This window comes from Scyliorhinus canicula, chromosome 27, assembly GCF_902713615.1.
Source record: "Scyliorhinus canicula chromosome 27, sScyCan1.1, whole genome shotgun sequence".
NCBI lineage: Eukaryota > Metazoa > Chordata > Chondrichthyes > Carcharhiniformes > Scyliorhinidae > Scyliorhinus > Scyliorhinus canicula.
The window spans coordinates 1,548,617-1,683,817 of record NC_052172.1 but is presented as its reverse complement, the minus strand read 5'-3'; the positions used below and the strand labels follow the sequence as shown (position 1 = coordinate 1,683,817).

General features: G+C 50.8%; 1 protein-coding gene across 1 annotated transcript; it reads left to right on the top strand.

The window, feature by feature from the left end:
• Positions 1-18,082: 18,082 nt before the first annotated feature.
• LOC119957677 (tyrosinase-like) lies at positions 18,083-111,187 on the top strand. The gene is made up of 4 exons (XM_038785753.1): positions 18,083-18,910; positions 57,937-58,150; positions 68,362-68,503; positions 111,004-111,187. Exons 1-4 carry the CDS (start codon positions 18,083-18,085, stop codon positions 111,185-111,187), a joined length of 1,368 nt encoding a protein of 455 aa, XP_038641681.1.
• Positions 111,188-135,201: the final 24,014 nt, after the last annotated feature.

Sequence of the window (135,201 nt, the reverse complement as noted above, 5' to 3'; positions counted from 1 at the left end):
TTACGGTTGCCGGTTGTTGTTGAGACATTGCTGAAACTCAGTAGAAATTCAAGTTAAAAACTTGTCAGGTGCAAATAAGAATTGTTTTATTGAAGTTCATTGGTTACAACTTGAAAATGATTTAAAAGGTAGTTTGTAGACAATTTGATTTTCTTCAAAGAATCACAGGAATTATCTTCTGAGACAATAGCCTGAACACAACTTTAAAAGTCAGAGGCTGAAGTCAAAGTATGAAAATGAAATAGGAATACAGAACTCTTTTCTAATTCTCTCTCTCTCTCTCTCTCTTTCTAGTCTTGTTCTCTTTGTCTCTCTGACTTGTCTGTCTTCTTGCCTTTCTGACTTGTCTGTCTTCTTGCCTCTAATCTTCTGTCTCTAGTCTCTGTCTCTAGTCTCTTCACGCCTCACCTCACCTCACTTCACTCCTCACTAAAAATGGTGGTAAAATCATCCATGGATATACTCTTTGATATCTGTCTTAAGCGATCCGATCACACCCCAATATAATCCTAATTGGTTTAAGCTATATTCAAAACACATTTGATTTGATAAAAAGCCGTCCATCATGACAATGTAACGCCACTTCTAATTGTTGCTTATTGGTATGTTTCTCATGGGATATTGTGCTTTATCAAAACCAGCAAAAACTGGTCTAATGCTGACCTACCTATTGCCACCATGGAGACCTCATGTTATCTCATATTGCTAGGCTAGGCATATTTCAGAACATACAACTCAAACTGTCTTTTATAAGATTGTTTCACTGAGAATGTTGGAATCAAATATATACATATATATATTATATTTGAGTCGATGTTTTAACTGTCCATTTATTAAAAACAAGGCAATATAGTTCAAGATATTTTTTTAGCTTGTATAATTTATGGGATATGATTCAACCTAATCTCGAGCGGCGTGAGAACCGAACAATGCTTCATCCTTATCCCTTGTTGCTATGGATTCCGCCCTTGCCCTTGGAAAATGTGATGTTTTTATCAAACTTCTGTGTTTTGCAAACTCATGACTGAGTTTGGAAATTGTATGGTTCTTTCATTTTAAAACTGGGAATTGATATTTCTGTCTTAAACAGTCTTCTTACCTATATTAAGTGTATTTAAAATACCTGACCTACACCTGCCCCATACCCACTTTCCCTGCCTCATACCCACTTTCCCCGTCCCCATACCCACCCTGCCCCATACCCACTTTCCCTGCCCCATACCCACTTTCCCTGCCCCATACCCACTTTCCCTGCCTCAAACCCACTTTCCCTGCCCCATACCCACTTTCCCTGCCCCATACCCACTTTCCCTGCCTCATACCCACTTTCCCCGTCCCCATACCCACCCTGCCCCATACCCACTTTCCCCGCATCATACCCACTTTCCCTGCCTCATACCCACTTTCCCCGTCCCCATACCCATCCTGCCCCATACCCACTTTCCCCGCATCATACCCACTTTCCCTGCCTCATACCCACTTTCCCCGTCCCCATACCCATCCTGCCCCATACCCACTTTCCCCGCCCCATACCCACTTTCCCTGCCTCAAACCCACTTTCCCTGCCCCATACCCACTTTCCCTGCCCCATACCCACTTTCCTCGTCCCCATACCCACCCCACCCCATACCCACTTTCCCTGCCCCATACCTGCCCCGCCCCATACCCACTCTCCCTGCCCCATACCCACTTTCCCTGCCCCATACCCACTTTCCCTGCCCCATACCCACTTTCCCCGCCCCATACCCACTCTCCCTGCCCCATACCCACTTTCCCTGCCCCATACCCACTTTCCCCGCCCCATACCCACTTTCCCCGCCCCATACCCACTTTCCCCGCCCCATACCCACTTTCCCTGCCCCATACCCACTTTCCCAGCCCCATACCCAGTTTCCCCGCCCCATACCCACTTTCCCAGCCCCACACCTGCTTTTCCTGCCCCATACCCACCCTGCCCCATACCCACTTTCCCTCCCCATACCCACTTTCCCTGCCCCATACCCACTTTCCCTGCCCCATACCCACTTTCCCTGCCCCATACGCGCTTTCCCTGCCCCATACCCCACATTCCCCGCCCCATACCCGCCCCGCCCCATACCCACCCTGCCCCACACCCACCCTGCCCCATACCCACCCTGCCCCATACCCACCCTGCCCCATACCCACCCTGCCCCATGCCCACCCTGCCCCATACCCACCCCGCCCCATACCCACTTTCCCCGCCCCATACCCACTTTCCCCACCCCATACCCACTTTCCCAGCCCCATACCCACTTTCCCAGCCCCATACCCACTTTCCCCGCCCCATACCCACTTTCCCAGCCCCATACCCACTTTCCCCGCCCACACCCACTTTCCCTGCCCCAAACCCACTTTCCCAGCCCCATACCCACTTTCCCAGCCCCATACCCACTTTCCCTGCCCCATACCCACTTTCCCTGCCCCATACCCACTTTCCCCGCCCCATACCCACTTTCCCCGCCCCATACCCACATTCCCCTCCCCATACCCACTTTCCCTGCCCCATACCCACTTTCCCTGCCCCATACCCACTTTCCCCGCCCCATACCCACTGTCCCCGCCCCATACCCACTTTCCCCGCCCCATACCCTCTTTCCCTGCCCCATATCCTCCCCGCCCCATACCCACCCTGCCCCATACCCACTTTCCCCGCATCATACCCACTTTCCCCGTCCCCATACCCATCCTGCCCCATACCCACTTTCCCCGCCCCATACCCACATTCCCTGCCTCAAACCCACTTTCCCTGCCCCATACCCACTTTCCCTGCCCCATACTCACTTTCCTCGTCCCCATACCCACCCCGCCCCATACCCACTTTCCCTGCCCCATACCTGCCCCGCCCCATACCCACTCTCCCTGCCCCATACCCACTTTCCCTGCCCCATACCCACTTTCCCTGCCCCATACCCACTTTCCCCGCCCCATACCCACTCTCCCTGCCCCATACCCACTTTCCCTGCCCCATACCCACTTTCCCCGCCCCATACCCACTTTCCCCGCCCCATACCCACTTTCCCCGCCCCATACCCACTTTCCCTGCCCCATACCCACTTTCCCAGCCCCACACCCGCTTTTCCTGCCCCATACCCACCCTGCCCCATACCCAGTTTCCCCGCCCCATACCCACTTTCCCAGCCCCACACCCCGCTTTTCCTGCCCCATACCCACCCTGCCCCATACCCACTTTCCCTGCCCCATACCCACTTTCCCTGCCCCATACCCACTTTCCCTGCCCCATACCCGCTTTCCCTGCCCCATACCCGCTTTCCCTGCCCCATACCCACTTTCCCCGCCCCATACCCGCCCTGCCCCATACCCACCCTGCCCCATACCCACCCTGCCCCATACCCACTTTCCCTGCCCCATACCCACCCTGCCACATACCCACCCTGCCCCATACCCACCCCGCCCCATACCCACTTTCCCCGCCCCATACCCACTTTCCCTGCCCCATACCCGCTTTACCTGGCCCATACCCACTTTCCCCGCCACATACCCACTTTCCCCGCCCCATACCCACTTTCCCAGCCCCACACCCACTTTCCCCGCCCCATACCCACTTTCCCCGCCCCATACCCACTTTCCCTGCCCCAAACCCACTTTCCCAGCCCCATACCCACTTTCCCTGCCCCATACCCACTTTCCCCGCCCCATACCCACTTTCCCTGCCCCATACCCAGTTTCCCCGCCCCATACCCACTTTCCCAGCCCCATACCCACTTTCCCCGCCCATACCCACTTTCCCTGCCCCAAACCCACTTTCCCCGCCCCATACCCACTTTCCCCGCCCCATACCCACTTTCCCCGCCCCATACCCACTTTCCCCGCCCCATACCAACTTTCCCTGCCCCATACCCACTTTCCCCTCCCCACACCCACCTTCCCCGCCCCATACCCGCTTTCCCTGCCCCATACCCGCTTTCCCTGCCCCATACCCTCTTTCCCCGCCCCATACCCACTTTCCCTGCCCCATACCCACTTTCCCCGCCCCATACCCAATTTCCCAGCCCCATACCCGTTTTCCCTGCCCCATACCCACTTTCCCTGCTCCATACCCACTTTCCCTGCCCCATACCCACTTTCCATGCCCCATACCCGCTTTCCCTGCCCCATACCCGCTTTCCCTGCCCCATACCCACTTTCCCTGCCCCATACCCACTTTCCCTGCCCCATACCCACTTTCCCTCCCCCATACCCTCTTTCCCTGCCCCATACCCACTTTCCCTCCCCCATACCCACTTTCCCAGCCCCATACCCACTTTCCCCGCCCCATACCCAATTTCCCTGCCCCATACCCGCTTTCCCTGCCCCAGACCCGCTTTCCCCGCCCCATACCCACTTTCCCCACCCCATACCCAATTTCCCTGCCCCATACCCAATTTCCCGGCCCCATACCCACTTTCCCCGCCCCATACCCACTTTCCCCCGCCCCATACCCACTTTCCCCACCCCAGTACCCACTTTCCCTCCGCCCATACCCACTTTCCCTGCCCCATACCACCCTGCCCCTACCCACTTTCCCCTCCCCATACCCACCTTCCCCCGCCCCATACCCCACTTTCCCTGCCCCATACCCACTTTCCCTGCCCCATACCACCTTGCCCCATACCCACTTTCCCTGCCCCATACCCACTTTCCCCGCCCCATACCCAATTTCCCTGCCCCATACCCACTTTCCCTGCCCCATACCCACTTCCCCCCGCCCCATACCCACTTTCCCTCCCCATACCCGCACCCTGCTCCATACCCACTTTCCCTGCCCCATACCCACTTTCCCCGCCCCATACCCACTTTCCCCGCCCCATACCCACTTTCCCCGCCCCATACCCACTTTCCCTGCTCCATACCCAATTTCCCAGCCCCATACCCGCTTTCCCTGCCCCATACCCGCTTTCCCCTGCCCCATACCCACTTTCCCTGCCCCATACCCACTTTCCCCGCCCCATACCCACTTTCCCAGCCCCATACCCACTCTCCCTGCCCCATACCCACTTTCCCCGCCCCATACCTAATTTCCCAGCCCCATACCCGCTTTCCCTGCCCAATACCCACTTTCCCTGCCCCATACCCACATTCCCCTCCCCATACCCACTTTCCCTGCCCCATACCCACTGTCCCCGCCCCATACCCACTTTCCCTGCCCCATACCCACTGTCCCCGCCCCATACCCACTTTCCCTGCCCCATACCCTCTTTCCCTGCCCCATATCCTCCCCGCCCCATACCCACCCTGCCCCATACCCACTTTCCCTGCCTCATACCCACTTTCCCCGTCCCCATACCCATCCTGCCCCATACCCACTTTCCCCGCCCCATACACCACTTTCCCTGCCTCAAAACCCACTTTCCCTGCCCCATACCCACTTTCCCTGCCCCATAACCCACTTTCCTCGTCCCCATACCCACACCCCGCCCCATACCCACTTTCCCTGCCCCATACCCTTCCCCAGCCCCATACCCACTCTCCCTGCCCCATACCCACTTTCCCTGCCCCTACCCACTTTCCCTGCCCCATACCCACTTTCCCCGCCCCATACCACTCTCCCCTGCCCCATACCCACTTCCCTGCCCCATACCCACTTTCCCTGCCCCATACCCACTTTCCCTGCCCATACCCACTTTCCCTGCCCATTACCCACTTTCCCTGCCCATACCCACTTTCCCTGCCCCATACCCACTTTTCCTGCCCCATACCCACTTTCCCAGCCCCATGCCCAGTTTCCCCGCCCCATACCCACTTTCCCAACCCCACACCCGCTTTTCCTGCCCCATACCCACCCTGCCCCATACCCACTTTCCCCTCCCCATACCCTCTTTCCCTGCCCCATACCCTCTTTCCCTGCCCCATACCCACTTTCCCTGCCCCATACCCACTTTCCCTGCCCCATACCCGCTTTCCCTGCCCCATACCCACTTTCCCCGCCCCATACCCGCCCCATACCCACCCTGCCCCATACCCACCCTGCCCCATACCCACCCTGCCCCATACCCACCCTGCCCCATACCCACCCTGCCACATACCCACCCTGCCCCATACCCACCCCGCCCCATACCCACTTTCCCCGCCCCATACCCACTTTCCCTGCCCCATACCCGCTTTACCTGGCCCATACCCACTTTCCCCGCCCCATACCCACTTTCCCCGCCCCATACCCACTTTCCCAGCCCCATACCCACTTTCCCCGCCCACACCCACTTTCCCTGCCCCAAACCCACTTTCCCAGCCCCATACCCACTTTCCCTGCCCCATACCCACTTTCCCTGCCCCATACCCACTTTCCCTGCCCCATACCCACTTTCCCCGCCCCATACCCACTTTCCCCGCCCCATACCCACTTTCCCCGCCCCATACCCACTTTCCCCGCCCCATACCCACTTTCCCCGCCCCATACCACCCTGCCCCATACCCACTTTCCCCTCCCCACACCCACCTTCCCCGCCCCATACCCGCTTTCCTGCCCCATACCCGCTTTCCCTGCCCCATACCCACTTTCCCCGCCCATACCCACTTTCCCCGCCCCATACCCACTTTCCCCGCCCCATACCCAATTTCCCAGCCCCATACCCGTTTTCCCTGCCCCATACCCACTTTCCCTGCTCCATACCCACTTTCCCTGCTCCATACCCACTTTCCCCGCCCCATACCCACTTTCCCCGCCCCATACCCACTTTCCCCGCCCCATACCCACTTTCCCCGCCCCATACCCACTTTCCCCGCCCCATACCCACTTTCCCCTCCCCACACCCACCTTCCCCGCCCCATACCCGCTTTCCTGCCCCATACCCGCTTTCCCTGCCCCATACCCACTTTCCCCGCCCCATACCCACTTTCCCCGCCCCATACCCACTTTCCCCGCCCCATACCCAATTCCCAGCCCCATACCCGTTTTCCCTGCCCCATACCCACTTTCCCTGCCCCATACCCACTTTCCCCGCCCATACCCACTTTCCCTGCCCCATACCCGCTTTACCTGGCCCATACCCACTTTCCCCGCCCCATACCCACTTTCCCCGCCCCATACCCACTTTCCCCGCCCCATACCCACTTTCCCCGCCCCATACCCACTTTCCCTGCTCCATACCCACTTTCCCTGCTCCATACCCACTTTCCTGCTCCATACCCCTGCTCCATACCCACTTTCCCTGCCCCATACCCGCTTTCCCCTGCCCCATACCTGCTTTCCCTGCCCCATACCCACTTTCCCCGCCCCATACCCACTTTCCCTGCCCCATACCCACTTTCCCCGCCACATACCCACTTTCCCCGCCCCATACCACCCTGCCCCATACCCACTTTCCCCTCCCCACACCCACCTTCCCCGCCCCATACCCGCTTTCCTGCCCCATACCCGCTTTCCCTGCCCCATACCCACTTTCCCCGCCCCATACCCACTTTCCCCGACCCATACCCACTTTCCCCGCCCCATACCCAATTTCCAGCCCCATACCCGTTTTCCCTGCCCCATACCCACTTTCCCTGCTCCATACCCACTTTCCCTGCTCCATACCCACTTTCCCCTGCCCCATACCCACTTTCCCTGCCCCATACCCGCTTTCCCCTGCCCCATACCTGCTTTCCCTGCCCCATACCCACTTTCCCCGCCCATACCCCACTTTCCCTGCCCCATACCCACTTTCCCCGCCACATACCCACTTTCCCTGCCCCATACCCTCTTTCCCTGCCCCATACCCACTTTCCCTCCCCCCATACCCACTTTCCCAGCCCCATACCCACTCTCCCCGCCCCATACCCAATTTCCCTGCCCCATACCCACTTTCCCCACCCCATACCCACTTTCCCCGCCCCATACCCAATTTCCCTGCCCCATACCCACTTTCCCCACCCCATACCCACTTTCCCTGCCCCATACCCACTTTCCCTCCCCCATACCCACTTTCCCAGCCCCATACCCACTCTCCCCGCCCCATACCCAATTTCCCCGCCCCATACCCACTTTCCCCACCCCATACCCACTTTCCCCGCCCCATACCCACTTTCCCTGCCCCAGACCACCCTGCCCCATACCCACTTTCCCCTCCCCATACCCACTTTCCCTGCCCCATACCCACTTTCCCTGCCCCATACCCACTTTCCCTGCCCCATACCACCTTGCCCCATACCCACTTTCCCTGCCCCATACCCACTTTCCCCGCCCCATACCCAATTTCCCTGCCCCATACCCACTTTCCCTGCCCCATATCCACTTTCCCCGCCCCATACCCACTTTCCCTGCCCCATACCCGCCCCGCCCCATACCCACTTTCCCTGCTCCATACCCACTTTCCCTGCCCCATACCCACTTTCCCCGCCCCATACCCACTTTCCCCGCCCCATACCCACTTTCCCAGCCCCATACCCACTTTCCCAGCCCCATACCCGCTTTCCCTGCCCCATACCCACTTTCCCCGCCCCATACCCACTTTCCCTGCCCCATACCCACTTTCCCCGCCCCATACCCACTTTCCCAGCCCCATACCCACTCTCCCTGCCCCATACCCACTTTCCCCGCCCCATACCCACTTTCTCTGCCCCATTCCCACTTTCCCAGCCCCATACCCAGTTTCCCTGCCCCATATCCACTGTCCCCGCCCCATACCCACTTTCCCTGCCCCATACCCACTGTCCCCGCCCCATACCCACTTTCCCTGCCCCATACCCAGTTTCCCTGCCCCATAAAGCATGCCGCTGTTCGGAGAGACTTGGGTGTGCTAGTGCATGAGTCCCAGAAGGTTGGTTTACAAGTGCAACAGGTGATTAAGAAGGCAAATGAAATTTTGTCCTTCATTGCTAGAGGGATGGAGTTTAAGACTAGGGAGGTTATGTTGCAATTGTATAACGTGTTAGTGCGGCCACACCTGGAGTATTGTGTTCAGTTTTGGTCTCCTTACTTGAGAAAGGACGTACTGGCGCTGGAGGGTGTGCAGAGGAGATTCACTAGGTTAATCCCAGAGCTGAAGGGATTGGATTATGAGGAGAGGTTGAGTAGACTTGGACTGTACTCATTGGAATTTAGAAGGATGAGGGGGGATCATATAGAAACATTTAACATTATGAAGGGAATAGGTAGGATAGATGCGGGCAGGTTGTTTCCACTGGCGGGTGACAGCAGAACTAGGGGACATAGCCTCAAAATAAGGGGAAGTAGATTTAGGACTGAGTTTAGGAGGAACTTCTTCACCCAAAGGGTTGTGAATCTATGGAATTCCTTGCCCAGTGAAGCAGTTGAGGCTCCTTCATTACATGTTTTTAAGGTAAAGATAGATAGTTATTTGAAGAATAAAGGGATTAAGGGTTATAGTGTTCGGGCCGGAAAGTGGAGCTGAGTCCACAAAAGATCAGCCATGATCTAATTGAATGGCGGAGCAGGCTCGAGGGGCCAGATGGCCTACTCCTGCTCCTAGTTCTTATGTTCTTATGTTCTTATACCCACTTTCCCAGCCCCATACCCACTTTCCCTGCCCCATACCCACTTTCCCAGCCCCATACCCGCTTTCCCCATCCCATACCCACTTTCCCCGCCACATACCCACTTTCCCCGCCACATACCCACTTTCCCCGCCCCATACCCACTTTCCCCGCCCCATACCCACTTTCCCTGCCCCATACCCACTTTCCCTGCCCCATACCCACTTTCCCCGCCCCATACCCACTTTCCCCGCCCCATACCCACTTTCCCCGCCCCATACCCACTTTCCCCGCCCCATACCCACTTTCCCCGCCCCATACCCACTTTCCCCGCCCCATACCCACTTTCCCCGCCCCATACCCACTTTCCCCGCCCCATACCCACTTTCCCCGCCCCATACCCACTTTTCCAGCCCCATACCCACTTTCCCCGCCCCATACCAACTTTCCCCGCCCCATACTATCGAACCCCTGACTCACCCAACCCTTCGTGAGCCTCACCTGCTACTTCAGGTGGTTCTCTTGCAACATGGCAACATCAGCCATTCAGCTTTTTCGGTGAGCAAACACCCTCGATCCACTCACCGGCTCCCAAACCTCTCAGGTTCCACGTTACTGTTCTGACTGGAGGGGGGGGGGGGGGGGGGTTGCTCACCCTCCCCCGCCACCCTCCTATCCCCATCATCATAACTCTAGGCCCTGCCCATAGAGCCTGACCCAACCCCGCCCTTTGTTACCATCAAATCCCTTCCCCCTCCCAGAATCCCCCCATCCATTTCCATTTGATAACAGCTCACCCCGTATCGATCCCCTCCCCCCATTTTACACACCTCCCTGGTCCATAAAAACCTGTTCAACCAGATTCCGACGATCGCATACATTCCCCCCACCACTCTCCCATTAACTAGCCATTGTACGCTTGCTCTTGTGGAGGCCTCTGTCCCGGCTTCCTTCCTCCCCATCACCGATACCCAGTATCTGAAAAATACCCATCAGATAAACAGCTAAACAAACCCATTGCAAACACACAAAGCTCAGCAAACCGCCATCCAAAAAATCCCAACTCCGACCCTTTCCAAACAGGCAACTTCACACCCTTAATTAGCGAATAGGGCGCGATTCTCCCAGACAGGGAGAAATCGTAAGGCTGGCGTCAAATCCGGGCGGGTTTGACGCCAGCACCCCCTTCCCCGACCGGGAACCGATTCTGGTCCCCGGTCGGGGCTTGTATGCCGCGGCCGTGAACTCCGGCATCGCGGGCTTAACGAATTTCGTTAAGCCCGCTTGCCAGAGTTTGCGCCGGCTGACGCGTCACATGACGTCAGCCGCGCATGCGCGGATTGGAAGACTCCATCCCGCGCATGCATGGATGACGTCATCGCGCATTTGCGCGAAACCCGTGCATGCGCGGGCCGGGATGCCCCTCATCCGCCCCGCGAAGTGATATAGCGGGGCGGCGGAAGGACAAAGAGTGCGCGGGTATCGGACCCGCTGCCCGCGATCGGTGCCCACCGATCGCGGGCCCATGGCACCCTTGGCACGCCGTGGTACTGCCGTGCCAATCGGTGCCATGGTTTTCAGAATCGGGACTTTACGGCCGTTTTTACGAACGGCCAGACCAGGTGTGTTTGCCGTTCGTAAAAACAGCGTAAAGGGCTTGGACTTCGGCCCATCGGTCAGCTGAGAATCGCTGCTGGCCGTAAAAAAAAGGCGGCAGCGATTCGTGTCGGGCGTTGGGCGTGGGGGGGGGGGGGGGGAGAATAGCGGGAGGGCGTCAGACTAGCGTGGCCGTAAAATTTTACGAACCCCGCTATTCTCCGCACCGTCGTGAGTGCGGAGAATTGCGCCCAAGGAACTGAACTATACAAATAACAAAGAAAAGTACAGCACAGGAACAGGCCCTTCAGCCCTCCAAGCCTGCGCCGACCATGCTGCCCGTCTAAACTAAAATCTTCGACACTTCCTGGGTTCGTATCCCTCTATTCCCATCCAATTCCTGTATTTGTTATGATGCCCCTTAAATGTCACTAACATCTCTGCTTCCACCACCTCCTCCGGCAGCGAGTTCCACACAACCACTACTCTCTGTGTAAAAAAACTTGCCTCGTACATCTCCTCTAAACCTTGCCCCTTGAACAATGTCCCCTAGTAATTGCCACCTCTTCTCTAGGAAAAAGTCTCTGACTATCCACTCTGTTTATGCACCTCATAATTTTGTACACCTCTATCCCAGGTTACTGAGGGAAGCGAGGGTCGAAATAGCTGGGGCCTTAACAGATATCTTTGCAGCATCCTTGAGCACGGGTGAGGTCCCGGAGGACTGGAGAATTGCTAATGTTGTCCCTTTGTTTAAGAAGGGTAGCAGGGATAATCCAGGGAATTATAGACCTGTGAGCTTGACGTCAGTGGTAGGCAAACTGTTGGAGAAGATACTGAGGGATAGGATCTATTCACATCTGGAAGAAAATAGACTGATCAGTGATAGGCAGCATGGTTTTGTGCAGGGAAGGTCATGTCTTACAAACTTAATAGAATTCTTTGAGGAAGTGACAAAGTTAATTGATGAGGGAAGGGCTGTAGATGTCGTATACATGGACTTTAGTAAGGCGTTTGATAAAGTTTCCCATGGCAGGTTGATGGCAAAAGTGAAGTCGTATGGAGTTCAGGGTGTACTAGCTAGATGGATAAAGAACTGGCTGGGTAACAGGAGACAGAGAGTAGTGGTGGAAGGGAGTGTCTCAAAATGGAGAAGGGTGACTAGTGGTGTTCCACAGGGATCCGTGCTCGGCCCACTGTTGTTTGTGAGCTACATAAATGACTTGGAGGAAGGTATAGGTGGTCTGATTAGCAAGTTTGCAGATGATACTAAGATTGGTGGAATTGCAGATAGCGAGGAGGACTGTCAGAGAATACAACAAAATCTAGATAGATTGGAGAGTTGGGCAGAGAAATGGCAGATGGGGTTCAATCCAGGCAAATGCGAGGTGATGCATTTTGGAAGATCAAATTCAAGAGCGGACTATATGGTCAATGGAAGGGTCTTGGGGAAAAGTGATGTACAGAGAGATCTGGGAGTTCAGGTCCATTGTACCCTGAAGGTGGCAACACAGATTGATAGAGTGGTCAAGAAGGCATACAGCATGCTTGACTTCATTGGACGGGGTATTGAGTACAAGAGTTGGCAGGTTATGTTACAGTTGTATAGGACTTTGGTTCGGCCACATTTGGAATACTGCGTGCAGTTCTGGTCGCCACATTACCAGAAGAATGTGGATGCCTTGGAGAGGGTGCAGAGGAGGTTCACCAGGATGTTGCCTGGTATGGAAGGTGCTAGCTATGAAGAAAGGTTGAGTAGAGTAGGATTATTTTCATTGGAAAGACGGAGCTTGAGGGGGGACCTGATTGAGGTCTACAAAATTATGAGAGGTACGGACAGGGTGGATAGCAACAAGCTTTTCCCAAGAGTGGGGGTGTCAGTTACAAGGGGTCACGATTTCAAAGTGAGAGGGGGAAAGTTTAAGGGAGATGTGCGTGGAAAGTTTTTTAACCAGAGGGTGGTGGGTGCCTGGAATGCTTTACCAGCGGAGGTTGTAGAGGCGGGCACGATAGCATCATTTAAGAAGCATCTAGACAGGTATATGAATGGGCGGGGAACAGAGGGAAGTTGATCCTTGGAAAATAGGAGACAGGTTTAGATAAAGGATCTGGATCGGCGCAGGCTGGGAGGGCCGAAGGGTCTGTTCCTGTGCTGTAATTTTCTTTGTTCTTTGTTCTTTGTTCTATCAGGTCGCCCCTCAACCTCCTTCGTTCCAGTGAGAACAAACCAAGTTTATTCAACCTCTCCTCATAGCTAATGCCCTCCATACCAGTCAACATCCTGGTAAATCTCTTCTGCACCCTCTCTAAAACCTCCACATCCTTCTGGTCGTGTCGCGACCAGAATTGAACACTACTCCAACTGTGGCCGAACTAAGGTTCTATGCAGCTGCAACATGACATGCCAATTTTTATACTCAATGCCCCGGCCAATGAAGGCAAGCATGCCGTGTGCCTTCTTGACTACCTTCTCCACCTGTGTTGCCCCTTTCAGTGACCTGTGGACCTGTACACCTAGATCTCTCTGACTTTCAATACACTCGAGGGTTCTACGATTCACTGTATATTCCCTACCTGTATTCCAAAATGCGTTACCTCGCATTTGTCCGGATTAAACTCCATCTGCCATCTCTCCGTCCAAGTGTCCAAACGATCTAAATCCTGCTGTATCCTCGGACAGTCCTCATTGCTATCTGCAATTCCACCAACCTTTGTGTCATTTGCAAACTTGCTAATCAGACCAGTTACATTTTCCTCCAAATCATTTATATATACTACGAACAGCAAAGGTCCCAGCACTGATCCCTGCGGAACACCACTAGTCACAGCCCTCCAATTAGAAAAGCATCCTTCCATTGCTACTCTCTGCCTTCTATGACCTAGCCTGTTCTGTATCCACCTTGCCAGCTCACCCCTGATCCCGTGTGACTTCACATTTTGGACCAGTCTACCATAAGGGACCTTGTCAAAGGCCTTACTGAAATACATATAGACAACATCCACTGCCCTATCTGCATCAATCTTCTTTGTGACCTCTTCGAAAAACTCTGTCAAGTTAGTGAGACACGACCTCCCCTTTCACAAAACTGTGCTGCCTCTCACTAATACATCCATTTGCTTCCAAATGGGAGTAGATCCTGTCTTGAAGAATTCTCTCCAGTAATTTCCCTCCCACTGACGCAAGGCTCACCGGCCTGTAGTTCCCTGGATTATCCCTGCTACCCTTCTTAAACAAAGGAACAACATTAGCTATTCTCCAGTCCTCTGGGACATCACCTGAAGACAGTGAGGATCCAAAGATTTCTGTCAAGGCCTCAGCAATTTCCTCTCTAGCCTCCTTCAGTATTCTGGGGTAAATCCCATCAGGCCCTGGGGACTTATCCACCTTAATATTTTTCAAGATGCCCAACACCTCGTCTTTTTGGATCTCAATGTGACCCAGGCTATCGACACACCCTTCTCCAGACTCAACATCCACCAATTCCTTCTCTTTGGTGACTACTGATGCAAAGTATTCATTTAGTACCTCGCCCATTTCCTCTGGCTCCACACATAGATTCCCTTGTCTATCCTTCAGTGGGCCAACCCTTTCACTGACTACCCTCTTGCTTGTTATGTACGTGTAAAAGGCCTTGGGATTTTCCTTAACCCTATTTGCCAATGACTTTTCATGACCCCTGCTAGCCCTCCTGATTCCTTGCTCAATTTCCATCCTACTTTTCTTATATTCCACACAGGCTTCATCTGTTCCCAGCCTTCTAACCCTGACAAATGCCTCCTTTTTCTTTTTGACGAGGCCACAATATCTCTCGTTATCCAAGGTTCCTGAAATTCACCGTACTTATCCTTTTCCTTCACAGGAACATGCCGGTCCTGAATTCCCTTCAACTGACATTTGAAAGCCTCCCACATGCCAGATGTTGATTTACCCTCAAACATCCGCCCCCAATCTAGGTTCTTCAGTTCCCGCCTAATATTGTTATAATTAGCCTTCCCCTAATTTAGCACATTCACCCTAGGACCACTCTTATCCTTATCCACCAGCACTTTAAAACTTACTGAATTGTGGTCACTATTCCCGAAATGCTCCCCTACTGTGTGCGACTGTGTGACTTTGTGTGTGTTTGTGACTGTGTGTGACTGTGCGTGTGTGTGAGACTGTGTGTGTATCTTTGTGACTGTGTGTGTGTGACTGAGTGTTTGTCTGCGTGTGTGACTGTGTGAGATTATGTGTGTGTGTGTGTGAGACTGTAAGTGTGTGTGACTGTGTGTTTGTGACTGCCTGTGTCTTTGTGACTGTGCGTGTGACTGTGTGTATGTGACTTTCTGACTGTGTGTGTGTCTTCATGACTGAGTGTGTTTGTGTGAGAGACTCTGTGTGTGTTTGTGTGTGTGTGTGACTGTGTGTGCATGTTTTTGTGTGACTGTGTGTGACTGTGTATGAGTGCGTATGTGTGTTTGTGACTGTGTGTGTATGACTGTGTGTTTGTGACTGAGTGTGTGGCTGTGTGTGTGTGTGTGTGTGTGTGTGAGTGTGCCTTGTTGACTGAGTGTGTGTAACTGCCTGTGTGCCTTTGTGGCTGTGTGTGACCATGTGTGTGTGTCACCATGTGTGTGTGTCATTGTGACTGTGTGTGTGTGTGTGTGATGACTGTGAGCGTGTCTGTATGTGTTTGTGACAGTGTGTGGGTGGCTGTGTGTGCATGTGTGTGACTATCGGTGTGTGTGTGATTGTGTTTGTGCCTGTGTGTATCTTTGTGACTGAGTGTGTGTGGTGTCATTGTGACTGTGTGCATGTGTGTGCGACTGTGTGTGAGTGTGTATATGTGAATGTGTGTGTGACTGTGTGTGTCTTTGTGACTGGGTGTGAGTGTGTTTGTGTGTGACTGTGTGTGTTTGTGTGTGTGTGTGTTTGTATGTATGTGTGTCTGACTGTGTGTGTGTATGTGTGCGACTGTGTGTGTGTGCGCGTGGGTGTGTTTGTGACTGTGTTGTGACTGTGTGTGTGTTTATGTGTGGGTGTGACTGTGTGTGTGTGATTGTGTGAGCGTGTGTGTGCATGTGTGACTGTGAGTGTGTGTGTCTGTGTGACCATGTGTGTCTTTGTGACTGTGTGTGCATGACTGCGTGTGTGATTGTGTTTGTATGTGTGTTTGTCTTTGTGACTGAGTTTGTGTGTGTATGTGCGTGGCTGTGTATGTGTGTGTGTTTGTGTGTGTGACTGTGCGTGTGTGTGACTGTGTGACTGTGTGTGTGTGACTGTGTGACAGCGTGTGTATGTGACTGTGTGTGAGTGTGCGTGTGTGTGTTTGTGAATGTGCGTGTGACTGTGTGTCTTGTGTGTTTGTGGCAGTGTTTGTGTGACTATGTGTGGCTTTGTGACTGTATGACTGTGTTGCGTTTGTGTGTGTGACTGTGTGTGTTTGTGTGCGTTACTATGTGCGTGTATGTGCATGAGTGACTGTGTAACAGTGTGTGTGCATTTGTGTGTTTGTGACTGTGTGTGTTTTTTACTGTGTGTGTGTGCGTCTTTTTGACTGTGTGTGTGTGGGTCTTTGTGACTGTGTGTGTGCCTTTGTGACTATGTGTGTGTTTGTGTGTCTTTGTAACTATGTGTATTTGTGACTGTGTGTGTCTGTCTTTGTGACTGTGTGTGTCTTTGTCACTATGTGTGTGTGTTTTTATGACTGTGTTTCTCTGTGAATGTGTGTGTCTCTGTAAATGTGTGAGTCTTTGTGACTGTGTGTGTGTGTCTTTGTGACTGTGTGTGTGTTTGTGACTGTGTGTATGTTTGTGAATGTGTGTGTGTTTGTGACTGTGTGTCTTTTTGACTGTGTGTGTCATTGTGACTGTGTGTGTGTGTCTTTGTGACTGTGTGTATGTGTGTGTGTGTCTTTGCGACTGTGGGTGTCTTTGTGACTATTATTGTGTTTGTGAATGTGTGTGTGTTTGTGACTGTGTATGTGTGTATCTTTGTGACTGTGTGTGTGTATGTGTGTGGCTGTGCATGTGTGTTTGTTTGTGTGCGTTACTATGTGCGTGTATGTGTAACTGTGTGTGCATTTGTGTGTTTGTGACTGTGTGTGTGTGTGTTTTTTACTGTGTGTGTGCATCTTTATGACTGTGTGTGTTTGTGACTGTCTGTCTTTTTGACTGTGTGTCATTGTGACTGTGTGTGTGTTTGTGTATCTTTTCGACTGTGTGTCTTTGTAACTATGTGTATTTGTGACTATGTGTGTGTCTGTCTTTGTGACTGTGTGTGTGTCTTTGTCACTATGTGTGTGTGTTTTTATGACTGTGTTTCTCTATGAATGTGTGTGTCTCTGTAAATGTTTGTGTCTTTGTGACTGTCTGTTTGTGACTGTGTGTCTGTGTCTTTGCGACTGTGTGTGTGTGACTGTGTGTGTGTCTTTGTGACTGCATTTGTGTGACTGTGTGTGTCTTTGTGACTGAGTGCAAGTGTGTGATTGTATATGTTTGTGTGTGTGACTGTATGTGTATGTGTGCGTGTGACTGTGTATGATTGTGTGTGTGTGATTGTATGTGCGTGTGTGTGTGTGACTCTGTGTGTCTGTTTGTGTGTGACACTGTGTGACTGTGTGTGCATGTGTGACTGTGTGTGCATGTATGTGTTTGTGTGTGTGTGGTGCGACTGTGTGTGTATCTGAGTGTGTGTGGTGTGACTGTGTGTATGTGTTTAAGTGTGTGTGTAATGTGACTGTCTGTGTGTGTGTGTGTGTGCTTGTCTGTGTGTGTGTGCTTGTCTGTGTGTGTGTGTGTGTGTGTATGAGGTTTTGCGTCACTGGTCTATTGTGTTCATTCCCACTTCACTTTCGCTCTTTCGATCACCTCTAAGTTGCTCTCCTGTTTTTACCCACAGGCTTAAAGTGGACTGAGCCAGGCAGCTGAGGCTGGGATAACAGTGTGACGCTGGCAAGAGTGACGCCCTCTACAGGACCAGATTCCATAGTGGGCAAGCGGGCAGATTCCGCACAAGGCTGGCTTGCTGATTCTCAGTCTCATTAGTCACAGGAAGGCATAACTGGCAACAGGAACCATGTGGAAGCCAGTGTGGATACCGACACGGCCCAGCCAGTGCTGCCAGATACTGCTGGTATTGGGCATGGTGGCCAGAACCCAGGGGCAGATCCCTCGCAGCTGTGCCACTGATTGGCACATCAGCAATCGCACATGCTGCCCGCGCTGGTGGGGCGATGGCTCACCCTGTGGGAGTGCATCAAAGCGGGGTTACTGCCAGGAATTGGCACTGTCATCGCCCTGGCCAGCTGGACAAGTGGGTGAAGGGGGTGCTATGGATTTCCGCCTGGCCTGGCCATCGTACTTCTTCAGCCGACTGTGTGTGTGCCAGCAGAGATATGGTGGAGTAGATTGCGGGGAATGTGCCCATGGCTGGGTCGGTTCCCAATGCCAACAGCAGCACCTGGTGCAGCGCCAGGATCTGTGGCAGATGTCAGTACCTGAACGGGACCTCTTCCTGGATCGTCTCCTGTTGGCCAAGCAGACAGTCAGCTCCCGGTACGTCATTTATGCCAGCTCCAGTCGGCAGCCCGCCTCACCCTTCCGCTTCCAGGATGCCAGCCTCTATAATGTCTTTGCCTGGGCGCATTACCTGTGTGCCAAGCCCCGGGGGGATGGCCAGCCTGGTATCTATGCCCACCGGGGCCCTGCGTTCCCCTCTTGGCACCGGCTCTACCTCCTGTCCTTTGAGAGGGAGATGAGGAACTTGACGGGAGATCGGGATTTCTATTTACCGTACTGGACATGGGCAGGACAGCAGAGCTGTGATGTCTGCACTGACAATCTTTTCGGCTCCAATGATGCTCAAGGATTCCTCAATCCAAACTCTCGCTTCCGTAACTGGCTGGTAAGATAAAGTCACTCCTACAGTCCATTTCAATCACTTTCTCCCCTCACTCATTCACTCTCTGTCTCTCCCTCTCTCTGTCTGAATCTCTCTCTCTTTCCCATTCTCTCTCTTTCTCTCTCTGTCTGACCGTCTGTCTGTTTCTCCAACTCTGTCTCTCTCTCTTTGTTTCAGTCTCTCTCTGCCTCTCTCTCTCTCTCTAGTTCTCTCCCTCTCTCTCTGTTTTAGTCTCTCTCTCTATCTCTCTCTATTTCAGTCTGTCTCTCTGTCTCTCTCACTCCTTCTCTGTCTTTTTCTCTCCTTTTCTCTGTCTTGATCTGTCTGTCTCCCTCTGTGTCTCTGTCAGTCTGTCTGTTTGTTGCTCTCTCTTTCTCTCTCTCCCTCTCTTTCTCGGTCTGTTTCCCTGTCTGTCTGTCTCTTGCTCTTTCTCTGTTCCTTTCATTTTCTCTATTTCTTGCTCTCTCTCTGTTTCTTTCTCTCTGTCTTTCTTTCTTCCTTTCTCTCTGTTTCTTTCACTTTTCCCCGCACTGTCACACTGTTCTCATGCTAAGAAAGCCACAAAAAAGCTCATGCTGAACAAACTTAACATTTTCCTGACGGCAGGAGGCTGTGTAAATAATCTTTGTTCTCATAAGAAGACCCAAGATAATTAAATGGGGCAAAGACAAAGTTTCTGACAATCTCTGCCATTCCTGGAAAGCCTTGTGCAGGTTGCTGGTCTCAACTGAGCTGAATGTTCCTGATCAATTATTTCAAACAAATAACAATGAAAAGTACAGAACAGGAACAGGCCCTTTGGCCCTCCAAGCCTGTGCCAACCATGCTGCCCGTCTAAACTACAATCTTCTCCACTTCCTGGGTCTGTATCCCTCTATTCCCATCTTATTCATGTATTTGTCAAGATGCCCCTTAAACGTCACTATCGTCCCTGCTTCCACCACCTCCTCCGGCAGCGAGTTCCAGGCACCCACTACCCTTTGTGTAAAAAAACTTGCCTCGTTCAGCTACTCTAAACCGTTCCCCTTGCACCGTAAACCTATACCCCCTAGTAAATGACCTCTCGACCTAGGCAAAAGTTTCACTCTGTCTAAGCCCCTCATAATTTTGTAGACATCTATCACGTCGCCCCTCAACCTCCGTCGTTCCAGTGAAAACAAACCAAGTTTTTTCAATCTCTCCTAATTTGGCAAGGGAAATTGCAAATGCACTCATGATAATTTACGAAAATTCAATACATTCAGGAATGGCCACGGCGGATTGGAAATGAGCAAATATGACACCACTGTTTAAAAAAGGAGGTAGGCAGAAAGCAGGTAATTATAGGGCAGTTAGCTTAACTTCGGAAGTAGGGAAGATGCTGGAATCTATCATCAAGGAAGAAATAGCGAGGCATCTGGATAGAAATTGTCCCATTGGGCAGATGCAGCATGGGTTTATAAAGGGCAGCACGGTAGCATAGTGGTTAGCATCAATGCTTCACAGCTCCAGGGTCCCAGGTTCGGTTCCCGGCTGGGTCACTGTCTGTGTGGAGTCTGCACATCCTCCCCGTGTGTGTGTGGGTTTCCTCCTGGTGCTCCGGTTTCCTCCCACAGTCCAAAGATGTGCGGGTTAGGTAGATTGGCCATGCTAAATTGCCCGTAGTGTTCTAAAAAGTAAGGTTAAGGGGGAGTTGTTGGGTTACGGGTATAGTGTGGATACGTGAGTTTGAGTAGGGTGATCATTGCTCGGCACAACATCGAGGGCCGAAGGGCCTGTTCTGTGCTGTACTGTTCTAAATTTAGAGAAATTTTTTGAAGACATTACCAGAGCGGTAGATAACGGGGAGCCAATGGATGTGGTATATCTGGATTTCCAGAAAGCCTTTGACAAGGTGCCACACAAAACTTTGCTGCATGAGATGAAGATTAAAGGTAAAGTAGTAGCATGGATAGAGGATTGGTTAATTAATAGAAAGCAAAGAGTGGGGATTAATGGGTGTTTCTCTGGTTGGCAATCAGTAGCTAGTGGTGTCCCTCAGGGATCAGTGTTGGGCCCACAATTGTTCACAATTTACAGAGATGATTTGGAGTTGGGGACCAAGGGCATTGTGTCCAAGTTTGCAGATGACACTACGATGAGTGGTAAAGCAAAAAGTGCAGAGGATACTGGAAGTCTGCAGAGGGATTTGGATAGGTTAAGTGAATGGGCTCGGGTCTCGCAGATGGAATACAATGTTGACAAATGTGAGGTTATCCATTTTTGCAGAAATAACAGAAAAAGGGATTATTATTTAAATGATAAAATATTAAAGCATGACGCTGTGCAGAGAGACCTGGGTGTGCTAGTGCATAAGTCACAGAAATTTGGTTTACAGGTGCAAAAGGTGATTAAGAAGGCAAATGGAATTTTGTCCTTCATTGCTAGAGGGATGGAGTTTAAAACTAGGGAGGTTATGCTGCAATTGTATAAGGTGTTAGTGCGGCCACACCTGTAGTATTGTGATCAGTTTTGGTCTCCTTATCTGAGAAAGGACGCACTGGCACTGGTGGGTGTGCAGAGGAGATTCACTAGGTTAATCCCAGAGTTGAAGGGGTTGGATTATGAGGAGAGGTTGAGTAGACTGGGACTGTACTCGTTGGAATTTAGAAGGATGAGGGGGGATCTTATAGAAACATATAAAATTATGAAGGGAATAGATAGGATAGATGCGGGCAGGTTGTTTCCACTGGCGGGTGAAAGCAGAACTAGGGGGGCATAGCCTCAAAATAAGGGAAAGTAGATTCAGGACTGAGTTTAAGAGGAACTTCTTCACCCAAAGTTGTTGTGAATCTATGGAATTCCTTGCCCAGTGAGACAGTTGAGGCTCCTTCATTACATGTTTTTAAGGTAAAGATAGATAGTTTTTTGAAGAATAAAGGGATTAAGGGTTATGGTGTTCGGGACGGAAAGTGGAGCCGAGTCCACAAAAGATCAGCCATGATCTAATTGAATGGTGGAGCAGGCTCGAGGGGCCAGATGGCCTACTCCTGCTCCTAGTTCTTATGTTCTTATGTTCCTCATGGCTAATGCCCTGCATACCAGGCAACATCCTGGTAAATGTCTTCTGCATCATCTCTAAAGCCTTCTGGTAGTGTGGCGACCAGAATTAAACACTCCAAGTGTGGCCTAACTCAGTTTCTACACAGCTGCAATAATGAAGTCAGAAATAGGAATAGGAGTAGCCTCCGTGTTGGGAGTTTTCTATAGGCCCCCCAATAGCAGCAGAGATGTGGAGGAACAGATTGGGAATCAGATTTTGGAAAGGTGTAGAATTCACAGTGTAGTAGTCATGGCTGACTTCAACTTCCCAGATTTGTGGGCAGCACGGTAGCATAGAGGGGACATGAGAAGTCTTTGGCAGGTAGGATCAAGGAAAACCCAAAAGCTTTCTATAGGTATGTCAGGAATAAAAGAATGACTAGGGTAAGAGTAGGGCCAGTCAAGGACAGTGGTGGGAAGTTGTGTGTGGAGGCTGAGGAGATAAGCGAGATACTAAATGAATACTTTTCGTCAGTATTCACTCAAGAGAAAGATAATATTGTGGAGGAGAATGCTGAGACCCAGGCTATTAGAATAGATGGCATTGAGGTGCGTAGGGAAGAAGTGTTGGCAATTCTGGACAAGGTGAAAATAGATAAGTCCCCGGGGCCGGATGGGATTTATCCTAGGATTCTCTGGGAAGCCAGGGAAGAGATTGCTGAGCCTTTGGCTTTGATTTTTAGGTCATCATTGGCTACAGGAATCGTGCCAGAGGACTGGAGGATAGCAAATGTGGTCCCTTTGTTCAAGAAGGGGAGTAGAGATAACCCCGGTAACTATAGGCCGGTGAGCCTAACGTCTGTGGTGGGTAAGGTCTTGGAGAGGATTATAAAAGATACGATTTATAATCATCTAGATAGGAATAATATGATTAGGGATAGTCAGCATGGTTTTGTGAAGGGTAGGTCATGCCTCACAAACCTTATCGAGTTCTTTGAGAAGGTGACTGAACAGGTAGACGAGGGTAGAGCAGTTGATGTGGTGTATATGGATTTCAGTAAAGCGTTTGATAAGGTTCCCCACGGTCGGCTATTGCAGAAAATACGGAGGCTGGGGATTGAGGGTGATTTAGAGATGTGGATCAGAAATTGGCTAGTTGAAAGAAGACAGAGAGTGGTAGTTGATGGGAAATGTTCAGAATGGAGTTCAGTTACGAGTGGCGTACCACAAGGATCTGTTCTGGGGCCGTTGTTGTTTGTCATTTTTATAAATGACCTAGAGGAGGGCGCAGAAGGATGGGTGAGTAAATTTGCAGACGACACTAAAGTCGGTGGAGTTGTAGACAGTGTGGAAGGATGTTGCAGGTTACAGAGGTAAGCTGCAGACCTGGGCTGAGAGGTGGCAAATGGAGTTTAATGTGGAGAAGTGTGAGGGGATTCACTTTGGAAAGAATAACAGGAATGCGGAATATTTGGCTAATGGTAAAATTCTTGGTAGTGTGGATGAGCAGAGGGATCTCGGTGTCCATGTACATAGATCCCTGAAAGTTGCCACCCAGGTTGATAGGGTTGTGAAGAAGGCCTATGGTGTGTTGGCCTTTATTGGTAGAGGGATTGAGTTCCGGAGCCATGAGGTCATGTTGCAGTTGTACAAAACTCTAGTACGGCCGCATTTGGAGTATTGCGTACAGTTCTGGTCGCCTCATTATAGGAAGGACGTGGAAGCTTTGGAACGGGTGCAGAGGAGATTTACCAGGATGTTGCCTGGTATGGAGGGAAAATCTTATGAGGAAAGGCTGATGGACTTGAGGTTGTTTTCGTTAGAGAGAAGAAGGTTAAGAGGTGACTTAATAGGGGCATACAAAATGATCAGAGGGTTAGATAGGGTGGACAGCGAGAGCCTTCTCCCGCGGATGGAGGTGGCTAGCACGAGGGGACATAGCGTTAAATTGAGGGGTAATAGATATAGGTCAGAGGTGGGTTTTTTACGCAAAGAGTGGTGAGGCCGTGGAATGCCCTACCTGCAACAGTAGTGAACACGCCAACATTGAGGGCATTTAAAAATTTATTGGATAAGCATATGGATGATAAGAGCATAGTGTAGGTTAGATGGCCTTTTGTGTTTTTTCCATGTCGGTGCAACATCGAGGGCCGAAGGGCCTGTACTGCACTGTATCGTTCTATGTTCATAGTGGTTAGCATCAATGCTTCACAGTTCCAGGGTCCCAGGTTCGCTTCCCGGCTGGGTCACTGTCTGTGTGGAGTCTGCACGTCCTCCCCGTGTGTGCGTGGGTTTCCTCCGGGTGCTCCGGTTTCCTCCCACAGTCCAAAGATGTGCGGGTTAGGTGGATTGGCCATGCTAAATTGCCCGTAGTGTCCTAAAAAGTAAGGTTAAGGGGGAGTTGTTGGGTTACGGGTATAGGGTGGATTTGTGAGTTTGAGTAGGGTGATCATTGCTCGGCACAACATCGAGGGCCGAAGGGCCTGTTCTGTGCTGTACTGTTCTAAATTGAGTGGAAACTCTTTAGATCAAATCCAGCAGAGGGCAGTAGAGAGGAGCTACTGATTGGCTGTTCTGGGGAAATTTGCATACGTGCAGTGTGGTCAGCGTAATTTGAAGGTGGTTTGTGGAGGGTCTGTTGTCAAGTGACAGTAAAACCCAAAACACTTCCTCAGTGTTTCCCCCCTACCTCCTCCTCTAACCAAAAATAAGTTTATCTCTTTAAAACTTACCTTGAAGGGTGACATCACAGCAAAGCAGTGACCTGATTGGCTGGTAAGGAAAGTGCTCCAATTAGCAGTAGCTGGGTGAAATTTAACTCTTTGTGTGTTGGTAAGTATTGTGATTGTAAGCAAAATCCTTATTCCTTTCATTTTTTCTTTATTTGTAATCAGTTAAGGTAAAGTGTGAAAATGGCAGGAGATCCCAGACCCGTGATATGCTCCTCGTGCTCAATGTGGGAGCTCAGTGGCACGGCCGATGTCCCTGACTACTTCATGTGCAGAAAGTGTGTCCAGCTGCAGCGCCTGTTAGACCGCATGACGGCTCTGGGGCTGTGGGTGGACTCACTTTGGAGCATCCGCGATGCTGAGGAGGTCGTGGATAGCACGTTCAGTGAGTTGGTCACACCGCAGATTAGGATTGGTGAGGGAGACAGGGAAAGGGTGACCAAAATGCAGAGAAAGAGCAGGAAGGCAGTGCAGGTGCCCCTGCGGTCATCTCCCTCCAAAACAGGTAAAACGTTTTGGATACTGTTGGGGGAGGTGACTCACCAGGGGAAGGCAGTAGTTGCCAGGCTCATGGCACCGTGGCTGGCTCTGCTGTACAGAAGGGCGGGAAAAAGACTGGCAGGGCTATAGTCATAGGGGATTCAATTGTAAGGGGAGTAGACAGGCGTTTCTCTGGTCAAAAACGAGACTCCCGAATGGTATGTTGTCTCCAGGGTGCTCGGGTCAGGGATGTCTCCGATCGGCTGCAGGACATACTGAAGGGGGAGGGTGAACAGCCAGTTGTCGTGGTGCATATAGGCAGCAACGATATAGGACCAAAAACGGGATGAGGTCCTACAATCAGAATTTAGGGAGTTAGGAGATAAGTTTAAAAAGTAGGACCTCAAAGGTAGTAATCTCAGGATTGCTACCAGTGCCACGGGACAGTCAGAGTAGAAATTCAAGAATAGTCAGAATGAATACGTGGCTTGAGAGATGGTGCAGGAGGGAGGAGTTCAGATTGTTGGGACATTGGAACCGGTTCTGGGGGCGGTGGGACCATTACAAATCGGATGGTCTACACCTGGGCCGGACTGGAACCAATGTCTTCGGGGGTGCTTTTGCTAACACTGTTGTGGCGGTTTTAAACTCATGTGGCAGGGGGATGGGCACCAGATTAGGAAGTTAGAGGTCAGTAAAGAAGCAGCAAATAAAGCCAATAAGGTACTGGATAATAAACTCACTGTGACTAAGGGGAAGAGTAGACAGGGAAGAGATGAGGATCGCAAAGGGACAGGTAGTCTGAGGTGCATTTGTTTTAATGCGAGAAGTGCAGCAGGTAAGGCAGATGAACTTAGGGCTTGTATTAGTATCTGGGAATATGATGTTATTGGTATTACTGAGACTTGGTTGAGGGATGGGCAATACTGGCAACTAAATATCCCAGGGTATAGTGTTTCAGGAGGGATAGAGAGGGAGGTAAAAGGGGTGGAGGAGTTGCATTACTGGAGAGAGATTATATCACAGCTGTAATTAAGGAGGGCACGATGGAGGATTCGAGCACTGAGGCAATATGGATAGAGCTAAGAAATAGGAGGGGTGCAGTAACATTGTTGGGACTTTACTATAGGCCTCCGAAAAGCGAGCGTGAAGTAGAGGTACAAATCTGTAGACAGATTATAGAACAATGTAGGAACAATAGGGTGGTTGTGATGGGAGATGTTAACTTTCCCAACATTGAATGGGACGCATGTAGTGTTGGAGGCGTAGATGGAGCAGAATTTGTAAGGAGAATCCAGGAGAGTTTTTTAGAGCAGTGTGTAAATAGTCCAACTCGGGAAGGGGCCATACTGGACCTGGTATTGGGGAATGATCCCGGCCAGGTGGTTGACGTTTCAGTTGCCGATTAGTTTGGAAATAGCGATCACAGTTCCGTAAGTTTTAGAATACTCATGGACAAAGACGAGAGTGGTCCTAAAGGAAGAGTGCCAAATTGGGGAATGGCCAATAATAACAAAATTCTGCAGGAGTTCGGGAATGTGGATTGGGAGCTGCTGTTTAAGGGTAAATCCACATTTGAAATTCAGCACGGTAGCATGGTGGTTAGCATAAATGCTTCACAGCTCCAGGGTCCCAGGTTCGATTCCCGGCTGAGTCACTGTCTGTGCGGAGTCTGCACGTCCTCCCCGTGTGTGCGTGGGTTTCCTCTGGGTGCTCCGGTTTCCTCCCACAGTCCAAAGATGTGCGGGTTAGGTGGATTGGCCATGCTAAATTGCCCGTAGTGTCCTAAAAAAAAGTAAGGTTAAAGGGGGGGGGATTGTTGGGTTACGGATATAGGGTGGATACGTGGGTTTGAGTAGGGTGACCATGGCTCGGCACAACATCGAGGGCCGAAGGGCCTGTTCTGTGCTGTACTGTTCTATGTTCAATTTAGGAAGGATGTGGAAGCTTTGGAAAAGATGTAAAGGAGATTTACCAGGATGTTGCCTGGAATGGAGAGTAGGTCGTATGAGGTAAGGTTGAGGGTGCTAGGCCTTTTCTCATTAGAACGGAGAAGGATGAGGGGCGACTTGATAGAGGTTTATAAGATTATCAGGGGAACGGATAGAGTAGACAGTCAGAGACTTTTTCCCTGGGTGGAACAAACCATTACAAGGGGGCATAAATTTAAAGTTGTTGGTACAATATATGGGGGGGGGGGGGGGGGGGGATGTCAGAGGTAGGTTCTTTACCCAGTGAGTAGTTGGGGCATGCAATGCACTGCCTGCGGAAATAGTTGAGTCAGAAACATTAGGGACCTTCAAGCGGCTATTGGATATGTACATGGATTATGGTAGAATAATGGAGTGTAGATTAATTTGTTCTTAAGGGCAGCACGGTAGCATTGTGGAGAGCACAATTGCTTCACAGCTCCAGGATCACAGGTTCGATTTTCGGCTTGGGTCACTGTCTGTGTGGAGTCTGCACATCCTCCCCGTGTGTGCGTGGGTTTCCTCCGGGTGCTCCGGTTTCCTCCCACAGTCCAAAGATGTGCAGGTTGGGTGGATTGGCTGTGATAAATTGCCCTTAGTGTCCAAAATTGCCCTTAGTGTTGGGTGGGGTTACTGGGTTATGGGGATAGGGTGGAGGTGTTGACCTTGGGTAGGGTGCTCTTTTCAAGAGCCGTGCAGACTCGATGGGCCGAGTGGCCTCCTTCTGCACTGTAAATTCTATGATAATTTACGATTAATCTAGGACAAAGGTTCGGCACAACATCGTGGGCCGAAGGGCCTGTTCTGTGCTGTATTTTTCTATGTTCTATGTTCTAATATGACTTGCCAATTTTTATACTCAATGCCCTGGCCAATGAAAGCAAGCATGCCATACGTCTTTTTGACTACCTTCTCCACCTGTGTTGCCCTTTTCAGTGACCTGTGGACCTGTACACCTAGATCTCTCTGACTTGAGGGTCCTACCATTCACTGTATATTCCCGCCTGTATTAGACCTTCCAAAATTCATTACCTCGCATTTGTCTGGATTAAACTCCATCTGCCATCTCTCCGCCCAAGTCTCCAAACAATGTACGTCCTGCTGCATCCTCTGCCAATCCTCATCGCTATCTGCAAATACCAGATATTGCACACATTGGGGCTTCTGTGCAGACCGTAAACTCATCAATAAAGAATACATTTTGTGCTACTTCAGACTGTGAAGCAATAGTATTTTCAAGAGGTTGAAAGTTACGAGGAGAAATCATTTATCATCGATCAGCATGGCAATTTTGTGTGAAAATTCCACAAAAGGTGAGTGACAGAATGACCGGAGGCCGAGCTGCACACACTGTGAGGAAACAAGGAGAGGGATCGTTACCGGAGGCCGAGCTGCACACACTGTGAGGAAACAAGGAGAGGGATCGTTACCGGGGGCCGAGCTGCACACACTGTGAGGAAACAAGGAGAGGGATCGTTACCGGAGGCCGAGCTGCACACACTGTGAGGAAACAAGGAGCGGTTTAGTTACCGGAGGCCGAGCTGCACACACTGTGAGGAAACAAGGAGCGGTTTAGTTACCGGAGGCCGAGCTGCACACACTGTGAGGAAACAAGGAGAGGGATCGTTACCGGAGGCCGAGCTGCACACACTGTGAGGAAACAAGGAGTGGTTTAGTTATCGGAGGCCGAGCTGCACACACTGTGAGGAAACAAGGAGCGGGATAGTTACCGGAGGCCGAGCTGCACACACTGTGAGGAAACAAGGAGTGGTTTAGTTATCGGAGGCCGAGCTGCACACACTGTGAGGAAACAAGGAGCGGGATCGTTACCGGAGGCCGAGCTGCACACACTGTGAGGAAACAAGGAGTGGTTTAGTTACCGGAGGCCGAGCTGCACACACTGTGAGGAAACAAGGAGAGGGATCGTTACCGGAGGCCGAGCTGCACACACTGTGAGGAAACAAGGAGCGGTTTAGTTACCGGAGGCCGAGCTGCACACACTGTGAGGAAACAAGGAGCGGTTTAGTTACCGGAGGCCGAGCTGCACACACTGTGAGGAAACAAGGAGAGGGATCGTTACCGGAGGCCGAGCTGCACACACTGTGAGGAAACAAGGAGCGGTTTAGTTACCGGAGGCCGAGCTGCACACACTGTGAGGAAACAAGGAGCGGTTTAGTTACCGGAGGCCGAGCTGCACACACTGTGAGGAAACAAGGAGTGGTTTAGTTACCGGAGGCCGAGCTGCACACACTGTGAGGAAACAAGGAGCGGTTTAGTTATCGGAGGCCGAGCTGCACACACTGTGAGGAAACAAGGAGCGGTTTAGTTACCGGAGGCCGAGCTGCACACACTGTGAGGAAACAAGGAGTGGTTTAGTTACCGGAGGCCGAGCTGCACACACTGTGAGGAAACAAGGAGCGGTTTAGTTATCGGAGGCCGAGCTGCACACACTGTGAGGAAACAAGGAGCGGTTTAGTTACCGGAGGCCGAGCTGCACACACTGTGAGGAAACAAGGAGTGGTTTAGTTATCGGAGGCCGAGCTGCACACACTGTGAGGAAACAAGGAGAGGGATCGTTACCGGGACATTTAGCTCCAATAGACAGGCACAATCCCTTAAGGATAGGGTCTTCTGATTTAATCATTAGTGAGGGACTAAGAGTGTTAGTGCAACTGGGGCAGGTCTACTGTTCTGCGTTTCCTCTACTACTAGGTCTTTCCTGTGGCTCTGTTCTAATTTGGGCAATCAGTGAATTTGCTTTCTTTGCTTTCTTTTGCTTTCTTTCTATATTGTCCATGTAGCCAGGTACTGAATGATACCACTACAAGTTTCAACTGGCTATCGATCAAAGAGCCAAACACCAGTTAGTTAGTTCAAGGTCAAGGGTACTTTATTTACAGACAATCAGTCATGCAACATAAACACATCTAGTCAACTACACCTATTACGAAGACAACCTGTACTTAACTTCAGGCACCCGGCTCAGGTCAGGAAACAGTGGCCGCTGTCCGATTCTGGATTCGAAGTGATAACTGCTGCTCAGCTGGGCTCATCCGTCTGGTAGCGGGCGTTGAACGCGGACTTGCTTCTGGTGTTGCTGCAGTTGGCAATGGCCGTGAACGGGGTACCAAGGCCAAAAGAGAGCGAACATATGGCGAACTCTTTCTTTATACTCAGGCAGTTTTTGCGCTCCTTTGGGCGGTCCTTCGATTTGGGCCTTCCTAATTGGGTGATCCCTGATCACTCCGTACAGCTCCTTAGCCAATAAGTGTGCGGGGATCTGGATGACTGGGCGTCTCCCAAGCCGTCATTGACCCCGTTGTTTGCGGTTCCCTTGGACAGGGAGTGGCGATGAAATGTCCAGGACTGTGCCGGTAGCTGGATAACAGTCCTTTGTGTTGGGGGAGGTGGGCCATCACCTGCTAATCGGCCTGATTAACATGCTAACGGGACGGAGTTTCGATGCCGTCTGGATTTTGCTGACAAATATACATTTCAGGCTCTGAGCCTGCCTGACTCCTGGCTTGTCCATTTTACCCATCAGTCTTTGCGAGTTGCTCTGTACCTGGTTGGAAGTGGCCATCCAAGACGGCTGCACTCCGCCTTCTTGTTCCTCAACACGAAGCGTGAAGGATCACAATACTGGGTCTTCTTTGTTCTCTAGGGATGCCGAGTACCTTTAACCAAGGACAGGTTCTACTCTACTCTATCCTCTTGGTCCAAAAACATTTACTTAATTTCCCTAAACAACACATGTCTCAGAATTTCTCAGGGCCATTCAACATTCAGTGAAAGGGGAACCTCTAACTGCCTCTAACTGGACTACACTCCTGCTGCTATTTACAATCCAAGAACTTATCTTACAAAATACTAAAACTATCCAATAGCAGCACCACATTTCTTACTATCACTGACATTTACATACACAGAAAAATAAACTTCATTAACAAAACAGCAACCGCGCGATTTATTAAAGAAAAGGTTCAGAAAGATTGTGAGGTTTGCTGGGGTCCGAAGAAAGGGGCTCTAAATATATATACTGGGGGGCGGGAGGCTCTCTGTCTCCATTTGTGCAGTCTAATTGTCTGAATGACGCTGTACAATATGGTTATTACTAGTAAAGCCTCCACTGTGTAGGACAGGGAATGCACTTGATGAGGTTCTCACACCATGTGGGGATATCGGTGGCTTTGTGTGTGTGTGTTGTAGTGTCTGGGCTGGGGGTGTTGTGCTGGATAGTCGTGTTCGGGGCCTGTGTGGTGAGGGGGCTAGAGGTAGGTAACGCACGCAACTGGACTGTTCCAGCGACGATCATGATATCGATCATCATAGAACATAGAACAGTACAGCACAGAACAGGCCCTTCGGCCCTCGATGTTGTGCCGAGCAATGATCACCCTACTCAAACCCACGTATCCACCCTATACCAGTAACCCAACAACCCCCCCGTAACCTTACTTTTTAGGACACTACGGGCAATTTAGCATGGCCAATCCACCTAACTCGCACATCTTTGGACTGTGGGAGGAAACCGGAGCACCCGGAGGAAACCCACGCACACACGGGGAGGACGTGCAGACTCCGCACAGACAGTGACCCAGCCGGGAATCGAACCTGGGACCCTGGAGCTGTGAAGCATTTATGCTAACCACCATGCTACCCTGCTGCCCAAAATCAGGGTCATCTTCATCTTGTTTTGGTTTTCCTTCACCATCTTTGTATCTCTCTAAGGGAACAAGCAAAGTGTCTGTTATCATCGTGTTGTTTAACATCTTGTATTTCCGTCTGTGTCTCCTGAACATCAATTTTCCCATCATAATCGGCACCATATGTGACTCCCTCATTTTATTTTTTTTTAAACAACCATTTGCAGAGAGAAGACATCCCCAAAAAATTCTGTGTCACAGCACGAGCACTGTCACAGCCTGTGGTCAGTGAGTCTCTGTCACAGCACGAGCACTCTCACAGTCTGTGTCACAGCACGAGCACTCTCACAGCCTGTGTCACAGCACGAGCACACTCACAGTCTGTGTCACAGCACGAACACTCTCACAGCCTGTGTCACAGCACGGGCACTCTCACAGCCTGTGGTCAGTGAGTCTGTGTCACAGCACGAGCACTCTCACAGTCTGTGTCACAGCACGAGCACTCTCACAGTCTGTGTCACAGCACGAACACTCTCACAGCCTGTGTCACAGCACGAGCACTCTCACAGTCTGTGTCACAGCACGGGCACTCTCACAGCCTGTGTCACAGCACGGGCACTCTCACACCCTGTGTCACAGCACGAGCACTCTCACAGTCTGTGTCACAGCACGAGCATTCTCACAGCCTGTGGTCAGTGAGTCTGTGTCACAGCACGAGCACTCTCACAGCCTGTGTCACAGCACGAGCACTCTCACAGCCTGTGGTCAGTGAGTCTGTGTCACAGCACGAGCATTCTCACAGTCTGTGTCACAGCACGAGCACTCTCACAGCCTGTGTCACAGCACGAGCACTCTCACAGTCTGTGTCACAGCACGAGCACTCTCACAGCCTGTGTCACAGCACGAGCACTCTCACAGCCTGTGTCACAGCACAAGCACTTTCACAGCCTGTGTCACAGCACGAGCACTCTCACAGCCTGTGGTCAGTGAGTCTGTGTCACAGCACGAGCACTCTCACAGTCTGTGTCACAGCACGGGCACTCTCACAGCCTGTGGTCAGTGAGTCTGTGTCACAGCACGAGCACTCTCACAGTCTGTGCCACAGCACGAGCACTCTCACAGTCTGTGTCACAGCACGAGCACTCTCACAGTCTGTGTCACAGCACGAGCACTCTCACAGCCTGTGTCACAGCACGAGCACTCTCACAGTCTGTGTCACAGCACGAGCACTCTCACAGCCTGTGTCACAGCACGAGCACTCTCACAGCCTGTGTCACAGCACAAGCACTTTCACAGCCTGTGTCACAGCACGAGCACTCTCACAGTCTGTGTCACAGCACGAGCACTCTCACAGTCTGTGTCACAGCACGAGCACTCTCACAGCCTGTGTCACAGCACAAGCACTCTCACAGTCTGTGTCACAGCACGGGCACTCTCACAGCCTGTGTCACAGCACGGGCACTCTCACAGTCTGTGTCACAGCACGGGCACTCTCACACCCTGTGTCACAGCACGAGCACTCTCACAGCCTGTGGTCAGTGAGTCTGTGTCACAGCACGAGCATTCTCACAGCCTGTGGTCAGTGAGACTGTGTCACAGCACGGGCACTCTCACAGTCTGTGTCACAGCACGGGCACTCTCACAGTCTGTGGTCAGTGAGACTGTGTCACAGCACGGGCACTCTCACAGTCTGTGTCACAGCACGAGCACTCTCACAGTCTGTGTCACAGCACGGGCACTCTCACAGCCTGTGTCACTGCACGAGCACTCTCACAGCCTGTGTCACAGCACGAGCACTCTCACAGTCTGTGTCACAGCACGAGCACTCTCACAGTCTGTGTCACAGCACGAGCACTCTCACAGTCTGTGTCACAGCACGAGCACTCTCACAGTCTGTGTCACAGCACGGGCACTCTCACAGCCTGTGGTCAGTGAGTCTGTGTCACAGCACGGGCACTCTCACAGCCTGTGTCACAGCATGAGCACTCTCACAGTCTGTGTCACAGCACGGGCACTCTCACAGCCTGTGTCACAGCACGGGCACTCTCACAACCTGTGTCACAGCACGAGCACTCTCACAGTCTGTGTCACAGCACGAGCACTCTCACAGTCTGTGTCACAGCACGAGCACTCTCACAGCCTGTGTCACAGCACGAGCACTCTCACAGCCTGTGGTCAGTGAGTCTGTGTCACAGCACGAGCACTCTCACAGCCTGTGTCACAGCACGAGCATTCTCACAGCCTGTGTCACAGCACGAGCACTCTCACAGTCTGTGTCACAGCACGAGCACTCTCACAGTCTGTGTCACAGCACGGGCACTCTCACAGCCTGTGTCACAGCACGAGCACTCTCACAGTCTGTGTCACAGCACGAGCACTCTCACAGTCTGTGTCACAGCACGGGCACTCTCACAGCCTGTGTCACAGCACGAGCACTCTCACAGTCTGTGGTCAGTGAGTCTGTGTCACAGCACGGGCACTCTCACAGCCTGTGTCACAGCACAAGCACTCTCACAGTCTGTGTCACAGCACGGGCACTCTCACAGCCTGTGTCACAGCACAAGCACTCTCACAGCCTGTGTCACAGCACGAGCACTCTCACAGTCTGTGTCACAGCACGGGCACTCTCACAGTCTGTGTCACAGCACGAGCACTCTCACAGCCTGTGTCACAGCACAAGCACTCTCACAGCCTGTGTCACAGCACGAGCACTCTCACAGCCTGTGTCACAGCACGAGCACTCTCACAGCCTGTGGTCAGTGAGTCTGTGTCACAGCACGAGCACTCTCACAGTCTGTGTCACAGCACGGGCACTCTCACAGCCTGTGGTCAGTGAGTCTGTGTCACAGCACGAGCACTCTCACAGTCTGTGCCACAGCACGAGCACTCTCACAGTCTGTGTCACAGCACGAGCACTCTCACAGTCTGTGTCACAGCACGAGCACTCTCACAGCCTGTGTCACAGCACGAGCACTCTCACAGTCTGTGTCACAGCACGAGCACTCTCACAGCCTGTGTCACAGCACGAGCACTCTCACAGCCTGTGTCACAGCACAAGCACTTTCACAGCCTGTGTCACAGCACGAGCACTCTCACAGTCTGTGTCACAGCACGAGCACTCTCACAGTCTGTGTCACAGCACGAGCACTCTCACAGCCTGTGTCACAGCACAAGCACTCTCACAGTCTGTGTCACAGCACGGGCACTCTCACAGCCTGTGTCACAGCACGGGCACTCTCACAGTCTGTGTCACAGCACGGGCACTCTCACACCCTGTGTCACAGCACGAGCACTCTCACAGCCTGTGGTCAGTGAGTCTGTGTCACAGCACGAGCATTCTCACAGCCTGTGGTCAGTGAGACTGTGTCACAGCACGGGCACTCTCACAGTCTGTGTCACAGCACGGGCACTCTCACAGTCTGTGGTCAGTGAGACTGTGTCACAGCACGGGCACTCTCACAGTCTGTGTCACAGCACGAGCACTCTCACAGTCTGTGTCACAGCACGGGCACTCTCACAGCCTGTGTCACTGCACGAGCACTCTCACAGCCTGTGTCACAGCACGAGCACTCTCACAGTCTGTGTCACAGCACGAGCACTCTCACAGTCTGTGTCACAGCACGAGCACTCTCACAGTCTGTGTCACAGCACGGGCACTCTCACAGCCTGTGTCACAGCATGAGCACTCTCACAGTCTGTGTCACAGCACGGGCACTCTCACAGCCTGTGTCACAGCACGGGCACTCTCACAACCTGTGTCACAGCACGAGCACTCTCACAGTCTGTGTCACAGCACGAGCACTCTCACAGTCTGTGTCACAGCACGAGCACTCTCACAGCCTGTGTCACAGCACGAGCACTCTCACAGCCTGTGGTCAGTGAGTCTGTGTCACAGCACGAGCACTCTCACAGCCTGTGTCACAGCACGAGCATTCTCACAGCCTGTGTCACAGCACGAGCACTCTCACAGTCTGTGTCACAGCACGAGCACTCTCACAGCCTGTGTCACAGCACGAGCACTCTCACAGCCTGTGGTCAGTGAGTCTGTGTCACAGCACGAGCACTCTCACAGCCTGTGTCACAGCACGAGCATTCTCACAGCCTGTGTCACAGCACGAGCACTCTCACAGTCTGTGTCACAGCACGAGCACTCTCACAGTCTGTGTCACAGCACGGGCACTCTCACAGCCTGTGTCACAGCACGAGCACTCTCACAGTCTGTGTCACAGCACGAGCACTCTCACAGTCTGTGTCACAGCACGGGCACTCTCACAGCCTGTGTCACAGCACGAGCACTCTCACAGTCTGTGGTCAGTGAGTCTGTGTCACAGCACGGGCACTCTCACAGCCTGTGTCACAGCACAAGCACTCTCACAGTCTGTGTCACAGCACGGGCACTCTCACAGCCTGTGTCACAGCACAAGCACTCTCACAGCCTGTGTCACAGCACGAGCACTCTCACAGTCTGTGTCACAGCACGGGCACTCTCACAGTCTGTGTCACAGCACGAGCACTCTCACAGCCTGTGTCACAGCACAAGCACTCTCACAGCCTGTGTCACAGCACGAGCACTCTCACAGCCTGTGTCACAGCACGAGCATTCTCACAGCCTGTGGTCAGTGAGTCTGTGTCACAGCACGAGCACTCTCACAGTCTGTGTCACAGCACGGGCACTCTCACAGCCTGTGGTCAGTGAGTCTGTGTCACAGCACGAGCACTCTCACAGTCTGTGCCACAGCACGAGCACTCTCACAGTCTGTGTCACAGCACGAGCACTCTCACAGTCTGTGTCACAGCACGAGCACTCTCACAGCCTGTGTCACAGCACGAGCACTCTCACAGCCTGTGTCACAGCACGAGCACTCTCACAGCCTGTGTCACAGCACAAGCACTTTCACAGCCTGTGTCACAGCACGAGCACTCTCACAGTCTGTGTCACAGCACGAGCACTCTCACAGTCTGTGTCACAGCACGAGCACTCTCACAGCCTGTGTCACAGCACAAGCACTCTCACAGTCTGTGTCACAGCACGGGCACTCTCACAGCCTGTGTCACAGCACGGGCACTCTCACAGTCTGTGTCACAGCACGGGCACTCTCACACCCTGTGTCACAGCACGAGCACTCTCACAGCCTGTGGTCAGTGAGTCTGTGTCACAGCACGAGCATTCTCACAGCCTGTGGTCAGTGAGACTGTGTCACAGCACGGGCACTCTCACAGTCTGTGTCACAGCACGGGCACTCTCACAGTCTGTGGTCAGTGAGACTGTGTCACAGCACGGGCACTCTCACAGTCTGTGTCACAGCACGAGCACTCTCACAGTCTGTGTCACAGCACGGGCACTCTCACAGCCTGTGTCACTGCACGAGCACTCTCACAGCCTGTGTCACAGCACGAGCACTCTCACAGTCTGTGTCACAGCACGAGCACTCTCACAGTCTGTGTCACAGCACGAGCACTCTCACAGTCTGTGTCACAGCACGAGCACTCTCACAGTCTGTGTCACAGCACGAGCACTCTCACAGCCTGTGGTCAGTGAGTCTGTGTCACAGCACGAGCACTCTCACAGTCTGTGTCACAGCACGGGCACTCTCACAGTCTGTGTCACAGCACGAGCACTCTCACAGCCTGTGTCACAGCACGAGCCCTCTCACAGCCTGTGGTCAGTGAGACTGTGTCACAGCACGGGCACTCTCACAGTCTGTGTCACAGCACGAGCACTCTCACAGTCTGTGTCACAGCACGGGCACTCTCACAGTCTGTGTCACAGCATGAGCACTCTCACAGTCTGTGTCACAGCACGGGCACTCTCACAGCCTGTGTCACAGCACGGGCACTCTCACAACCTGTGTCACAGCACGAGCACTCTCACAGTCTGTGTCACAGCACGAGCACTCTCACAGTCTGTGTCACAGCACGAGCACTCTCACAGCCTGTGTCACAGCACGAGCACTCTCACAGCCTGTGGTCAGTGAGTCTGTGTCACAGCACGAGCACTCTCACAGCCTGTGTCACAGCACGAGCATTCTCACAGCCTGTGTCACAGCACGAGCACTCTCACAGTCTGTGTCACAGCACGAGCACTCTCACAGCCTGTGTCACAGCACGAGCACTCTCACAGCCTGTGGTCAGTGAGTCTCTGTCACAGCACGAGCACTCTCACAGCCTGTGTCACAGCACGAGCACTCTCACAGCCTGTGTCACAGCACGAGCACTCTCACAGTCTGTGTCACAGCACGAGCACTCTCACAGTCTGTGTCACAGCACGGGCACTCTCACAGCCTGTGTCACAGCACGAGCACTCTCACAGTCTGTGTCACAGCACGAGCACTCTCACAGTCTGTGTCACAGCACGGGCACTCTCACAGCCTGTGTCACAGCACGAGCACTCTCACAGTCTGTGGTCAGTGAGTCTGTGTCACAGCACGGGCACTCTCACAGCCTGTGTCACAGCACAAGCACTCTCACAGTCTGTGTCACAGCACGGGCACTCTCACAGCCTGTGTCACAGCACGAGCACTCTCACAGTCTGTGTCACAGCACGGGCACTCTCACAGTCTGTGTCACAGCACGAGCACTCTCACAGCCTGTGTCACAGCACAAGCACTCTCACAGCCTGTGTCACAGCACGAGCACTCTCACAGCCTGTGTCACAGCACGAGCATTCTCACAGCCTGTGGTCAGTGAGTCTGTGTCACAGCACGAGCACTCTCACAGTCTGTGTCACAGCACGGGCACTCTCACAGCCTGTGGTCAGTGAGTCTGTGTCACAGCACGAGCACTCTCACAGTCTGTGCCACAGCACGAGCACTCTCACAGTCTGTGTCACAGCACGAGCACTCTCACAGTCTGTGTCACAGCACGAGCACTCTCACAGCCTGTGTCACAGCACGAGCACTCTCACAGTCTGTGTCACAGCACGAACACTCTCACAGTCTGTGGTCAGTGAGTCTGTGTCACAGCACGGGCACTCTCACAGCCTGTGTCACAGCACGAGCACTCTCACAGCCTGTGTCACAGCACGGGCACTCTCACAGCCTGTGTCACAGCACGAGCACTCTCACAGCCTGTGTCACAGCACGAGCACTCTCACAGCCTGTGTCACAGCACGGGCACTCTCACACCCTGTGGTCAGTGAGTCTGTCACAGCACGAGCACTCTCACAGCCTGTGGTCAGTGAGTCTGTGTCACAGCACGGGCACTCTCACAGCCTGTGTCACAGCACGGGCACTCTCACAGACTGTGTCACAGCACGAGCACTCTCACAGCCTGTGGTCAGTGAGTCTGTGTCACAGCACGGGCACTCTCACAGCCTGTGTCACAGCACGGGCACTCTCACAGTCTGTGTCACAGCACGGGCACTCTCACAGTCTGTGTCACAGCACGAGCACTCTCACAGTCTGTGTCACAGCACGGGCACTCTCACAGCCTGTGTCACAGCACGAGCACTCTCACAGCCTGTGGTCAGTGAGTCTGTGTCACAGCACGAGCACTCTCACAGCCTGTGTCACAGCACCAGCACTCTCACAGTCTGTGTCACAGCACGGGCACTCTCACAGTCTGTGTCACAGCACGAGCACTCTCACAGTCTGTGTCACAGCACGAGCACTCTCACAGCCTGTGTCACAGCACGAGCACTCTCACAGCCTGTGTCACAGCACGGGCACTCTCACAGCCTGTGGTCAGTGAGTCTGTGTCACAGCACGAGCACTCTCACAGCCTGTGGTCAGTGAGTCTGTGTCACAGCACGAGCACTCTCACAGCCTGTGTCACAGCACGAGCACTCTCACAGCCTGTGGTCAGTGAGTCTGTGTCACAGCACGAGCACTCTCACAGCCTGTGTCACAGCACGAACACTCTCACAGCCTGTGTCACAGCACGAGCACTCTCACAGTCTGTGTCACAGCACGAGCACTCTCACAGCCTGTGTCACAGCACGAGCACTCTCACAGACTGTGTCACAGCACGAGCACTCTCACAGCCTGTGGTCAGTGAGTCTGTGTCACAGCACGAGCACTCTCACAGTCTGTGTCACAGCACGAACACTCTCACAGCCTGTGGTCAGTGAGTCTCTGTCACAGCACGAGCACTCTCACAGCCTGTGTCACAGCACGGGCACTCTCACAGCCTGTGGTCAGTGAGTCTCTGTCACAGCACGAGCACTCTCACAACCTGTGTCACAGCACGGGCACTCTCACAGTCTGTGTCACAGCACGAGCACTCTCACAGTCTGTGTCACAGCACGAGCACTCTCACAGCCTGTGGTCAGTGAGACTGTGTCACAGCACGAGCATTCTCACAGTCTGTGTCACAGCACGAGTACTCTCACAGTCTGTGGTCAGTGAGTCTGTGTCACAGCACGGGCACTCTCACAGTCTGTGTCACAGCACGAGCACTCTCACAGCCTGTGGTCAGTGAGTCTGTGTCACAGCACGAGCACTCTCACAGTCTGTGTCACAGCACGGGCACTCTCACAGCCTGTGTCACAGCACGGGCACTCTCACAGCCTGTGTCACAGTACGAGCACTCTCACAGTCTGTGTCACAGCACGGGCACTCTCACAGCCTGTGGTCAGTGAGTCTGTGTCACAGCACGAGCACTCTCACAGCCTGTGTCACAGCACGAGCACTCTCACAGCCTGTGTCACAGCACGAGCACTCTCACAGCCTGTGTCACAGCACGAGCACTCTCACAGCCTGTGTCACAGCACGGGCATTCTCACAGCCTGTGTCACAGCACGAGCACTCTCACAGTCTGTGTCACAGCACGGGCACTCTCACAGCCTGTGTCACAGCACGAGCACTCTCACAGCCTGTGGTCAGTGAGTCTGTGTCACTGCACGGGCATTCTCACAGCCTGTGTCACAGCACGGGCACTCTCACAGTCTGTGTCACAGCACGAGCACTCTCACAGTCTGTGTCACAGCACGGGCACTCTCACAGTCTGTGTCACAGCACGGGCACTCTCTCAGCCTGTGTCACAGCACGAGCACTCTCACAGCCTGTGGTCAGTGAGTCTGTGTCACAGCACGAGCACTCTCACCGCCTGTGGTCAGTGAGTCTGTGTCACAGCACGAGCACTCTCACAGCCTGTGTCACAGCACGAGCACTCTCACAGCCTGTGTCACAGCACGAGCACTCTCACAGCCTGTGTCACAGCACGGGCACTCTCACAGCCTGTGTCACAGCACGAGCACTCTCACAGTCTGTGTCACAGCACGAGCACTCTCACAGCCTGTGGTCAGTGAGTCTGTGTCACAGCACGAGCACTCTCACAGCCTGTGGTCAGTGAGTCTGTGTCACAGCACGGGCACTCTCACAGCCTGTGTCACAGCACGAGCACTCTCACAGTCTGTGTCACAGCACGAGCACTCTCACAGTCTGTGTCACAGCACGGGCACTCTCACAGTCTGTGTCACAGCACGGGCACTCTCACAGCCTGTGTCACAGCACGAGCACTCTCACAGTCTGTGTCACAGCACGGGCACTCTCACAGTCTGTGTCACAGCACGAGCACTCTCACAGCCTGTGTCACAGCACGGGCACTCTCACAGCCTGTGTCACAGCACGAGCACTCTCACAGCCTGTGTCACAGCACGGGCACTCTCACAGTCTGTGTCACAGCACGAGCACTCTCAAAGTCTGTGTCACAGCACGAGCACTCTCACAGCCTGTGTCACAGCACGGGCATTCTCACAGCCTGTGTCACAGCACGAGCATTCTCACGGTCTGTGGTAGGTGAGCCTGTGTCACAGCACGAGCACTCTCACAGCCTGTGTCACAGCACGGGCACTCTCACAGCCTGTGTCACAGCACGAGCATTCTCACGGTCTGTGGTAGGTGGGCCTGTGTCACAGCACAAGCACTCTCACAGCCTGTGGTCAGTGAGTCTGTGTCACAGCACGAGCACTCTCACAGCCTGTGTCACAGCACGAGCACTCTCACAGTCTGTGTCACAGCACGGGCACTCTCACAGTCTGTGTCACAGCACGAGCACTCTCACAGCCTGTGTCACAGCACGAGCACTCTCACAGCCTGTGTCACAGCACGAGCACTCTCACAGTCTGTGTCACAGCACGAGCACTCTCACAGTCTGTGTCACAGCACGAGCACTCTCACAGTCTGTGTCACAGCACGAGCACTCTCACAGCCTGTGTCACAGCACGGGCACTCTCACAGCCTGTGTCACAGCACGAGCACTCTCACAGCCTGTGTCACAGCACGAGCACTCTCACGGCCTGTGGTAGGTGAGCCTGTGTCACAGCACGAGCACTCTCACAGTCTGTGTCACAACACGAGCATTCTCACGGTCTGTGGTAGGTGAGCCTGTGTCACAGCACGAGCACTCTCACAGCCTGTGGTCAGTGAGCTGAGTGGGCGGACAATTTCTCCGTTCTCTGCAAAGATCATGTTGTGCTTCTGCACCATTTCTGTTACGTTCTTTGCGGTGGCTTTGGCTGTGTTTTTTCTCAATGGGAACGCTTTCGAGTAATTTCGTAAATGTGTCTATCACCACGAACGCATACTTGTAACCATTTCTGCAGAGGGGGGAGGGGGCCAATATAATCCAATTGGAGGTTGTCCACGGGCCATTTACAGGGTGGGTGTGTCGGATCTGGGCTTTTGTCACATATCTATCGGGGTTGTTTTGAGCACAAATTAAACAGTTTTCGACGTAGTGGGACACGTCGGTTCTCAACCCGTCCACCAGCAGAGTGGTCTGAGGTGGGCAAGGGTGGATTCAATCCCTTGATGCCCATGTCCATCATAGAATTTACAAATTATCTCGTTCATGTCCTGGGTGGGGACTACATAAACTCCATCTTTTAAAAAGATTCCCTCATGGACCGTCAAAGATTTCTAAACTTTTTATAGGGAGCTGGGAAGTTTTCTTTTAAAATCTCCTTCAATGCTTCATCTTTTTTTTGTGCCTGGGCTCGGTCCTGGATGTTGGTCTGTGAGGCCTGAACCACGTGTACTGGGGCACTCTCAGGAGGTTGCCAAAAGTGGCCATGTCGTGAGGCTGCCTTCGCTTGGGTGTCAGCTTTCACGTTACCGGATGGGGAGGAGCGATGGTGACTTTTTATTTTGACGATGCCGTATTCTCTGCCTTTAGCTGTCTGAAGGATATGTTTTAGTAGTGGGGCTGAGGGTAGAGGTTTTCCATCCGCGTAATAAAGTCCTCTCGATTCCCAAAGGGGTAGGAATTCTGTAAGGCTGTTGCAGACGTACAAACTGTCCGAATATATGTCTGCAGGGGTCGGGAATGAATCGGGGTGCTGGACAATGTAAGAAATAGCCGCAAACTCAGCTGCCTGCGCACTCCGTGTCCAGGCAACTTTAAAGTTATCTCTTCTAAAACGCGTCCCTGTGCGTCCTCTACATAAATGCCTGTTATCCTTTTTCACTCAAGGACTGTGGAGGAACCGTCTACATAAATTTTAAGGGTTTTTCTGTCGGCTGGGGTCCAATGCCTGTCTTTCTAGGTACCGACTTTGGAACAAAGGGTCCTGTGGTGTGAATTGGGGCTATGATCTCGCACTCATGTGGGGTCAGAAATGTGTGCGTTTTGGTCCGTTTCACGGTGATGTCACATCCCTGTAGGAGTAGGGTCCATTGCGCTGCTCGAATTTGGCTTTATGTGCCGTCTTTTAGTCTGCCGTCCAATAAAAGCCGTGTCGGGGTGTGCTCGGTCAGAATGGTTACTGGGTTGAGTCTGGTTATGTACGAGAAGTACTGTACCACCAAGAAAACTGTTAATAGGTGGCTTTCGCAAGCTGAAAATCCTTGTTCGACCGGATATAAGACTCGTGAGGCAGAGGCTACGGGTCCCAAATGATCGTGCCTTTCCTGCAGGAGTACGGCCGAAAGGGTTCAGTCAGTGGTCGCTACCTCTATCGTGTATGGGGAGTGGGGATCTGCAGCTTGCAAAGCGGGGGCTGTGCTCAGGGCATGTTTCAACGCATCCATAGCATCCGTGTGCTGTGGAAGCCATTTCCATGGTTCCTGTTTCTTTAGTAACTCAGAGAGTGGGGCTGCCTTTGTGGCGAAGTCATCTCTATGGTTCCTACAATAACCAACCAGTCCTAAAAATGACCGGAGGGCTCTAACGTTTTGGAGCAAGGGTAAATTAACGATGGAATCAATCCGTTTGAGTTCTATTTCACACTTCCCATGCGTGATGACTGTACCTAAATAAGTGACCTTTTCCTGAAGAATTTGGGCTTTCTTGGGGTTAATTTTGCATCTAATCATTGTGAGGAGTTCCAATAATTCCGAAAGAAGTGAGATGTGCTCTTCCTTGGTGTCAGTCTGTCAGAGCAAATCGTCCACATACTGAACAAGGCATTCAGGGCGGGGAAATTTAGATAATCCGTTTGCCAATTGTCTGTGGAAAATGGAGAGAGAGTTGGGAAAGCCGTGTGGAAGGCACGTCCACGTGTACTGCTGTCCCTGGAAAGTGAACGCAAATTTATACTGGCAACCTTTGTACAGTGGAATGGATCAAAAGCCATTACTGATGTCTAGTACGGAGAAATATTTCGACTGGAGTCCCTGTCTCAACATGGTCTCTGGACTTGTGGCAACGGTGGGGACTGCGAGGGGTGTCGCTTTGTTCAATTCTCTAGTAGATGGTCAGTAGCCATGATCCATCCAGTTTCCTTACGGGCCACATCGGGGCATTATTTGTCGATGCAATGGGTCGAATCACGCCTTGCTTCAATAATCTTTGAATTGGAACATAGAACATAGAAAAATACAGCACAAAACAGGCCCTTCAGCCCACGACATTGTGCCGAACGTTTGTCCTAGATTAAGAACAAATTAAGCTACACCCCATCATTCTACCGTAATCCATGTACCTATCCAATAGCCGCTTGAAGGGTCCTAAGATTTCTGACTGAACTACTTAACCAGCGGAGGTGGTAGAGGCGGGCACGATAGCATCATTTAAGATGCATATAGACAGATATATGAACGGCGGGAACAGAGGGAAGTAGATCCTTGGAAAATAATATGAAAATTAAATGAGTATGCCACCACCGTCACAGACTTCATCAGCAAATGTGTGGACGACTGCGTGCCAAAGAAAGCAGTACGTACGTTCCCCAACTGGAAACCATGGCTCTACCACGAGATTGACTCCCTACTGAAGGACAGATCTGAGGCGTTCAAGGCAGACGACACTGTTCTATACAAGAAATCCAGGTACGACCTCCGCAAAGCCATCCGAGATGCCAAGAGAGAATATCCAACTAAGCTAGAGTCACAGACAGACTCTCAGCGGTTGTGGCAAGGACTAAACAACATAACGGGCTACAAAGCGAAGCCGAGCAGCATCTCTAGCAGCAGCGCACCCCTCCCCGATGAACTTAATGCATTCTATGCTCGGTTCGAGCAGGTAACCAACAATCCGCTGTCGAATGCCCCAGCAGCCCATAATTCACCCATACCCACCATCACAGTTTCCGAAGTCAGATCGGCCTTCCTGAAAGTGAACCCACGGAAGGCGATGGGCCCAGACGGGATCTCTGGTCGTGCACTCAGAGCCTGCGCATACCAGCTGGCAGAGGTATTCACAGACATCTTTATCTCTACTGCACTCCGAGGTCCCCACCTGCTTCAAGAAGACCACCATCATACCGGTACCAAAGAAGAACCAGGCAACGTGCCTCAATTACTACAGCCTGGTGGCCCTGACGTCAGTTGTAATGAAGTGCTTCGAGAGGCTGATCATGAAGCGCATCACCTCCATACTCCCGGAACGCCTTGACCCACTTCAATTCGCATACCGTGGCAACCGGTCCACAGCAGACACCATCTCCCCGGCCCTACACTCATCCCTAGAGCATCTCGAAAACAAGGGCTCCTACATCAGACTCCTATTTATTGACTACAGCTCCGCCTTCAACACCATAATCCCAGCCAAGCTCATATCAAAGCTCCAAAACCTAGGACTTGGCTCCTCCCTCTGCAACTGGATCCTCGACTTTCTGACCAACAGACCACAGTCAGTAAGAATGAACACCAACACCTCCTCTACAATAGGCCTCAATACCGGTGTCCCGCAAGGCTGCGTACTTAGCCCCCTACTCTACTCCCTGTACACACATGACTGCATGGCAAAACATGGTTCCAACTCCATCTACAAGTTTGCTGACGATATGACCATAGTGGGCCGGATCTCGAATAACGACGAATACAGGAGGGAGATAGACAACCTGGTGGAGTGGTGTAACGACAACAATCTCTCCCTCAATGCCAGCAAAACTAAAGAGCTGGTCAATGACTTCAGGAAGCAAAGTACTGTACACACCCCCGTCTGCATCAACGGGGCCGAGGTGGATATGGTTAGCAGTTTCAAATTCCCAGGGTTGCACATCACCAAAAATCTGTCCTGGACCACTCACATTGACACTATCACCAAGAAAGCACAACAGCACCTATATTTCCTCAGGAAAATAAGGAAATTCGGCATGCCCACCTTAACCCTTACCAACGTTTACAGATGCACCATAGAAAGCATCCTATCGGGCTGCATTACAGCCTGGTATGGCAACTGCTCGACCCAGGACCGCAAGGAACTTCAGAGAGTCGTGAATACCGGCCAGTCCATCACACGAACCTGCCTCCCATCCATGGACTGCATCTACACCTCCCGCTGCCTGGGGAAAGCGGGCAGCATAATCAAGGATCCCTCCCACTCGGCTTATTCACTTTACCAATTTCTTCCATCGGGCAGGAGATACAGAACTCTGAGAACACGCACGAATAGACTCAAAAACAGCTTCTTCCCTACCGTCACCAGACTCCTTAATGAGCCTCTTATGGACTGACCTCATTAACACTACATCCTGTATGCTTCATCCAATGCCAATGCTTATGTAGTCACATTGTATATCTCGTGTTGCCCTATTATGTATTCTTATGTATTTTCTTGTATTTTCTTGAATTTTGTTTAATTCCCTTTTCTTCCCATGTACTGAATGATCTGTTGAGCTGCTTGCAGAAAAATACTTTTCACTGCACCTCGGTACACGTGACAATAAACAAATCCAATCCAATCCAATAGGCAACAGGGTTAGATAAAGGATCTGGATCGGCGCAGGCTGGGAGGGCCGAAGGGCCTGTTCCTGTGCTGTAATTTTCTTTGTTCTTTGCTCTTTGACACGTAGTATCTGTTCCTTGAACAAGTTCCACATTTCAATTGTGTCCTTCCCTGACAGCCTATGTTCCCAACTTATGCACGTCAGTTCTTGTCTGACAGCATCGTATTTACCCTTCCCTCAATTGTAAAAAGAGCGTCATAGTCGAAGGCTTGGTGGGGATCTATTGAAATATGTCAAGCATTACCAAGGTTTGATGAGAAGGATGTAGAAGCCTTTTTCATTTAATTTGAGAAGGTAGCTAAATAAATGAAATGGGCACAGGCCATTTAGTTCTTTGAGAAGGTGACCAAACAGGTGGACAAGGGTAAAGCAGTTGATGTGGTGTATATGGATTTCAGTAAAGCATTTGATAAGGTTCCCCACGATAGGCTATTTCAGAAAATACGGAGGCATGGGATTGAGGATGATTGAGCAGTTTGGATCAGAAATTGGCTAGCTGTAAGGTGGTGGTTGATGGGAAATTTTCAGCCTGGAGTTCAGTTACTAGTGGTGTACCACAGGATCTGTTTTGGGGTCACTGCTGTTTGTCATTTTTATAAATGACCTGGAGGAGGGCGCAGAAGGATGGGTGAGTAAATTTGCAGATGACACTAAAGTTGGTGGAGTTTTGGACAGTGCGGAAGAATGTTTGCAGGTTACAGAGGGACACAGATAAGCTGCAGAGCAGGGCTTAGAGGTGGCAAATGGAGTTTAATGCAGAAAAGTGTGAGGTGATTCATTTTGGAAGGAATAACAGGAAGACAGAGTACTGGGCTAATCGTAAAATTCCTGGTAGTGTGGATGAGCAGAGAGATCTCGGTCTCCATGTACTTAGATCCCTGAAAGTTTCCAACCAGGTTGATAGGGTTGTTAAGAAGGCGTACGGTGTGTTAGCTTTTATTGTTAGAGGGATTGAATTTCGGAGCCATGAGGTCATGTTGCAGTTGTACAAAACTCTGATGCAGCCGCATTTGGAGTATTGTGTGCAGTTCTGGTTGCCGCATTATAGGAAGGATGTGGAAGCATTGGAAAGGGTGCAGAGGAGATTTACCAGGATGCTGCCTGGTATGGTAAGCACGGTTGCATTGTGGATAGCACAATCGCTTCACAGCTCCAGGATCCCAGGTTCGATTCCGGCTTGGGTCACTGTCTGTGCGGAGTCTGCACATCCTCCCCGTGTGTGCGTGGGTTTCCTCCGGGTGCTCCGGTTTCCTCCCACAGTCCAAAGATGTGCAGGTTAGGTGGATTGGCCATGATAAATTGCCCTTAGTGTCCAAAATTGCCCTTAGTGTTGGGTGGGGTTACTGGGTTATGGGGATAGGGTGGAGTTGTTGACCTTGGGTAGGGTGCTCTTTCCAAGAGCCGGTGCAGACTCGATGGGCTGAATGGCCTCCTTTTGCACTGTAAATTCTATGATAACTCTATGGAGGGAAGATCTTATGAGGAAAGGTTGAGGGACTTAAGGCTGTTTTCATTAGAGAGAAGTAGGTGACTTAATTGAGGCATACAAGATGATCAGAGGATTAGATGGGGTGGACAGTGAGAGCCTGTTTCCTCGAATGGTGATGTCTAGCACGAGGGGACATAGCTTTAAATTGAGGGGAGATAGATATAGGACAGATGTCAGAGGTAGGTTCTTTACTCAGAGAGTAGTAAGGGCGTGGAATGCCCTGCCTGCAACAGTAGTGGACTCACCAACACTAAGGGCATTTAAATGGTCATTGGATAGACATATGGATGATAAGGGAATAGTGTAGATGGGCTTTAGAGTGGTTTCACAGATCGGCGCAACATCGAGGGCCGAAGGGCCTGTACTGCACTGTAATGTACTATGTTCTATGTCCTACTGATTCAAACAAAGCTGGTAGGTAGGGCTAGTCAAGTGTTTGCCTCCCTACCGGAGGAGGTATCTGGGACGCATGAGGAGGTGAAAAAATCCATCTTAGGTGCATATGAACAAGTGCCTGAAGCCAACAGACAGACGTTTGGAAATTTAAGTAAAGAACCTGGTCAAACACACATGGAGTTTGAAAGGCTTAAACAGAGTGATTTTGATAGGTGGATAAGGGCTTTGAAAATAGTCCAAACGTATCAAGCTCTTCGAGATGTGATAATTTTGGAGTAGGATAAAAAATCAATTCCTGATCGAGTGAGAACTCATGCGGAAGAGCAGAGGGTTAAAACTGCGAGATTAGCAGCAGAAATGGCAGATGATTATGAATTAGATCGTAAATCAAAGTTTGGTTTCCGACATCAGTTTCCACCGGTGAGGTATAGAAACTGAAGAAAATAACATAAGACCATAAGAACTAGGAGCAGGAGTCGGCCATCAGGCCCCTCGAGCCTGCTCCGCCATTTAATGAGATTATAGCTGATCTTTTGTGGACTTAACTCCACTTTCCGGCCCGAACACCATAACCCTTAATCCCTTTATTCTTCAAAAAACGATCTGGGTGGGATTCTTCCGTACCCGGCGGGGTGTACCGGCCCCGAGGAGTGGTGTGAACCACTCCGGCATCGGGCTGCCCGGAATGTGCGGAATGCTCCGCACCTTCAGGGGCGAGACCGGCACCGACGGGGTTGGCACCGCGCTGGCCAGCGGAGGCCCTTTGGTGCCATTTGGTACGGCTCTGAAAAGGCTTGGCGCCGCACAAACTGGTGCTGAAGGGCCTCCGCCAGCCGGCGTGAGTTGGCGCATGCGCGGGAGCACATCCCAGCACATGTGCAAGGGGGTTCTGCTCCGCGCCGGCCATGGCGGAGGTTGACAGCAGCCGGCGTGGAAGGAAAAAGTGCCCCCACGGCACAGGCCCGCCTGTGGATCGGTGGGCCCCAATCGCGGGTCAGGCCACTGTGGGGGCTGCCCCGGAGCCAGATCCCCCTGTGCCCCCCCTCCCCCGAGGACCCGCAGGCCGCCCGCAGAGCCAGGTTCCGCTGGTACGGACCTGGTTTGATTTACGCCGGCGGGATCCACCGAAAACGGGCGGCCACTCGGCCCATCGTGGGCCAGAGAATCGCCGTGGAGGTGGGCGCGCTGCCAAGCGCCCCCGACCGTGTGGCGTGATTCCTGTCCCCACCACCACCCAGCGCCTCAGAATTCGGCAGCCGGCATCAGGGTGAAGGGGCAGGATTCACGCAGCCCGCCAGCGATGCTCCGACCCGGCCGGGGTCAGACAATCCCGCCCTCTATCTTTATCTTGAAAAGAGAATTATTCAAGTGGTAACGGTAAAGGGGATGTGATCGGAGATAATAAGGATAGTGCACCTCAAAATATAAATCCAGCAGGGTGGAAGACAAATAAGCGATATGGCAACACAAGTGGCTAGCACTGTGGCTTCACAGCGCCAGGGTCCCAGGTTCGATTCCCCGCTGGGTCACTGTCTGTGCGGAGTCTGCACATTCTCCCCGTGTCTGCGTGGGTTTCCACCGGGTGCTCCGGTTTCCTCCCACAGTCCAACAGACGTGCAGGTTCGGTACATTGGCCGTGTTAAATTACCCTTAGTGACCAAAAATGTCAGGAGGGGTTACTGGGTTACAGGAATAGCATGGAAATGATGGCTTACGAGGGTCAGTGCAGACTCAGTGGGCCAAATGGCCTCCTTCTGCACTGTATGTTCTATGTTTTATGTTCTTCAAAGTTTCAAATGTTTTCACTGTAATTAACTAGGCCATGTTAAGTCACAGTGATGGGGTTGAAGAAAAGCACTGGGAAGGCTGACGTGGTAAAACAGGATAAGACAGTGGAGTTTGTGAACATGGTAAAGGAAACCCCAAGTGAAGCGAAGGAGGTGCAAAAGCCTGATCAAGGGGTGATTGATAAGAAGGTGCCAGATGTCTTGAAATAATTTAATTGTGTGGATTAAGTTTACTCATGTGTACCAGGAGGAGTACATAGAACATAGAACAGTACAGCACAGAACAGGCCCTTCGGCCCCCAATGTTGTGCCGAGCCATGATCACCCTACTCAAACCCACGTATCCACCCTATACCCATAACCCAACAACCCCCGCCCCTTAACCTTACTTTTATTAGGACACTACGGGCAATCTAGCATGGCCAATCCACCTAACCCGCACGTCTTTGGACTGTGGGGGGAAACCGGAGCACCCGGAGGAAACCCACGCACACAGGGGGAGGACATGCAGACTCCACACAGACAGTGACCCAGCCGGGAATCGAACCTGGGACCCTGGAGCTGTGAAGCATTTATGCTAACCACCATGCTACCCTGCTGCCCCAAGGTAAAGAATGTTCAGAGATTCCGGAGCTAGTCAATCTTTGATGGTAAGAGATGAGGAGTTACATAGTTTGGGAGGAATATTGCCAGAAAAGATGGTAATCTGTGGAATTCAGGGTGATCTGGGTAATGTTCCGTTATATAACGTGAGGTTGGAAAGTCCAGTGAAGAGTGGTGAAGTGGTAGTAGGAGTAATAGAGAAACTATCTTGTCCAGGAACACAGTTTATCTTGGGTAGTGATATAGCTGGATCGCAGGTGGGAGTGATGCCTACTGTGGTTGATAAGCCAGTGGAAAATCAGACAACTGAAGTGTTGAAGGACGAATATCCTGGGTTTTTTCCGGATTGTGTAGTTACCCGGTCACAAAGTTACAGGTGAAGACAAGAGGAGAAATCAAAGAGTGAAGTTGCAGTTCAATTATCAGAAACGATTTTTGATCAGATGGTTGGAAAAGAACAAGAACAGGTGGAGGATGAGGCGGATATTTTTAGTTCAGGAAAATTGGCGGAGTTACAACAGAATGATGTAGAAATAAAACGGATGTATCAGAACGCATGCACGGAAGAGGCCTGTGTGTAAAGCAGAATGTTAGTACCTTAAAAATGATGTCTTAATGAGAAAATGGAGACCTTTGCAGGCAGATGAAAAGTGGGCAGAAGTTCATCAAGTAGTATTGCCGGTAGGAAATAGAAAGGAGGTGTTGCGAGTTGTACATGAGGTACCAGTGGGAGGTCATTTGGGAACAAGGAAAACTCAAACTAAAATCCAAAACCATTTTTGTTGGCCTGGACTGTATAAATATGCAGAAAAGGGGATTTTCACAGTAACTTCACTGAAGCCTACTTGTGACAATAAGTGATTATTATTGTATTATTATTAAATTTTGTTGATCATATCACACATGTCAAGAAGAAACCTCAAGCAGTAATAAAACCAGTGCCCTTAATACCCATTCCAGCATTTGAGGAACCTTTTACAAGGATCTTAATTGATTGTGTAGGACCGTTTCCTAAAACTAAAAGTGGGAATGAATGTCTTTTGACTATAATGGATGTGTCTATGAGTTTTCCAGAGGCCATTCCAGTACATATTCTGGCTAAAAAGATTGAGGAGGAGCTTTTAATTTTTTTACTAGGTATGGACTACCCACAGAAATACAATCAGATAAAGGATCAAATTTCACCTCCAGGTTATTTGTAGAAGCCAGGTATTTCTAATACACCTAATATAGGTAAAAGATAGCTGTTTAAACGTAAATATTAAGCCCCAGTTTTAAAAAATGAAGGATTAAAAAACACATATTCTGCAAATTCATTGACATAGTTTTAAAGTAACACAGAAGTCTGATAAGACAAACACTTTTCATTACATTTCTCCAAGGACAAGGGCTGAATCCATGGCAACGAGGTGGCAGGAGTGAGGGTTCTACTGTTCTCATTTCACGCCACTCGTGATTACAGCCTGAACCACATTCCATAACTTATACAGGCTGAAACATTTTATACTATGTTGCCTTGCTTTTAATAAATGGACAGTTAGAACATTGAATCAAATATATTTGATTCCAACATGCTCAAAACATAACAATTTTATGAAAGCATCATGATTCACTTTACTAGATTGAAACGGACAGTTTGATTTACATTTTTCAAGTCATTGTCCAGCATTGCATGACAAGATAACATGAAATCTCCATTGTTACAATAGTCAAGTCAGCATAAAACCAGTTTTTGCTGGCTTTGATACAGCACAATATCACATTCTTTAACATGCACAAGTATGCAGATCAGCAACAATTAGAAGTAATGTTACATATTGAAGATGGACGGCTCGCCATCAAATCAAATGTGTTTGAGTCTAACCCAAACCAATTAGGATTATATTGGGGTGTGATCAGATCACTTAAAACAAATATGAAACTGTATGATTGAGAGTTTTTGTTCTGCCATTTTTGGGTTTAGTTTGAGGTTAGTTTTTGGATAGTTTTTGGGGAGTTAGTTTTTAGTTTTTGATGATAGTTTTTGGGATAGTGGGGTAGGTAGCTTCAGTTAGTCTTTGGTAGGTTTTGTTGGTCGGTTAGAATCATCTATACTTTGATCTGAACTACTCACTGTCTCTCTGTATTCATATTTCATTTTCAGACTTTGACTTCAGACTTTGACGTTTAAAAGTTATGTTCGAGCTGTTTGCCTAAGAAAATAATTCCTGTGATTCTTTGAAAGCTTCAAATTGTCTACGAATTGCCTTTTAAATGACTTTCAAGTTGTAATCAATAGAAGACAAATAAAACAATTCTTATTTGCACCTGACAAGTTTTAACTCAAATTTCTACTGAGTTCCAGTAATCGCAAGTGCAGCTGTAACCTTGAATGGTTTCAAAATCCCTCAACTGAAGCTGGTGGTGGTATTGTAGTTACTACTGATATTCCTGCAGGTGCCATAGGCTGCATTTGAGTAGCTGCAGTGTTAAAGATTGCCTGATTGTGCAAACCACGATCTATCTGAATGCATCGGTCAACGATGTGCCAGTTGTGGTCCAAGCTGGTAAACCAAATTCAAGGCAGCAGAAACTTCAGGTTTAACACCGGCTATAAAAGCCGTTTTTAATGGACTTAAAGTGCTTGCATCCCATGTGTCAGCTTCCTGTGCGAGTGTCATTCTTGAATATTCCATCCAAGTATGTAAAAATCTTTCCTCAAAATCCTGAATATCTTCATTATTTTTTTGAATGCAAGATGTGATCTTAGACCAATCGGTCCTCGGGGGGCGAAATGTTAATAGCCAATTCTTGACTGCTAGCCAACCAGCTTCTAAATTTTGCAAATCGTTTCCAAGGGCAACTTCCACCTCAGTTCTAAGGGTTGAAATTACACGAGTACCTAACATGATAGTCAGGATTTGTACTCCATCAAATGGGTGGAGACTGTAAATGGATTGTAATCTGTGAATTCCATCCCATGTGGACATACCACCCTTTTTAGGGTGTGTAAGAACTTTGGACCATTCGTTAATATTTGTAGGATCTGCTGGTTCATGAGTCCATTGACGATCACATATGTTTCTAGTGATAGTTTTACCTACTTCTATTTTTTGCTTCCAACCCTAACCCGTTTGCGTTTTAAAGGGGCTAGTTGAATTAATTACGCTTTGTAGGAACACTATCTTCGTCTGATTCATCTGGCAGAGGAAACAATTTATTCCTGACACTTGATCTCGGCTGTGCATTTGCCGACTGTGCCACTAGGTGGGGTGCTTGGGCTGCTTGTTGAGTTTGTGTTGTTAGTTCAGCTGCTGGTTGAGTCTGAGCTGTGCTTTGCTTTAAATTTTGAACTGCAAGACAGTCTTTCAGGATTTTGCAGTGTTCAGTGACGTTGTCTATATATCTTTCTAAAACACATCTTTCTTCGATTAACTTGCAATTTTTAAGTTCAGTTCGCTCAGTTTTTGATTGCAACTGTTGGTATTTTAACTCCACTTCAAAAATTTGATTTTGAATTCTATTTGAGAAGATGGAGTTTAGAGGTTTTGTTTTGCAATTCTGTTCTAATTTCATCATCATGTTCAAATTTGGACTTTAAGTAATGGATAGCTGAGGAGTAAAACAATTTAAATCAACTGTGTACTATGCAGCATCGTAGAAAGCATTAGAAAGGTGGCAGCAGACGTTGAAAACAATGTTGAGGGCGTATTGTAAAGATTATCCAGAGGATTGGGGTAAAGGAATTCCATTCTTACTGTTTGCAATTAGGGATGCACCAAATGAATCAATCAAATTTAGTCCTTTCGAACTACTTTTTGGTCATGAGGTAAGAAGACCACTTAAATTGATTAAGGAATAATTGGTGAGTGAGAAATCTGAACTTACATTATTGGACTAAGTGTCAAATTTTAGGGAATGATTAAATAGAGCAGGTGTATTGGCTAGGCAAAGTTTTAGTATTGTTACCAGTGATAGGTCAACCTTTAAAAACAATGCTTTGTGGATCATATCAGATTGAAAGGAAATTAAGTGAGGTGAATTATTTGGTAAGAACGCCAGATGGAAGGAAGAATCACTGAGTCTGTCATGTGAATATGCTTAAAAGGTACTTTGAAAGGGAAGGAGAGAAAATGGAAGTTTTAATAATTCTAACTCAAAGTGCTGAACCAAATCCAGATGACTCTGAATTTGACATACCTCAAATTAAATTGGAAAATGAGGATGTTCTTAAAAATTGGGATAAACTGTTGAGTTACCTTACAGAGGAAAAACTGACTGACCTGAAGGAGTTATTGATATCACATGGGCAAGTTTGTGGAGATAAATTGGGAAGTACTAAAATGGCTATACATAAGAACATAAGAACATAAGAACTAGTAGCAGGAGTAGGCCATCTGGCCCCTCGAGCCTGCTCCGCCATTCAATGAGATCATGGCTGATCTTTTGTGGACTCAGCTCCACTTTCTGTCCCGAACACCATAACCCTTAATCCCTTTATTCTTCAAAAAACTATCTATCTTTACCTTAAAAACATGTAAGGAAGGAGCCTCAACTGCTTCACTGGGCAAGGAATTCCATAGATTCACAACCCTTTGGGTGAAGAAGTTCCTCCTAAACTCAGTCCTAAATCTACTTCCCCTTATATTGAGGCTATGTCGCCTAGTTCTGCTGTCACCCGCCAGTGGAAACAACCTGCCCGCATCTATCCTATTTATTCCCTTCATAATTTTAAATGTTTCTATAGATCCCCCCACATCCTTCTAAATTCCAATGAGTACAGTCCCAGTCTACTCAACCTCTCCTCATAATCCAACCCCTTCAGCTCTGGGATTAACCTAGTGAATCTCCTCTGCACACCCTCCAGCGCCAGTACGTCCTTTCTCAAGTAAGGAGACCAAAACTGAACACAATACTCCAGGTGTGGCCTCGCTAACACCTTATACAATTGCAGCATAACCTCCCTAGTCTTAAACTCCATCCCTCTAGCAATGAAGGACATGATGTTGATGTGGGAAATGCTGTTCCAATCAAACAACATCCATACGATTGGAGGATTGCATTGAGAATGTGGGACAATCAGCTTTTATCTCCACCTGGATTTACTTAAAGGTTACTGACAGGTACCTTTATCCGAAAGGGCGAAGGAGATTTCAGCATTTAGAACATAAAATATACAGAGCAGAAGGAGGCCATTTGGCCCATCGAGACTGCAGCGACCCACAAGCCCTCACTTCAACCCTATCCATATAACCCTCCTAACCTTTTTGGACACTAAGGGCAATTTAGCATGGTCAATCTACCCAACCTGCACATCTTTGGACTGTGAGTGGAAACCGGAGCACCCGGAGGAAACCCACACAGACACGGGGAGAATGTGCAGACTCCGCACTCCAACGGGGAATCAAACCTGGGACCCTGGTGCTGTGAAGTCACAGTGCCAGCAATTTGTGCTCCTGTGCTGCCCTTTATGTACCAATTCAAAGTTATGCTATTTGGCATTAAAGAAGAAGCGTAGCAAATTTCAGTGGACAGCAGTGTCAACAGGTATTTGACTGCCTGAAGTCTGTGTTAACCACTGTTCCTGTGTTAGCCACCCCAAATTATACCTAACCATTGAAAGTAGCTGTCAATGCGAGTGATGTGAGCCTAGGTGCTGAGCTCTTATAGGAAACCAACAAAGGAATAGAGCGGCCTATTGGATATTTTTCCAGGAAATTAAATGATCACCAGAGGAGGTATTCAATAATTGAAAAGGAGACTTTGTGCTTGGCGCTGGCATCACAGCATTTTAACATTTATGTTACCAGCAATTTGCCTGAAACAATTATATGTAGTCATTATAACTCATTGACATTTTTGGAGCAATTCAGGAATAAAAATGCAAGACTGTTTCGATTGAGTTTATTATTTCAGCCATTTCATTAAAAAATTATACATGTGGAAGGACGAGAAAATGTGATAGCCGAGCTTTAGCACGAATGTGACGAATGTTTGTGATGGTGAAAGAAGATGAACTAAAATGGACTGTATTGTTATCAATGTTTGCCTGTTTTGTTTTTGTTTAAAAATTGTATGTTTATTGTCAATTATTATTAATGGCTAAGTGAAAAGGTGAAAAATGAAACCATCTTTGAAGTTTCTTGGCTGTGGCTCTGTGAATTTTTAATTTTGTTTAGACTCAGGCAGAGAAGCATTTTTGACTGTCTCGCTATTTTCAATTTTAAAGTAATTCCAAGGAAGAAACCCAATGATTATAGTTACCTGTTGTTTTGGAGAAAAGGGATTTTGGTTTATGGGATCTTGTTATTGAATTGGAACCGTTAGAACATAGAACATAGAACATAGAACAGTACAGCACAGAACAGGCCCTTCGGCCCTCAATGTTGTGCCGAGCCATGATCACCCTACTCAAACCCACATATCCACCCTATACCCGTAACCCAATGGATTAAAAGGGGAATTCATTAAGAGTAATACGTAGATTACTGTAGCTGTGTGGGGTATTTATGTTGAGAGTTGATAATAATTCTTACTCTGTGTGTTTATACAGATGTTAAATAAATTTGTTGAATAGAGCTTGTTTTTTTGATTAAAAGCACCTAAGAACTCTGTTGAATAACATCAGAAAGGCAGACTCTTGTGCTCATCATAACCAAAATCAATAAATAATTATAGGTGAGGTAAACCCCATAGTATACTTTGGTGTTTTCTAGATCCTGGCCCATAACGATATCTCATGTTCTTGCTCTCGGATCTCGTTCTCTGTCTTTCTCTCTCTTTCTCATTGTCTCACTGCTTCACGTTCTCAACCTTCCCCTTTCTGCTTTTTCTCTTCCAGACGTTCTGTTCAGGTGAAGGTGTCCATGAGTTGGACTTTGGCCTAGTTTGCCCTCCGGGAGCCACACTCCGCATCCGTCGCCATCCTGATGTGAACCGCGGGCTGGGAGGACTCCCCAGTCGCCAGGATGTGAAGTTATCTCTCCAGCTACACAGCTACGACTCTACCCCATACAACGAGAGGGCACTGAGCTCCTTCCGCAACACCCTCGAGGGTGAGAACCCTTCCACTGTACCATCCTCAAATCAACTGGTTAGCATAAAGCAATCTCCCTCAAGTGGTCAGCCAGTGCAGAGTAAGATCCCACTGTAATCTGTCTGTGCGCAGTAAGATTCCTCAATTTTGACTTTGCATTAACTTTACATACATAATTATCATTAAAATTTCAAGCAGCCTTGTGTTGCTTGCGTGTGTGCGTATGAGCGTGTTAATGCGTGTGGGCATGTGTTAATGTATGTGTGCATGTGCTAAATTGTGTGATTTATGTGCTAATGAGTGTGTGCATGAGTCATTGTATGTGTGTGCATGTGTTAATACATGTGTGTTAATGTGTATGTGTGCGTGTGGTAATGTGTGTGTGCATGTGTTAATGTGTACATGTGTTATGTGTGCACATTTTAATGTGTGTGTGTGCATATGCTAATGTGGTGTGTGCATGTGTTAATGTGTACATGTGTTATGTGTGCACATTTTAATGTGTGTGTGTGCATATGCTAATGTGGTGTGTGCATGTGTTAATGTGTACATGTGTTATGTGTGCACATTTTAATGTGTGTGTGTGCATATGCTAATGTGAGTGTGTGCATGTGTTAATGTGTGTGCGTGTGTATGTGTTACTGTGTATACATGGGTAAGGGCATGTGTTAATGTGTGTGTATGTGTGTTAATGCGCCTGTGCATATGTTAATGTGTGCGCGTATGTTTTAATGTGTGTGCAGTGTTAGTGTGTGTGTGCGTATGCTAATGTGTGTGTATACATGTGCATGTGTTGATGTGTATATGGTGTGCATGTGTGTGTTAATAGAATTTACAGTGCAGAAGGTGGCCATTTGGCCTGTCGAGTCTGCACTGGCTCAAGGAAAGTGCATCCTACCCAAGCCCACATTTCCACCCTATCCCCGTAACCCAGCGATCCCACCAAACCTTTTTCACACTCAGGGGCAATTTATCATGGCCAATCTGCACATCTTTGAACTGTGGGAGGAAACCGGAGCACCCGGAGGAAACCCACGCAGACACTTGGAGAACGTGCAGACTCCACACAGTCGTCCGAGGCCGAAATTGAACCCGGGACACTAGAGATGTCAGGCAGCAGTGCTAACCACTGTGCCGCAGTGCCGCCCTGTTGCATGTGTTAGTGTGTGTGTGTATTAGTGTGTATTAGTGTGTATTTGTGTGTATTTGTGTGCATGTTAATGTGTGTGCGTGCATGTGTTAATGTGTATGTGTGCGCATGTGATCGGTGGACATGCACGCCCAGATCCCTCTGCCTGTCAGTGTGTGTGTGTGCATATGTTAGTATGTGTGTGTGCATGTGCTAATGTGTGTGTGCATGCGTGCTAATGTCTGTGCATATGTTAATTGCATGTTCATGTGTTTGTATGTGCCTGTGTGTTAATGTATGTGTGTGTTAATGTGTGTGTGTTAATGTATATGTGTGCATGTTAATGTGCGTGTGTGTTAATGTGGTGTGGGTGTGTTAATATGTTTGTGTGTTAATGTGTGTGTTTGTGTCAATGTGGTGTATGTATGTTAATACAAAGAACAATGCAGGACAGGAACAGGCCCTTCGGCCCTCCAAGCCTGCGCCGGCCATGGTACCTGCCTAAACTAAACCGGCTGCACTTACAGAGTCTGTATCCTTCCATTCCCAGTCTGTTCATATATTAGTATAGATATCCCTGAAATGCCACTTTTGTACCTGTTCCCACCACCTCCCCAGGCAGCACCTTCCATATATTTACCACTCTCTGTCTAAAAGAAATGCCTCACACATCAGTTCCCCGAGGAAAGAGCATCTGACTATCTACACTGCCCATGCCACTCATAAACTTGTAGACCTCTATCACGTAGCCTCTCAACCTCCATTGTTCCAGTGAGAACAGACCGAGTTTATCTAACCTCTCCTCATAGCTAATACCCTCCATACCAGGCAACATCCTACTAAACTGCTTCTGTACCTTCTCCAAAGCATCCACATCCTTCTGTGGCGACCAGAATTGTACACAATGTTCTAAGTGAGACCTAGCTAACGTTCTGTCCAACTGCAACATGACTTGCCAATTTTTATATTCAATGCCCTGACCGATGAAGGCCACCATGCCGCATGGCTTCTGGACCACCTTATCCACAGCGTTACCACTTTCAGTGATCGGCGGACATGCCCAGATCTCTCTGCCTGTCAGTACTCACAAGAGTTCTACCATTTATTGTGTAATTCCTACATGCACTGGACCTTCCAAAGTGCATTACCTCACACGTGTCCATCGGCCTTTTCTCCACCCAAGACTCCAACCACTTTATATCCTGCGGTATCCTCTGACAATTCTCTTCACTATCCGCAACTCCACCAATTTATGTGTCATCTGCGAACTTACTAGTCACTAATGTATGTACATGTGTTAATGTGTGTGCGTGTGTTAAGGCACGTGTGTTAATGTGAGTGCATGTTTTAATGTGTGTGTGTTAATGTGTGAGTGTTAATGTATGTGTGTGTATGTTAATGTGTGTGTGTTAATGTGTGTGTGAGTGAATGAGCAAATGTTTTTTAATGGATGTACATGTGTTAATGTGTGTGCATGTGTAAATGCATGTGTTTTAATGCTTGTGTGTGTGTGTCAATGTATGTGGATGTGTGTTCATATACGTGTGTGTGTTCACGTGTGCATGTGTAAATGTATGTGTGTTAATGCATGTGTATGTTAATGTCTGTGTCATTTATGAGTGTCTGCCAATGTATGTGTGTGTTAATCTGTACATTAACATATTCTGTGGTTGGGAGCGAGACTTCCAGAAACTATGTTGCCTCCCGGGTGCCAGGGCCAGGGATGTCTCAGATCGTGTCTTCAGTATCCTGAAGGGGGAGGGTGAGCAGCCAGAAGTCGTGGTGCACATTGGTACCAACGACGTAGGTAGGAAAAGGGATGTGGAGGTAATAAAAGAGTTTAGGGAGTTAGGCTGGAAGTTAAAAGCCAGGACAAACAGAATTGTCATCTCTGGTTTGTTGCCAGTGCCACATGACAGCGAGGCTAGGAATAGGGAGAGAGTGCCGTTGAACACGTGGCTGCAGGAATGGTGTAGGAGGGAGGACTTCAGGTATTTGGATAATTGGAGCGCATTCGGAGGAAGGTGGGACTTGTACAAGCAGGATGGGTTGCATCTGAACCAGGGGGGCACCAATATCCTGGGAGAGAGGTTTTCTAGTAGTCTTCGGGAGGGTTTAAACTAATTTGGCAGGGGAATGGGAACCGGATTTGTCGTCCAGGTAGTCGATGTTCAGAACGTAAAAGCGTGTACTGACGCAGTGGGGAAGGTAACACTGACAAAGGAGAGTACTTGCAGGCACGGAGATGGGTTGAAGTGTGTATACTTCAACGCAAGAAGCATCAGGAATAAGGTGGGTGAACTTAAGGCATGGATCGGTACTTGGGACTACGATGTGGTGGCCATCACGGAAACTTGGATAGAAGAGGGGCAGAAATGGTTGTTGGAGGTCCCTGGTTATAGATGTTTCAACAAGATTTAATCTATGGAATTCCCTGCCCAGTGAAGCAGTTGAGGCTCCTTCATTACATGTTTTTAAGGTAAAGATAGATAGTTTTTTGAAGAATAAAGGGATTAAGGGTTATGGTGTTCGGGCCGGAAAGTGGAGCTGAGTCCACAAAAGATCAGCCATGATCTAATTGAATGGCGGAGCAGACTCGAGGGGCCAGATGGCCTACTGTTGCTCCTAGTTCTTATGTTCTTATTAGGGAGGATGGTAAAAGAGGTGGGGGGGGGGGGGGGGTGGCATTGTTAATTAGAGAAAGTATAACAGCTGCAGAAAGGCAGTTTGAGTAGGATCTGCCTACTGAGGTAGTATGGGTTGAAGTCAGAAATAGGAAAGGAACAGTCACCTTGTTGGGAGTGTTGTATAGGCCCGCCAATAGCAGCAGAGATGTGGAGGAACAGATTGGGAAACAGATTTTTGGAAAGGTGCAGAAGTCATAGGGTAGTAGTCATGGGTGATTTCAATTTCCGAAATATTGAGTGGAAACTCTTTAGATCAAATAGTTTGGATGGGGTGGTGTTTGCGCAGTGTGTCCAGGAAGATTTTCTAAAACAGTATGTAGATTGTCCGACCAGAGGGGAGGCCATATTTGATTTGGTACTTGGTAATGAACCAGGGCAGGTGATAGATTGGTTAGTGGGGGAGCATTTTGGAGATAGTGACCACAATTCTGTGACTGTCATTTTAGTAATGGAGAGAGATAGGTGCGTGCAAGGTTTACAATTGGGGGAAGGGTAAATACGATGGTGTCAGACAAGAACTGAATTGCATAAGTTGGGAACATAGGCTGTCAAGGAAGGACACAATTGAAATGTGGAACTTCTTCAAGGAACAGGTACTGCGTGTCTTTGATATGTATGCCTATGTCAGGCAGGGAAGAAATGATCGAGTGAGGGAACCATGGTTGACAAGGGAGATGGAATGTCTTGTTAAGAGGAAGAAGGATACTTATGTAAGGCTGTGGAAACAAGGTTAAGACAGGGCGCTGGAGGGATACAAGATAGCCAGGATGGAACTGAAGAAATGGATTAGGAGAGCTAAGAGAGGGCATGAAAAATCTTTGGCAGGTAGGATCAAGGAAAACCCCAAGGCCTTTTACACATATGTGAGAAATATGAGAATGACTAGAGGGAGGGTAGGTCCGATCAAAGACAGTAGCGGGAGATTGTGTATTGAGTCTGATGAGATAGGAGGGATCTTGAACAAGTATTTTTCTTCAGTATTTACAAATGAGAGAGGCCCTTTTGTTGGAGAGGACAGTGTGAAACAGATTGGTAAGCTCGTGGAGATACTTGTTAGGAAGGAAGATGTGTTGGGCATTTTGAAAAAACGTGAGGATAGACAAGTCCCCCGGGCCTGACGGGATATATCCAAGGATTCTAAGGGAAGCAAGAAATGAAATTACAGAGCCGTTGGCAACGATCTTTACGTCCTCGCTGTCAACAGGGGTGGTACCAGGGGATTGGAGAGTGGCGAATGTCGTGCCCCTGTTCAAAAAAGGGAATAGGGATAACCCTGGGAATTACAGGCCAGTTAGTCTTACTTCGGTGGTAGGCAAAGTAATGGAAAGGGTACTGAAGGATAGGATTTCTGAGCATCTGGAAAGACACTGCTTGATTAGGGATAGTCAGCATGGATTTGTGAGGGGTAGGCCTTGCTTCACACGTCTTATTGAATTCTTTGAGGAGGTGACCAAGCATGTGGATGAAGGTAAAGCAGTGGATGTAGTATGCATGGATTTTAGTAAGGCATTTGATAAGGTTACCCATGGTAGTCTTATGCAGAAAGTAAGGAGGCATGGGGTCGTGGGTGATGTACCATTAATTCACAGCGAGGCAGCATGAGCGAGTGAACATAAGGCTTTATTCGACATGAACTTGCCTAGCCAGAGTCAGTAGTACAGACTCTGGCTAGATAAGGGGCTACCCATGTGTGGGAGGAGCCAGAGGCCAGTATAGTACCTAGAAGCAGTTCATGTCACTACTTCCAGGTCATAGGTCACAGGTTATGGGATCATGCATGCATTTTGGTGAATACATTCACCACAGTGGGAAATTTGGCCAGTTGGATAACGAACTGGCTAACCAATAGCAGTCAGAGAGTGGTGGTGGATGGCAAATATTCAGCCTGGAGCCCAGTTACCAGTGGCGTACCGCAGGGATCAGTTCTGGGTCCTCTGCTGTTTGTGATTTTCATTCATAACTTGGATGAGGGAGTTGAAGGGTGGGTCAGTAAATTTGCAGAAGATACGAAGATTGGTGGAGTTGTGGATAGTGAGGAGGGCTGTTGTCGGCTGCAAAGAGACATCGATATGATGCAGAGCTGAGCTGAGAAGTGGCAGATGGAGATTAACCCTGAAAAGTGTGAGGTTATCCATTTTGGAAGGAGAAATATGAATGCGGAATACAGGGTTAACGGGAGGGTTCTTGGCAATGTGGAGGAGCAGAGAGATCTTGGGAGTCAATGTTCAGAGATCTTTAAAAGTTGCCACTCAAGTGGATAGAGCTGTGAAGAAGGCCTATGGTGTGCTAGCATTCATTAGCAGAGGGATTGAATTTAAGAGCCGTGAGGTGATGATGCAGCTGTACAAAACCTTGGGAAGGCCACATTTGGAGTACTGTGTGCAGTTCTGGGCACCTCATTTTAGGAAGGATGTGGAAGCTTTGGAAAAGGTGCAAAGGAGATTTCCCAGGATGTTGCCTGGAATGGAGAGTAGGTCTTACGAGGAAAGGTTGAGGGTGCTCGGCCTTTTCTCATTAGACCGGAGAAGGATGAGGGGCGACTTGATAGAGGTTTATAAGATGATCAGGGGAATAGATAGAGTAGACAGTCAGAGACCTTTTCCCCGGGTGGAACAAATCATTACAAGGTGAATGGTGGAAGATATAGGGGGGATGTCAGAGGTAGGTTCATTACCCAGTGAGTAGTGGGGGCATGGAATGCACTGCCTGTGGAAGTAGTTGAGTCGGAAACAGTAGGGACCTTCAAGCGGCTATTGGAGAGGTAGTTGGATTACGGTAGAATGATGGGTTGTTAGAACATCGAACATAGAACAGTACAGCACAGAACAGGCCCTTCGGCCCTCAATGTTGTGCCGAGCCATGATGACCCTACTCAAACCCACGTATCCACCATATACCCGGAACCCAACAACCCCCCCCTTTACCTTACTTTTTTTATTAGGACACTACGGGCAATTTAGCATGGCCAATCCACCTAACCCGCACATCTTTGGACTGTGGGAGGAAACCGGAGCACCCGGAGGAAACCCACGCACACACGGGGAGGACGTGCAGACTCCACACAGACAGTGACCCAGCCGGGAATCGAACCTGGGACCCTGGAGCTGTGAAGCATTTATGCTAACCACCATGCTACCCTGCTGCGGTTGTTGATTAATTTGTTCTCATACAGTGAATGGCAGAACTCTCAAGCGTATTGAAAGTCAGAGAGATCTAGGTCCACAGGTCACTGAAAGGGGCAAGACAGGTGGAGAAGGTAGTCAAGAAGGCATACGGCATACTTGCCATCATTGGCCGGGGCATTGAGTATAAGAATTGGCAAGTCATGTTGCAGCTGTATAGAACATTAGTTAGGCCACATGTGAAGTATGTGTTCAATTCTGGTCGCCGCACTACGAGAAGGATGTGGAGGTTTTAGACAGGGAGCAGAAGAGATTTGCCAGGATGTTGCCTGGTATGGAGGGCATTAGCTATGAGGAGAGGTTGAATAAACTCGGTTTGTTCTCACTGGAACGACGGAGGGGCGACCTGATAGAGGTCTACAAAATTATGAGGAGCATAGACAGAGTTGATAATCAGAGGCTTTTCCCCAGCGTAGAGGGGTCAATTACTCAGGGGCATCGATTTAAGGTGCGAGGGGCAAGGTTTAGAGTCGATGTACGAGGCAAGTTTTTTTACACAGAGGGTAGTGGGTGCCTGGAACCCACTGCCGGAGGAGGTGGTGGAAGCAGGGACGATAGTGACGTTTAAGGGGCATCTTGACAAATACATGAATAGGATGGGAATAAAGGGATACGGACCCAGGAAGTGTAGAAGATTTTAGTTTCGACGGGCAGCATGGTCGGCAAGGGTTTGTGGGACTGAAGGGCCTGTTCCTGTGCTGTACTTTTCATTGTTCTTTGTTTTTAATCTAAGACAAAAGTTCTGCACAACATCTTTGGGCCAAAGGGCCTCTTCTGTGCTGAATTTTTCTATGTTCTATGTTCTTTATGTGTGTGTGTAAATGTATGAGCGTGTGTAAATGTATGTGTGTGTTAATGTGTGAGTGTCAATTAATGTGCGTGTGTTAATCAATGTGTGTGTGTCAATGTGTGTGTGTGTGTGTCTGTCAATGTATCTGTGTGTGATAATGCATGTGCATGTGTGTGTTAATGTGCGTGTGTGTCAATGTGTGTGTTAATGTCTGTGTGTGTCAATGTACGTCTGTGTGTTAATGTGTGTCTCAACGTCGGTCTGTGTGTCTGTTTCGTAGATAATTGATGTCGTTTTTGGTCGATAATTGATGTTCTGTTTGTCAGAGTGTCAGTACTGAGGGAGTGCTGCACTGTCAGAGGGTCAGTACTGAGGGAGTACTGCACTGTCAGAGGGTCAGTACTGAGGGAGTGCCGCATGTCGGAGGGTCAGTACTGAGGGAGTGCTGCACTTTCAGAGGGTCAATACTGAGGGAGAGCTGCACTGTCAGAGGGTCAGTACTGAGGGAGCACGCACTGTCAGAGGGTCAGTACTGAGAGAGTGCTGCACTGTCAGAGGGTCAGTACTGAGGGAGTGCCGCACTGTCAGAGGGTCAGTATTGAGGGAGTGCTGCACTGTCAGAGGGTGAGTACTGAGGGAGTGCTGCACTGTCAGAGGGTCAGTACTGAGGGAGTGCTGCACTGTCAGAGGGTCAGAACTGAGGGAGTGCCGCACTGTCAGAGGGTCAGTACTGGGGGAGAGCTGCACTGTCAGAGGGTCAGTACTGAGGGAGTGCCGCACTGTCAGAGGGTCGGTACTGACGGAGTTCCGCACTGACAGAGGGTCTGTACTGAGGGAGTGCCGCACTGTCAGAGGGTCAGTACTGAGGGAGTGCAGCATTGTCGGAGGGTCAGTTCAGAGGGAGTGCTATACTGTCAGAGGGTCAGTACTGAGGGAGTGCCGCACTGTCAGATGGTCAATACTGAGGGAGTGCTGCACTGTCAGATGGTCAATACTGAGGGAGTGCAGCATTGTCGGAGGGTCAGTTCAGAGGGAGTGCTTCACTGTCAGAGGGTCAGTACTGAGGGAGTGCTGCACTGTCAGAGGGTCAGCACTGAGGGAGTGCCGCACTGTCAGATGGTCAATACTGAGGGAGTGCTGCACTGTCAGAGGGTCGGTACTGAGTGCGTGCTACACTATCAGAGGGGCAATACCGAGGGAGTGCTGCACTGTCAGAGGGTAATTGTTTTGGGATTAATATTCAAAGCCATTTTTGTGGATTTTCATTCACATTGTGCGTCAGTGCATGTCAATATTCCAGATTTCCTACCTGATGGGATGTTTGTGAATCTGTTCGGGTTTTTTGTCACTCGACAATGGATGGTTATGGTTAGCCGTTTAATTCGAAATGTTCATTCTTTTCAGTTTTCACCTTGTTCTTGTGCTTTAAGTGTGAAACATTCTGCTCCTGAACTTGTGTAGCTGTTACAGCGGGTTGAATGGCCTCCTGATCTTCCTGTGTAACTGGAGCTAGGGGCTGAATGGCTTCCCATTGTCCAATGTAACAGGTTTGAGGGGCTGAATGGCCTTCTCCAGGTTTGTGTTACAGGTTTGAGGGGCTGAATGGCCTTCTTCAGGTCTGTGTTACAGGTTTGAGGGGCTGAATGGCCTTCTCCAGGTCTGTGTTACAGGTTTGAGTGACTGAGTGGCCTTCTGCAGGTTTGTGTTACAGGTTTGAGGGGCTGAATGGCCTTCTCCAGGTTCTGTGTTACAGGTTTGAGGGGCTGAATTGCCTTCTCCAGTTTCTGTGTTACAGGTTTGAGTGACTGAGTGGCCTTCTGCAGGTTTGTGTTACAGGTTTGAGGGGCTGAATGGCCTTCTCCAGGTCTGTGTTACAGGTTTGAGTGACTGAGTGGCCTTCTGCAGGTTTGTGTTACAGGTTTGAGGGGCTGAATGGCCTTCTCCAGGTCTGTGTTACAGGTTTGAGGCGCTGAATTGCCTTCTCCAGTTTCTGTGTTACAGGTTTGAGGGGCTGAATGGCCTTCTCCAGGTTCTGTGTTACAGGTTTGAGGGGCTGAATTGCCTTCTCCAGGTTCTGTGTTACAGGTTTGAGGGGCTGAATGGCCTTCTCCAGGTTCTGTGTTACAGGTTTGAGGGGCTGAATGGCCTTCTCCAGGTTCTGTGTTACAGGTTTGAGGGGCTGAATGGCCTTCTCCAGGTTCTGTGTTACAGGTTTGAGGGGTTGAATGGCCTTCTCCAGGTTCTGTGTTACAGATTTGAGGGGCTGAATTGCCTTCTCCAGGTTCTGTGTTACAGGTTCGATGGGCTGAATGGCCTTCTCCAGGTTCTGTGTTACAGGTTTGAGGGGCTGAATGGCCTTCTCCCCTGCTGGAAAATGGTGTTAGATTTTCTCAATTTGACTCATTAAAATGTCACTTACTGCATCCTTTCTTTCACCATTAGGCTATCTGTTACCCGGAGACCCGAGCATCCTGTATCCCAGCATGCACAACATGGTTCACTTCGTCTGCGGAGGCACAATGTCCAGTCTAACGTATTCATCGAATGACCCTCTCTTCCTCACACATCACGCCTTCATTGACAAGTAACTGGAATGATCTCTCTTCCTGCTCAGGAAAATAATAGTCTCAGCTGTAGTTCACCACAAATAAAACTCAGAGAGCCAAGGAACAAACACAAAAGCCCAGACCAGGAGAGAGGGGGTGAGAGAGAGAGAGAGAGAGTCGGGTACACACACAACACCCCAGAGAGAGAGAGGGTCGGGGTACACACACAACACCCCAGAGAGAGAGAGTCGGGGTACACACGCAACACCCTGGGGAGAGAGAGTCGGGGTACACACACAGCACCCCAGAGAGAGAGTCGGGTACACACACAACACCACAGAGAGAGAGAGTCGGGGTACACACACAGCACCCTGGGGAGAGAGAGTCGGGATACACACACAGCACCCTGGGGAGAGAGAGAGAGAGAGTCGGGGTACACACACAGCACCCTGGGGAGAGAGAGTCGGGGTACACACACAACACCCCAGAGAGAGAGAGTCAGGGTACACACACAGCACCCTGGGGAGAGAGAGTCGGGGTACACACACAGCACCCCAGAGAGAGAGTCGGGTACACACACAACACCCCAGAGAGAGAGAGTCGGGTACACACACAGCACCCTGGGGAGAGAGAGAAAGAGTCGGGGTACACACACAGCACCCTGGGGAGAGAGAGCGAGAGTTGGTGTACACACACAACACCCTGGGGAGAGAGAATCGGGGTACACACACAGCACCCTGGGGAGAGAGAGTCGGGGTACACACACAGCACCCTGGGGAGAGAGAGTCAGGGTACACACACACCACCCTGGGGAGGGAGAGAGTTCAGGTACACACACACCACCCTGGGGAGAGAGAGAGTCGGGGTGCACACACAGCACCCTGGGGAGAGAGAGAGAGTCGGGATACACACACAGCACCCTGGGGAGAGAGAGAGAGAGTCGGGATACACACACAGCACCCTGGGGAGAGAGAGTCGGGATACACACACAGCACCCTGGGGAGGGAGAGAGTCGGGGTACACACACAGCACCCTGGGGAGAGAGAGTCGGGGTACACACACAGCACCCTGGGGAGAGAGAGAAAGAGTCAGGGTACACACACAGCACCCTGGGGAGAGAGAGCGAGAGTTGGGGTACACACACAGCACCCTGGGGAGAGAGATCCAGGGTACACACACACCACCCTGGGGAGGGAGAGAGTCTGGGTACACACACACCACCCTGGGGAGAGAGAGAGTCGGGGTGCACACACAGCACCCTGGGGAGAGAGAGAGAGAGCCGGGGACACACACACCACCCTGGGGAGAGAGAGTCAGGGTACACACACAGCACCCTGGGGAGAGAGTGAGAGAGTCGGGGTACACACACACCACCCTGGGGAGAGAGAGAGAGAGTCGGGGTACACACACAGCACCCTGGGGAGAGAGAGAGAGAGTCGGGGTACACACACACCACCCTGGAGAAAGAGAGTCGGGGTGCACACACACCACCCTGGGGAGAGAGAAAGAGAGTCGGGGTACACACACACCACCCTGGGGAGAGAGAGTCAGGGTACAGACACACCACCCTGGGGAGGGAGAGAGTCGGGGTACACACACACCACCCTGGGGAGAGAGAGTCAGGGTACACACACAGCACCCTGGGGAGAGAGAGAGAGTCGGGGTACACACACACCACCCTGGGGAGAGAGAGAGAGAGTCGGGGTACACACACAGCACCCTGGGGAGAGAGAGTTGGGGTACACACACACCACCCTGGAGAGAGAGAGAGTCGGGGTACACACACACCACCCTGGGGAGAGAGAGAGAGAGTCGGGGTACACACACAGCACCCTGGGGAGAGAGAGAGAGAGTCGGGGTACACACACACCACCCTGGAGAGAGAGAGTCGGGGTGCACACACACCACCCTGGGGAGAGAGAGAGAGAGTCGGGGTACACACACACCACCCTGGGGAGAGAGAGTCAGGGTACACACACACCACCCTGGGGAGGGAGAGAGTCGGGGTACACACACAGCACCCTGGGGAGAGAGAGAGTCGGGGTACACACACAGCACCCTGGGGAGAGAGAGTCAGGGTACACACACAGCACCCTGGGGAGGGAGAGAGTCGGGGTACACACACACCACCCTGGGGAGAGAGAGAGAGAGTCGGGGTACACACACAGCACCCTGGGGAGAGAGAGTCGGGGTACACACACAGCACCCTGGGGAGAGAGAGTCGGGGTACACACACACCACCCTGGGGAGGGAGAGAGAGAGTCGGGGTACACACACACCACCCTGGGGAGAGAGAGAGTCGGGGTACACACACAGAACCCTAGGGAGAGATAGTCGGGGTACACACACACCACCCTGGGGAGAGAGAGAGTCGGGGTACACACACAGCACCCTAGGGAGAGAGAGAGTCGGGGTACACACACAGCACCCTGGGGAGAGAGAGAGTCGGGGTACACACACAGCACCCTGGGGAGAGAGAGTCAGGGTACACACACACCACCCTGGGGAGAGAGAGAGAGAGTCGGGGTACACACACAGCACCCTGGAGAGAGAGAGTTGGGGTACACACACACCACCCTGGGGAGGGAGAGAGTCGGGGTACACACACACCACCCTGGGGAGAGAGAGAGTCGGGGTACACACACACCACCCTGGAGAGAGAGAGAGAGTCGGGGTACACACACAGCGCCCTGGGGAGGGAGAGAGTCGGGGTACACACACAGCACCCTGGGGAGAGAGAGTTGGGGTACACACACACACCACCCTGGAGAGAGAGAGAGAGTTGGGGTACACACACAGCACCCTGGGGAGAGAGAGAGTTGGGGTACACACACACCACCCTGGGGAGAGAGAGAGTCGGGGTACACACACAGCACCCTGGGGAGGGAGAGTCGGGGTACACACACACCACCCCGGAGAGAGAGAGTCGGGGTACACACACAGCTCCCTGGGGAGGGAGAGTCGGGGTACACACACAGCACCCTGGGGAGAGAGAGTCGGGGTACACACACAGCACCCTGGGGAGAGAGAGTCGGGGTACACACACAGCACCCTGGGGAGAGAGAGAGTCGGGGTGCACACCACCCCGGAGAGAGAGAGAGAGTCGGGGTACACACACACCACCCTGGGGAGAGAGAGAGAGAGTCGGGGTACACACACACCACCCTGGGGAGAGAGAGTCGGGATACACACACAACACCCTGGGGAGAGAGAGAGAGAGTCGGGGTACACACACAGCACCCCGGAGAGAGAGAGTCGGGGTACACACACACCACCCTGGGGAGAGAGAGTCGGGGTACACACACAGCACCCTGGGGAGAGAGAGTCGGGGTACACACACACCACCCTGGGGAGAGAGAGTCGGGGTACACACACACCACCCTGGGGAGAGAGAGAGCCGGGGTACACACACACCACCCTGGGGAGAGAGAGAGAGAGTCGGGATACACACACACCTCCCTGGGGAGAGAGAGAGAGAGTCGGGATACACACACACCACCCTGGGGAGAGAGAGAGAGAGTCGGGGTACACACACAGCACCCCGGAGAGAGAGAGTCGGGGTACACACACACCACCCTGGGGAGAGAGAGTCGGGGTACACACACACCACCCTGGGGAGAGAGAGTCAGGGTACACACACACCACCCTGGGGAGAGAGAGTTGGGGTACACACACACCACCCTGGGGAGAGAGAGTTGGGGTACACACACACCACCCTGGGTAGAGAGAGTCAGGGTACACACACAGCACCCTGGGGAGAGAGAGTTGGGGTACACACACACCACCCTGGAGAGAGAGAGAGTTGGGGTACACACACACCACCCTGGGGAGAGAGAGAGAGAGTCGGGGTACACACACAGCACCCTGGGGAGAGAGAGAGAGAGTCGGGGTACACACACACCACCCTGGAGAGAGAGAGTCGGGGTACACACACACCACCCTGGGGAGAGAGAGTCAGGGTACACACACACCACCCTGGGGAGGGAGAGAGTCGGGGTACACACACAGCACCCTGGGGAGAGAGAGAGTCGGGGTACACACACAGCACCCTGGGGAGAGAGAGTCAGGGTACACACACAGCACCCTGGGGAGGGAGAGAGTCGGGGTACACACACACCACCCTGGGGAGAGAGAGAGAGAGTCGGGGTACACACACAGCACCCTGGGGAGAGAGAGTCGGGGTACACACACAGCACCCTGGGGAGAGAGAGTCGGGGTACACACACACCACCCTGGGGAGGGAGAGAGAGAGTCGGGGTACACACACACCACCCTGGGGAGAGAGAGAGTCGGGGTACACACACAGCACCCTGGGGAGAGAGAGAGAGTCGGGGTACACACACACCACCCTGGGGAGAGAGAGAGAGAGTCGGGGTACACACACAGCACCCTGGAGAGAGAGAGTTGGGGTACACACACACCACCCTGGGGAGGGAGAGAGTCGGGGTACACACACAGCACCCTGGGGAGAGAGAGAGTCGGGGTGCACACACACCACCCCGGAGAGAGAGAGAGAGTCGGGGTACACACACACCACCCTGGGGAGAGAGAGAGAGAGTCGGGGTACACACACACCACCCTGGGGAGAGAGAGTCGGGATACACACACAGCACCCTGGGGAGAGAGAGAGAGAGTCGGGGTACACACACAGCACCCCGGAGAGAGAGAGTCGGGGTACACACACACCACCCTGGGGAGAGAGAGTCGGGGTACACACACAGCACCCTGGGGAGAGAGAGTTGGGGTACACACACACCACCCTGGGGAGAGAGAGTCGGGGTACACACACACCACCCTGGGGAGAGAGAGAGCCGGGGTACACACACACCACCCTGGGGAGAGAGAGAGAGAGTCGGGATACACACACACCTCCCTGGGGAGAGAGAGAGAGAGTCGGGATACACACACACCACCCTGGGGAGAGAGAGAGAGAGTCGGGGTACACACACACCACCCTAGGGAGAGAGAGTCGGGGTACACACACAGCACCCTGGGGAGAGAGAGTTGGGGTACACATTCACCACCCTGGTGAGAGAGAGTTGGGGTACACACACAGCACCCTGGGGAGAGAGTGTCGGGGTACACACACAGCACCCTGGGGAGAGAGAGAGTCGGGATACACACACAGCACCCTGGGGAGAGAGAGAGTTGGGGTGCACACACACCACCCTGGGGAGAGAGAGTTGGGGTACACACACACCACCCTGGGGAGGGAGAGAGTCGGGGTACACACACAGCACCCTGGGGAGAGAGAGTTGGGGTACACACACACCACCCTGGGGAGGGAGAGAGTCGGGGTACACACACAGCACCCCGGAGAGAGAGAGTCAGGGTACACACACACCACCCTGGGGAGAGAGAGTTGAGGTACACACACACCACCCTGGGGAGGGAGAGAGTCGGGGTGCACACACAGCACCCTGGGGAGAGAGAGTCGGGGTACACACACAGCACCCTGGGGAGAGAGAGAGTCGGGGTGCACACACACCACCCTGGGGAGAGAGAGTTGGGGTACACACACACCACCCTGGGGAGGGAGAGAGTCTGGGTACACACACAGCACCCTGGGGAGAGAGAGTTGGGGTACACACACACCACCCTGGGGAGGGAGAGAGTCGGGGACACACACACCACTCCGGAGAGAGAGAGTCGGGGTACACACACAGCACCCTGGGGAGAGAGAGTCGGGGTACACACACACCACCCTGGGGAGAGAGAGTTGGGGTACACACACACCACCCTGGGGAGAGAGAGTCGGGGTACACATACACCACGCACAATGTCTCCCTTTCTCTGTCTCTCCTCTCTCTCTCTGGCACACATCTCTAAGACTCAATGTGACTAAGGGGAGGAGTAGACAGGGAAGGGATGATGAACGCAAAGGGACAGGTGGTCTGAGGTGCATTTTGTTTAATGCAAGAAGTGCAGCAGGTAAGGCAGATGAACTTAGGGCTTGGATCAGTACCTGGGAATATGATGTTATTGGTATTACTGAGACATGGTTGAGGGAAGGGCAGGACTGGCAACTGAATATCCCAGGGTATAGATGGTTCAGGAGGGGTAGAGAGGGAGGTAGAAGGGGTGGAGGAGTTGCATTACTCGTCAGTGATGATGGTGTGTTTAAGGAGGGCACGATGGAGGATTCGAGCACTGAGGCAATATGGATAGAGCTAAGAAATAGGAAGGGTGCAGTAACATTGTTGGGACTTTACTACAGCCCTCCCAAAAGCGAGCATGAAGTAGAGGTACAAATATGTAGACAGATTATCGAACAATGTCGGAGCAATAGGGTGGTTGTGATGGGACATTTTAACTTCCCCAATGTTGGAGGTGCAGATGGAGCAGAGTTTGTAAGGAGCATCCAGGAGATTTTTTTTGAGCAGGATGTAAATAGTCCAACTCGGGAAGGGGCCATACTGGACCTGGTATTGGGGAATGATCTCGGCCACGTGGTTGAAGTTTCAGTCGGTGATTACTTTGGGAATAGCGATCACAATTCCGTAAGTTTTAGAATACTCATGGACAAGGACAAGAGTGGTCCGAAAGGAAGAGTGCTAAATTCGGGAAAGGCCGAGTATAACAAAATTCGGCTGGAACTAGGGAATGTGGATTGGGAGCAGCTGTTTAAGGGTAAATCCATATTTGAAATGTGGGAGTCTTTTAAGGAAAGGTTGATTAGAGTGCAGGACAGACATGTCCCTGTGAAAATGAGAGATAGAAATGGCAAGATTAGGGAACCATGGATGACGGGTGGAATTGTGAGACTAGCTAAGATGAAAAAGGAAGCATACACAAGATCGAGACAACTCAAAATTGATGAAGCTTTGGAGGAATATCGGGAAAGTAGGAGGAATCTCAAACGCGCAATAGAACATAGAACATAGAACAGTACAGCACAGAACAGGCCCTTCGGCCCTCGATGTTGTGCCGAGCAATGATCACCCTACTCAAACCCACGTATCCACCCTATACCCGTAACCCAACAACACCCCCTTTAACCTTACTTATTAGGACACTACGGGCAATTTAGCATGGCCAATCCACCTAACCCACACATCTTTGGACTGTGGGAGGAAACCGGAGCACCCGGAGGAAACCCACGCACACAAGGGGAGGACGTGCAGACTCCGCACGTCCTCAATAAAGAGGGCTAAAAGAGGTCATGAAATATCTTTGGCTAACAGGCTTAAGGAATATCCCAAAGCCTTTTATTCGTATGTAGGGAGCAAGAGGGTAACTAGAGAAAGGATTGGCCCACTCAAAGACAAAAGAGGGGATTCATGCGTGGAGTCAGAGGAAATGAGTGAGATTCTTAATGAGTACTTTGCATCGGTATTCACCAATGAGAGGGACGTGATGGATGTTGAGGCTAGTGATGGATGTTTAAATACTCTAGGTCATGTCGGCATAAGGAAGGGGGAGGTTTTGAGTATTCTAAAAGGAATTAAGGTGGACAAGTCCCCAGGACCGGATGGGATCTATCCCAGGTTACTGAAGGAAGCGAGGGACGAAATAGCTGGGGCCTTAACAGATATCTTTGCAGCATCCTTGAGCACAGGTGAGGTCCCAGAGGACTGGAGAATTGCTAAAGTTGTCCCTCTGTTTAAGAAGGGTAGCAGCGATAATCCAGGGAATTATAGACCTGTGAGCTTGATGTCAGTGATAGGCAAACTGTTGGAGAAGATACTGAGGGATAGGATCTATTCACCATTGGAAGAAAATAGATTTATCAATGATAGGCGGCATGGTTTTGTGTAGGGAAGGTCATGTCTTACAAACCTAATAGAATTCTTTGAGGAAGTGACAATTGATGAGGGAAGGGCTGTAGATGTCATATACATGGACTTCAGAAAAGCTTTTGATAAAGTTTCCCATGGCAGGTTGATGGAAAAAGTGAAGTCGTATGGGGTTCAGGGTGTACTAGCTAGATGGATAAAGAACTGGCTGGGCAACAGGAGACAGAGAGTAGTGGTGGAAGGGAGTGTCTCAAAATGGAGAAGCGTGACTAGTGGTGTTCCACAGGGATCCGTGCTCAGACCACTGTTGTTTGTGATCTACATAAATGACCTGGATGAAGGTATAGGTGGTCTGATTAGCAAGTTTGCAGATGATACTAAGATTGGTGGAGTTGCAGATAGCGAGGAGGACTGTCAGAGAATACAACAAAATATAGATAGATTGGAGAGTTGGGCAGAGAAATGGCAGATGGAGTTCAATCCAGGCAAATGCGAGGTGATGCATTTTGGAAGATCAAATTCAAGAGCGACTATCTAATTCAGGAGCGGTCAATGGAAGAGTCCTGGGGAAAAGTGATGTACAGAGAGATCTGGGAGCTCAGGTCCATTGTACCCTGAAGGTGGCAACGCAGGTTGATAGAGTGGTCAAGAAGGCATACAGCATGCTTGCCTTCATCGGACGTGGTACTGAGTACAAGAGTCGGCAGGTCATGTTACAGTTGTATAGGAGTTTGGTTAGGCCACATTTGGAATACTGCGTGCAGTTCTGGTCGCCACATTACCAGAAGGATGTGGATGCTTTGGAGAGGGTGCAGAGGAGGTTCACCAGGATGTTGCCTGATATGGAGGGTGCTAGTTATGAAGAAAGGCTGACTATATTAGGATTGTTTTCGTAGGAAAGACGGAGGTTGAGGGGGAACCTGATTGAGGTCTACAAAATTATGAGAGGTATGGACAGGGTGGATAGCAACAAGCTTTTTCCAAGCGTGGGGGTGTCAATTACAAGGGATCACGATTTCAAGGTGAGAGGGGGAAAGTTTAAGGGATATGTGCGTGGAAAGTTTTTTACGCAGAGGGTGGAGGGTGCCTGGAAAGCTTTGCCAGCGGAGGTGGTAGAGGCGGGTACGATGGCATCATTTAAGATGCATCTGGACAGATATATGAACGGGCGGGAACAGAGAGAAGAAGATGCTTGGAAAATAGACAGGTTTAGATAAAGGATCTGGATCGGCGCAGGCTGGGAGGGCCGAAGTTCCTGTGCTGTAATTTTCTTCTTTGTTCTCACAGTCCCTCTGTGTCCCAGTCGCTCTCCCTCTCTCTGTCCCTCTTTCTCTCAGACAAACACTCCCTCTGTGTCCCAGTCGCTCTCCCTCTCTCTGTCCCTCTTTCTCTCAGACAAACACTCCCTCTGTGTCCCAGTCCCTCTCCCTCTCTCTGTCCCTCTCTCTCTCTGACACACGCTCCCTTTGTCTCCCAGTCCCTCTCCCTCTCTCTGTCCCTCTTTCTCTCAGACACACACTCCCTCTGTGTCCCAGTCCCTCTCCCTCTCTCTGTCCCTCTTTCTCTCAGACACACACTCCCTCTGTCTCCCAGTCCCTCTCCCTCTCTCTGTCCCTCTCTCTCTCTGGTACACACTCCCTCTGTGTCCCAGTCCCTCTCCCTCGCTCTGTCCCTCTCTCTCTCTGAAACACAAATTCCCCACTTGTGAATGCCGTTCCGTTGTCCGACACCAATACCTCCGGAAGTCCATGAGTTGCAAACGAGGCCCTGAGCTTTTCAATTGTCGATGCTGTGCTTGCCGCGTTTACCTGGTGGACGTCCAACCATTTGGAGTGAGCGTCCACTATCACCAAAAACATTGAGCCCATGAAAGGGCCGGCGTGGTCAATATGCAGGCGGGTCCACGGTCTGCCTGGCCATTCCCACGGGTGCAATGGCGCCGCTGGTGGCACTCTTTGCCCCTGTTGGCACTCTTGGCACCGACGTACCAAGGCTGCTATGTCTGTGTCCAAACCTGGCCACCAAACGTAGCTTCGAGCTAGCATCTTCATTTTAGACACCCCTGGGTGTCCGTGATGTAACTCGGTTAAGATTGCCTGACGGCCCTGAGCTGGGACTATTACCCGGGCTCCCCATAATAGGATACCGTCTTCTACGGTTATTTGGTCCCTTCTGCTCCAGTATGGGTGCATCTGGGGCTCCACTGGTCTTTCCAGTTCCCCTGTTGGCAATAAATGCTTCATCTTGGCTAAAACTAGGGGCGAAATTCTCCGCGGACCGTCGTAACGCCGATTTCTGGCGAGCAAAAGTGGTGCAGATGACTCCGGTGTCGGGCCCTTCTTTTAGGCCGCTAATCTCCGTTTCCGGAGGGGCAGCATCGGTCCGACGCGATACGCGTCATTTTAATGCGCTGCAGAAGTGGCACGTTGAGAGAGAGAGGACGGGTACCGGCGTGGGGTGGAGGGGTGGAGGGAGGGATGAGGGAGGGAGGAGAGGGAGGGAGGAGGGAGGAGAGGAAGGGAGGGAGGGGGGAGGGGAGGAGAGGGAGGGAGGGGGGAGGGGAGGAGAGGGAGGGAGGGGGGAGGGGAGGAGAGGGAGGGAGGGGGTGGAGAGGGAGGGAGGGAGGGGGAGGAGAGGGAGGGGGAGGGAGGAGAGGGAGGAGAGAGAGGGAGGGAGGGAGGAGAGGGAGGGAGGGGGAGGGAGGGAGGGAGGGGGAGGGAGGGAGAGGGAGGGGGGAAAAGGAGGAGAGAGGGGGGGAAGAGGAGGAGAGAGGGGGGAAGAGGAGGGGAGAGGGGGGGAAGAGGAGGAGAGAGGGGGAAGAGGAGGAGAGAGGGGGGAAGAGGAGGGGAGAGGGGGGAAGAGGAGGAGAGGGGGGGAAGAGGAGGAGAGAGGGGAGGGAGAGGAGGAGAGAGGGGGGAGAGGAGGAGAGAGTGTGTGTGTACCGACCTTCAGAGGGAGGGGGGTGTGTGTACCGACCTTCAGAGGGAGGGGGGTGTGTGTACCGACCTTCAGAGGGAGGGGGAGGGGGGGTGTGGGTACCGGCCTTCAGAGGGAGGGGGGTGTGGGTACCGGCCTTCAGAGGGAGGGGGGGTGTGGGTACCGGCCTTCAGAGGGAGGGGGGTGTGGGTACCGGCCTTCAGAGGGAGGGGGGTGTGGGTACCGGCCTTCAGAGGGAGGGGGAGGGGGGTGTGGGTACCGGCCTTCAGAGGGAGGGGGGTGTGGGTACCGGCCTTCAGAGGGAGGGGGGAGTGAGTGAGTACCGGCCTTCAGAGGGAGGGGGAGGGGGGTGTGGGTACCGGCCTTCAGAGGGAGGGGGAGGGGGGTGTGGGTACCGGCCTTCAGAGGGAGGGGGAGGGGGGTGTGGGTACCGGCCTTCAGAGGGAGGGGGGTGTGGGTACCGGCCTTCAGAGGGAGGGGGGAGTGGGTACCGGCCTTCAGAGGGAGGGGGAGGGGGGTGTGGGTACCGGCCTTCAGAGGGAGGGGGAGGGGGGTGTGGGTACCGGCCTTCAGAGGGAGGGGAGGGGGGTGTGTGTACCGGCATTGAGAGAGAGGGGGGGCGGCGTTGGAGGGGGGTAGGGGTGGTGGTGAGGGGGTAGGGGTGGTGGTGAGGGGGCTAGGGGTTGTGGGGTGGGGGCAGAGGGGTGGTGGTGAGGGGGGTAGGGGAGGTGGTGAGGGGGGTAGGGGTGGTGGTGAGGGGGGTAGGGGTGGTGGGGTAGGGGTGGGTGGGGTAGGGATAGGGGTGGGGGTGGGTAGGGGTGAGGGGGTAGGGGGGAGAGAGAGAGAGAGTGTCCCGGCGTTTGGGGTGGGGAGGGGGGGAGAGAGAGTGTCCCGGCGTTTGGGGGGGGAAGGGGGGGAGAGAGAGTGTCCCGGCGTTTGCCGGCGCCGACGTGGGACTTCGGCACATCCGGGCCGGAGATTTGGTGTAAGTAAAAATATAATGACATCCCGCCGGCGCCAGCTGTTCTCAGAGGCTGCCGGCGGGATTTGCTCAACGCCGGTTTTTGGCCGGTCAGAGATTTAAAAACCCGGCGGGGAGCGGGAATAACGCCGTCGCCGGCCGATTCTCCGACCCTGCGTGGGGTCGGAGAATTTCACCCCTGGTCTTTTTGCGTTCACAACCAAATATGTTGTGCGTCTACTGGTAGGGTGTCCAAACAATTTAGAGTCATTACTGTCTCCTCTACTTTTGGTATTTGCGGCGGAGTGTCCAGGAGGGGAAGTCTGCTCAAAGCATCTGCATGTGCTACTCGCGTTCCCGGTCTGTGCTCCAGAACGTATCTATATGCCGCCAGCAACAACGCCCAGCGTTGGATTCTAGCTGATGCAATTGGGGGTATTGACTTGTCTTCTTTAATAACCCTAATAACGGCTTATGGTCCGTCACTATGGTGAATTTCCGCCCGTACAGATACTGGTGAAATTTTTTTTACTGCGAATATCACCGCCAGTCCTTCCTTCTCGATTTGGGCGTACTTCCTCTCAGCCATCGCCAAGGTCCTCGAAGCATAGGTATTGGCCGTTCTTCCCCATTCCTTCCTCTATGGGCTAAGACGGCTCCTACCCCGTAGGGGGATGCATCACAAGTGACCACCAACTCCTTCCTTGGGTCATAATGCTCTAGGACATTTTCGGATGACAGCTAGTTCCTTAATGTCCCCTAAATGCTCGGTTTTGGCGGGCGGACCATTTCCATTCTTGCCCCTTTTTTAGTAGCTGGTGGAGGGGTTCTAGGATGGACGCCCTATTTTCAATAAATTTTCCATAATAGGTTACCAACCCTAGAAATGATCGTAACTGCTGGACCGTGGTGGGAGCTGGGGCTTCTTTTATTGCCCTTACTCTGTCTGCTAATGGGTGTAAGCCTGACTCATCTACTTTATATCCCATCCTCATCACCACTGTAGTAATGCACGGGAGGCAGGAGTTCCGTCACCACACCAATATTTATTTACAATAACGATATTACAGGAGCAGCTACAAACAGTGCTGCTAGCAGTCCAGTCAACTTATGACTGGCTCACAAAGCCTACACAGGTGCTTATATGGGCCCCCTCAATGAGCTATCATTGAGGGAGCTCATACTCCAATTGGCCAACCAATAAAGCCAATTGGAGTTCATTACACTCTCTCTCTCAGACACACACTCCCTCTGTGTCCCAGTCCCTCTCCCTCTCTCTGTCCCTCTCTCTCTGACAGTCCCTCTGTGTCCCAGTCTCCCTCCCTCTCTCTGTCCCTCTCTCTCTTGCACACACTCCCTCTGTATCCCAGTCCCTCTCCCTCTCTCTGTCCCTCTCTCTCTGGCACACACTCTCTCTGTGTCCCAGTCCCCCTCCCTCTCTCTGTCCCTCTCTCTCTCTGGCACACACTCCCTCTGTCTCCCAGTCCCTCTCCCTCTCTCTGTCCCTCTCTCTCTGGCACACACTCCCTCTGTGTCCCAGTCCCTCTCCCTCTCTCTGTCCATCTCTCTCTGGCACACACTCCCTCTGTGTCCCAGTCCCTCTCCCTAACTCTGTCCCTCTCTCTCTCTGACAGTCCCTCTGTGTCCCAGTCCCCCTCCCTCTCTCTGTCCCTCTCTCTCTCTGGCACACATTCCCTCTGTATCCCAGTCCCTCTCCCTCTCTCTGTCCCCCTCTCTCTCTGACACTCCCTCTGTATCCCAGTCCCTCTCTCTCTCTCTGTCCCTCTCTCTCTCTGGCACACACTCCCTCTGTCTCCCAGTCCCTCTCCCTAACTCTGTCCCTCTCTCTCTGGCACACACTCCCTCTGTCTCCCAGTCCCTCTCCTTCTCTCTGTCCCTCTCTCTCTGGCACACACTCCCTCTGTGTCCCAGTCCCTCTCTCTCTCTCTGTCCCTCTCTCTCTCTGGCACACACTCCCTCTGTCTCCCAGTCCCTCTCCCTAACTCTGTCCCTCTCTCTCTGGCACACACTCCCTCTGTCTCCCAGTCCCCCTCCCTCTCTCTGTCCCTCTCTCTCTCTGGCACACACTCCCTCTGTATCCCAGTCCCTCTCCCTCTCTCTGTCCCTCTCTCTCTCTCTGACACTCCCTCTGTATCCCAGTCCCCCTCCCTCTCTCTGTCCCTCTCTCTCTCTGACAGTCCCTCTGTGTCCCAGTCCCCCTCCCTCTCTCTGGCCCTCTCTCTCTCTGGCACACACTCCCTCTGTATCCCAGTCCCTCTCCCTCTCTCTGTCCCTCTCTCTCTCTCTGACACTCCCTCTGTATCCCAGTCCCCCTCCCTCTCTCTGTCCCTCTCTCTCTCTGACAGTCCCTCTGTGTCCCAGTCCCCCTCCCTCTCTCTGTCCCTCTCTCTCTCTGGCACACACTCCCTCTGTCTCCCAGTCCCCCTCCCTCTCTCTGTCCCTCTATCTCTCTGGCACACACTCCCTCTGTCTCCCAGTCCCTCTCCCTCTCTCTGTCCCTCTCTCTCTGGCACACAGTCCCTCTGTGTCCCAGTCCCCCTCCCTCTCTCTGTCCCTCTCTCTCTGGCACACACTCCCTCTGTATCCCAGTCCCTCTCCCTCTCTCTGTCCCTCTCTCTCTCTGACAGTCCCTCTGTGTCCCAGTCCCCCTTCCTCTCTCTGTCCCCCTCTCTCTCTGGCACACACTCCCTCTGTGTCCCAGTCCCTCTCCCTCTCTCTGTCCATCTCCCTCTCTCTCTGGCACACACTCCCTCTGTATCCCAGTCCCCCTCCCTCTCTCTGTCCCTCTCTCTCTGGCACACACTCCTTCTGTGTCCCAGTCCCCCTCCCTCTCTCTGTCCCTCTCTCTCTCTGACAGTCGCTCTGTATCCCAGTCCCTCTCCCTCTCTCTGTCCATCTCTCTCTCTCTGACACACACTCCCTCTGTATCCCAGTCCCCCTCCCTCTCTCTGACCCTCTCTCTCTCTGACAGTCCCTCTGTATCCCAGTCCCCCTCCCTCTGTCTGTCCTGTTATATTACATTGCTACTCCTGGCAGCATGTTATATTACTTGGTTAAAATTATCTCTGTCGTTACTCATTGCAGATGCTTTTGAAGAATACACGAGTCTTCGATGTAAAGTAAACAAATGTATTAAGTAACGATAAAACTAATAAATAAGTTTGACACTCTACTGAACTCACTCTAGTAATAATGTAATGAGATATAACTATAAACTGTATCTGAACTGCACATGGTGGTGACGCTATGATCTGACTCTGCTAGACTACTGCCGTCTCGCTTCTCCTGTGTGGAAGAGACCGAGATCCTTTGGGAGCTAGTATATATAAGGCCATAAGACATAGGGCAGATTGAGGCCACTCGGCCCATCGAATCTACTCCGCCATTAAATCAAGCCTGATATTTTCTCATCCCCATTCTCCTGCCTTGCCCCATAACCGCTACTCCCCTTATTAATCAAGAACCTATCTGTATCTGTCATAAAGACACTCAGCGATTTGACCTCCACAACGTTCTGCGGCAAAGGTTCCACAGATTCACCACCCTCTGGCTGAAGAAATTCCTCCTCATCTCTGTTTTAAAGGATCGTCCCTTTAGTCTGAGATGGTGCCCTCTGGTTCTAGTTTCTCCCACAAATGGAAACATCCTCTCCACGTCCACTCTATCCAGGCCTCGCAGTATCCTGCAAGTTTCAATAAGGTCTCCCCTCATTCTTCTAAACTCCAATAGTACAGAACCAGAGTCCTCAACCGTTCCTCATACGACAAGTTCTTCATTCCAGGGATCATTCTTGTGAACCTCCTCTGGACCATTTCCAAAGCCCCAGCACATCCTTCCTTAGATACGGGGCCCAAAACTGCTCACAATACTCCAAATGGGGTCTGACCAGAGCCTTATACAGCCTGAGAGGTACAGCCCTGGTCTTGTCTTCTAGCTCTCTTGACATGAATGCTAACATAGCATTTGCCTTCTTAACTGCCGATTGATCCTGCGCGTTAACCTTAAGAGAATCGGGAACAAGGTCTCCCAAGTCCCTTTGTGCTTCTGATTTCCTCAGCATTTCCTCATTTAGAAAATAGTCTGTGCCTAAATTCCTCCTTCCAAAGTGCATTACCTCACACTTTCCCACATTGTGTTTCATTTGCCACTTCATTGCCCACTCTCCGAGTTTGTCCAAATCCTTCTGCTTCCTCAATACTACCTGTCCCTCAACAGATATTTGTGTCATCTGCAAACTTAGTAACAGTGCCTTCAGTTCCTTCTTCCAGATCATTATGTATATTGTAAAAAGTTATGGTCCCAGCACAGACCCCTGAGAAACACCACTCGTCACTGACGGCCATCCTGAACAAGACCCCTTTATCCCTGCTTTCTGCCTTCTGCCAGTCAGCCAATCCACTATCCATGCCAGGATCTTACCCTGAACACCATGGGCTCTTAACTTATTTAACAGTCTGCTATGCGGCACCTTGTCAAAGGCTTTCTGGAAAACTAAATAAATCACGTCCACTAGTTCTCCTTTGTATAACTTCCTTGTTCCCTCCTCGAAGAACTCTAACAGATCTGTCAGACACGACCTCCCTTTGACAAAGCCGTGCTGATTCAGTCCTATTTTACCGTGTACTTTCAAGTACTCCGTGATCTCATCTTTAATAACAGACTCTAAAATCTTACCAATAACCGAAGTCAGGCTAACCGGCCTATAATTTCCCATCTTCTGCCTCCCTCCCTTCTTGAAACGTGGTGTTACATTAGCCACTTTCCAGTCCTTTGGGACACTTCCTGTCTCCAGTGATTCCTGAAACGTCATCATTAATGCTTCCACAATCTCCTCAGCTATCGCTTTTAGAACCCTGGGGTGTAGTCCATCCGGTCCAGGTGACTTATCCACCTTCAGACCTTTCAGTTTCCCCAGAACCCTCACCTCTGCCCCCCGGTTCTCCTGGAGCTCTGGCATCCCACTGGTGTCTTCCACCGTGAAGACTGATGCAAAGTAACCATTGAGTTCTTCTGCCATTTCTTTGTTTCTTATTTATACTTCTCCAGGCACATTTTCTAGTGGTCCAATGTCTATTTTTGCCTCTCTCCTACCTTTTATATATTGAAAAAAATATTTCCTTTCTTACTTTATATTACTAGCCAGTTTGCACTCGTAATTCATCTTCTCCCCCCTTATTGCTTGTTTAGTTGTCCTCTGCTCACTTTTAAAGGCTTCATCTGCAGAAAGTGCACCCAACTGGGGCTCCTGACAGACCGCGTGGTTCGGTTGGAGCAGCAGTTGGATGCACTTAGGAGCATGCAGGTAGCGGAAAGCGTCATAGATAGCAGTTATATAAATGTGGTCACACTCAATGTGCAGAGAGAGAAATGGCTGACCACCAGAAGGGTCAGCGAGTCAGTTCAGGAATCCCCTGTGGTTGTCCCCCTCTCGAACAGGTATACCCCTTTGGATACTGTCGGGGGGGGGATAGCCTATCAGGGAAAGCAGCAGCAGCCAGAGCAGTGGCACCACGGCTGGCTCTGATGTTCAGCAGGGAGGGTCAAAGCACAGAAGAACAATAGTCATAGGGGACTCTATCGTCAGGGGCACAGACAGGCGCTTCTGCGGAAATGAAAGAGACTCCAGGATGGTGTGTTGCCTCGCTGGTGCCAGGGTGAGGGATTTCTCAGAATGGGTGGCTGGCAGCCTGAAGGGGGAGGGCAAACAGGCAGAGGTTGTGGTACATATTGGTACTAACGAGATAGGCAGGAAGGGGGCTGAGGTCCTGCAGCAGGAGTTCAGGGAGCTAGGCAAAAAGTTAAAAGACAGGACCTCTAGGGTTGTATTCTCGGGATTACTCCCTGTACCACGTACCAGTGAGGCTAGAAATAGGAAGATAGAGCAGCTAAACATAGAACAGTACAGCACAGAACAGGCCCTTCGGCCCTCAATGTTGTGCCGAGCCATGATCACCCTACTCAAACCCACGTATCCAACCTATACCTGTAATCCAACAACCCCCATTAACCTTACTTTTTAGGACACTACGGGCAATTTATCATGGCCAATCCACCTAACCCGCACATCTTTGGACTGTGGGAGGAAACCGGAGCACCCGGAGGAAACCCACGCACACACGGGGAGGACGTGCAGACTCCGCACAGACAGTGACCCAGCCGGGAACCGAACCTAGGACCCTGGAGCTGTGAAGCATTTATGCTAACCACCATGCTACCGTGCTGCCCTTGCAGCATGTGGCTAAACAGCTGGTGTAAGAGGGAGTGTTTCAGTTATCTGGACCACTGGGAGCTCTTCCGGGCAGGTGTGACCTGCATAAGAAGCACGGATTGCATCTAAACTGGAGAGGCATAAATATCCTGGCCACGAGGTTTGCTGGTGTCACACGGGAGGGTTTAAACCAGTACGGCAGGGGGGTGGGTATCGGAGCAATAGGTCAGAAGGTGAAAAAATTGACGGAGAATTAGGTAATAGGGCCTGTATGGCTCTGAGGAAGAGCAGACAGGGAGATGTTGCTGAAAACAGCGCGACTGGTGGCCTGAAATGCATATGTTTAATGCAAGAAATATAACAGGTCAGGCAGATGACCTGAGAGCTTGGATTAGTACTTGGAACTATGATGCTATTGCCATTACAGAGACCTGGTTGAGGGAAGGACAGGATTGGCAGCTGAACGTTCCAGGATTTAGATGTTTCAGGTGGGATAGAGGGGAATGTAAAAGGGGTGGAGGAGTTGTGCTACTGGTTAGGAAGAATATCAGAGTTGTACTACGGGAGGACACCTCAGAGGGCAGCGAGGCTATATGGTTAGAGATCAGGAATAGGAAGGAAGCAGTCACAATGTTGGGGGTTCACTACAGGCCTCCCAACAGCCAGCGTGAGATAGAGGAGCAGATAGGGAGAGAGATTTTGGAAAGGAGGAAAAGCAACAGGGTTGTTGTGATGGGAGACTTTAACTTCCCCAATATTGGCTGGGACTCACTTCGTGCTCGGGGCCTGGACGGGGCAGAGTTTGTGAGGAGCATGCAGGAGGGCTTCTTTTTTTTAAAAAAATAATTTTTATTGGAATTTTTTACAGAAAATATAACAACAAACAATGAAATGCAACAAAATAACCCCATAATAACTGTAACACCCCCAAGACTATATCAACGCACGTATCACATCCCCCCCACCCCCCCAAACCCAGTGAACAACAAGAGAACTTAAAAATAAATTAAAATTTAATAAACAAACATAGTCATCGTCCCAGTACCCTATCGTTGAGCCAGAAAGTCGAGGAAAGGTTGCCGCTGCCTAAAGAACCCTTGTACCGATCCTCTCAGGGCGAATTTGACCTTCTTTTTGAATCTGAGCTTAATGAACCCCGCCATGTCATTGATCCAGGTCTCCACGCTTGGGGGCCTCGCATCCTTCCATTGTAGCAAGATCCTCCGCCGGGCTACTAGGGACGCAAAGGCCAAAACACCGGCCTCTCTCGCCTCCTGCACTCCCGGCTCCACCCCAACCCCAAAAATCGCGAGTCCCCAGCCTGGCTTGACCCTGGATCCTACCACCCTCGACACCGTCCTCGCCACCCCCTTCCAGAACTCCTCCAGTGCCGGGCATGCCCAGAACATATGGGCATGGTTTGCTGGACTCCCCGAGCACCTGACGCACCTGTCTTCGCCCCCAAAGAACCTACTCATCCTAGACCCGGACATGTGGGCCCGGTGCAGCACCTTGAATTGGATGAGGCTAAGCCGCGCACATGAGGAGGAAGAGTTAACCCTCTCCAGGGCATCAGCCCATGTCCCGTCTGCGATCTGTTCCCCCAGTTTCCCCTCCCACTTAGCTTTCAGCTCCTCTACTGACGCCTCCTCCACCTCCTGCATTACCTTGTAGATATCAGATATCTTCCCCTCTCCGACCCAGACCCCCGAAAGCCCCCTGTCACTCACCCCCCTCGCGGGAAGCGAAGGGAATCCCTCCACCTGCCGACTAGCAAACGCCTTTACCTGCAGATACCTGAACATGTTCCCCGGGGGAGCCCAAATTTCTCCTCCAACTCCCTCAGGCTCGCAAACGTCCCATCAATGAACAGGTCCCTCAGCTGTCTGATGCCCGCTCTGTGCCAACCCTGGAATCCCCCATCAATGTTCCCCGGGACGAACCGATGGTTCCCCCTTAACGGAGCCTCCATCGAGCCCCCCACTTCTCCCCTATGTCGCCTCCACTGCCCCCAAATCTTGAGGGTAGCCGCCACCACCGGACTAGTGGTATACCTCGTAGGAGGGAGCGGCCACAGCGCCGTTACCAGGGCCCCCAGGCTTGTATCTCCACAGGATGCCCTCTCCATCCGTTTCCATGCTGCCCCCTCCCCCTCCATCACCCACTTGCGCACCATCGACACATTGGCCGCCCGATAATACCCCGAGAGATTGGGTAACGCCAGCCACCCCCCATCTCTACCCCGCTCCAAGAAGACCCTCTTCACCCTCGGGGTCCCATGCGCCCAAACAAAGCTCATGATGCTGCTAGTCACCCTTCTAAAAAAGGCCCTAGGGATAAAGATGGGCAAACACTGAAAGAGGAACAAGAACCTCGGGAGAACCGTCATTTTGACGGACTGCACTCTACCCGCCAACGATAGCGGCACCATGTCCCACCTTTTAAATTCCTCCTCCATCTGCTCCACCAGCCTGGTAAAATTAAGCTTATGGAGAGTCACCCAACTCCTGGCCACCTGCACCCCCAGGTATCTGAAACTCTTCACTGCCCTCTTAAACGGGAGCCTCCCAATTCCCCCCTCCTGATCACCCGGGTGTACTACAAATACCTCACTCTTGCCGAAATTTAACTTATAGCCCGAGAAGCCCCCAAACTCCGCTAACAGCTCCATCACCCCCGGCATTCCCCCTTCTGGATCCGCCACATACAACAGCAGGTCGTCCGCATACAGCGATACCCGATGTTCCTCCCCACCCCGCACCAGACCCGTCCACCTCCCTGACTCCCTCAACGCCATAGCCAGAGGTTCAATCGCCAATGTAAAGAGCAAGGGGGACAGGGGGCACCCCTGCCTGGTCCCATGGTCGAGCCTAAAGTACTCCGATCTCCTTCCATTGGTAACTACACTCGCCATCGGAGCCGCGTAGAGCAACCTCACCCATTTGATGAACCCCTCCCCGAATCCGAACCGCTCCAGCACCTCCCACAGGTACCCCCACTCAACTCTATCAAACGCTTTCTCTGCATCCAGCGCCACCACTATGTCCGCCTCCCCCTCCACTGCCGGCATCATAATAACATTTAGCAATCTCCGCACATTCGTGTTAAGCTGCCGTCCCTTGACAAATCCTGTCTGATCCTCGTGTATCACCCCTGGCACACAGTCCTCTCTCCTGGTGGCCAGGATCTTCGCCAGCAACTTAGCGTCAACATTGAGGAGCGAGATAGGCCTGTATGATCCACACTGCAAGGGGTCCTTATCCTGCTTCAGGATCAGAGAGATCAGCGCCCGCGACATTGTCGGGGGCAAAGCCCCCCCCTCCCATGCCTCATTGAAGGCTCGCACCAACAGGGGGCCCACCAAATCTGCATACTTTTTATAAAATTCCACCAGGAACCCATCCGGCCCCGGCGCCTTACCTGACTGCATTTGACCAATCCCCCTGACTAGCTCCTCCAACTCTATCGGCGCCCCCAGCCCCTCTACCAGCTCCTCCTGAACCTTTGGGAAACATAGCCTGTTCATGAAGCTCTCCATCCCCCCCCCCCCCACCCCCCCCCCCCCCCCCCCCATCGGGGCTCCGACCGGTACAGTTCCTCGTAGAAGTCTCTAAAGAACCCATTTACCTCTGCCCCCTTCTGCACTACATTCCCACCCTTATCCGTCACTCCACCAATTTCCCTAGCAGCATCTTGCCTACGGAGCTGATGCGCCAACATCCTGCTCGCCTTCTCCCCATACTCATATACCGCGCCCTGCGCCCTCCTCCACTGTGTCTCCGCCTTTCTGGTGGTCAACAAGTCGAACTTGGCCTGCAAACTACGCCGTTCCCCCAGCAATCCCTCCTCCGGTGCCTCCGCGTACCTCCTATCCACATCCAGGAGCTCCCCCACCAGTCTCTCCCTCTCCTTCCTCTCCCTCCTTTCCCTATGGGCCCGGATGGAGATCAGCTCCCCCCGGATCACTGCTTTCAGAACCTCCCAGACCATCCCCACTCGGACCTCCCCCGTGTCGTTGGTATCAAGATACCCCCCAATAATTCCCCAGAACCTACTACACACCTCCTCATCAGCCAGCATCCCCACATCCAGGCACCATAGCGGGCCAGCGCCTCCCCCATCTCCAGATCAACGCAGTGTGGAGCATGGTCTGAAATTGCTATGGCCGAATACTCGGCATCCTGCACCTTCGGGATCAATCCCCTGCTCAGGACGAAAAAATCTATTCGGGAATAAACCCTATGGACATGAGAGAAAAAGGAATACTCCCGCGCCCTCGGCCTCCCAAACCTCCAGAGATCCACCCCTCCCATCTGGTCCATAATCCCCCTCAGCACTTTGGCCGCCGCCGGTCTCCTACCCGTCCTTGAACTGGACCGGTCCAGTGGGGGATCCAGCACTGTGTTAAAGTCTCCCCCCATGATCAGGCCCCCTGCCTCCAAGTCCGGAATGCGGCCCAACAAGCGCCTCATGAAGCCGTCATCATCCCAATTCGGGGCATGTACATTAACCAGCACCACCTTCTCTCCTTGCAGCCTACCCTTCACCATAATATATCTGCCCTCCTTGTCCGACACCACCTCAGCCGCCTCGAACGCCACCCTCTTCCCCACCAGAATCGTCACCCCCCGGTTCTTCGCGTCCAATCCTGAGTGAAAAACCTGCCCCACCCACCTCTTCCTCAAACGAACCTGGTCCGCCACCTTCAAGTGGGTCTCCTGGAGCATAGCCACGTCTGCCTTCAGCCACTTCAGATGAGAAAATACCCTAGTTCTCTTAACCGGCCCATTCAGCCCCCTCACGTTCCAGGTAATCAGACGGATCAGAGGAAAACCCGCCCCCCTCCCCCACCGACTAGCCATAGCTTATCGACTGCTCGCCCCAGGCCAGCGCGCCCCGCCCAACCCGTTCCCCATGGCGATAACGCCTCTCCTCTACCCCCCCCGGCCCACACCAGCTCCTCCCTGGCCATTCCAGCAGCAACCCGGTATCCCCCCCCCCCCCAGGCTAGGACCCCTCCTAGCCGCGACACACCCTCCATGGTACTTCCGTGAGTCAGCTGACTTCTGCTGACCCCAGCAGCTCCCGCCAAAACCCATCTCCTCCCGGCATGGGGTCATCCCCCTCTTGCCACACCTCCTTGGCACCGCTTCAGCGCGGGAAAGAGAACCAGTAGAGGCCACGCCCCCACCGCCAGCTCCACCCCCACCTGCCCCACAGCGCGGCAAACCAGAGGAAAGCCCGCGCTTTCACGCTGCCACACCCCACCCTTCTGACGCAGTTCCCCAAAGTCCAGTTTTCACCCCAGCCCCCAGCCCCGAACAGAAGGGAACACAAAAAACACAAACCCCCAACATTCCCCACATAACCCACAACCATACCCAACAGACAGGCCCATCCGGAAACAGAGCAAAAAAAAAAACCAGCATAAAAAACACATGTCAAAATTGCAAAACAGCAACAGCGAAAACAGCAACAGCCATAGTGTGTCCCCAGACCCTAGTTCGAGTCCAGCTTTTCCGCCTGTACAAAGGCCCATGCCTCCTCCGGGGACTCGAAGTAGTGGTGCCGGTCCTTGTATGTCACCCACAGACCCGCAGGCTGCAGCATTCCAAATTTGACCTGCCTGGCATGCAGCACCGCCTTCGTCCGGTTGAACCTGGCCCGCCGCTTAGCCACCTCCGCACTCCAGTCCTGGTAGATTCGCACTACCGAATTCTCCCACTTGCTGCTCCTCTCTTTCTTGGCCCAGCGCAGCACACACTCCCGGTCGCTAAATCGATGGAACCGCACCAGCACCGCCCTCGGGGGTTCATTTGCCTTAGGCCTCCTGGCCAGCACTTTGTGGGCACCCTCAAGCTCCAGGGACAAATGGAAGGACCCCGCTCCCATCAACGAGCTCAGCATCGTGGTCACATACGCCGGGAGATCCGACCCCTCCAGCCCCTCCGCCAGGCCCAGGATCCTCAAATTCTTTCACCTCGTGCGAACGTCCAGCTCCTCCAAGCGGTCTTGCCACTTTTTGTGAAGTGCCTCATGCAACTCCACTTACCCCACGAGGACCACGGCCTCCTCCTCCCGCTCAGCGGCCTGCTGCTGCAACTCCCGAATGGACACCTCCTGGGCCGCCTGGGTCCCAAGCAGCTTGTTGGTAGTCGCATTCAGGGAGTCCAGCAACTCAGCCTTCAGCTCCGCAAAACAGCGCGGAAGAGAAGCCTGCTGCTCCTGCGCCCACTTCCACCAGTCCTCGGGTGTTCCGCCGGCCGCCATTTTGTCCTTCTTCCCCCACTTTTCTTGGGGAGCTGCTGCAGCCTCTTCCCTTGCCCCACTCTGGGTGAGCACCATAAATTGCGGGGAATGCTCCTCCAGACACCTTCCCCCACCGGGATTTGTCGAGACAGCGCCGTTTGGGGCCCTCAAATAGGCCCAAAAGTCCTGAAGTAGCGGGAGCTGCCGAACGTGTTGCTTAGCTCCGCATAGCCGCAACCGGAAGTCTCTCCAGGAGGGCTTCTTAAGACAATATGTTAATTGTCCATCTAGGACCTGATATTGGGGAATGAGCCCGGCCAGGTGGTAGAAGTTTTAGTAGGGGAGCATTTCGGGAACAGTGACCACAGTTCAATAAGTTTTAAAGTGCTGGTGGATAAGGATAAGAGTGGTCCTAGGGTGAATATGCTAAATTGGGGGAAGGCTAATTATAACAATATTAGGCTGGAACTGAAGAACCTAGATTGGGGGAGGATGTTTGAGGGTAAATCAACATCTGACATGTGGGAGGCTTTCAAATGTCAGTTGAAGGGAATTCAGGACCGGCATGTTCCTGTGAAGAAAAAGGATAAGTACGGTGAATTTCAGGAACCTTGGATAACGAGAGATATTGTGGCCTCGTCAAAAAGAAAAAGGAGGCATTTGTCAGGAATAGAAGGCTGGGAACAGACGAAGCCTGTGCGGAATATAAGGAAAGAAGGAAGGAACTTAAGCATGAAGTCAGGAGGGCTAAAAGGGGTCATGAAAAGTCATTGAAAATAGAGTTAAGGAAAATCCCAAGGCTTTTCAGACGTACATAAAAAGCAAGAGGGTAGCCAGGGAAAGGGTCGGCCCACTGAAGGACAGGGGAGGGAATCTATGTGTGGAGCCAGACGAAACGGGTGAGGTACTAAATGAATAGGTTCCACCAGTATTTACCAAAGGGATGGAATTGGTGGATGTTGAGTCTGGAGCAGTGTGTGTAGATAGCCTGGGTCACATTGTCTTGAAAAATATTAAGATGAATAAGTCCCTGGGTCCTGATGGGATGAACCTCAGAATACAAAAGGAGGCAAGAGAAGAAATTGCTGAAACCTTGACAGAAATCTTTGGTGAAATCACTATCTTCAGGTGATGTCCCAGAGGACTGGAGAATAGCCAATGCTGTTCCTTTGTTTAAGAAGGGTAGGAAGGATAATCCAGGGAACTACAGGCCCGTGAGCCTTATGTGCATGGTGGGGAACTCACTGGAGAAACAGGATCTACTCCCATTTCGAAGCAAGTGGTCGTATTAGCGAGACATGTTTGTTTCAAACACTAGCTTTCAGAGCACTGCTCCTTCCTCAGGTGAACGCAGTTCTCCAAAAGCTAGTGTTTGAAACAAACATAGAACATAGAACAGTACAGCACAGAACAGGCCCTTCGGCCCTCGATGTTGTGCCAAGCAATGATCACCCCACTTAAACCCACGTAACCCGTATACCCGTAACCCAACAATCCCCCCATTAACCTTACACTACGGGCAATTTTAGCATGGCCAATCCACCTAACCCGCACATCTTTGGACTGTGGGAGGAAACCGGAGCACCCGGAGGAAACCCATGCACACACGGGGAGGACGTGCAGACTCCACACAGACAGTGACCCAGCTAGGAATCGAACCTGGGACCCTGGAGCTGTGAAGCATTGATGCTAACCACCATGCTACCGTGAGGCCCCGAGGCACCGTGAGGACCCATGTTGGACTTTAACCTGGTGTTGTAAGACTTTTTACTGTGCTCACCCCAGCCTAACGCCGGCATCGCTACATCATGTATTAGCGAGAAGCAGCATGGTTTCGTGAAGGGGAGGCCGTGTCTCACTAACTTGATAGAGTTTTTCGAAAGGCCATCTGATTGATGCAGGTAGGGCTTCATAAAGGGCAGGTCGTGCCTAGCTAATTTAGTATAGTGTTTTGAGGACATTACAAGTGAGGTAGATAACGGGGAGCCAATGGATGTGGTATCTCTGGATTTCCAGAAAGCCTTTGACAAGGTACCACACAAAAGGTTGCCGCATCAGATAAAGATGCATGGCATTAAGGGTAAAGTAGTAGCATGGATAGAACAAAGAACAAAGAAAATTACAGCACAGGAACAGGCCCTTCGGCCCTCCCAGCCTGCGCCGATCCAGATCCTTTATCTAAACCTGTCTCCTATTTTCCAAGGTCTACTTCCCTCTGTTGCCGCCTGTTCATATACCTGTCTAGATGCTTCTTAAATGATGCTATCGTGCCCGCCTCTACCATCTCCGCTGGCAAAGCGTTCCAGGCACCCACCACCTTCTGCGTAAAAAACTTTCCATGCACATCTCCCTTAAACTTTCCCCCTCTCACCTTGAAATTGTGACCCCTTGTAACTAAAGAGAACAAAATAAGAGGATTGGTTAATTAATAGAAAGCAAAGAGTGGGGATTAATGGGTGTTTCTCTGGTTGGCAATCAGTAGCTAGTGGTGTCCCTCAGGGATCCGTGTTGGGCCCACAATTGTTCACAATTTACATAGATGATTTGGAGTTGGGGACCAAGGGCAATGTGTCCAAGTTTGCAGACGACACTAAGATGAGTGGTAAAGCCAAAAGTGCAGAGGATACTGGAAGTCTGCAGAGGGATTTGGATAGGCTAAGTGAATGGGCTAGGGTCTGCCAGATGGAATACAATGTTGACAAATGTGAGGTTATCCATTTTGGTAGGAATAACAATAAAAGGGGCAGCACAGGTGGAGAATGTAGTCAATAAGGCATATGGCATGCTTGCCTTCATTGACCGGGGCACAGAAGATTTTAGTTTAGATGGGCAGCATGGTCGGTGCAGGTTTGGAGGGCAGATGGGACTGTTCCTGTGCTGTACCTTTCTTTGTTCTTTATTCTTTTTTAGCTCCTCACTCATTGTCTTTGTAGTTACCCTTATTTAATTGTAATACTGTTACATCTGATTGCAGCTTCTCCCTCTCAAACTGCAGGGTAAATTCTATCATATTGTTGTCACTGCTCCCTAAGGGTTCCTTCACCTTAAGTTCCCTAATAAAGTCTGCCTCATTGCACATCACCAAATCCAGAATTGCCTGTTCCCGAGTTGGCTCTGTCACAAGCTGCTCCAAAAAAAATCTTAGACACTCCACAAATTCCTTTTCTTGGGATCCACTACCAACCTGTTTCTCCCAGTCCACCTGCATGTTGAAGTCCCCCATGATTATTGTAATATTGGATTTTTACATTCCTTTTCTATCTCCTGATTTATTTTCTGCCCCTCATCCTGACTACTGCGAGGGGCCTGTACATAACTCCCATCAGGGCCGTTTTACCATTGCGATTCCTCAACTCGCCCCACAGAGATTCTCGGCCTTCTGATCCTATATCTCTTCTTTCTATCGATTTAACTTCATTCCTTACTAACAATGCAACCCCGCCCCCTTTGCCCATCTGCCTGTCCTTTCGATAGGACATGTATCCTTGGATGTTTCGTACCAGCCAATTTCAATGTGTGCAACACGTTCATACACGTTCGGTATACATTTAGGTACAACACCCTCAATCCTGCATTGGCCACCTCCCTTTTCACACTCTCCTCAGTGGCTGTATCCTGTACTGTGGCCCTTCTTAATTTTTGACAATGGCTTCACTGCCTTACACTTGCCATCTTACTGCTTTTTGGTTCTGGCCCTGTTTTTCTTCCCTCCAACTTCCTGCATCGGTACACATCCCCTTGCCAAATTAGTTTAAACCCTCCCCAACAGCACAAGCAAACATTAGGACATTGGGGCGAGTCCTGCCCAGGTGCAGACCGTCCAGTTTGTACTGGTCCCACCTCCCCCAGAACTGGTTCCAATGCCCCATAAATTTAAATCCCTCCCTCTTGCACCATCTCTCGAACCACGCATTCATCCTATCTGTCCTGACATTCCTACTGGAACTTCTAATGGCCTCTCGTGGTAGTGTTACAGCTAAATGTTGTGATTAACCCTTTAGTTACATGTCTGTCTACACATCATTACATCTCTCTCTCTGATGCAAACTCCAAACACACTGTGTGTCCCTTTCCCTGTCCCTCTCTCTGTCCCTCCTCTCTATCTCTGACAGTCACTCGCTCTGCCTCCCACTCCCTTTCCCTCCCTCTGTCCCTCTCTCGCTCTCTCTCTCTCTGACACACACTCACTATGACTCCCACTCCCTTTCCCTCTCTCTGTCCCTCTCTCTCTCTCTGACAGACACACACTCTGACTCCCACTATCTCTCCCTCTCTCTGTCCCTCTCTCTCTCTCTGACAGACACACACTCTGACTCCCACTATCTCTCCCTCTCTCTGTCCCTCTCTCTCTCTCTGACAGACACACACTCTGACTCCCACTATCTCTCCCTTTCTCTGTCTCTCTCTCTCTCTCTGACAGACACACACTCTGACTCCCACTCCCTTTCCCTCTCTCTGTCCCTCTCTCTCTCTCTGACAGACACACACTCTGACTCCCACTATCTCTCCCTCTCTCTGTCCCTCTCTCTCTCTGACAGACACACACTCTGACTCCCACTCCCTTTCCCTCTCTCTGTCCCTCTCTCTCTCTCTGACAGACACACACTCTGACTCCCACTATCTCTCCCTCTCTCTGTCCCTCTCTCTCTCTCTCTCTCTCTGACAGACACACACTCTGACTCCCACTATCTCTCCCTCTCTCTGTCCCTCTCTCTCTCTCTCTCTCTCTGACAGACACACACTCTGACTCCCACTATCTCTCCCTCTCTCTGTCCCTCTCTCTCTCTCTCTCTCTGACAGACACACACTCTGACTCCCACTATCTCTCCCTCTCTCTGTCCCTCTCTCTCTCTCTCTCTCTCTGACAGACACACACTCTGACTCCCACTCCCTTTCCCTCTCTCTGTCCCTCTCTCTCTCTCTGACAGACACACACTCTGACTCCCACTATCTCTCCCTCCCTCTGTCCCTCTCTCTCTCTCTCTCTCTCTGACAGACACACACTCTGACTCCCACTCCCTTTCCCTCCCTCTGTCCCTCTCTCGCTCTCTCTCTCTCTGACAGACACACACTCTGACTCCCACTATCTCTCCCTCTCTCTGTCTCTCTCTCTCTCTCTGACAGACACACACTCTGACTCCCACTATCTCTCCCTCTCTCTGTCCCTCTCTCTCTCTCTGACAGACACACACTCTGACTCCCACTCCCTTTCCCTCTCTCTGTCCCTCTCTCTCTCTCTGACAGACACACACTCTGATTCCCACTATCTCTCCCTTTCTCTGTCCCTCTCTCTCTCTCTGACAGACACACACTCTGACTCCCACTCCCTTTCCCTCTCTCTGTCCCTCTCTCTCTCTCTCTGACAGACACACACTCTGACTCCCACTATCTCTCTCTCTGTCTCTCTCTCTCTCTCTGACAGACACACACTCTGACTCCCACTCCCTTTCCCTCTCTCTGTCCCTCTCTCTCTCTCTGACAGACACACACTCTGACTCCCACTATCTCTCTCTCTGTCTCTCTCTCTCTCTCTGACAGACACACACTCTGACTCCCACTCCCTTTCCCTCTCTCTGTCCCTCTCTCTCTCTGACAGACACACACTCTGACTCCCACTATATCTCCCTCTCTCTGTCCCTCACTCTCTCTCTGTCGCTCTTATACTCTCTTTCTCTTTTATACTCACTTTGTATCCCACTCCCCCTCTCTCTCTCTGTCCCTCTCTCTGACACACTCACTCTGCGTGCACTTTGTGCCTGCGTGGACAAGCTGGCAGAGGTGTTCACGGACATCTTCACCCTCTCCCTACTCTACTCTGAGGTCCCCACCTGCTTCAAGAAGACCACCATCATACCGGTATCAAGGAAGAACCAGGTAACGTGCCTCAATGACTACCGCACGGTGGCCCTGACGTCAGTAGTAATGAAGTGCTTCGAGAGGTTGGTCATGAAGCGCATCACCTCCATATTCCCAGAACGCCTTCATCCACTGCAATACGCAATCCGCCATTACCGGTCCACAGCAGACGCCATTTCTCTGGCCCTACACTCATCCCTAGAGCATCTCGACAACAAGGACTCCGACATCAGACTCCTACTTATTGACTACAGCTCCGCCTTCAACACCATAATCCAAGCCAAGCTCATATCAAAGCTCCAAAACCTAGGACTTGGCTCCTCCCTCTGCAACCGGATCCTCGACTTTCTAACCCACAGACCACAATCAGTAAGAATGAACAACGACACCTCCTCCACAAAAGTCCTCAATACCGGTGCCCCGCAAGGCTGCGTACTTAGCCCCCTACTCTACTTCCCGTCCCAACACAGCTACATGGCAAAACTTGCTGCCAACTCCATCTACAATTTTGCTGGTAGTACGACCAAAGTGGGCCGGATCTCGAATACTGACAAGTCAGAATACAGGAGGGAATATAAGAACAGAAGAACTAGGAGCAGGAGTAGGCCATCTGGCCCCTCGAGCCTGCTCCACCCTTCAATGAGATCATGGCTGATCTTTTGTGGACTCAGCTCCACTTTCCGGCCCGAACACCATGGGAGATAGAGAACCTAGTGGAGTGGTGCAGCGACAACAATCTCTCCCTCAATGCCGGCAAAACTAAAGAACTGATCATTGACTTCAGGAAGCAAAGTACTGTACACACCCCTGTCAGCATCAACGGAGCCGAGGTGGAGATGGTGAGCAGTTTCAAATTCCTAGGGGTGCACATCACCAAAAATCTGTCCTGGTCAACTCACGTCGACGCTATCACCAAGAAAGCACAACAGCGCCTATACTTCCTCAGGAAACTAAGGAAATTCGGCATGTCCACATTAACCCTTACCAACTTTTACAGATGCACCATAGAAAGCATCCTATCTGGCTGCATCACAGCCTGGTATGGCAACTGCTCGGCCCAGGACCGCAAGGAACTTCAGAGAGTCGTGAATACCGCCCAGTCCATCACACGAACCTGCCTCCCATCCATGGACTCCGTCTACACCTTCCGCTGCCGGGGGAAAGTGGGCAGCATAATCAAGGACCCCTCCCACCCGGCTTACTCACTCTTCTAACTTCTTCCATCGGGCAGGAGATACAGAAGTCTGAGAACACGCACCAACAGACTCAAAAACCGCTTCTTCCCCACCGTCACCAGACTCCTAAATTACCCTCTTATTGACTGACCTCATTAACACGCCACCCTGTATGCTTCATCCCATGCCAATGCTTATGTAGTTACATTGTTTATGTTGTGTTGCCCTATAATTTATTTTCTTTTATTCCCTTTTCTTCCCATGTACTTGATGATCTGTTGAGCTGCTCGCAGAAAAATACTTTTCACTGTACCACGGTACATGTGACAATAAACAAATCCAAATTCCTCTCCTTCTCTCTGTCCCTCTCTCTCTCTGACACACACTCACTCTGAATCCATCCCTCTCCCTTTCGCTGTCCCTCCTCTCTCTCTCTGACACTCACTCATTCTGATTCACACTCCCCCTCCCTCTCGCTGACGCTCCTCTCTCTCTCTGACACACACTGACTCTGCGTCCATGATGCACTATCAAGTACGGCGAGTCGAGAGTAGAGAGTAATCGAGGCTTTATTACTCAGAGCTGTGGAGCCTCCTGCAGCTGCTGCCGAAATGGCTGCAGCTCGGTGAGCACACACATTTATACTCCACCTATTGGGCGGAGCCAGCAGGCAGAGATCTACCCCTGTACCTATAGTACAAGGGCCTTACCGTAATACAACTCATATGCGGTATATACAATACAACAGTGGTGACTACCACAGTCACCCCTTGTTAAAAAAAGAGTCCAGCGGTGGTGGTGGAATGCTATTTACATGCAGGTGTTTAACCTTTTAGGAAAAGTTTACAAATTCAGACGATCGGGCGCCTTTATCCGTCGTTGCGAGTGCCGCAGTCTCGGTGGCGATTCAGGCATCGGTTCGATCATCGGTGACTCCGTGAGTGTGTCGACCTCATCTTCTTCCCTGGCTGGGACCAAGGGAAGGACGGATCGTCCTGGTGCGGGGCTGTGGTGAGATGCGCTGGGGGGGGGAGGATGGCGCCGGGACGGGACGGGACGTGGGGGGGGGGGGGGGGGTGTGGGGACCCGGCTGGCGCCAGGTGCTTGAGGTAGACTGTGTCTTTGGCGGCCGATGGGGTACGCTACGTAAGCGTACTGTGGGTTCGCGTGGAGTAGCTGTAACCTCTCAACCAACGGGTCCGCCTTGTGCAGCCGCACGTGCTTGCGGAGGAGAATGAGTCCTGGAGCTGCCAGCCATGTCGGGAGCGAAACTCCGGAGGTGGACTTCCTGGGGAAGGCAAGGAGACATTCATGGGGTGTGTCGTTAGTTGCGGTGCAAAGGAGCGACTGAATGGAGTGAAGGGCGTCGGGGGGGTAACCTCCTGACAGCGGGAGGCCGGAAGATTTCTGAACTGTAGGGCCAGCAGAATGGCCTTCCAGACCGTCCCGTTCTCCCTCTCCACCTGCCCGTTTCCCCGGGGGCTGTAGCTGGTCGTCCTGCTTGAGGCAATGCCCTTGCTGAGCAGGAATTGACGCAGCTCATCGCTCATGAATGAGGATCCCCTGTCACTGTGGACGTAGGCAGGGAAACCGAACAGGGCGAAGATGGTGTTGAGGGCCTTGATGACGGAATCTTGAATATTTGTCGACCACATTAAGAAAGTACGTGTAAGGGTCGGAGGAAGGGAGTCCACGCTGAGGCGTTCAAAGGGACGGGAGGCCTTCACCAGGTGCGCCCGGTCTGGCCGGTAGAAGGGCGGTTTGTACTCCGCACAGACCCGGCAGTCTCTGGTGACAGCCCTGACTTCCGCAATGGAGTAGAGTAGGTTGCTGGCCTTTATGAAGTGATGGAAATGGGTGACCCCTGGGTGACAGAGATCGTCATGCAGGGTCCGGAGTTGGTCCACTTGTGCGCTGGCACACGTACGTCGGGATAGGACATCGGGGGGCTCGGTGAGCTTCCCCCCGGGGGCCGTACAAAATCTCGTAATTGTAGGTGGAGAGCTCGATCCTCCACTTCAAGATTTTATCGTTTTTGATCTTACCCCGCTGTCTGTTATTGATCATGAAGGCAACCGACCATTGGTCAATGAGGAGAGTGAATCTCCTGCCAGCCAGGTAATGTCTCCAGTGCCGCACAGCTTCAACGATGGCTTGGGCCTCCTTTTCGATGGAGGAGTGCCGAATTTCGGAGGCATGGTGGGTGCGGGAAAAGAGTGCCACGGGCTTGCCTGCCTGGCTGGGGTTAGGTACGTTTTGGCGCAGCCATTTGGGCGCGGCCGTTGTGGCGCGGCCGTTTTGGCGCCAGCCATTTGGGCGCGGCCGTTTTGGCGCCGTCTGTTTTGGTGCCGGACGTTTTGGCGCCGGACGTTTTAGCCATATTAACATTTCTTTATTTGTAAATTAGCCTCAGTTGAGTTGGCTGCTGGTGCGGGTCCGCTGTCACAAGTGTTTCGTTCTAGGGTAGCATGGTGGTTAGCATAAATGCTTAACAGCTCCAGGGTCCCAGGTTCGATTCCCGGCTGGATCACTGTCTGTGCGGAGTCTGCACGTCCTCCCCCTGTGTGTGTGGGTTTCCTCCGGGTGCTCTGGTTTCCTCCCACAGTCCAAAGATGTGCGGGTTAGGTGGATTGGCCATGCTAAATTGTCCGTAGTGTCCTAATTAAAGTAACCATGATGTGGAGATGCCGGCGTTGGACTGGGGTGAGCACAGTAAGAAGTCTTACAACACCAGGTTAAAGTCCAACAGGTTTGTTTCAAACACGAGCTTTCGGAGCACGGCTCCTTCTTCAGGTGCATGGAAAGGCTTGTTCCAGAAATGTTTATATAGACACAGTCAGAGATGCCCCGGAATGCGAGCACCTGCAGGCAATCAAATCATCAAAGATGCAGAGAGAGAGGTAACTCCAGGTTAAAGAGGTGTGAATTGTCCCAAGCCAGTTCAGTCGGTAGGCCTCTGCAAGTCCAGGCTTGTTGGTGGGGGCCGAATGTAATGCGACATGAATCCCAGATCCCGGTTGAGTCCGCATTCATGCGTGCGGAACTTAGCTATAAGTTTTTGCTCAGCAATTTTGCGTTGTCGCGTCTCCTGAAGGCCTCCTTGTAGAATGCTGACCCGGAGATCAGAGGCTGAATGTCCTTGACTGCTGAAGTGTTCCCCAACTGGAAGGGAACAGTCCTGCCTGTTGATAGTCGCACGATGCCCGTTTATTCGTTGTCGCAGTGTCTGCATGGTCTCGCCAATGTACCACGCTTCGGGACATCCTTTCCTGCAGCGTATGAGGTAGACTACATTGGTCGAGTTGCACGAGTATGCGCCGCGTACCTGGTGGGTGGTGTTTCCACGTGTAATGGTGATGTCCATGTCGATGATCTGGCATGTCTTGCAGAGATTACCCTGGCAGGGTTTTGTGGTGTTGTGGTTGCTGTTCTGAAGGCTGGGTAATTTGCTGCAAACAATGGTTTGTTTGAGGTTGCGCGGTTGTTTGAAGGCCAGTAGTGGGGGTGTGGGGATGACCTTGGCAAGATGTCCATCCTCGCTGATGATGTGTTGGAGGCTGCGAAGAAGATGTCGTAGTTTCTCCGCCCCAGGAAAGTACTGGACGACGAAGGGTACTCTGTCAGTGGTGTCCCGTGTTTGTCTTCTGAGGAGGTCGGTGCGGTTTTTTGCTGTGGCGCGGTGGAACTGTCGATCAATGAGTCGAGCGCCATATCCCGTTCGTACGAGGGCATCTTTCAGCATCTGTAGGTGTCTGTTGCGCTCCTCCTTGTCTGAGCAGATCCTGTGTATACGGAGGGCTTGTCCATAGGGGATGGCTTCTTTAATGTGTTTCGGGTGAAAGCTGGAGAAGTGGAGCATCGTGAGATTATCTGTGGGCTTGCGGTAAAGCGAGGTGCTGAGGTGACCGTCCTTGATGGAGACGAGTGTGTCCAAGAATGGAACTGAATTTGGAGAATAGTCCATGGTGAGTTTGATGGTGGGATGGAACTTATTGATGTCATCGTGTAGTCGTTTCAGTGATGTCTCGCCGTGGGTCCAAAGGAAAAAAAAATGTCATCGATGTATCTGGTGTATAGCATCGGTTGAAAGTCCTGTGTGGTGAGGAAGTCCTGTTCAAACTTGTGCATGAAGATGTTGGCATATTGAGGTGCAAATTTGGTCCCCATGGCTGTTCCGTGCGTCTGGATGAAGAATTTGTTGTCGAAGGTGAAGACGTTGTGGTCTAGAATGAAACGGATGAGTTGCAGAATTGCGTCTGGAGATTGGCAGTTGTCGGTGTTGAGGACTGAGGCTGTTGCAGCAATGCCGTCGTCATGGGGGATGCTGGTGTAGAGTGCCGAGACATCCATTGTGACGAGGAATGTTCCTGGTTCAACTGGTCCATGGGTGCTGAGTTTCTGTAGGAAGTCCGTCGTGTCGCGACAGAAGCTGGGTGTACCTTGTACGATGGGTTTCAAGATGCCCTCGATGTGGCCAGAGAGGTTCTCACACAGGGTCCCATTGCCTGAAACGATAGGACGGCCTGGTGTGTTGGCCTTGTGTATTTTCGGGAGGCAGTAGAGATCTCCAATGCGGGGATTACGTGGGATGAGAGCACGTAGGGTGTTCTGAAGGTCTGGATCTAAGGTCTTGATCAGTCTGCTGAGTTGGCGGATGTGTTCCTTGGTTGGATCTGCGGGTAACTGCCTGTAGTGTTCCTGGTTGTCGAGTTGTCGGTATACTTCTTTGCAGTAGTCTGTTCTGTTCAGTATGACGGTGGCCCCTCCTTTGTCTGCTGGTTTGATGACGATGTTGCGGTTGGTCTTGAGAGTGCGGATGGCGTTGCGTTGTGCTTGGGTGACGTTTGAGGCTGCCTTGTGATTGCGAGTGATGAATCTGGCATTGACACGACTTCTGACGGCTTGAGCATACATGTCAAGTCTAGGGCAGCGGCCTTCCGGAGGGGTCCAATTTGACTCTTTCCTTTTCGGTTGCTGCACTGCAGATCTCGCGGTCTGCTGTTCCGGTTCATTGGTCGTGTCCCTGGGTTCGCTGTCGGCCTCTTGGGGTCTGTGGAAGAATTCCCGGACCAGGTACGCGGCGCATACTCGTGCGACTCGACCAATGTAGTCTACCTCATACGCTGCAGGAAAGGATGTCCCGAAGCGTGGTACATTGGCGAGACCATGCAGACACTGCGACAACGAATAAACGGGCATCGTGCGACTATCAACAGGCAGGACTGTTCCCTTCCAGTTGGGGAACACTTCAGCAGTCAAGGACATTCAGCCTCTGATCTCCGGGTCAGCATTCTACAAGGAGGCCTTCAGGAGACGCGACAACGCAAAATTGCTGAGCAAAAACTTATAGCTAAGTTCCGCACGCATGAATGCGGACTCAACCGGGATCTGGGATTCATGTCGCATTACATTCGGCCCCCACCAACAAGCCTGGACTTGCAGAGGCCTACCGACTGAACTGGCTTGGGACAATTCACACCTCTTTAACCTGGAGTTACCTCTCTCTCTGCATCTTTGATGATTTGATTGCCTGCAGGTGCTCGCATTCTGGGGCATCTCTGACTGTGTCTATATAAACATTTCTGGAACAAGCCTTTCCATTCACCTGAAGAAGGAGCCGTGCTCCGAAAGCTCGTGTTTGAAACAAACCTGTTGGACTTTAACCTGGTGTTGTAAGACTTCTTACTAATTAAAGTAAGGTTAAGGGTGGGGTTGTTGGGTTACGGGTATAGGGTGGATACGTGGGTTTGAGTAGGGTGATCATGGCTCGGCACAACATTGAGGGCCGAAGGGCCTGTTCTGTGCTGTACTGTTCTATGTTCTATGTTCTATCACCATCTTTTTATATATTTTGTAACTAAACCAATTCGCATACCCATATGATGGCTGAGGAAGTATCAACGAAACGTGGTAAAGAAAAATTTGTTCATAACGGATTCCTTTACGTCTTTGACAAAACAAGCAAAGGTGACAGCGAAGTGAAATTTTGGCGTTGTGAGCAAAGAAACCGGTGCAAAGCACGGCTCCATACTAAAGCTGCAAACGTGGTGAGGCAGCTGAACAGCCATTCGCATGATGCTTCTGCTGCACTAGTAGAGGTTGCACTCGTGAAAACTTGGCATGCATCATCCCACCATATGGAAACTAATTGATGGCCTGCGTAAAGTACAGAAAGGTAGAGATGCATATTATGAAAGGTTACTAGCCGGCCATGAACCGCCACAAAAACTAAAAAAGTATAGAGATGCAGATAAAAGAATACATGAAACTGTTCTTAAATTTGAAAACATGGATGCTATCGAGTACTTGAGGAGCCTTGCTCATAATTACCAAATGAACTAAACTAAATGAACTAATTTAAGGTTTTTAACTAAATGAACTAATTTAAGGATTTTAATTTACAATAAAGTTAGTTTAAAAACTTTTTAAAGCTCATCTTTTAATTTACAGTTTTAAGCTTGCTTTTAAGTCCTTCCTTCGAATGATACTGAATCTTGCAACAATTTACTTGCAACAATTTACGAGCCACAAAAACTAAAAAAAATTCTGTCGTCTGCGCCCAAACGGCCGCGCCAAATTGGCTGCGCCCAATTGACCCATGGCGCCCAAACGGCTGCGTCCAAACGGCCGCGCCAAAACGGCAGCGCCCAATTGTCCCATACCGGCCTGGCTGAGGGTGGCGGCCATCGCTCTCGACTTGGAAGGGGAGAGTCTTGTCGACCGCGTGCACCATGGCCTTGGCGATGTCGGCCTTGATACGGTTGAAGGCCTGGTGAGCCTCGGCCATCAGTGGGAAAATGGTGGAGTGGATGAGTGGGCGGGCCTTGTCCGCATAGTTAGGGACCCACTGGGCGTAGTATGAGAAGAACCCCAGCCATCGTTTGAGGGCATTGGGGCAGTGGGGGAGGGGGAGTTCCATGAGGGGGCGCATGCGATCGGGGTCGGGCTCTAGAACTCCCTTTTGAACTACATAGCCGAGGATGGCTAAGCGGTTCGTGCTGAACACGCACCTGCTTGTTGTAGGTTAGGTTGAGGAGTTTGGCAGTGTTTAGGAATTTGGAAAGGTTAGTGTCGTGGTCCTGCTGGTCGTGGCCGCAGATGGTGACATAAGAACATAAGAACATAAGAACTAAGAGCAGGAGTAGGCCATCTGGCCCCTCGAGCCTGCTCCGCCATTCAATTAGATCATGGCTGATCTTTTGTGGACTCAGCTCCACTTTCCGGCCCGAACACCATAACCCTTAATCCCTTTATTCTTCAAAAAACTATCTATCTTTACCTTAAAAACATGTAATGAAGGAGCCTCAACTGCTTCACTGGGCAAGGAATTCCATTGATACGTTGCCCAGGGAAGGGAAGGTGGCCCGTAGTCCGTACCGGTCAACTGGTTGGAAGACCGAGACCCCGTTAGTGACGCCAAAGGAAGTGGTAAAGGCGGCCATTCGCTTCAAATGCGGTGTACGGGCGAATGGTGGTAGGCACATTTCAGGTCCACTGTCGAGAAGACCCGGTACTGTGCAATCTGATTGAGCAGATCAGATATGCATGGGAGGGGATACGCATCGAGTTGCGTGTACCGATTGGTGGTCTGACTGTAGTCAACTACCATCCTGTTTTTCTCCCCATTTTTCACAACTGCCACTTGGGCTCTCTAGGGGCTGTTGCTGGCCTCGATGAATCCTTCCCGCAGCAGCTGCTGGGCCTCAGACTTGATGAAGGTCCTGTCCTGGGCACTGTACCATCTTCTCCTGGTGGTGACGGGTTTGCAATCTGGGGTGAGGTTGCAAACAGAGAAGGCAGGTTGACCTTCAGGGTCATGTGATCGCAGACAGTAAGGGGTGGTAGGGGCTCGCCAAATTTCAGGCTTAGGCTCTGGAGGTTGCACTGGAAGTCCAGGCTAAGTAGCAAGGCAGCGCAGGGGTTTGGGAGGACGCAGAGCCGGAAGCCGCTGAACTCTACGCCCTGGATGTTGAGCGTGACGATGCAGTACCCCCGGATCGCCATGGAGTGGGATCTGCAGGCCAGGGAGATTCTCTGATTAGTGGGGTGTACCGTGAGGGAGCAGCATCTTACTGTATTGGGGTGGATGAAGCTCTCAGTGCTCCCAGAGTCCAGAAGGCAGGATATCTGATGCCCGTTGACCTTCACTGTCGTTGACGTGGTCGCGAGGTTGTGCGGTCTGGACTGGTTGATCGTGGTGATGGAGGCGAGATGCGGTTAGTCGGCAGCGGTTGCAGGCGATGAGCGGCCTGATGAGGTGCCCTACGAGCAGGGGTCCTGACTAAGCGAAGATGGCTACGCCCACGGGTCGCACGTGCAGGGTGCGGGGACAATAGTGGTGATTGAGCGGGCCTGGCACACAGCAGAGAAATTTCCTTTTTTCCACAGGTCTTGCAGAGCGCGCTCCACGCCAGACAGCGCAGCTGGGGGTGTTTTGTCTGTCCGCAGAAGTAGCACTTGGGTCCCCCGGAGTTGGTTGGCTGCCGTGCAGTGCAGGCCTGGGGTTGGCTGGGGGCAGTTGCCGAAGGGGTCCACGATGGGGTATTCGCTGGCGGAGTCCACGATGCACCGGAGGGGTGGGCCGTGCGGTCGGGGGCATACGCCTGTACATTGCGTGAAGCGACTGTGAGTGAGATCGGTAGTTTCTTGGTCGCCGCGAGGTCGAGGGTCGCCCCTTCAAAGAGACACTGGCGAATATAGTTGGACCCTATGCCCGTAATGAACCCGTCTCTAAATAGCAGGTCAGAATGTTCAGCGGCCGAAACGGCCTGGCAATCGCAGTTTCTCACAAGCAGTTGCAGGGCACACCAGAAATCTTCCACAGACTCACCGGGGAGTTAATTCCGCGTGGACAGGAGGTGCCTGCCATAGAGTTTGTTGGTCTACTGAGCATAGTTCTCCTTCAGTAGTGCCATGGCCTCAACGTAGATAGGTGCATCCCGGATGAGGGGAACGATATCGGAGCTCCGCCGAATGTAAAGGATCTGGAGCCTCTGTGCCTCTGAGGTTGGTTCTATCGCAGATCCGATGTATGCTTCAAAGCAAGCCAGCCAGTGGCCGAAGGCCGATGTGGCGTTGTCTGCTTGAGGGTGCAGCTGCAGCCGATCTGGCTTGATGCGGAGATCCAATCTCTGCATAATAAATTGATGGACGATCATTTACGACGAGACGAGAGTAGAGAGTAATCGAGGCTTTATTACGCAGAGATGTGGAGCCTCCTACAACTGCTGCCGAAATGGCTGCAGCTCGGTGAGCACACACATTTATACTCCGCCTATTGGGCGGAGCCAGCAGGCAGGGATCTACCCCCGTACCTGTACTACAGGGCCTGACCATAATACTCCTCATATGCGATATATACAACACAACTGTGGTGACTACCACGGTCCCACTCCTCTCTCTCTCTCTCTGTCCCCCTCTCTCTCTGACACACACTCACTCTGTGTCCCACTCCCTCTCCGGCTCTGTGCCCCTCCTCTCTCTCTCTCTCTGACATACGGTAACACAGTGGTGAGCACTGTTGCTTTAAAGCTCCACGGTCCCAGGTTCAATACCCGGCTTGGGTCCCTGTCTGTGCGGAGTCTGCACGTTCACCCCCTGTCTGCGTGGGTTTCCTCCGGGTGCTCCAGTTTCCTACCATAATTCCCGAAAGACATGCTGTTCCTAAATTTGGACATTCTGAATTATCCTTCTGTGTCACAGAACAGGAGCCGGGAATTGGCGACTAGGTGTTTTAACAGTAACTTCATTGTAGTGTTAATTCAATGTAGAGTAGTGTGCCTACTTGTGGCAATAATGGTTATTGTTATTATTATCACACACTCATTCTGCCTCCCACTCCCTCTCCCTCTCTCTGTCCCTCCTCTCTCTCTCACTCATTCTGCCTCCCACTCCCTCTCCCTCTCTCTGTCCCTCCTCTCCCTCTCTCACTCATTCTGCCTCCCACTCCCCCTCCCTCTCTCTGTCCCTCCTCTCCCTCTGATACACACTCATTCTGTGCCCCATTCCTTTTCCCTCCCTCTGTCCCTCCTCTCTCTCTCTCACAATCACTCTGCGTTCCACTCCTTCTCCCTCCCTCTGTCCCTCCTCTCTCTCTGACACACTCATTCTGTGCCCCACTCCCCCTCCCTATCTCTGTCCCTCCTCTCCCTCTGACACACACTCATTCTGTGCCCCACTCCCTCTCCCTCTCTCTGTCCCTCCTCTCCCTCTGACACACAATCATTCTGTGCCCCACTCCCTCTCCCTCCCTCTGTCCCTCCTCTCTCTCTGACACACTCATTCTGTGCCCCACTCCCTCTCCCTCTCTCTGTCCCTCCTCTCCCTCTGACACACAATCATTCTGTGCCCCACTCCCTCTCCCTCTCTCTGTCCCTCCTCTCTCTCTCACTCACTCTGCGTTCCACTCCCCCTCCCTCTCTCTGTCCCTCCTCTCCCTCTGACACACAATCATTCTGTGTCCCACTCCCTCTCCCTCTCTCTGTCCCTCCTCTCTCTCTCTCACTCACTCTGCGTCCCACTCCTACTCCCTCCCTCTGTCCCTCCTCTCTCTCTGACATTCACTCTGCCCCTCACTCCCTCTTCATCTTTCTGCCCCTCCTCTCTCTCTCTTTTTCTCAAACTCACTCTGTGTCCCACTCCATCTCCTTCCCTCTGTGACTCTCTCTCTCACACACCCTCCATTCCACCATCTACCTCTCTCTCTCTCCCTCCTGTCTCTCTCTCTCTCTCTATTTCTCACTCTCACGCTGCATCGTTCTCCCTCTCGCTATCTATGTTTCACGTCTCTCTCTCACTTCCTCTCTCTCTCTGTATTTTCCGCCCTTTTTCTCTCTGCCTTTCCCCTCTCTCTGTGCTTCTCTCTCTCTTCCCTCCTTTCTCTCACATATATGCATACTCATTCTGTGACCCACTGACTCTCCTCTCGCTGTCTATCCCTCCCCTTCACTCTCTCGCTCTGTGACCCGCTCCCTATCTCTCTCGTTTCCACCTCTCTCCCTCTCTCACTCCCTCTCTCTCCCTCTGTGTCCCTCTCTCTTTTGCTCTGTTTCTCTCCCTCTATCCATGCCTCTCTGTACCTCCTTCTCTCTCTCCCTGTCCCTCTCTCCCTCTCACTCTGACCCTCCAACCCCTGTTCTGGCTTTATGTCCCCTTTCTCTCTGTATCTATTCATCACTCTCTCTATCCCTCCCACTTTGACGCTCTGTCCCCCTCTCTCGTTCTGTTCTCCTGTCTCGCTCTGTCCCCCTCTCTTATTCTATCCTTTTGTTCTATCCCTCCCTCTCCTGCTCTCTATCTCTGTCACTTTCTCTCCTCACTCTCTCTCCCTTCCCTTCCTCTCTATCTCGCCCCCTCTCCCTGTATTACCCCCACCTTCTGAATGTTTATTGTGCAGAATCTTTGAGATGTGGCTTCGTGCCCACCCGGAGAATGCCCATGTGTACCCAACAGACCCGTTGGTGCCTCCAGGACACCGGGCTGATGACGCGATGCCCCCCTTCATCCCAGTGGCAAGGAATCAAGATTTCATGAGGAGTTCTCTGGAATTTGGTTACACTTACTCCAACATGACCATCTGAACAGACCTTTCAGCCCCGGTCATTTCTGTCAGGTCTGCCAGCCCAGTTCACCCTCTTTGGCATCTCTCAGTCTCTCTCTCTGCAGTTCCAGAGGGATATGTGAAGCAATGAAAACATTTAATTCTGGGATCAGACACGAGAATAAACTCAACTACGGCTGCTGGGATCAGAAGACGAGGAGAAACAATCATATTCCCTGGGAGAGAGTCGGGAATGACATTGACCAATTAAAAACAATTCCAGAAGTTCCTTGCAGATGCTGAGACAGACTAAACGAGCCGGCGTCTGAAGGGAGTTGTGATAATAATGACACCTCATGGAGTGGATTGATTAATGATACCCTAATCGTTTCGGAAGTGCGAGAGTATTTTGAAATACTTTTGCAGCCCATTCTCACCCCATAGCCCTGAATCATTCACAAACTAATCCCACTGCCCCACTGTATCCCCTTTGGCCTTTATCAATACCAAACTAATCCCACTATCAAACACTCTCCCCGTAACCCTGGGTCAATTATAAACTAATCCCACTGCCCCACTCTCTCCCCATAGCCCTGTATCAATCCCAAACTAATCCCACTATCCCAGGCTCTCCCCATAATCCTTTATCAATTATAAACTAATCCCACTGCCCCACTCTCTCCGCTTGCCCTGTATCAATCCCAAACTAATCTCACTGCCCCGCTCTCTCCCCATAGCCCTGCATCAATCCCCAAACTAATCCCACTGCCCCGCTCTCTCTCCATAGCCCTGTATCAATCCCCAAACTAATCCCACTGCCCCAATCTCTCCCCATAGCCCTGTATCAATCCCCAAACTAATCCCACTGCCCCGCTCTCTCCCCATAGCCCTGTATCAATCCCCAAACTAATCCCACTGTCCCCCTCCCTCCCCATAGCCCTGTATCAATCCACAAACTAATCCCACTGCCCCGCTCTCTCCCCATCGCCCTGCATCAATCCCCAAACTAGTCCCACTGCCCCGCTCTCTCCCCAAGCCCTGCATCAATCCCCAAACTAATCCCACTGTCCCACTCCCTCCCCATAGCCCTGTATCAATCCACAAACTAATCCCACTGACCCGCTCTCTCCCCATAGCCCTGTATCAATCTCCAAACTAATCTCACAGCCCCGCTCTCTCCCCATAGCCCTGTATCACTCCCCAAACTAATCCCACTGCCCCGCTCTCTCCCCACAGCCCTGTATCAAATCCAAACTAATCCCACTGTCCCGCTCTCTCCCCATAGCCCTGTATCAATCCCAAAACTAATCCCACAGCCATACTGTCTCCCCTTTGGCCGTTATCAATCCAAACTAATCCCACTATCCCACACTCTCCCCGTAACCCTGTGTCAATTATAAACTAATCCCACTGCCCCACTCTCTCCCCATAGCCCTGTATCAATCCCAAACTAATCCCAATGCCCCGCTCTCTCCCCATAGCCCTGTATCAAACCCAAACTAATCCCACTGCCCCGCTCTCTCCCCATAGCCCTGTATCACTCCCCAAACTAACCCCACTGCCCGCTCTCTCCCCATATCCCTGTATCAAACCCAAACTAATCCCAAAGACCCACTCTCTCCCCATTGCCCTGTATCAATCCCCAAACTAATCCCACTGCCCCACTCTCTCCCCATAGCCCTGTATCAATCCCATACTAATCCCACAGACACACTCTCTCCTCATTGCCCTGTATCAATCCCCAAACTAATCCCACTGCCCCACTCTCTCCCCATAGCCCTGTATCAATCGCATACTAATCCCACTGCCCCACTCTCTCCCCATAGCCCTGTATCAATCCCAAACTAATCCCAATGCCCCGCTCTCTCCCCATAGCCCTGTATCAAACCCAAACTAATCCCACTGCCCCGCTCTCTCCCCATAGCCCTGTATCACTCCCCAAACTAACCCCACTGCCCGCTCTCTCCCCATATCCCTGTATCAAACCCAAACTAATCCCAAAGACCCACTCTCTCCCCATTGCCCTGTATCAATCCCCAAACTAATCCCACTGCCCCACTCTCTCCCCATAGCCCTGTATCAATCCCATACTAATCCCACAGACACACTCTCTCCTCATTGCCCTGTATCAATCCCCAAACTAATCCCACTGCCCCACTCTCTCCCCATAGCCCTGTATCAATCGCATACTAATCCCACTGCCCCACTCTCTCCCCATAGCCCTGTATCAATCCCATACTAATCCCACAGACCCACTCTCTCCCCATTGCCCTATATCAATCCCCAAACTAATCCCACTGCCCCACTCTCTCCCCATAGCCCTGTGTCAATCCCCAAACTAATCCCAGTGCACCACTCTCTCCCCATAGCCCTGTATCAATCCCCAAACTAATCCCACTGACCCACTCTCTCCCCATAGCCCTGTATCAATTCCATACTAATCCCACAGACCCACTCTCTCCCCATTGCCCTGTCTCAATCCCAAACTAATCCCACTGTCCCACTCTCTCCCCATAGCCCTGTATCAACCCCAAACTAATCCCACTGACCCGCTCTCTCCCCATAGCCCTGTATCAATCCCCAAACTAATCCCACTGCCCAATCTCTCCCCATAGCCCTGTATCAATCCCCAAACTAATCCCACTGCCACGCTCTCTCCCCATTGCCCTGTTTCAATCCCCAAACTAATCCCACTGCCCCCGCTCTCTCCCCACAGCCCTGTATCAATCCCCAAACTAATCCCACTGCCCCGCTCTCTCCCCATAGCTCTGTATCAATCCCAAAACTAATCCCACTGCCCCACTCTCTCCCCATAGCCCTGTATCTATCCCCAAACTAATCCCACTGCCCCGCTCTCTCCCCATAGCCCTGTATCAATACCATACTGATCCCACTGCCCCGCTCTAAACCCAAAGTCCTGTATCACTGCCCAAACTAATCCCACTGCCCCGCTCTCTCCCCATTGCCCTGTATCAATCCCCAAACTAATCCCACTGCCCCGCTCTCGCCCCATAGCCCTGTATCAATCCCCAAACTAATCCCACTGCCCCACTCTCTCCCCATAGCCCTGTATCAATCCCCAAACTAATCCCACTGCCCCATTCTCTCCCCATAGCCCTGTATCTATCCCATACTGATCCCACTGCCCCGCTCTCAACCCATAGCCCTGTATCAATCCCAAACTAATCCCACTGCCCCACTTTCTCCCCATAGTCCTGTATCACTGCCCAAACTAATCCCACTGCCCCACTCTCTCCCCATAGCCCTGTATCAATCCCAAACTAATCCCACTGCCCCACTCTCTCCCCATAGCCCTGTATCTATCCCCAAACTAATCCCACTGCTCCGCTCTCTCCCCATAGCCCTGTATCAATACCATACTGATCCCACTGCCCCGCTCTAAACCCAAAGTCCTGTATCACTGCCCAAACTAATCCCACTGCCCCGCTCTCTCCCCATAGCCCTGTATCAATCCCCAAACTAATCCCACTGCCCCGCTCTCGCCCCATAGCCCTGTATCAATCCCCAAACTAATCCCACTGCCCCACTCTCTCCCCATAGCCCTGTATCAATCCCCAAACTAATCCCACTGCCCCATTCTCTCCCCATAGCCCTGTATCTATCCCATACTGATCCCACTGCCCCGCTCTCTCCCCATAGCCCTGTATCAATCCCAAACTAATCCCACTGCCCCACTTTCTCCCCATAGCCCTGTATCAATCCCCAAACTAATCCCACTGCCCCACTCTCTCCCCATTGCCCTGGAGCTATCCCCAAACTCATCCTCCTGACTTGCCCTCAACATAACCCTGTATCATTCACAAACTAGTCTCACTGCACAACTCTCTCCCCACAGACTTCCGGTGGAGACCATGGAGTGAATGGTCGCACATTCAGCAGCCCTTGCCCTTAGTGATTTTTTTAATGGTTTTTAAGCCGGATTTTTCAGGACATTTCTCAACATAAATTGATCGAAGGGAGAGGAAAAGGAGGTAACCCTCAATTTATGGAATTGTCTCCAAATAAGAGTCGAAAAAGAATAAACGAAAAGATGAGTAAAAGCAAGGCTCAGAGGTCGTCGAGCACAATGGTAATGAGGCAAAGCATGTCCACGCCTGCTCACTGGTCGATGGAGCAATGGGTCGAATACCTGGATGAGAAGTTCTCCCAGCATCGCAAGGAGTGTACAGAATTCAAGACCGAGGCGATAGCCTCGATTAAAGAGGTGGTTGACAGGGTGGAGGAGAAAATGACGACCCAGGGACAGGAGATCCAAAAGGTGCAGGAGCTGGCGACTGAACGAGAGGAGGAGTCCACTGCAATGGCTTTGGAACTTAGCAAACTACAGGATAGTCAGAAATGACTGTTAGGAAAAGTGGAAGACTTAGAGAACCGGTCTCGCAGGCAAATTATCCGAATCGCAGAGGGGAAGGAGGGATCGGATGCTGGAGCGTATGTGGGGAAGATATTGCAGGTGATGGTCGGAGCCGATGTGTTTGACAAGCCGCCAGAGGTGCACCGGACGCATAGGGTGTTTGTACATAAGCCCCAGAGTCGTGAGTTGATTCGTCGACAAGGAGCGTATCATGATGTGGGCCAGGCAGACAAAAGGGTACATGTGGGAAGAATCAGAGATCCGGGTGTACAAAGACTGGGGACCAGAACTTACAAAGTGGAGAGCAAATTTCAACAAAGTTAAGGCGACCCTGATTCAGAAAGACATTAAATTCAGACTGTTTTTCCCGGCACGTCTTTGGGTGACCTATGAGAACCGGGAGCTGTACTTCAATTCTCCGGAAGAGCCGACTGCTTTTATGAAAGACAATAACCTGCCTTAAGGACATTTAAGATGAAACTGCGGTGGACTGAGTTTGGGGGAAGGGATAAAGTGGTGGGGGAGGGGGGGGGGGGGGAATAGCTCAATGTTCTGTTTTGTCTTGTTAAAATTTCAGTCTTTCAGGATGTTCGGGAAGAAAAGGATTCTTTTTTTCCCTTGTGCAATTTGATTTTGATTTATTGCTTTATGTACGAGACTACACAGGAAAATCTTTTAAATTGCGACGGGGGTTTTTCATTTTCTGTAAGAAAGATGGTTGATTCTTGCCGGCATAATTTTGCTGAAGCTGCGTGAAGCTTCTTCTATTGTGTTTGATTCTGTTTGAAGATGATAGGACTGATAAGAATCGGTTAAAGGAGGAGGGGTTTGTCTCGTTGCCTGCGCATTGAGGGATGGTATGTTTGCTTGTGGGGATTGTTGTTACTGTGTTGAGTGCTTGTGTTATGTTTAGGAGAGATAGAATCTGGCAGATGGCAGGTTTTTTGACACCATAACTGTTAGGCTAGCTGTACAGCTAGTTCACAGGAGCAAAGTGGGGGAGAGCTGAGGATAGACGAAGTGGGGGGAGAGGGGAGGAGGTGGGAGGGGTGTTACTGCTGATGGGATTCACTTAATAGAGGCATACAAAATGATCAGAGGGTTAGATAGGGTGGACAGCGAGAGCCTTCTCCCGCGGATGGAGGTGGCTAGCACGAGGGGACATAGCCTTAAATTGAGGGGTAATAGATATAGGACAGAGGTCAGAGGTGGGTTTTTTACGCAAAGAGTGGTGAGGCCGTGGAATGCCCTACCTGCAACAGTAGTGAACTCGCCAACATTGAGGGCATTTAAAAATTTATTGGATAAGCATATGGATGATAAGGGCATAGTGTAGGTTAGATGGCCTTTAGTTTTTTTTTCCCATGTCGGTGCAACATCGAGGGCTGAAGGGCTGCGCTGTATCGTTCTGTTCTATGGGTAACGGACAGTTATGAGACTGAAGATGGAGATCAGGTGGCGGTCGGCGCCGAGCGGATGTTCAAGTGAGGTGCGGAACATGGGCTACGAGCTGGCCTAGGAAAGGACATGGCTGATCGACAGGGGAGTGGGGCAAAAGGCCCCGTCCCCAACCAGACTGGTTACATGGAATGTTCGTGGACTGAACGGGCTGGTTAAGAGAGCTTGTGTGTTCGCACATTGAGACAGTTAAAAGCGGACGTGGCCATGTTACAGGAGACACACCTGAAGCTGGGAGGCCAAATTAGATGAAAGAAGGGAGGGTCGGGCAAGTGTTTCACTCAGGTCTGGACTTTAAAACAAGGGGCGGGGGGCATCCTGATTAACAAAAGGGTGACATTCGAGGTGGGGAAAATGGAGACAGACCCGGGAGGCAGATTTATTATGGTGAGCGGGAAACTGGAGGGAATGGCAGTGGTGCTGGTAAATATATATGCCTCAAACTGGGATGATATCGGTTTATCAGGAAGGTGCAGGGGAAGGTTCCAGACCTTGACTCGCACCGTTTGATCATGGGGGCGGGGTGACTTTAATATGGTTCTGGACCCGAAGTTGGACTGGTCGGGGAAGCTTTCAGCAATGGCGAAGAGATCCTGCGGGTGTTCATGGAGCGCATGGGAGGGGTGGATCCGTGGAGATTTGAGAGACCAAGGAGCAGGGAATATTCATTCTACTCCCATGTATATAAGGCGTACTCCAGAATAGATTTTTTCATGCTAGATTAAACACTATTCGCCTGGGTTGAGGACACTGAGTACTCAGCAATTGTAGTTTCAGATCATGCACCACACTGGATAGACCTACGGGCAGATACGGGAATGTCCCACCGCTACAGTGGAGACTAGACGCAGGGCTGTTAGCGGAGGAGGAGATCTGTGAGCGAGTGAGAGAGGCCATTCGGGAGTACATAAAGATCAATGACATTGGAGAGACTGCTGCTGGGGTGGTCTGGGAGGCACTGAGAGCGGTTATTAGAGGGGACTGCATTCCGATTCGAGCGCACAGGGATAAAACTGAGTGGCTGGAGCTGGACAGGTGGACAGGAGAGATTCGGAGTCTCCAAATGAGGAGCTCCTGAAGAAGCGCCAGAGACTTCAAATGGAGTTTGGGCTCCTTTCCACAGAAATAACAAGGAACAAAGAACAAAGAAAAGTACAGACACAGGAACAGGCCATTCGGCCCTCCAAGCCTGCACCGACCATGCTGCCCATCAAAGCTAAAATCTTCTACACTTCCGCGGTCCGTATCCCTCTATTCCCATCCTATTCATGTATTTGTCAAGATGTCCCTTAAACGTCACTATCGTCCCTGCTTCCACCACCTCCTCCGGCAGCGAGTTCCAGGCACCCACTACTCTCTGTGTAAAAAACTTACCTCGTACATCTCCTCTAAACCTTGCCCCTCGTACCTTAAACCTATATCCACTAGTAATTGACCCCTCTATCCTAGGGAAAAGCCTCTGACTATCCACTCTGCCTATGCCCCTCATAATTTTGTAGACTTCTATCAGATCGCCCCTCAACCTCCATTGTTCCAATGAGAACAAACCGGGTTTATTGAACCTCTCCTCATAGCTAATGCCCTCCATACCAGGCAACATCCTGGTAAACATCTTCTGCACCCTCTCGAAAGCCTCCACATCCTTCTGGTAGTGTGGCGACCAGAATTGAACAAGTGTGGCCTAACTAAGGTTCTATACAGCTCCAACAGGACTTGCCAATTTTTATACTCAATGCCCCGGCCAATGAAGGCAAGCATGCCGTATACCTTCTTGACAACCTTCTCCACCTGTGTTGCCCCTTTCTGTGACCTGTGCACCTGTACACCTAGATCTCTCTGACTGTCAATACTCATGAGGGTTCTACCATTCACTATATATTCCCTACCTGTATTAGACCTTCCAAAATGCATCACCTCACATTTGTCCGGATTAAACTCCATCTGCCATCTCTCCGCCCAAGTCTCCAGATGATCTAAATCCTGCTGTATCCTCTGACAGTCCTCATCGCAATCCGCAATTCCACCAACCTTTGTGTCATCTGCAAACTGACCAATCAGACCAGTAACATTTTCTTCCAATTCATTGAAATATACTGCGAACAGCAAGGTCCCAGCACTGATCCCTGCGGAACACCACTAGTCACAGCCCTCCAATCAGAAAAGCACACTTCCATTGCTACTATCTATCTTCTGTGACCTAGCCAGTTCTGCATCCATCTTGCCAGCTCACCTCTGATCCCGTGTGACTTCACCTTTCGTACCAGTCAGCCATGAGGGACCTTGTGAAAGGCCTTACTGAAGTCCATATATACAACATCCGCTGCCCTACCTGCATCAATCATCTTTGTGACCTCCTCGAAAAGCTCTATTAAGTTAGTGAGACATGAACTTCCCTTCACAAAGCCGTGCTGTCTCTCGCTAATACGACCAGTTACTTCTAAATGGAAGTAGATCCTGTCTCGAAGAATTCTCTCCAGTAATTTCCCTACCACTGATGTAAGGCTCAACGGCCTCTAGGTCCCTTGATTAGCCTTGCTACCCTTCTTAATCAAAGGAACAACATTGGCTATTCTCCAGTCCTCCGGGACATCACCTGAAGATGGTGAGGATCCAACTAATTCTTTCAAGACCTCAGCAATTTCCTCTCTTGCCACCTTCATTATTCTGGGGTAGATCCCATCAGGTCCTGGAGACTTACTCACCTTAATATTTATCAAAATGCCAACACCTCATATTTTTGGAACTCACCCTTCTCCAGACTCAACATCCACCAGTTCCTTCTCTTTGGTGAATACTGACGCAAAGTATTAATTTAGTACCTCACCCATTTCATCTGGCTCCACACTGTCCTTCAGTGTGCCATGCCTCTACCTGGCTACCCTCTTGCTTTTTATGTACCTTAACCCTATTTGCCAATGACTTTTATGGATCCCTTTTAGCCCTCCTGACACCTTGCTTAAGTTCCTTCCTACTTTCCTTATACCCCACACAGGCTTTGTCTGTTCCCAGCCTTCTATTCCTGACAAATGCTTCCTTTTTCTTTTTGACGAGGCCAACAATATCTCTCGTTATCCAAGTGTCGTGAAATTTACCATATTTATTCTTCTTCCTCACAGGAACATGCTGGTCCTGAATTCCTTTAAATTGACATTTGAAAGCCTCCCATATGTCAGACGTTGATTTATCCTCAAGCATCCGCCCGAAATCTATGTTCTTCAGTTCCTGCCTAATATTGTTATAATTAGCCTTCCCCAAATTTAGCATATTCACCCGAGGACAACTCTCATCCTTGTCCACCAGCACCTGAAAACTTACTGAATTGTGATCACTGTTCCCGAAATGCTCCCCGACTGAATCTTCTACCACCTGGCCGGGCTCATTCCCCAATACCAGGTCCAGTACAGCCCCTTCCCTAGTTGGACTATCTCCTTGTTGTTTTAAGAAGCCCTCCTGGATGCTCCTTACATACTCTGTCCCTTCCAAGCCCCCAGCAGTAAATGAGTCCCAGTCAATATTGGGGAAGTTCATCACAACAACGCTGTTGCTTTTAAGCGGCATCATGACAAATACATGAATCAGATGTGAATAGAGGGATACGGAGCCCGGATGTGTTCGGACTTTAGTTAGGACGGGCAGCATGGTCGGTGCTGGCTTGCAGGGCCGAAGGGCCTGTTTGTGTGCTGTACTTTTCTTTGTTTCTGTTCTTTTACTCCTTTCCAAAATCTGTCTACCTATCTGCTCCTCTATCTCCAGCTGGCTGTTGGGTGGCCTGTAGTAAACCCCCAACATTTTGACTGCACCCTTCTTTTTCATGATCTCTACCCATATAGCCTTGGTGCCCTCTGAGGTGTCCTCCCGCAGTACAGCTGTGATATTCTCCCTAAACTTTAGCAGAACACTTCCCCCCCCCCCCCCCCAATTTACACCCCTCGCTATCCCTCCTGAAACATCTAAATCCTGGAACGTTGAGCTGCCAATCTGTCCTTCCCTCAGCCAGGTCTCTGTAATGGCAACAACATCATAGTTCCAAGTACTAATCCAAGATCTAAGTTCATCTGCCTTACCTATAATACTTCTTGCATTAAAACAAATGCACTTCAGGCCACCAGTCCCGCTGTTTTCAGCAACATCTCATTGTCTGCTCTTCCTCAGAGCCATACAGCCCCTATTCCCTAGTTCTCCCTCAATTTTTTCACCTTCTGACCTATTGCTCCGATACGCACCCCCCTGCCACTATTTTAAACCCTCCCGTGTGACACTGGCAAACCTCGTGGCGAGGATATTTATGTCACTCCAGTTTAGATGCAACCTGTCCTTCTTCTTTAGTCACACCTGCCCCGGAAGAGCTTCCAGTGGTCCAGATAACTGAAACCCTCCCTCCTACACCAGCTGTTTAGCCGTGTGTTTAGCTGCTCTATCTTCCTATTTCTAGCCTCACTGACACGTGGCACAGGGAGTAATCCCGAGATCACAACCCTTGAGGGTTGTAATTTTCCTATCTTTTAGCTTTCTGCCTAGCACCCTGAACCCCTGCTGCAGGACATCTTTCCCCTTTCTGCCTATGTCGCGAGTAACAATTTGTACCACAAACTCTGCCTGTTTGCCCTCCCCCTTCAGGATGTCCGCTACCAGTTCTGTGACATCCTTGACCCTGGCACCAAGGAGACAACATATCATCCTGGAGTCTCTTTCACGTCTGCAGAAGTGCCCCTGACTATAGATCCCCTATGACTATTTCTCTTCTGCGCTTTGACCCTCCCTGCTGAACATCAGATCCAGCCATGGTGCCACTGCTCTGGCTGCTGTCCAAAGATGTGCAGGTTAGATGGATTGGCCAGGCTAAATTGCCCCTTAGTGATCAAAATTGCCCTTAGTGTTGGGTGGGGTTATTGAGGTATGGGGATAGGGTGGAGGTGTTGACCTTGGGTAGAGTGCTCTTTCCAAGAGCCGGTGCAGACTCGATGGGCTGAATGGCCTCCTTCTGCACTTTAAATTCTATGATAGTATCCAAAGCAGTATACCTGTTCGAGAGAGGGACAACCACAGAGGATTCCTGCACTGACTGCCTGCCACTTCTGGTGGTTACCCATCTCTCTGCCTGCACCTTGGGTATGACCACATTTATATAACATAGAACATAGAATATTACAGCATAGTACAGGCCCTTTGGCCCTCGATGTTGCGCCGACCTGTGAAACCACTTTAAAGCCCATCTACACTATTCCCTTATCATCCATTTGTCTATCCAATGACCATTTAAATGCCCTTAATGTTGGCGAGTCCACTACTGTTGAAGGCAGGGCATTCCACGCCCTTACTACTCTCTGAGTAAAGAACATACCTCTGACATCTGTCCTATATCTATCTCCCCTCAATTTAAAGCTATGTCCCCTCATGCTAGACATCACCATCTGAGGAAAAAGGCTCTCAATGTCCACCCTATCTAATCCTCTGATCATTTTTTATGCCTCAATTAAGTCACCTTTTAAACGTCTTCTCTCTAACGAAAACAGCCTCAAGTCCCTAAACCTTTCCTCATAAGATATTCCCTCCATACCAGGCAACATCCTGGCAAATCTCCTCTGTACCCTTTCCAATGCTTCCACATCCTTCCTATAATGCGGTGACCAGAACTGCACACAATGCTCCAAATGCGGCCGCACCAGAGTTTTGTACAACTGCAACATGACCTTATTGCTCCGAAAGTCAATCACTCTACCAATAAAAGCTAACACACCGTACGCCTTCTTAACAACCCTATCAACCTGGGTGGCAACTTTCAGGGATCTATGTACATAGACACCGAGATCTCTCTGCTCATCCACACTACCAAGAATCTTACCATTAGCCCAGTACTCTGCTTTCCTGTTACTCCTTCCAAAATGAATCACCTCACACTTTTCTGCATTAAACTCCATTTGCCACCTCTCAGCCCAGCTCTACAGCTTATCTATGTCCCTCTGCAACTTGTAACATCCTTCTGCACTGTCCACAACTCCACCGACTTTAGTGTCATCTGCAAATTTACTCACCCATCCTTCTACGCCCTCCTCCAGGTCATTTATAAAAATGACAAACAGCCGTGGCCTCAAAACAGATCCTTGTGGCACACCACTAGTAACTGAACTCCCGGCAGAACATTTCCCATCAACCACCCCCCTTCTTACAGCTAGCCAATTTCTGATCCAAACTGCTAAATCACCCTGAATCCCATGCCTCCGTATTTTCTGCAATAGCCTACCGTGGGGAACCTTATTAAATGCTTTACTGAAATCCATATACACCACATCAACTGCTTTACCCTCGTCCACCTGTTTGGTCACCTTCACAAAGAGCTCAATAGGTTTTGTGAGGCACGACCTACCTTCACAAAACCGTGTTGACAATCTCTAATCAAATTGTTCCTTTCAAGATGATTATAAATCTCTTATAACCCTTTCCAAGACTTTGCCCACAACAGAAGTAAGGCTCACTGGTCTATAGTTACCGGGGTTGTCTCTACTCCCCTTCTTGAACAAGGGGACAACATTTGCTCTCCTCTAGTCTTCTGGCACTGTTCCTGTAGACACTGATGACATAAAGATCAAAGCCAAAGGCTCAGCAATCTCCTCCCTAGCTTCCCAGAGAATCCTAGGATAAATCCCATCCGGCCCAGGGGTCTTATCTATTTTTACACTTTCCAGAATTGCTAACACTTCCTCCTTATGAACCTCAAGCCCTTCTAGTCTAGTAGCCTGTATCTCAGTATTCTCCTCGACAGCATTGTCTTTTTCCTGGGTAAATGCTGATGAAAGATATTCATTTAGCACCTCTCCTATCTCCTGAGACTCCACGTACAAGTCCCACTACTGACCTTGACAGGCCCTACTCTTACCCTAGTCATTCTTTTATTCCTGACATACCGAGAGAAAGCTTTAGGGTTATCCTTGATCCTACCTGCCAAAGACTTCTCATGTCCCCTCCCGGCTCTTCTTAGTTCTCTCTTTAGATCCTTCATAGCTAACTTGTAACTCTCGAGTGCCCTAACTGAACCTTTACGTCTCATGTTTACATAAGCCTCCTTCTTCCTCTTGACAAGTGATTCAACTAATTTAGTAAACCACGGTTCCCTCGCTCGAACACTTAGAACATTTAGGGCCTCACGGTAGCATGGTGGTTAGCATCAATGCTTCATAGCTCCAGGGTCCCAGGTTCGATTCCCGGCTGGGTCACTGACTGTGTGGAGTCTGCACGTCCTCCCCGTGTGCGCGTGGGTTTCCTCCGGGTGCTCCGGTTTCCTCCCACAGTCCAAAGATGTGCGGGTTAGGTGGATTGGCCATGCTAAATTGCCCATAGTGTAAGGTTAATGGGGGGATTGTTGGGTTACGGGTATACGGGTTACGTGGGTTTAAGTGGGGTGATCATTGTTCGGCACAACATCGAGGGCCGAAGGGCCTGTTCTGTGCTGTACTGTTCTATTCTATGATCTATGAACATAGAACATAGAACATAGAACGATACAGCGCAGTACAGGCCCTTCGGCCCTCGATGTTGCACCGACATGGAAAAAAACTAAAGGCCATCTAACCTACACTATGCCCTTATCATCCATATGCTTATCCAATAAACTTTTAAATGCCCTCAATGTTGGCGAGTTCCTCTCTGCCTGACAGGTACATACATATCAAGGACACACAGTAGCTGTTCCTTGAACGAGCTCCACATTTCAATTTTGCCCATCCCCTGGAGTTTCCTTCCCCATCCTATGCATGCTAAGTCTTGCCTCATGAATGAAATGAATTGAAAATCGCTTTATTGTCACGAGTAGCCTTCAATGAAGTTCCTGTGAAAAGCTTCTAGTCGCCACATTCCGTTGCCTGTCCGGGGAGGCTGGTATGGGAATTGAACCATGCTGCTGGCCTGCTTGGTCTGCTTTAAAAGCCAGCGATTTAGCTCAGTGAGCTAAACCAGACCCATCATATCATAATTGCTTTTCCCCCAGCTATAACACTTGCCCTTCGGTATATACTATAACTGCTATCTATGACGCTTTCCGCCACCTGCATGCTCCTAAGTGCATCCAACTGCTGCTCCAACTGAACCATGTGGTCTGTCAGGAGCTCCTGTTGGGTGCACTTTCTGCAGATGAAGCCATCCGGGATGCTGGAAGCCTCCCGGACCTGCCACATCTCACAGTCAGAGCACTGCACCCCTCTAAATGACATTGCGTCAATTAATTAGTAAATTAAATTTTAAAAAATGAAATAAAAGTTACTGTTAACTGTATGTTTCCTAGCACTAGATTTCTACTATAAATGTAAAAGCTAAATACAGTACTCTCCGATCTCCGGCTTAGATACCCCTCCAAATTCTGATTAAGTAAGTAATCAATTATGTTTAATTAGTTTAACAATGTTTAATTATTAAATTTAGTGCAGCTTCCCTATCAGCCAATCAGGTCAGATCTTTCATGTGACCTCACTTTTCAGTTTCCCCCTCCAAGGTGGACCACTCAGAGTAGCAAAATATCTTTCACTTACCTGTTAGCAAGCAGTTCCCTAGCTCGCTCTCTCTCTCCCGCTCCCGGAAATGAAGGCCACTGGATCCTGGGAGTAAGATTTTATATCACCTCCCTTCCCAGGGTGCTCCCTGATTTTCTCCCTGCTTCCCGGAATGCACTCTGTATCTCTCCCTGCTGATTACCAGTTACAAAGCCAAACAAAGGAAACAGAACAAAAAGGGAAGCAGCACTTCCTCCCACTCCGCGCTGAATTACCACACCCAAAGACCAAGTTCCAATTCCCACTCTGTACGGAGACAGGTCCCAAGCTTTCCTTGCCTCGCCCCGAGGGGACTACAGGATAAAGTGCTGTCAAAAACAGGAGTTGGAGGTGGGAAGGTTTCGGAGATATACAGAGAATTGTTAGAGTGGGAAGGGGCCCCTATTCGAGAGGTGAAGAGGAAGTGGGCAGAGGAGCGAGGAGGGGAGCTGGAAAAAGCCTTGAAAAGGCGAAATGCATCTCGTCCTGTGCTAGACTGAGCTTCATTCAGTACAAGGTAGTCCACAGGGCTCACATAATAGTAGCCCAGATGTGTAGGTTCTTAGACGAGGTGGAGGGTAGATGTGTACGGTGTGGGGGTAGCCCAGCCAACCATGATCATATGTTTGAGTCATGTCCGAAACTGAGGGAAATCGGGCAGAGATTTGTGGATATTATCTGAGAAGTCCTGGAAGGTAGGGTAACTCCGAGTCTAGAATTGGCAATATTTGGGGTGTCGGAGAATCAGGGTGCGGGGGGGGGGGGGGGTGGATGGAAGCCGGTACCCTGGTCTTGCCGTCCCTGGTGGCCTGGAGACAGATCTTGCTGAGCTGGAGGGACTCGGAGCTCCCAAACTCAGGAGTGTGGGTCAGCGATATGGTTTTTTTTCTCAGTCTGGAGGAAATCAAGTTCGCTCCGAGAGGATCAATACAGGGATTCGCCCGGAGGTGGCAGCCGTTCATCGATTTCTTTAACAAAATCTGAACGTGAGCAGTCAGCAGGTGGAGGGTGGGGGAGGGGAACAGGCAATGTTAGATAAGGACAGGGAACTCAGTGTACGTGTAATTAGGGACAGGGTGGGAGATGTGGGGTTTATTGTTTGTTGTTATTTTAGGGGGTATTTTTTGCTTCAAACGCGCAGTTGTTTTAGAAATGTCAACATGTTAAATTGTGAAAATTACAAATGCTCCAATAAAATATTTTCTGAAAACAAATTCTCTTCCCGTAGCCGTCTATCAATCCCCAAACTATTCTCTCTGCTCCGCTCTCTCCCCACAATCCTGAATCATTCCCAAACTAATCCCTCTGCTCCGCGCTCTCACCTGAGCTCTGTAGCAATCATAGACTAATCCCAATGGTCCGCTCCCTCCCCATGGACCTGAATCAATCCTGAACTAATCCTGCTGTCCCGCTTTCTCCCTGTAACCCAATTCAGTTCTAAAATAATCTCACTGCCTGCCAGTAAAATATGTTATATATCACAGAGAGACAATGAAGGTAAAACATACACATTCTCTCTCCCCACACACTTACACTCCTGCAGACTATTTCTCACAGTCAGACACCTCTCACACAGACTGAGACACACTCCCTCACACACACTCACACTCTTTCATATTTACACACTTTCTGATACTGACACTCTCTGACACAACAGTAATGGAGTAATAAGCAATACAATATCAAAGAGAGACAATGAGGATAAAATGCACATGAGGCACTCTCTCACACACATTCTCACACACACATTCTCACAGACACACACACACACGCATGTGCGCTTACTCTCACACACGTGCTCTCACTGACTCACGCTGTCTCTCTCACACACACTCTCTCACACACCAGTAACTGAGCAGCAGACACTAATCTCTGCATTATAGATCACAGAGACCGTGAGGGAAAAACTGACACCCATACACACACACTCATCAATAACTGATCAGTAAGCCATAAAATATGTGTTATGTATCATAGAGTGACATTGAAAATAAAGCACACGCACACAGACTCACACTCTCTCACTCTGACACACCAGTAACTGAGCAGGAAGCAGTAAAATATGCAATATATATCACAGGGACATTGAGGATAAAACTCACACACACACAAACCTCTAACTGAACAGTAAACAAAGAACAAAGAACAAAGAAAAGTACAGCGCAGGAACAGGCCCTTCGGTCCCCCAAGTCTTTGCCGAACATGCTACCCGTCTAAAATAAAATCTTCCACACTTCCTGCTTCCATATCCCTCTATTGCCATCCTATTCATGTACTTGTCAAGATGCCCCTTAAACATCACTATCGTCCCTGCTTCCACCACCTCCTCCGGCAGCGAGTTCCAGGCACCCACTACCCTCTGTGTAAAAAACTTGCCTCGTACATCTCCTCTAAACATTGCCCCTCGCAAATTAAACCTATGCCCCTCGTAATTGACCCCTCTACCCCGGGAAAAAGCCTTTGACTATCCACTCTGTCTATGCTCCTCATAACTTTGTAGACCTCTTTCAGGTCGCCCCTCAACCTCCGTCGTTCCAGTGAGAACAAAGCGAGTTCATTCAACCGCACCTCATAGCTAATGCCCTCCATACCAGGCAACATCCTGGTAAATCTCTTCTGCACCCTGTCTAAAGCCTCCACATTCCTCTGGTAGTGTGGCAATCAGAATTGAACACTATACTCCAAGTGTGGCCTAACTAAGGCTCTATACAGCTTTGCAACATGACTTGCCAATTCTTATCGTCAATGCCCCAGCCAATGAAGGTAAGCATGCCGTATGCCTTCTTGACTACCTTCTCCACCTGCATTGCCCCTTCCAGTAACCTGTGGACCTGTACATCTAGATCTCTATGACTTTCAATACTCTTGAGGGTTCTGCCATTCACTGTATATTCCCCACCTGCATTAGAACTTCGAAAATGCATTACCTCACATTTGTCCGGATTAAACTCTATCTGCCATCTCTCCGCCCAAGTCTCCAAATTACCTAAATCCTGCTGTGTCATCTGACAGTCCTCATTGCTATCCGCAATTCCACCAACCTTTGTGTCATCTACAAACTTACTTCGCAGACCAGTTACATTTTCCTCCAAATCATTTATATATACTACGAACAGCAAAGATCCCAGCATTGATCCCTGCAGGACACCACTAGTCACAACCCTTCAATCAGAAATGCACCCTTCTATTGCTACTCTCTGCCTTCTATGACCTAGCCAGTTCAGCATCCATCGTGCCAGCTCGCCAGTTCTTCCATAAGACCATAAGACATAGGAGTGGAAGTAAGGCCATTCGGCCCATCGAGTCCACTCCGCCATTCAATCATGGCTGATGGGCATTTCAACTCCACCTACCAGCATTCTCCCCGTAGCCCTTAATTCCTCGCGACATCAAGAATTTATCTATCTCTGCCTTGAAGCCATTTAGCGTCCCGGCCTCCACTGCACTCCGCGGCAATGAATTCCACAGGCCCACCACTCTCTGGCTGAAGAAATGTCTCCGCATTTCTGTTCTGAATTTACCCCCTCTAATTCTAAGGCTGTACCCACGGGTCCTCGTCTCCTCGCCTAGCGGAAACAGTTTCTTTACGTCCACCCTTTCTAAGCCATGTATTATCTTGTAAGTTTCTACAGTATTAGATCTCCCCTTAACCTTCTAAACTCCAATGAATACAATCCCAGGATCCTCAGCCGTTCATCATATGTTCATCATATGTTAGACCCGCCATTCCAGGGATCATCCGTGTGAATCTCCGATGGATACGCTCCAGTGCCAGTATGTCCTTCCTGAGATGTGGGGTCCAAAACTGGACACAGTACTCCAAATGGGGCCTAACCAGAGCCTTATAAAGGCTCACCCCTGATCCCGTGTGACTTCACCTTTTGCAGCAGTCTGCCATGGGGGACCTTCTCAAAGACCTTACTGAAGTCCATAGAGACAACATCCACTGTCCGACCTGCAGCAATCATCTTTGTGGCCTCTTTGAAAAAACTCTATCAAGTTAGTGAGACACGACCTCCCCTTCACTAAACCGTGCTGCCTCTCGCTAATATGTCCATTTGCTTCCAAATGGGAGTAGATTCTGTCTCGAAGAATTCTCTCCAGTAATTTCCCTACCACTGACGTAAGGCTCACCGGCCTGTAGTTCCCTGGATTATCCCTGCTACCCTTCTTAAACAAAGGAACAACATTGGCTATTCTCCAGTCCTCCGAGACATCAACTGAAGAGAGTGAGGATCCAAAGATTTCTATCAAGGCCTCAGAAATTTCCTCTCTAGCCTCCTTCAGTATTCTGGGGTAGATCCCATCAGGCCCTGGGGACTTATCCACCTTAATATTTTTCTAGAATATTTTCCTACTTTCCTTATATTCCACACAGGCTCGGTCTGTTCCCAGCCTTCTAGCCCTGACAAATGCCTCCTATTTCTGTTTGACGAATCCTACAATATCTCTCGTTATCCAAGGATCGCGATATTTGCCGCATTTATCCTTCTTCCACGCAGGAACATGCAGGTACTGAATTCCTTTCAATGACATTTGAAAGCCTCCCACATGTCAGATGTTGATTTACCCTCAAAGATCCGCCCACGATCTAGGTTCTTCAGTTACCGCCTAATATTGTTGTAATTAGCCTTCCCCCAATTTAGCACATTCGCTCTAGGACCACTCTTATCCTTGTCCATCGGCACTTTAAAACTTACTCAATTGTGGTCTCTGTTCCCGAAATGCTCCCCTACTGAAACCTCTACCACCTGGCCAGGCTCATTCCCCACTATCAGGTCCAGTACTGCCACATCCCCAGTTGAACTATCTACATATAGATTTAAGAAGCCCTGTTGGATGCTCCTAACAAACTCTGCCCGGAAATGGCAGATGGAGTTCAATCCAGGCAAATGCGAGGTGATGCATTTTGGAAGATCAAATTCAAGAGCGGACTATATGGTCAATGGAAGGGTCTTGGGGAAAATTGATGTACAGAGAGATCTGGGAGTTCAGGTCCATTGTACCCTGAAGGTGGCAACGCAGGTTGATAGAGTGGTCAAGAAGGCATACAGCATGCTTGCCTTCATCGGACGGGGTTTTGAGAACAAGAGTTGGCAGGTCATGTCACAGTTGTATAGGACTTTGGTTCGGCCACATTTGGAATACTGCATGCAGTTCTGGTCACCACATTACCAGGAGGATGTGGATGCTTTGGAGAGGATGCAGAGGAGGTTCACCAGGATGTTGCCTGGTATGGAGGGTGCTAGCTATGAAGAAAAGTTCAGTAGATTAGGATTGTTTTCCTTGGAAAGACGGAGGTTGAGGGGAGACCTGATTGAGGTCTACAAAATTATGAGAGGTATGGACAGGGTGGATAGCAACAAGCTTTTCCCAAGAGTGGGGGTGTCAGTTACAAGGGGTCACGATTTCAAAGTGAGAGGGGGAAAGTTTAAGGGAGATATGCGTGGAAAGTTTTTTACGCAGAGGGTGGTGGGTGCCTGGAACGCTTTACCAGCGGAGGTGGTAGAGGCGGGCACGATAGCATCATTTAAGAGGCATCTAGACACGTATATGAACGAGCGGCAACAGAGGGAAGTAGACCTTGGAAAATAGGAGACAGGTTTAGATAAAGGATCTGGATCGGCGCAGGCTGGGAGGGACAAAGGGCCTGTTCCTGTGCTGTAATTTTCTTTGTTCTTTGTTCTTTGTTCTTTGTCCAGGCCCCTAGCACTAAGTGAGTCGCAGTCAATATTGGGGGCGTTGAAGTCTTCAATCACAACAACCCTGTTGCTTTTACTCCTTTCCAATATCTGTCTACCTATCTGCTCCTCTATCTCCCACGGGCTGTTGGGAGGTCCGTAGTAAACCCCCAACATTGTGACTGCACCTTTCTTATTTGTGATCGCTACACATAATGCCTCTCAGCCCTAGATAGATAGATAGAGAAATACAGCACAGAACAGGCCCTTCGGCCCACGATGTTGCGCCGAACTTTTGTCCTAGGTTAATCATAGAATTTTGGACAATTTGTCATGGCCAATCCACCCAACCTGCACATCTTTGGACTGTGGGAGGAAACCGGAGTACCCGGAGGAAACCCACGCAGTCACGGGGGGATGTGCAGACTCCACACAGACAGTGACCCAAGTCGAAATCGAACTTGGGACCCTGGAGCTGTGAAGCAATTGTGCTATCCACAATGCTACCGTGCTGCCCTTAAGAAGTTAACCTACACTCCCTTATTCTACCCTAATCCAAGTACCTATCCAATAGCCGCTTGAAGGTCCATAAATTTTCCGACTCAACTACTACCACAGGCAGTGCATTCCATGCCCCCACTACTCTCTGGGTAAAGAACCTACCTCTGACATCCCCTCTATATCTTCCACCATTTATCTTAAATTTATGTCCCCTTGTAATGGTGTGTTCCACCCGGGGAAAAAGTCTCTGACTGTCTACTCTATCTATTCCCCTGATCATCTTATAAACCTCTATCAAGTCGCCCCTCATCCTTCTCCGTTCTAATGAGAAAAGGCCTAGCACCCTCAATCTTTCCTCGTATGACCTACTCTCCATTCCAGGCAACATCCTGGTAAATCTCCTTTGCACCTTTTCCAAAGCTTCCACATCCTTCCTAAAATGAGGTGACCAGAACTGCACACAGTACTCCAAATGTGGCCTGACCAAGGTTTTGTACAGCTGCATCATCACCTCACGGCTCTTAAATTCAATCCCTCTGCTAATGAACGCTAGCACACCATAGGCCTTCTTCACAGCTCTATCCACTTGAGTGGCAACTTTCAAAGAACAATGAACATAGACCCCAAGATCTCTCTGCTCCTCCACATTGCCAAGAACCCTACCATTAACCCTGTATTCCGCATTCAGATTTGTCCTTCCAAAATGGACAACCTCACACTTGTCAGGGTTAAACTCCATCTGCCACTTCTCAGCCCAGCTCTGCATTCTATCTATGTCTCTTTGAAGCCGACAATAGCCCTCCTCACTATCCACAACTCCACCAATCTTCGTATCATCTGCAAATTTACTGACCCACCCTTCAACTCCCTCATCCAAGTCGTTAATGAAAATCACAAACAGCAGAGGACCCAGAACTGATCCCTGCGGTACGCCACTGATAACTGGGCTCCAGGCTGAATATTTGCCATCCACCACAACTCTCTGTCTTCTATCGGTTAGCCAGTTTGTTATCCAACTGGCCAAATTTCCCACTATCCCATGCCTCCTTACTTTCTGCATAAGTCTACCATGGGGAACCTTATCAAATGCCTTACTAAAATCCATGTACACTACATCCACTGCTTTACCTTCATCCACATGCTTGGTCACCTCCTCAAAGAATTCAATAAGACTTGTAAGGCAAGACCTACCCCTCACAAATCCGTGCTGACTATCCCTAATCAAGCAATGCCTTTCCAGATGCTCAGAAATCCTATCCCTCAGTACCCTTTCCATTACTTTGCCTACCACCGAAGTAAGACTAACTGGCCTGTAATTCCCAGGGTTATCCCTATTCCCTTTTTTGAACAGGGGCACGACATTCGCCACTCTCCAATCCTCTGGTACCACCCCTGTTGACAGCGAGGACGAAAAGATCATTGCCAACGGCTCTGCAATTTCATTTCTTGCTTCCCAGAGAATCCTTGGATATATCCCGTCAGGCCCGGGGGACTTGTCTATCCTCAAGTTTTTCAAAACGCGCAACACATCTTCCTTCCTGACAAGTATCTCCTCAAGCTTATCAGTCTGCTTCACGCTGTCCTCTCCAACAATATGGCCCCTCTCATTTGTAAATACTGAAGAAAAATACTTGTTCAAGACCTCTCCTATCTCTTCAGACTCAATACACAATCTCCCGCTACTGTCCTTAATCGGACCTACTCTCACTCTAGTCATTCTCATATTTCTCACGTATGTGTAAAAGGCCTTGGGGTTTTCCTTGATCCTACCCGCCAAAGATTTTTCATGCCCTCTCTTAGCTCTCCTAATCCCTTTCTTCAGTTCCCTCCTGGCTATCTTGTATCCCTCCAGCGCACTGTCTGAACCTTGTTTCTTCAGCCTTACATAAGTCTCCTTCTTCCTCTTAACAAGACATTCAACCTCTCTTGTCAACCATGGTTCCCTCACTCGACCATCTCTTCCCTGCCTGACAGGGACATACATATCAAAGACACGCAGTACCTGATCCTTGAACAAGTTCCACATTTCACTTGTGTCCTTCCCTGACAGCCTATGTTCCCAACTTCTGCACTTCAATTCTTGTCTGACAGCATTGTATTTACCCTTCCCCCAATTATAAACCTTGCCCTGTTGCTCGCACCTATCCCTCTCCATTACTAAAGTGAAAGTCACAGAATTGTGGTCACTACCTCCAAAATGCTCCCCCACTAACAAATCTATCACCTGCCCTGGTTCATTACCAAGTACTAAATCCAATATGGCCTCCCCTCTGGTCGGACAATCTACATACTGTGTTAGAAAAGCTTCCTGGACACACTGCACAAACACTACCCCATCCAAACTATTTGATCTAAAGAGTTTCCACTCAATGTTTGGGAAGTTGAAGTCGCCCATGACTACTACCCTGTGACTTCTGCACCTTTCCAGAATCTGTTTCCCAATCTGTTCCTCTACATCTCTGCTGCTATTGGGGGGCCTATAGAACACTCCCAACAAGGTGACTGCTCCTTTCCTATTTCTAACTTCAACCCATATTACCTCAGTAGGCAGATCCCCCTCGAACTGCCTTTCTGCAGCTGTTATACTATCTCTAATTAACAATGCCACCCCCCCACCTCTTTACCATCCTCCCTAATCTTGTTGAAACATCTATAACCAGGGACCTCCAACAACCATTTCTGCCCCTCTTCTATCCAAGTTTCCGTGATGGCCACCACATCGTAGTCCCAAGTACCGATCCATGCATTAAGTTCACCCACCTTATTCCTGATGCTTCTTGCATTAAAGTATACACACTTCAACCCATCTCCTTGCCTGCAAGTACTCTCCTTTGTCATTGTTACCTTCCCCACTGCATCACTACGTGCTTTGGCGTCCTGACTATCGTCTACCTTAGTTGCTGGACTACAGATCCGGTTCCCATTCCCCTGCCAAATTAGTTTAAACCCTCCCGAAGAGTACTAGAAAACCTCCCCCCCAGGATATTGGTGCCCCTCTGGTTCAGATGCAACCCGTCCTGCTTGTACAGGTCCCACCTTCCCCAGAATGCGCTCCAATTATCCAAATACCTGAAGCCCTCCCTCCTACACCATTCCTGCAGCCACGTGTTCAACTGCACTCTCTCCCTATTCCTAGCCTCGCTATCACGTGGCACCGGCAACAAACCAGAGATGACAACTCTGTCTGTCCTGGCCCTTAACTTCCAGCCTAACTCCCTAAACTTGTTTATTACCTCCACACCCTTTTTCCTACCTACATCGTTGGTACCAATGTGCACCACGACTTCTGGCTGCTCACCCTCCCCCTTCAGGATCCTGAAGACACGATCAGAGACATCCCTGGCCCTGGCACCCGGGAGGCAACATACCTTTCGGGAGTCTCGCTCGCGACCACAGAATCTCCTATCTATTCCCCTAACCATTGAATCTCCTATTACTATTGCTTTTCTATGCTCCCCCCTTCCCTTCTGAGCCCCAGAGCCAGACTCAGTGCCAGAGACCTGGCCGCTGGGGCCTTCCC

What these genes read in the sequence shown, in the direction of transcription:
- LOC119957677 (XM_038785753.1), top strand. Translation starts at nt 18,083, where the DNA reads ATGTGGAAGCCAGTGTGGATACCGACACGGCCCAGCCAGTGCTGCCAG. An exon ending in CTTCCGCAACACCCTCGAGG is followed by an intron (nt 58,151 to 68,361) that starts GTGAGAACCCTT and finishes TTTCACCATTAG; the next exon opens with GCTATCTGTTACCCGGAGAC. An exon ending in CATCACGCCTTCATTGACAA is followed by an intron (nt 68,504 to 111,003) that starts GTAACTGGAATG and finishes TTTATTGTGCAG; the next exon opens with AATCTTTGAGATGTGGCTTC.